Source organism: Cinclus cinclus, chromosome 7 (genome assembly GCF_963662255.1).
Source record: "Cinclus cinclus chromosome 7, bCinCin1.1, whole genome shotgun sequence".
Lineage (NCBI taxonomy): Eukaryota > Metazoa > Chordata > Aves > Passeriformes > Cinclidae > Cinclus > Cinclus cinclus.
Genome location: NC_085052.1, coordinates 15,493,371 through 15,637,549, shown reverse-complemented (window position 1 = coordinate 15,637,549; position 144,179 = coordinate 15,493,371). Strand labels below are relative to the sequence as shown.

At 39.8% G+C, this 144,179-nt stretch overlaps 3 protein-coding genes across 3 annotated transcripts; 1 reads left to right on the top strand and 2 right to left on the bottom strand.

Annotated features, from left to right (window-relative positions):
* Positions 1 to 29,175: 29,175 nt before the first annotated feature.
* On the bottom strand, positions 29,176 to 34,390 carry HHEX (hematopoietically expressed homeobox). Its single transcript, XM_062496182.1, has 4 exons — positions 34,012 to 34,390; positions 32,253 to 32,431; positions 31,977 to 32,027; positions 29,176 to 30,372 (listed from the first exon to the last, which is right to left on the bottom strand). The coding sequence occupies exons 1-4, from the start codon at positions 34,388 to 34,390 to the stop codon at positions 30,139 to 30,141; spliced, it is 843 nt and encodes a 280-aa protein (XP_062352166.1). The 3' UTR covers positions 29,176 to 30,138.
* Positions 34,391 to 53,044: 18,654 nt separating this feature from the next.
* Positions 53,045 to 71,634, bottom strand: KIF11 (kinesin family member 11). The gene is made up of 22 exons (XM_062496148.1): positions 71,555 to 71,634; positions 68,488 to 68,620; positions 68,281 to 68,378; positions 68,121 to 68,199; positions 67,577 to 67,762; positions 67,373 to 67,497; positions 64,767 to 64,857; positions 64,266 to 64,508; positions 64,056 to 64,151; positions 63,319 to 63,407; positions 62,722 to 62,809; positions 62,015 to 62,203; positions 60,650 to 60,857; positions 60,223 to 60,395; positions 59,818 to 59,940; positions 58,681 to 58,839; positions 58,131 to 58,270; positions 57,198 to 57,477; positions 55,837 to 56,059; positions 55,468 to 55,610; positions 55,031 to 55,147; positions 53,045 to 54,358 (listed from the first exon to the last, which is right to left on the bottom strand). The coding sequence occupies exons 1-22, from the start codon at positions 71,632 to 71,634 to the stop codon at positions 54,236 to 54,238; spliced, it is 3,186 nt and encodes a 1,061-aa protein (XP_062352132.1). The 3' UTR covers positions 53,045 to 54,235.
* Positions 71,635 to 78,383: 6,749 nt separating this feature from the next.
* IDE (insulin degrading enzyme) lies at positions 78,384 to 129,954 on the top strand. The gene is made up of 25 exons (XM_062496171.1): positions 78,384 to 78,470; positions 86,565 to 86,749; positions 88,083 to 88,290; positions 89,104 to 89,273; positions 91,406 to 91,528; positions 92,927 to 93,039; positions 93,452 to 93,614; positions 94,243 to 94,335; positions 94,872 to 94,963; positions 96,562 to 96,642; positions 98,645 to 98,748; positions 102,728 to 102,830; positions 103,760 to 103,882; positions 104,507 to 104,589; positions 108,565 to 108,709; positions 111,310 to 111,420; positions 112,707 to 112,827; positions 114,327 to 114,418; positions 116,700 to 116,811; positions 117,865 to 118,032; positions 120,783 to 121,055; positions 122,911 to 122,972; positions 124,352 to 124,424; positions 126,110 to 126,177; positions 127,321 to 129,954. Exons 2-25 carry the CDS (start codon positions 86,590 to 86,592, stop codon positions 127,414 to 127,416), a joined length of 2,937 nt encoding a protein of 978 aa, XP_062352155.1. The 5' UTR covers positions 78,384 to 78,470; positions 86,565 to 86,589; the 3' UTR covers positions 127,417 to 129,954.
* The last annotated feature ends 14,225 nt before the right edge of the window (positions 129,955 to 144,179 follow it).

Below are 144,179 nucleotides of genomic sequence, written 5' to 3'. Positions count from 1 at the left end.
AGCAATTTAGGAAGTCAGACATTCAAGGTTCAATCTTAATTTACTGGTGGACATAATCTTATGGAGCACTGTTGCCCAAAATGTTGGATCTGTTGCCCAGGGCAAAAATCTCCTGACCTTTCCATAAACAGGATCAAGGAATGAGAATGGCAGAAAATATATTGATACAACTGCTTTTCTTTTGTTTGTCCCTCTCTTAGCTGGCTGGCTGCTGGGTCAGCCAGCCATTGTTCCTGGTGCATGAAAAGCAGCAGAAAATTGTGGCACAAAGATTGAAAGGGGACTGTGCTTTGTCATATCATGTGGCTGCCACAAGTAGCTAATCTAACACAAAACTCCATTAAGAAAAATTTGGTCCCAGATTAAGGTAGCCATTCCTTTCAGGCCGAGATGAAGAAGGGCTTCTCTCCTTTGTTCCAACATCAGGTACAAGGTTCCAGGATCTCACATTTATCTGTTGGAACCACAGACAGAAATTTACACACATTGTATAGAAGGCCGTCTGCATACTCCACTGTAATTGCTTCAGCTTCCAAAAAGCAGCAAATTGCTAAGATAGGTGTTTTTCAGTTTAGCACCATGCTCTCAACAAGATGAAAACAGCTTGTGGTAAATATAATAGCTAGCAGCCAGGACAATGGCAATTAGGACAACAGCCTAAATCCTGTGGTGGCTCTGGAAAATGTGTGAACGGTCTTGCTAGTGTAGTGATAAGAAGTTTAAATTAACATTCATTAGCATCCCTGGGAGTCCTACAACAGCCCCAAGCCAAGAAATCATTAAACTGCTGCTTCTTCCTCCTGGCTAACCTTGGATGGATTTCAGCAGAGTTGACATCACCTTACATGCTTTTCCAAGAGGAGATGTGGGACTCTGAATCAGGAACGAAAAACCCCAAACTGGATGACACCAAAGCTCCCCCCACCCCAGCAAACAACCCCTCTAAAAATAAAATTAAAATAAGCAACATTTAAAAGAACTACTGAATGATTTCTATTGAAATCCATAGTCTTAATTAGCAAGTTTAATTAGTAATTCAGTTGTTTAGACCTTTCATGACTACTTGAATCCATGAGTCCACAAGCCATAGACTCTTCAGAGACCTGCTGTACATCCTCGGTGACACATGGGGTACCATCACTTATTTAATCATTTAGGACTATATAAATTTAAAAAAAAATAAGGGGCAGTTGAGTTGTAGAGTGCAGTTGTAGGATAGCGTGAGGTACCACAAAACAGAACTACACAAAGCTTCCAGTTTCCACTGTGCAAGTGTGTATATGTGAAGAACTATATGGCTGGTTAGTAGTTGTAAAGTCTTTTTCACAGCACTGATTATCCATGTTGACTAACAAAAGCAGGGTTTCCCTCACTCCCAGTGAAAATGGACATATTCTTCATGAGGCAACAGTGCCCACTTACTTCCTGCGAAGTACTGTTATTTTCGAAGTAAAACTATTTTGAAGAGCAGAACAAGTTTTTTTTTGAGGTAGGTTCCTGACTTTCACTTTTGCTATATAATCTAACTGAAAGAAAAGGGGAGAAAACTCAGCTTCTTAAAAAAAAAAGGTCCTTGGTATTATGCACTTTCCTGTTTTCTGGCCGGCAGCGAGAGTTCATTTCTCAAAGAGGACTGACAAGGCTCAAAATTAGAGCACGCGGCAGCATATCCTACATTTATCAAAAATTTCCTTAGCTCTACTGAGTGCTAAAGCCCACACCACCCCTTCTGTGGAAAAAGTGGTAGGAGGCAGCAACCAGAGGCAGGAAGACAAAATAAAGTGCCTCTCAGGGTTTCCTTGGCATAGCAAGGCAGAGTGGAAATTAGAAAACTCGATGATTTCCCAGCTTGCATTCAAGGATTGACAGGATCTTACCAGTGTCTGCCAGGAGATCGAGTCACCCCTGCAGGTCTGGGCTTTGGGGCACCTTTGTTGAGAAGGGATGGCTCTGCAGGTCTCATTGCTGACTGGCTCCCCCAGCAGCTGCTTGATGGGATTTGGAGTAATCTGATCATGTTCATCAACTAATACACAGTTTCAGTAACTGGAAAAAGGAGAGGGAAAAAGCCTTCAATTGATTTCTGCGTCCACCTTCTAATATAGCAACTTTTCTTTTTCTTTCACAGGTAAAAAAAGAAACATGAAGAGAAACTTTTACTTTGTCTTTTACTGCTGAGTAATTTAAACTTTTTTTTTTCCTTTCTTATATAGTAGCAGAAAATTTTACTAATCAGAGGGCATGTTACATCATGGACCTGAGAGTGGATACTATCTTAATTTCATATTTTCAAGTTTGCATCTATCATATGGTTAAAACACGTTCCAGAAGTGTGTGGGAAGGAGCAGAAATGGACCTGAAGCTGCAGCTTCCCAGCCTGGCAAGTGGGTATGGGGCTGTGCAAAGCCTGGACATTTATCAGCCCACATGAAGCCAACTTGTGAGGAGCAGAAGGGCCAATACAGTTGAGTAAGATACTGCAAGGGGTGTGGGACAGGGTGGTGTTAAAAACCAGAGTCAGCGCAGAGGAGCTGCTGCTTGGAGCAGAAGTATTGCTACACAGTTTGAATAGACTTCCTGTGGCTGCCCTGAGCCAACATCTGGCAGCACAGCCTGCTGTGCTGGAAAAGGAACTCCTCTGGCAAGCCTAGAGAAAATAGAAACATAGCCACGAAGGTGGGAGAGCAGGTTTGTAACCTGTACCCAACTCCTGCAGTAACTCTTGTTATTTGTTACAGCCTCGCTGAGCTTATTTGACGCAGAGCTCTCTAGATAGCTATCTACCATTTCAGATTTGTGGGAACAATAGCCAGCTGAAAACGCAAGGATTTGAAACTTTAGAATTCTTTTTCTTGTCTGTAGCGTAAGTAGACACCCCAACAGTGTACATACACCAAGTAAACACCATCTGAGTTCTGGGGGTTTTGAGTTTTTTTTTAATTGTAGAAGCAATATTTTTGTTTTCGTTGTAGTTTACATAGTAAAAACAGGCAAACCATGTCACTGTTTAAAAAGTGATAAATTTAAAAACAAGAAGTGAAACAGTGCAGATACCTGAAACTACACCAATTCTGCTAGCTTTGCTACACTACCAACAGAAATAGTCCTGTCCTGTTTAGATAGACTTTGTTTTGCTACATGACTGCATATGCAGTGAAGTGATATCAAGTCCTGAGGGTCCACTCCTTTGATGAGTTAAGCACACAAAGGCCCACATTTTGATGCAATCTGATATCATATATTTAAGTCCTAGACAAACTGCAACTGTGAGGAAGTGATAAACAGAACTTCCTGCACAAAGCTGCCTGAGATAACACTTTCCATGGACTGGAAAAAAAGAGACATGATTGCTACAGAACTAAAAGGGAACTGTTCTGCTCTTAATAAATAACCCTTTCTTTTTCACGTGGCTATTGCAAAAGCCAAAGCACAAATGACTAAGATTCAGTAAGCTGCAAAGCAGTTCTACTCACACATTGCTGAAATGATTCTTTGAGGAACTGCACTTAATTCTGAGCTCCAGATCCGTGTTCTCCCAAAGGCTTCTGTGCTGCAGCTGCAGCCCTGCAATTCAGAAACCTCCTAGCTAATATTTTTACTTACATTTTAAATAAAGTTTTAAAGAAAGCTAAACCAAAAACTTTAGTCAAATGGAGAAATAAGGAGGGATTGTTTAAAGAATAAGCCTAGATTTGTCTTCTATGAGGGAAAAATCCTGTAGGAAATAGGATTAATTCCTTCTCATGGAATTTCCTCCCAATTTTGCATCAATGTCACCTCAAACTCCAAGAAATTTAATACATTTATAATTACTTTGAATTCATTTTGTGATTGTTTGAGCAGTCAAGTTTTCCTCACATTGAAAGCTGTGGGGGAAATGAGCTTCAAATGTGAATATTTTGCATACACCAGAAGTTGTTTTTTGAAGGGTTTTTTATTAGAATTTAGAAAATGTTTGAAATACGGAGGTATTTCTTCATATACAAACTGACTAGACCACGAAATAAAACCCCATGCAAGTTAAAGGTCCAAAGCAGGTGCAATTTCGAGTACAAAGCATCAAGAATTCATCATTAACTGTTCAAGGGTGAATCAACACTTGGGAAACACACATTATTAAAAGCACAGAGAAATCACTGAAGCCTGGAAGATAATCCACAGGTGCTTCTCAAGAGCTCACCTACTATGCAGACATCTACTCCCAGCTCACACGGGGATGTCCTAGAACCAGCCTTGACATCGAGTCCTGCTTTGGAGGCACCAGAAGGCTCCGGCCCCAGCCATTGCAATCTGTTCTGTGTGAAGCACCTTTGCTAACATTCATCAGTGCTGTGCACTTCTTTTTAACCTTCTGTTTACACTATTTTTTGAGGAGCTCAGACTGTGTTAAAAGTGCGAGAAACAACTGCAGTACTAGAAAAATCAATCAAATGCCAGCTACTTTTGAAACACTAAAAAAAAAATTGTTGCTGCTGTTGCAAGTTTGAGAAGTAATAAGGGAAGCACAATATTTGGTTAAATTAATGTGAGACAGCTTTCTGTCGATATTCTCAGGAACTTGCCCTGAACAGTGTTTCTTGACACATAATGAGCCATAATATCATCATTTCTTCTGGTCCCTTCCGTGCCCCACACGCTGCTGGCTGGAGCTATCCCTTCCCAGTGTCCAGGCAGCCAGCTGTGCTCAGAGCAGTGCTGAAGGTGCCCACAGCACAGCCAAGGCCGAGCTACACGGGCTTCCAGTCTGTGAGACACCAAGTTATTAAAAACAAAATACCTTTTCAGCAGCATTTTTATTCGTCCTGTTTCAGAAGGCTGGGTTTGAGCAGAGCAATGGGGCACAGCCCTGGCAGTAATCTGTGCGTCAGGCAGGGGGGAGAAGAGGAAAATCAGACTTGACTCTGGAGAAATGGTGAATGAAAGTACAGTCCAGTGATTGCTGATAACTATCCTGTCGAGGTATATGGCTGCAGAAAATAGTAATGATTCTTGTTCCAATAGGCACATGCTTGAGCAAAGAAAAAAATTCTATGGATGACTACAGGCATTCTGTGATTTATGAGACAATAACTACCATAGTGGCAGCAATAACTAAAAAATTTTAAAATAAATAATAAAATACAAAAGCGCTGCTCAATTTAAACCTTTTTCCATTGTCTCTCCATTATATTGGAAATATGGAAGCTCACTCATTTTTAATCAAATTCAAAATTGATTGCTTTCCCTTTAACCTTGCACATTTGCTAATTTTATTCTGAGCTCTTGTATACTCCCTTCCCTGGAGAGATTTCTCTTGAAGATAAATTAATGTAATCAGTTAGGTAACAATTTATATGTTTCAGGTGCAAGTTGTTTTTGAATAAAAAAAATTAAATTCTTTTCTTTGGGGAACTCAAGGGCTGCTTATTCACTTGGGAATTGTGGTAAAAATTATTGAACAAACATTTTTATCATTGTCAAAACAAGTTTCATTTTCATTATACTAAGTTATCTTGAAACCAATATTTAGTACAACACTTGAGTGACTAGCTTATTGTTACTTAGATAGCCCAGTGATAGGCACCTTAGAAAGAACAAAAATAGGTAGTAGACTAAACTCTAAGTGGCAAACATTCTCAGTCTCCGCCTCCTTTACTATGAATACAACTGAAAATCTTCACATTGGTGGTAATCTCTTAATGGGCTTGAGCTCTTTATCTTGGCTATGAATTAATTATTGATTTTTCAACTGCAAATACTGCCTGCAGACACTTGTGGCTACAGAAAAAGCGCCCATCTGATGTGAATCAGTGGACAGAGGAATATTGTACGTCAGCAACCGATTCTTAAAATAAATAAAATGTCACTTAAATATTGCAAAAAAAACAAACAAAAACCCATTTCATTTTTACTGTTGTAAATGGAACACTGTGCCAACTTTGCTCTGCATAACAAGTCCCTAAAGCTCTCCTGGGAATGTTTATATTGTGTTTCTATCCAGACTTCATATTTGCTTTGAATTGTGACAACAGTTTGACCGTTTTCATGTTAAAAGTTTCCTGCCTTTGTCATGAAAGGCACTTTTCATCAGTATAGACAAGAGTCATAACAGGAACTCAGGAATACTTCTGCAAGCTTTATGAGCACCTGCCTGGAAGTGCTTGAGCCCCAGTGCCACCCCTACATTCCCCCTCAGTCCATGTCTTCAGGCAGTGGCAATACCCAAAATGCCCCTGAGAGAGAGCAGAGGGCACCCAGGCCCAAATGCTGAATCTGCTGCCCCTCTGGGAGGGGCAAGGGCCGGGCTGGAGGCACCACCTGGATCTGCCAGTGGAAGGACAAAGGGACACAGGAAGGCCAGGAGAGCTTGGAGCAGGAAACTGAGTTCAAGCATGGCAGAGAAAAGGCTTTGCTAAAATGCTCTTGGAGATGTCTGTCTCAGACCCCAGCACATTTTGGTCAGCATTTATAGTTATGAAGGTGGTTCTTGCAAATATAATCTGACAGAGGATTTCAGAATGGACTGTAACTGTCCTGCTAATCTCAACTGCTCAGTTCAGAGCGGCTGAGAATGCCACCGAAATGCTGATAACATTAAGCTAGCTATGCTATTAGTTACCAAAGATATATATGTGCTAAAAAATCTGGGGGGAAATATTATTAGTTTTCTGTTCTAGTATGATGGAATAAGAACTTTGGCAAATATGCTCAGATCCTTCTGCAGTGTGAAAAGCAAGCACTACAAAGGATTTTAAAGAAGATTTTGTGTACCTCAATACACGTACACTTGTATGCATAATTAGAAGAATCTTGGAAATCAAGAACTCACATGCATACTTGCTTATCAGCTTGTGTTTTGATTTTTTACATTGAACACTGCAGAGCAGTTTGCTATTTCAATACACACACCCCCCCCCCCAAGTCAAGTAAAGTATTCATGTCCTAGTACCTTGAAATACATTAACTTCCCCTTACAGAAAATTCTACTTGAAAGAAAAGACCACGCACAAGACTGAAATAATACTGATCAGGCAGAAGTCACGGTGTCTTTGACTACAAGAATTAGTTACCTCAAAATTCCATTGCAATGAAGAGAAATCAGAAAGTATGTTTGGCCTTTTAGGTTGCTTTAGTTGAGTAACAAAGAGACTGAACTTCCTTTTTCTCAAAGTGTAGTCAAATAGTGATTATGCAAAGTGTACAATTCTAAACAGCTAATTAAGCAGCAAACCCAAATCTTTACAGCTGAATAAGCTGCTTAAAGATAGAGGGGAAAAAAAAGAAAGAAAAAAAAAAGCCAGAAAACCTGTGTCTTGTGTTTGGGTTTTAAAAAATCATCAGTTTCTCTAGCAATTCAACTCTCCACAGTACCTATACAAAAACCAAAGATCTACAGGATTCAGTATATTTACCTGTCAGAGCACTCTCTGTCTAAAGCTCCCAGGGGGGACACTGATTCTTAATCAAAAAAGTAAACCATCAAGAGGTAAAAGAATAATGTAATGTACTGTGATACAACACAGCTTTCCAGTATCTTTGTTCAGGACATCACACCAAAGAAACGAGAGCATCTCAAACTTTTCCAGAAGTCATTTTAACATGACCCATGAGTTGTGTGTATTTTCTTTCCATCATATACGTGCAGAAAAAGGAACAAAATAATTTTCACATACTTTGGAAGATATGGCAGGATCTCCTAATAAGTGCAAGTGAAATATAATTTTTAACTTTTTCCTTGAAGTAGACTAGACTTCTAGGACTATATAACTCCACTGTGTTTAAAGAACTGTTCAGCGCAGTGAAAAAACATACTCCAAAACTGATGTATTTGTCTATGCTTCCTACGCAGTGACCTTTATAATGTTATCACAGACTTACTCTGGCAAAGCCAAGAGTAGTGGCAGGGTTTGTTTTCAATGCCTACTTGAAAAGTCCTGGGATTCTCTGGACATTGATCAGTCGAGTGTAATTTCTTTAAACTTCAGCAAAAAGCTACCAACTGTCATCTTGTAGTACTTTTTCTGAAATCTGAAGAGAACCTGAAGTGAATCAATTCTTGGTCAAGCACCACATTAGCCCGTCACAGAAGGCTAGCCCCTCAACAGTGTAATTTAATGCCTTTAGCTGCTGGCTGTGCACACTAATGGACACACTCAACTATGAGAAAACAGCCATCACTACCCAGGACCTCTTTTAGCACAAATAGCGTTTGCAGTACTTTCTTTTTGATCACATGTGGACTCTCTTTCTAGCTACCATTATTCTAGGCAGTCGTGTTCAGAGCTGAACAAAAGCTAGCAAGCTTCACATAAACAGGCACCAAAAACCCTTACCATTCTCTCTTACTCTATGAGGGAACACTTATTAACAACTTGTCTGGATTAGGATACTTAGTTACCAAACCTATTTTATCAATTTCATCTTCAGAAACCTCCCAGCATTTGTTTAAACCTTTTCTCCATATTTACATTTGTTTAATGGCGCACTACTTTATGATGCAGGTCATCCATTGCTGTTGGGATATATACATTTCTAAACAACAACAAAAAAAAAAAAAAAAAAAAAGAAAAAGTAATTCTGAAAAAATACTTATGTTAAAAAAAAATAAAAGAAAAAAGAAAAGAGAGAGAGAACCCAATGCTTTTCCCACCTTTTATTATATAAATAGCACTTTGAATAATGGGCATAATTGCTAGGTCTTTACCTTAGCAGCTAGGAATGCTGAATCAAGTACTTTGCTTATATTATCCTGTTATCTGGGAATGGGGTCTTCAACAACACAGAAAACTATGTGAGACATTCTTGATACTCTATTTAACTTACTTTACTATGTCTCCAAGGTGTTAAGTGAAGTCTGTCGCTGTCCCAGAAAAGTTCCTTAACTCTGTGGCTTTCACAAACTTATATAACCCATTTATCTTCCAATTCACCTGGAGATTACAGAAAACCTCATCTAAGTTGCAGCTTTTAATGAGCTTACCCAGAGCTCAGGGCTGAGATATCAAGATTGCTCCTCCTCTGCAAGGCCATGGCTCAGACAGGGGTACAAAGACAACTGTGTCAGAGCACAAGCCAGACCTGCTTCCCTTCTACCCCTAGCAGGACAGCCAGGAAAAGGCTGATACTATATGATTTGTGTATTTCATTGTTTCTAAACATGGTAGATCACTGAATTTCAGCTAACTCACAACATCAAATTTTCACCTGTGATGGAGTTTAGGATGCATGGTTAACAAACACTGTGAGGTTATGTGCCTCAAAGAGCCTGCTCAGGTTACCTACCATTACCTGAAGAAGCTTTGCTGAAAATGAGATTTCCCAGCAAATTTAAGCTAACCTGAATGAGTGCTGTGACTGAAAGACGTAGCCCTGTACCTGCTCTGCTGAGTGTTCTTAGTGTACTGCTTCTGAGTATGAGCAGTCAGGAAACCATGCAGCCTGTTAGCTCAGGGAACTTCTGCTGAAAATTAACCTGAAAAAATACAAATAAAGTGGTTATTTTTCACTAGTGTGAGCTTTCATGAAGTGTGTGGGAACAATGACAGCGAAGAAAAGGGCCAGAAAAACTGTTTTGGCTGCAACTTCTTAAAGGAATGGTGTTACCATCAGGAAGGGACTGAGAGCTATGCCCGGGTTTAGTGGGAGCTCTTTGCAATGATTTAAAACTGGGTTGTTTTGAAATTGTACGTTTGCCTGTATGCTTCTATGCTGCCTCCTGCTGAGGATGCTAAAGAGCTCAGCAAAGCCCACAAACAGCTCCTTGGTAGGTATTATCACTCCTGTTTTACAGGATTGAGGATGTGGACAGAGCTCGGATCGTTTGCCTGAAGCAAAAAGCAAGTTAGTGGAAGGGACACAGAAAAACAAAGCCCCTGATCCTTGATGCCCACAACTAGGTTAATTAATAAATCGATTGTGACCAACATGCAGAACATTAAGAAATGCCCCCTGAGCATTTACTAGCAGGTTAGGCAAATGAGCAGCTGTGTAGCCACAGCAGTGCTTGCTCTGCTGCACAGGCAGAGAGAGCAGAGCACACAGGAGCAGCACCCGTGGGGCTCTGCACCCTCCCTGAGGAGGCACCCTGTAAGTCTGGTGAGAGCAAGCAAGGGTAGGCAACCCAGGAAAGGCACAGGGTAGGATTTAGATGTGGACACAACCCCAGCAGATCCTAACATCAGTTTCACATCTTGAGGATGCAGGGTGCTGGCTGGTCTTAACCTTGTCCTGCCCGTGGTTGGGCTCTGCACCCTGAACAGGATCTTGCTGGTCACAAGGTACAGGGGGGAGCCACTGCTTTGTCATCCCTGGCAATTCAAGAGGAGTGTGCATAGCCCTGTGTGGCTGTTGTTAAGTTATACCTCTCCCAGCTGGGAAAACAACTCAGCTATAATGCTATTGAAAGATGAGGAAGTATTTTATATTATTCTGTTTTACAAACATACATAAGGGTACAAAACGTAAGGATACAAAAATCTTTGTCATTGCTTTAAAGCCCGTATGAAGCCTTGCAAAAATATATATTGCAACAGAGAAAGCAATACTTTACTGCTCTGTACAGAGTGGTAAAAATCAGATTAACACCCACTTAATCATAGTTTCTGACTCTGCACTTCTGCCTTTCCTTCACACCACTTTGTATTGACATGAAGGATGGCACACACTGTGGGGTAATGGATATTCAGATCTTAGCTGTTCGAAAGGGAGTTGCTAGTTGGCTGTTAAGTATTTTTATCTTGTGGTTTTACAGCCTCCCCTACAACAAGCAAACAAGATGCTTCTGCCCTTGAAACCGTGAAGGTTGCAGAGTTAACATGGCCTTTTGAGGTGGCATCACAGAGGTAACAAGAGCTGATGTGGTCAAGGCAACTGGGTCCACTGAGTAAGATTGGTGTGTACTGACTCATTTTCACCTGTTTTAAGTATTAATGGTGGTGCTTGTAAATGTTTTTTCGTTTTGCAGAAACTGTCTTAACATCCTAAAGTACAAAATTTTGTTTTAATCTGTCCAAAATTTCCAGCTGAGGACCCAGTTATTTATTACATATGATTAATTAAAAAAAAAAAAAGTCCAAACTCTTCTTTCAGCCAGTTCCAAATATGCTATATTTCATTCATCCAGACTCTGGGCAATGTTAACTGTTCATTTTTGAAAAAAAAGTCATACACAAGAAAGACTTGGGCAGGACTGAGGCATTGAAACTCATGAGTGTGTAATGCAGCTTCTTCCCCTAACAGTGGGGGCAGATTTAATTTCCCTGGCATTGGCCCTTTGCTGTGTGTATGAGCAGGCAGGCCTTTCCCAATCTGACCACTGTTGCCCACCTCAACACATTGTAGATATCTTGTCTCACCAGTTTTCTATCTGATGCCATGGGAGCGCTTGTTTTTTTTTTTACTTCTCACAAGCATTTCTAACCACTAATAGAAATGCTTGTTTATCCACCCAGAAAGAAGACTCATCAGAATCAGTTATTCCTGTGAGGATCTTGCATCAGGACAACAGTGATGGCAGCCACAGGGGATGGGGACACTGCCACACAACAAACCCAAGGGCTCAGGTGACACATTTCTTCAGCTCGTTCACAAGGGCTCACTCGTCTCTGCAGTTGTTCTTGCTCTGCCTTGGAAGAAGCCCAGGAGTAGGAGCAGTGACAAGGATGGGACAGGAGTTCTTTGGAGGAGAAGGGTAAATTGTGTCCTGGCAGACAACAGTTCAGTTCCTCATCACTTCCCAGGCTCCAGGGGAACACCAGTCTGGAGATCTTAATCAAGGAAGCATCTGGATGTCCAGTTTTACAGCCTTTCCCAACTAGCTAGCATACCAAGTGCTTCCTCTCAGTTCCTACACCAGGATGTGCATGAAACTGACCCATGACATTTAGACAAGATGAAGTTGTAGAAGGGGGTGGAGCAATGTCTGAAACCATTCACTGGGCATGGACTGCAATCACAAGTGATGTACATTGGGAAAGCTTTTCTAGACAGGATCAGGAGCTGAAAATGTAGGCTCCAACATCTCATCAGTGCCACACAGTTTACCAGCTCCCCTTTCTTTAAGTTTTCTGCTGCATAATACCCCAGGCATACACACTAGCAAACATTTTGAGAGGACTGACAATAATAAATAATCTGTATTAATCATGGAACTTTATAAAATAAAACAAACACTGTAAGAGTAATAATTTCCTGTGTAATTTTGTCCTCTGAACTTTCTGGAGCTGGTTGAACTGGCATTTACCAAGTATTTGCTACAGCTTGATTTCAGTGCATCTGCACAGATTCAGAATCAACAACATCGAAACAGTTCAGGAACTTTGAGCTTCCACTACCATGACCAAGAGCAGAACACAACCCAGTGAAGGACATCCTGAGGCCAGACTTGGGAAATGTTTAGAAGATCCAAAACAGCCAAACTCTTTCAGGCAGGAGTGCCATACTGTAAACAATATATTAAAGGCAACTTCCTAAAACCTTTCCTGGAAAGAAATTTCTGTCCTAGTTCAAGGCATTTCCCCCACATTTTCATCTTTGTTCTTTCAATCTTTGATAGTGTGGGAAGGAAATCAGACAGCTTGTGGATATTGCTGCTACCCTTCAATTCTACTGATAATAGTTGTGGAAACATACACATAAGAATAACTTCCTGAATGAAACAATATTTAGCGCATATAGAAGTCTTTGTTCTTTCTGTCTAGAGAATATATAGTTCTACACAATTACAGTGACTTTTGCATGACCACTAGGATGTGTGAATGCTCTCTTCGAAAAAAGAAGCAGCCAGATCAGGTGGGTTTTTCCACACAGAAGGGACAAACAGATATGGGCTAGCTCCATTTTTCTTAAGCCAGTTTTATCATAACAGGAAGTATTACTCATTCTAAAATTGATGCTGAATTATTTTACCAAAAAATCTATGATAGACAGTGGACAGAACTTTCCCCTTTTAATACCTTGAACAGATTGTTCAACAGAAGCAGCCAGTGTGTCACTAGCTGAAACATATTCAGTCACAGGACTGAAGATGTAGGGGTTTGATAATCATGACTTCACAATTATAGACAATCTACATGATTTTTTTTTTTTACTCGGGTACAAAAAGAAGATAAATTTATGAGAAATCTACTTGTCACAGCAAGATGATAAAAAATAACAAGCAGTTACATTTCCCCCAGTGTTTAGACTTTCTAATTTTGTAAGACAATAATAAGTGGGGAATATAAAAATGGCCATATTGGGTCGGACCAAAACTCCACGTGACCAAGTATCCTCCAGCAGTTACAACTGTGATGGATAATCAAGAAAGAGGGCAAGAACAAAACAATGAGAGAAAAATAAAACTAAACAAAACAGAGCAAGGTGGAATAACTTCTTGCAACTGTATACACTTACCTACTTATTTCATCAGAAATGCTAAAGGACAAGAAGGAATCAAGTACTAGTCCTCATAGAAGGTCTCCAGAAGGACAGCAAGGAACCAAACTGGACCAGAAGAAGTAAATTAAGAATGAAGAGACAACAGGTGCTCCTTATTTTTGTTTGTGGCAAGTGAGTAGTAGGATTGTTATTTCCTAAAGCAAAACCCAGCCCCCATAAGAAATCCTGGGGGCTATAACTTTATTAATCTTAGCTTTTCCATCCTCGACACTGGAACGTGAAGAGATTATTATATGTTGATGTTTCACCTGTACAATGTATTCAGCAATTTCATTTTCTAGGCTACATGATTTTGACTTCACACATGTTAATGCAGAGTGCTATCTTTAATGCCTCTTTAATTTCAAATCAATACAAAATTCTGATGTTACCTAATGGGTTAAAATACACATAATTTTCTCCTTCCATGACAGTATACAACACAAAATTATCCAACATATCTCAAAAGGATGATTTGAATCTGTCACTGAGTGGAAACAAAGCTTATTCCTTTTCAAAATTTTAGTATATACGTATACATATGTAGTGTTTAAGATTAAGCACCTTTTTTTTTTTTTACTTTTGTAGAACATTTCTTTGTTTTAAAGAGGAATTTTATTCACTTTATTTCTTCTCTGGCTGGCAAAGTTAAGAGAAGTCCTTAAGTCTTTGGTTTCTTGTATCAGACACAACAAATTTTCAGTACAAAGATTCTAATTCCCCTCACTCTGCACTCCTTGTGTAGTTATTCACCCTAATCCTATGTCTGAATTAATAGCATCTGATACGTATAAAATTAAATACAACAGAAATTAGACCTGCAGATTTAAATCTACACTGTTTCAAAATTCTTTATGCCTTATCAGAGAACTATAATAGACTTCCCCATGTAACAAAATCAATGTTTTATTTCATTTATTTCAGCCTAAGATGGCAAGTACATAATCATATCTGTTTCTCCATCCTGCCAGCTGCCTGGGTAAACAGTAAGCATTTACAAGAGCAAGGCATGTGGGAAAAAGTGTTTCTCAGTGTTTAATTAGAGAAGCAAAGTAAAAATAACTCTTCTGCATTAAACACATTGGCTTTAAAGTTTGAAAAAAACTATGTGATTTTTTTAATTGAAGTCTATAAAGCATCCTGATGACTGCTCCTTTATTCTTTCTGAGTATATTTGAGATCTTTACCCGTATTTATAATTTTACCCGTATTTATAATTTTATCCTAAATCATAACCTAAGAATGTTTCTTCCTTTGTTTTTCTGACTGGAAGACTGAGCTGTTTTATTATCCAGATGAGACATTGCTGACAGTCAGATCTCCAGGAGGAGGCCAGGATGGCTTTGTCCACCACATAGGCAGGGAGAGATTTTATTCAGAAGTTCAGTGGAGGCAGTTAGGCTAAAACCAAACACTTTTGAAAATCTCATCCTAGTCAAGCTGTTTCATCCTCTTTTGCTCTACTAGGTGAGTACACAGGTGTCTGGGGTTTGGTACTACACCTGCCCCATCTAAATGGTGGTTAGGTAAAAAAAAAAAAACCCTGACCAGCCACCATGATGGCCCATTAGCCAAGGAGTATTGCACCAGCAGCAGGGGTCGTGTGGGAAATCAGAGGAGACAAGAAGTGAAAAAAGAAATTGCATGAGTTCTTCCTGCCCTTGGTTTGTGTCTTTCTTTTTGTGTCTCCACCCACATCATCGCCCCATTAAAGCTGTGGCCAGGGCAACCCTGAGAACTGTGCATGTGAACAGGAGCATCTTCAGCACATTGGAGGACTTCAAAGCATAACATTCACCATTTCCAGTAACAATGTCAAAACTGTGAGTTGCCCCGTTCCAGAAAAGTCAGAAAATTGAGAAAAGCATATTTGTTTTACACATCACATAGGTACTTACTTGCATTATGATACTTACAGTCCCTAGCTGCACATTTTCTAATTTCTCTTTGACAGTGTTACAGGGTCTTTGCACTTCTTTCTTTCTTTTTTTTTTTTTTTTTTTTTTTTTTAATGAAAGACCAGTTTAACACAAAACAGCAAGAAACGAGACTGAAAATGAACTCTAAAACCTGGTGCAATGGAGTGCATTGTGAAGAGCTGGCGACACCTCTGTTGTGTGACCCTGGGCAAGCCTGTGCCTTTTTGCTCCCTTTCCACTGAGTAAATAGATGCCAGAGGGGCAACTCTCTGTGTACCAAGCTCACATGTGAAAGCTGCTGAGACAGTGAGATCACAGAGACCTTTGCTTTGGTGTCATCATCCTGGAAAGACAGAAGTACTGAATCAAAGGCATCAGGTCTTTCATGTGAATAAAATGCTGATCCCACAAGCTCTGAGGCCTCTGCTGACTGGCACTGCTGAGCACAGAAACGCTGCCTTTCCACCAGGTCAGCAAACAAAAGGTGCTGTTCCAGTGGTCCCAGAGGCTGATGCCACCTCTGCAGGTTCCCATGAGAATGTCAATCTCCACGCTAGCATGAGTGCTGACCCCAACCCACCACACAGATAATTTTGCCTTGATGGTGACCCAGGAACATATGCTGTATTAGAGATTTTGTGGCTCCAGTTGTTTGGCCTGGAACACAGGAGGAAAACAGCTACCTGGGCTTGTCAAACACATACCATGGGAGTTGTTGGTAGAAGGGAAGCTCTTTATCTCTTTTAGCTGCAGAGATGAATCCATTTCCTAGCTGGAGGAGGACTCCTGGCCCCAGAGTATCTCTGCCCCTCCTCCTAGGCCCTGCAGGGAGGACAGGCTCTCTAACACCCCCCAAATGCTGCCACAGCATCCAGCAAAGGCAGAGCCACTGTGCCCCTGGGGACAGCGCAGAGGGCGGAAGGGTGAGCCCAGGGAAGGAAGGAGTGGGTGGACTGCAAGTATGCACAAATATGCATGACTCTCCTCCCACCTTCTAGTGGGCCTTACTGGATAAATTGTTTTAATTCCCCACCTTCTGCCCTTCCAAAAGCAGAGGGAGAAACCCAAGCCCAAATTGCCATTGGTTGCAGGGGAGGATTATCGTACCCTTGGGCTGGTGATGGCTGAACACTATCAGCAAGGACAGGACTGGCCAGGAAAAGAGAAAAGTGGCACCTGAATTTCTTGAAACAGGTTGTGTCCTCAGATTCTGGACATCTCCACAGAGTATAAGCTGTCAGTGCTGGAACTATTTATCCTTCTGTTTTGGTGGGGGAAAAAAATAATTTATGCCCGTAAATTGAAAAGCACTGTTTTCAACATCCTGAGTAGCTGAGTCCAAATACTTTCCTTACCAAAATCTGGCCACAAAAGGTAAATGCTCATTTAGGTCATGCAGATGCTGGCATTGGTTTCAATGGGATCAATCAGGAAAAAGGGAAAGAAAATACAGAGGATGAGTTGTACTCTTTACAAGTCAGTGACTTGACTGTCCTTGCACTTCTGGAGACAGGGCAAAGTTCAGGCTTGACCTGAAATTCTGCAATTCATTTTGTTTAGATAATTGTAAAAATACACCAGTCTTCCTTAATATACACATATATCATATTTCTAATGGTGTTACTACACTGGACACGGAGGCTGTTGTGCAACTAACTCACTCATTATCCACGAGATCTTCAGCCAGTCCTGCAGGAAGCCAATCCCTGCCAGGGCAGGTGAGGGACAAGCACTGCATGTTTGAGTAGCCCTTCTTGCTGGTGTCACATTTGTCTTTTTGTTATTTTACCAATTTTGGTAGAACTAGTAAAGGACTAATTACGTGAGCAGAGCCTGATGAAATGGAAGGTGTCAGGGGAGAATCAGAACCCCCTGTCTGTTTTTAACTCCTCAGGCTGTCCCAGCTGTCCCAGCAGTGGTGCAGCCCAGTCAGCAGATTGGTGACAGAGCATCCTCTTCCAAACCCAGGAAAGATGGAAGTGGATTAGAAATAAGTGTTAAATAGTTCTGCTGCATTTATAACAAGATATTCCCAATGCAGATCTTTTAAGCACACGGTACCCAGCACTGGCATGTGTACATTAAATGTAAGAGCTGGGGTGCAGGGTAATATGTTGGCCATTCCGACAACCCTGCCTGGGTAAAAGCACACACCTGGAGAGGATTTTAGAGCTAGAGAATTCTCTGGAATCATCTTGTCTGGTCAGCAAGGGCCATATAATTTGGTCCATTTCAGTTTTTGCCATTTTTTGTGAAAAATTTTTTTCTTGCTACCAGAGCAAAAAGGAAATTCTTAAAAATGCCCAAGCAAGGGGGAAAATAGGTCCTATGAAGAAGAAATTCAAGGGGAAGAAATGGAAATCCAGTGGTAGTTTTAACTGCAGTTTCAGCTACCTTGACAGAAAGAATGCAGTATTTAGATAACTTTTGGCCACTTAGTCAATTTAAGCTATTTTTGTACCATTAAAACCTGGTTTACAGTGTAGAAGTTATCTACTGTAATACAGCCAAATGAGCTTTAGAGATCAACCTGTTATAAAATTATCAAAACCAAAGGTTTTAGGCAAAAGACAACTGACCCCTCTCCATAGCAGCACAAGTGCTATAAGAGGCAGCTGTAATGGCATAAATGGACATTTTATCAGCTTTCTGTCTGGGACTGACAAAATCATGTCAAATGAGGCATTAAAGCTGGAGTTTTGAAAAGTGTGATAAATACCAGCTAATCTACTGACATAATATATAGCGAGTCAAATATTTAGTTTTGCATTAAATCTAAATCCAACATTGGAGCATTTCCTCTTGATTAAAAAGGATAAAATGTAGATGTTATTTTATGCTCCAGTTCCCACATGTAATTAATGCTCAACATTCAGAGCTCTTTCTGACATTATAAATGTGTTAGTAAACATGTCAAGGAAAGAGGGGAGGCACAAAGGAAACAAGTGCAAAATCTATATGCTTAATTCATATTCTTCCATTTGCAGTGGCTAATATGTTATTGCAGAGACTATTTGCAGACACTTGCCCTGCCAGTGAGCAGCTAACTTCCCTGATTGCTTGTATAAGCAGTCTTCCAGATCAGCAGACAGACGTTGTAAGGGAGTTCATAGCTAATTTAATTTTAGTATCATTAGGAATTAAAAGCAGGGCATTAATAGATTCACAATAAATGTTGGTTAGGCCAATATAAGCATTGCACGATGTGACTATTAAAAGCCTTAGTATTTGTGAGTGATCACATGGAAATGTTTTTCAGAAATTTTATAGTCTTGGGAATAAGATGAACCTAGTTAGAGACAAGATTACTCCTGAGATATGATGAAACATTTCTGTGGTTTTGTATCATATATTACTGATCTTAGAGAGCCAGGGAAAATTCTGCTTTTAAATACATATGTATACCTATGTATAGGCTAGTTAATGACCTGCTCATGTCTAGAAATAGAATAAGACAAATACTCATGAATCACTGAAATATCTTCATTCATTATACATTATATTCCCATCATTATGCTTTAGCTGATTCTTGGAAACAGAAGTTTGAGAAATGTGTTTTACAGGCAAGTCCTTTGACCTCAGACACTCATAGTTTCAGAATACACTGCACTGTAATTGCTTCTTTTCTAGAGAATATATTTTAGAAAACTTAATTGCAATCCAGCACTGTATAAACTGGCATGAGCTCAAGTCAACTGAAAAACAAATTAAAAGCACAATATAAGTAAACATCTGCCACCTTCATTTTAGGAAGTATGTTGATTTATTTGTTAGGGAAAAGATCTCTCTAGGCTGACACTCCTTGTTAAGTTTAACACATAAATCAACGGTAAGTGCAACCTGCAAGATTTGGTATAGCTCATGCTACCAGAAAAATAGTTCTTCCTACTCTGAAGAACATGAAAAATCACTGAATATAAAAACAGAATAAAAATAAATAAGCACATGAACATGACCAAAAAAAAAAAAAAAAAAAAAAAAAAACACCAGACTAAGGACACCTTAAAAGTAGACTTCAGAATTAAGTACTCGCTATATTCAAGAAAATTACACCTTGATTCTTCTATTTTACTTCAAAAATAAAAATTAAATTGATTATTAAATGGATGGTTGTGTATCAGTGTGTAATCTTTGGGGTTCAGGTTACAAGATATTTGGCATCTAAGAAGTTGCATGAACTTTAATGCCTGTCAAACACCTCAAAAGTTGTTTACCAGGAGTAGCAAGGCAGCCTCTGCCAGTGCACAGGTCTGCAAAGGGGGGGATACAGCGCACAGGAGTGCTACCCCCATATAATTCACCCTTTTGGGGGGTAGTTGTTTTTATTCAGTTTCCTCATTTTCTTATCTCGAAACCACAAAGACCCTAAGCAGAACGATAGTTCAGAACAGTTCTGCAAATATTTGGCCCCAGGCACTTTCCTGAGCTGGCTACTCCCTGTAGCTTCTCTCTGCAGGATCTCCTGGCACACAGGGCTCTGCTCACAGGAAACCTTCCAGGCTCTCCTCTCCACCAGGATGGCTTTCCTGGCCCACTTACCAAGTAGGAAGTCAACCCACTGTTGATATCAGCTATCACCAAGAATTACATTTGAATTGGTGCTTAAAATGGTTTAATTGTTCCTGTTAAAAAAATCACAGCCAAATTTGCTATCATTCAAAAAAACTGCAGCGGTAAACCAAGTTACACAGGCTCTACCCTGTCCAAAAATAGTTTTGTGCTATTTTAACCTGAGAAAGGTTGCAGCAACATTTTGGACAGACTGGTTGATCACACTAACACTGGCACAACAAACTTCTCTAGCTTGATAGTATGACTGAGTCTTGGAACAGCTCTACACAGCTTCTACTTTTCCTGCCCAATTCTGCAGCCAATAAAGAACAGTGCAGGGCCAAAACATCCCCTTCCCCACACCCTAAAAATATAGAAAACAAATCCAAACTCCAGACCCTGAGTAGTTTTGCCATCTGAAAGACCTAAATCAATGTTGTTTTATTAAAAACTGAGTTTTGTCCTTTTCACGACCGCTGTCTTATGTTACAACACAAAATACTTTCTGGCACCTACCTAATACTAAGGAAGGCTCCCTGTGAATATCCTCAAATTTGGGTTGGTCTCAAAATTTATTCCACTACCTTGTGCAGCATGTAATTTGCAATTTACATAACATCAAAATGCAACAGTAGCAGTTTTATTTGCCTTGCACTTTGCACTTCAATTCAAGTAACTCGAAATCTAAGTAACAACCAAACTGGTAGTTTAGGAGCTACTCATGTATGGGAACTTCAAGCAATAATAGGTAATTATAGGAAGATAACTATATTTCCTGAGAAGTTTGGGGGCATATCCTCTAAGATTGGGGAACTGGCACATTTCCTTGTCAGTGCTGTGTGCTTTTGTCCCTTTTTCATATTTTGACAGTCATTTTTCACTCCAAAGAGATTTTAAGTGGCACAGACCCAGAACCAGACATCAGTGGGAATATCCCCAAAACCTGGGAAATCTTGGTGTTACTGGATTTCTTCTAAATTATTTCTCTGCTACTACTATGTCTCATTAACCCTTTGTGAAGGGGGAAAAATGCAACCTAGGTCTTCCTTCATCTCTCATTCTGGGACTTGTCCATAACCTCGTTACCTCTTTGCACTGAGAGAAAAACATGCCTAGCTCCTTTCTGAGAGTTCATCAAGTCCATGTGATTCATGTGACGTTGCTTGCAGGAATGAAGAAATTCATCCCAGGTTCCCCCTGCATTGGAAACCAGATGTCTTTCTCTGAACTGTTTTAAAAACCAAAGTACACAAGGACAGAGCCCTTTATCACACAGGTTTTGAAAAAGGCTTCCTACATAACTGTATGACCATTGACTGATCACTTACCTTTACTGGGACAGGCATCTCGTAAAATAAAAATGTGTTAACCTGAAAGAATTTGTTCCTATGATGTTTGGCAATACAAAAAATGCCACTGACTGCTAGCAGTGCTCACACCAGTACTGTGCACACTATAGCATATAGAATCCAGGAGGTGCTATGCAAAGTCCTCTTTCAGCAACTTCTAAAGTAACAAGGAGAGGACCAGGAGGAGTTGTTCTTGCTGCTCTGGAGTCCTCAGAGCACCATCACCTTGTGCTGCCACGCTGGTGTCTTCAGCACCTTCACAGCATGGGGCTTCTTCCTCCACAGGGATGCCAAATGCTGTCTTAGTTTACATTTATCCTTAAAATTACCTCTGTCATGTGACAGCACTGATTAATTTCTTGCATTTATGTTTGAAACAGCTTTAATATTAAAAAATCGTTATTTTTTACTTTTATTTTCCACCCTGTTGATAAGGTTTGAATAGAAAAAAACTTAAAATATTTAGAAGTTCAGGGTTCATTTAAGCAAACATAAAAACACATTTCATATCCTGCTTTGCTCTTACATACCTGGTGCATGGTAGTCATTCAAAATCTCTCACATGGAGAGCTTATTTGGATGCTAAAAATATCACATGTTTACACTTGTTAATCACCATTAGCAAATGATTTTCCTAATGCTTTAGACAATATAGTAGCAAAGTACAGCTGCTTGAGCCAGAATGGTATTTTAGTGATTTTTAAGAACTTAATGAGATCAGGTAATTGACTAGTGAAGCTAAAAATTTTACCTTCAATTAAACAATCAACAGCTCAGTGCATCAACATAATCATCTTTGCCCCTCCACCTCTCTGTTATTAAATCAATATGTGGGTAGCAGTTGTCTAAGAAACCACTTCCTCTGTGTTTCTAAACCAGTGTTCAGGACCCATTTTAAAGCATTTATTCAATCTGTCTGGTGTAATTTGCAAATAATGGAAAGTATGTAGTAATGCAGATTCCATAATCGACTAAGAAAAAATAAGGCCTTAATCCATTTGTTATTTAATGGCATTATTTATCCTACATCTGTCCTGGTGTTACCAACAAATAATACTTTGCATACATTTTAAAGTATCATTGTGTGTGCCTCACTTGCCAGTGCCAGATTATTCCTCATATAAATAGGAAATAAGGTTGTACAGGTGGTGTTAATGAATCCTGCAGTTGATAGCTCAGGAGACAGTCATGAGGCAAAAGCATCATCTTTGAAAAAAATACAAAATACCAGAATATAATTTTGTCAGAAAACCCCTTCCAAGGCTTATACTACAGCACAGCAATCTCATTTTGGAGTGGTTGATGATGAATCAATATAAACCACGCTCCCCAACCACAACTTGCCTATGTAAGATATTTATTACTTTAAGCACAGGGAACTTCTGCTGCTTTCTTGCAAAAGACTCTGAAGTTGGCCAGTTGCATTGTACCACACACTACTTTCAGAAGAGTTCTGGTGTCACGTCATCCACAGGCTTCTGTGGCATGATTCTCTTCTCTAGAAAAACATTTGTTTCCATGCACAGGTAGCATATATTTTGCTACAGCAAAAATACCCAGTGAAGGTTAAAAAGGAAGAAAAAAAAATCTACTTTTCAGTGTAAGTTTTTTAAATTAAGATATAAATATATTTTAATGTATGCTGATATTCACCATCTGTACTTTCTGTGAGTATACCCTGACTGCCCAGGCATTCCTGATGGCTGTTGGGTAGGGGTAGCTGGGGAGCAAACCAGCACTGAGCATGAAGAATATTCATTATGAGAGTAACACGGGCAGAAAATGGGTGTCTTTTATTCAGCTATTGCAGTGTCAGCATTCTCTTGCCGTACCACAGTATGGGAAGTGGTGAACAACACAAAGACTATCTGCCTGCAGTTCTGATTGAGATTTTCAAAAGCAACTAGTGAACTGGTGAGGTTCAGTCCTACTCAAAAAAGAGTTACCATGAAGAGAAGTGGTTTTTTGGAAGTGCTGTACATCTCTTGCCTGCTAACAGAGGTGAGTTCAGGTGGCAGAGACTGCCAAGAGGTGCCATCTTTGCTGCTACCACTATTGCAGCTATTCTAATGAATCAAATTAGGATGCTTCACTTGGAGAATGAGGTTGCAGAAAGTATTGCACTGAGGAGACACTCTTGTACCAGGTGCATTACTGGTGACCAAGCCAATGTCTATGTGAGCCTCCAGAGCCAAAGCCACACAAAAGTGTTTAGCTTTGCAGGGCTATCCAACAATCCAGCGCCTAGGGATTGTACTGACTACTAGTTTATCCCAAAATCTTACTCGGATGGAAAACTTCAGTCTGGTCCCTGACAGACTGTCTGACCATTATCTGACAAACTTCAGGAGAAATTTTTTGTTTGCTCCACTGCCTGCATCAGGATGCCACAGGGCTGCAGAGCTACTGCCCTTTCCCATTTGCCTCTGAGCCCCTGAAGCCTCTACTACTACAGCTCAACTCCCTTGGCTGTTCTCACCCTGACTTATACAGCCTTGTGCTTGTTTTCAGCCAACAGAGCAACTCATTCGCAGTTCCTGCCCACATCTAACTGGCACTGACATGCTCAGAGATAAATTTAATCTGGTGTTTTACTACCATGGAGCCCAGAATCAACCAACGAAACATCCTCAATGAGCCAAACTTTCTCTGAAGTGCTGGCAGGGCTTCAACACCAGCCAAAATGAACCAGATTAGTGCAGGCACCTTTTCCTTAAAGGGTTATAATCTCTAAACTCCTTAGAGAAGCTTGGGCTATTTACAAGGTACGTTTGGGAAGAAGTCCCGGGATAAATCCCTGGAAAGTTAACTCAGCCACTGGTCCATTTCTTAGCAGAACTCTGTCCTGTACTTTAGGACTACAACAGGTCTTTCCAATTGACTTTGTGTGCTAGATTAGGTTTTTGGCTGTGGAAAAGGGTTCCTTATTACACAGAGAAGGAAGTGGAAGTAATGATGTGTGTAAAACAAAGTTACTTCTTCCCCTTTTAACCTGTGATTTTTATCCTGATAGCTGCAGTAAGTAATTGAGATACAATTACAGAGTAGTGGGCAGTCCTGACTCATTTTAAAATGGCTCTACCCTCATGTGGGTGTATTCCAGGACAAGAACTTTCAGTATGTCTAGACTAGGATAAAAGCTGTGTTTTAAAATATACTAGCTGACAAGGTTTGACTACCATGATTTGAAACCTTGCATAGACAGGACAAGTTAAATGCTAAAAGGTGTTTAAAGGTGTTTGCTCAGTCATTCTAAAAATCCAACTTTTACACTTGTCTAGACAATGACAGAATACTCCTTACAACAGCATGCCCACTGCAACAGCCAAGGAGTATAATAGCATAGGAAAGGATCAGTAAGAATTTTCTCCACACAGGTCTTCAAAGCAATGGCACAGGCTGAAGTGCAGGTAAACCCTGAAGGGTCTGTCTAGACAACAAGGGGAAAGGGATACTTTTTTTTAGTAGATTTAGTTCAGTCAGGAACACTATTTTCAAAAGCAAGGCCTACTAAGAGTCTACTGATACAATCTGCCAAGTTTTAGCAGGTCATATTCTGGGCTCCTCGCTGACTGCAACACAGCCTGCTAAAATCATGTTAAAAGTTTTGAGGTCTATGTGTCTGTCAGATGGGATTTTTAGTCCTTAAATAAGCTTGATTTAATTAGGTCTCCTGGAAATGGCCCTTTCCCTAAGGCTGATGAGATGGCAGCTCATTTTCCATGCCCATTCAATCTTTTAACCCAAATCATTTATCTAAACTGTACCAACAAATGCAAAGTTCAGTTTGTCTTTAGTCAGTATTTCTAGCTGACTGTGAGCACAGATTCATTTCCTACAGGCCACCACAGCAATTTGTTTTGACTTTGACTTTGTTTTCACCAAAATGTACTCAGACAAAACCCTTGATCAAATCTGCTCCTTTAAACAGCTACTTGAAAATGTCAAGTCCACATACTTGCACACTTACCCACCCTAACAATTTTCTTGTCAAAAGTCAGCAGATAAATTCTTAGTCATTAATACATATCCTTTCACTGGTTTGCTCCTACCAAGCTTACTGGAGAGTAGCAAGAGATATATCTCTTTCCTAGAACTGTGCCAGTATCTTTGACATCTTGAACAATACTTTCAGGAAAGAAAGAAAAAAATAATGAAAAATGAAAAAGTCACTATGTCAATTCTAAAACAAACATAAGCACAGACTCTCAGACTGTTTAATATCAGACTCTGTTTTGTTATGCAAAAAAAACCACCACCACAACAACAAACCAAAACAAACAGAAACAAAACCAAATAAACAAAAGAAAACAAAACAAAACAAAACCAAACAAAAAAAAATCAAACAAACCTATTAGTTCTATTTATTATTAAGGTTTAATGACATAGGTGGGTATCAATCTGATAGGAAAAAAAATCTACCTCTCAATTAGTCCCATTAGAGATTATGTCTTTATAACATGGGTGGGTATCTAACATTCAGGGGAAAATTCACAAGTCACCAACTCAATTGAAAGGCTCCACCAAATAAAAATTTGCTGGTATAACTCGAAGTGACCGAAGTAACACAGTCTGGATGTGCTTGAGACACCCGGGGTTTAGTAGTCATTTGTCAATAGCTCTCAGACAACGAAGCTGTGAAATGGAGCCACTTAAGTTAACTTGATAAGGCTTTTACATGATTGTGTAAAGTTTTTTTTGGCCTTGACATGCACCATTTGAAACATTTTAGAAATACACATTTATTTCCTGTTTTGGGTAAATAGGAATAAGCAAACCTCCTATGCTCAGGAGGCCTGGAGCTGGTCCATGATTTAAAATAAGACAGAGACTCAACTGTCAGCAAAGGCATTTTTTTAAACTGTTGTCACCAAAGACCTGGACAAGTCCTTACTAAGCCCAAACCAGTGCTAAACATTAATGGGAAGTTGATCTGAATCAGATCAGCATACTCTGACCTGCTGTTCATACTTCTTTCGGGTTTACAGCTCTGTCTTTAAACTTTCTCATGTGCTAAAATAATGTCTTCAAAAACTAACGTTTTGCATACAGACATACATAGCTAGAAGACAATAATACCCATGCACAGATTTTATTGTCTGAATGATTTTTGTTTTGTCCTCTGAGGAGACATTTAATAGCAGATGTCTTCCAGGCCTAACACCATTTCTTGTCATCCACTGAACTGAATGGATGGATGAAACTCCGTTTATCCGATATGACCACAGGAAGGTCCTTTTCAGCGAAAGCAAACAATTAGCAGCCCTGAGTTATTATTTCCTATTATTGTACAATAGAAGAGGCTCTGGACATTTCAGTGTGAAGGATTAAAGTGACCTGCTTTGCAAACATCGCGTATCCGCCTTCCTCCTCTCCCTGCCCCCCCGAGACAGCACAGGCGGCGGGCGCGAACGCGCAGCCCCACGCGTGTCCCGGCCGCGGGACGGGCTCGGCTTGCCCCGCCCGTAGGCCAGCTGCCCTTCCCGTGGGCCAGCTGCCCTTCCCGTGGGCCAGCTGCCCTTCCCGTGGGCCAGCTGCGCGGCTCCGGCCGCTGCCACGGCCGCCCCTGCGGACCGTGTCCCGCCCGGCCGGGACCGCGCATCCCGCGCTGCGCCCGCCGCCGGCCCGGGGACCGCGCTGCGCACCGAGTCAAAGTACACAGCGGCTCGGTCGATAGCCTATTAGGCTAGAAACAGTTCTGCATATCAAAGGCCGACGAACCTAATGACTAAAAATATAAGTACCTAACCCGGAGGATTAATCACACACTGTCAAGCTGAAATTGGTGCAATTCTTCCAATCATTAACGTTTTGCTTACAAAAATGTGCTTTTCTGTTTGTTTTTCTGCTAAATGATAACCATTTTCAAGTTGAATCGGCTGATAAAAAAGTCGAAAACAAGACGGGAACTGTGCTGGAAAGGTCATACGTGCCAGTTCGGCATGGAATAGCCAACGGGCAAACAAACAGGACAGAGCAGGGTGGCACGGAAGGGGCTCGAAGGTTTTCCCGAACGGTGTAAAGTGCTTTGGCTGTTTTTCTTCTGCCAAAGAGAAGCAGAGACTGACCGTGGAGGGGACACTCGTCCGCCCCGCCGTGGTCATCCCCACGTCGGTCTCATCCGCGTGGAAACGAGATGGGGGAATTAAGGACAGCTGCTGGGGGCTTGCTTCTCTGACCGGCAGCTCTGCCGGCCCCTCCGGTGTGCTTGACCTCCCTAAACCCCCTCCCCGGGTGGGCGGGTGAGCAAGGACGTATAGACTGCCCGGCCTGGGTTACAGCGCTGTTTGTCACCTGCCGCGACACCCTGGAAATCCACAACCCTGGCCAGGCGGCTGCAGACGGCGCATCTGCGCTCCCCACCTGCAGGGAGCCGCCAAATTCCTCCCACGGCGGGGAAAGCGCCTGGGCCGGCGAGCCCGGCTTCCCTGGACCCTGATGTCATACATCGCCCTGGACGCGACCCCGCGCAGCTCCTCGGGCAGAGCCCCCGCCCCTCCCACCACACCGGACCCGGCTGGCTCCCGGCCTGTCCCGGCCGGGGAATGTCCCGGGAAATGGGGATTGGCCGGCGTCCGCCCGTCACGGCCGCTCTGCTCCACGCGTGTTCCCAACCCCACGCGAACGCACAGCCGAAACACGAAGTCGTGTTGAAGAGGTAACGGCAGTTTCGTGCACCTTGATATCGGTGGGACAGATAAACAGATAAACAGACGGGGGCGGCATCTTCCCGAGCGCTCCCTGCTCTGTTTCCGGCCCCCTCAACCCTATCACCCTCCCGCCCGCAGATCCCGGGACTAAGGGTGGGCTGTCCTCGTCCCCGTCGGGACCCGCGCTGGGACCTACGACGGCAACCCGAGCGTGGGGAAAGCCGGAGGATGGAGCAGAGATCTCCTTCTGAGCGCAGCCCTCTGTGAGTTGTCCGCGCCCGTCCGTCAGCGATTCCCCGCGGGGCGCGCCCCGCGCTGGGGCTCGATCCCGGCGCTAAGAGGAGCCTCGGGATGCTCTGGAGCGGCCCGAAGCTCCCTTTGTCACAGGCAGCGTTAAACACGGGCCCGTGCCCGCCGCCCCGAGACCGCCATGCGAGCGGAGCAGCTCGGGGGGCGGTCGGAGCCTGGGCATGGCGGGCACGGGCAGGGGGCACAGAACCTCCCCATCACTTCGTCTTTTCGGGCCCCGAAAAGCGCAGTTCATGAGCGCCGTTTTCGAATGAACAGAAGTTAAACCCACTTACTCAGAAAACTCAGCGGTTGTTTCTCAAAGAATTAACTCGCTTAGAAGCAGCACCTTGTCTGCTCTAAGGGCAATCATCCCTCGCCAGTCACGATAGTCACTTGTTGCTTTCTAAAAACATTTCGTGGCACTGAAAGCCTCTGTGAAAATACCTGCTCCCTGCGTGCTCACTGTGGCTCGTGGGGGGGCTGAATACCCACCCAAGATGCCTGCTCCTGGGAGCAATTCTCGTACCCGGGTTCCATGCTCCTTCCCCAGGTCGACGTAATTTCGGAGAAAGGCCGATGAATAACCACTGTTGACTCAGGTGGGTCAGTCTGTGCCCTGGCTGGGGTCGATGCCCGGCCCTGAGCAGGCCCTGCTCCTCCTCCAGCCCGCACCCCCCCTCCAGCCCCCCAAGGTCAGGGCGACTCGGGGGTAAACACCCACGCTTCCAGCCTGGGCTTGCCAGCCAGGTTTTCCTCCTCCCGCCACAGAGCCCGTTCCCGTGTGGGCACGGGCAAAACCGAAACGTGCGGTGGGAGGCTGAAACACAGCCACAAATATAGCAGAGAGCCCACACGAGACTCCTGTAGCGAGGGCAGAAAGCTGTGGAGTGGCTCGTGACTGGCACAGTACTGAGGGAAAAGCCACTTACAACACACCTGGCACAGGAGAGGTTTGGGTTTTCTCCTGCCAGTAACTGGACAGCCAGAGTGGTGAGTGTTGCGGAGTTTAGGTTTATTTCACAGATATGTCCATCAAAAATTAAATACCAGGTTTTGCCATTTTTTTAACACTGAACAAATATGTACAAAATATGAACAATGTGAGGTATAAAACCACAAGACTTTTAAAGAAAACTAGTATATACAGAAGCAGATACGTGTAGGCAATATCTTCCCACGGCTGTGTGCCTCACTTATGACCTGCAGCTTATGCCAGTTTCTGTCCTGCAGCAGGGCCCTATCACTCCCTGCATTTTCTCCTCAAATATGAAATCCAAAAAAAAAAAAACAGTGCTAGAGATTTTAAAGGAGAAATTATTTTGCCTGCAAATGGAACCATCCAAACTGTGAGGCAAAATTCTCAAAAATCTGAAAAGGCACATTTCATCTCATACAAGAAGAAAAAGTAATCTGTCTGACAACTCCACCTGACAAACGGAGGGATGTCTCAGTAGAGAGCACCATGGCACATAAAAAAAAGGGTGTGAGCATAAGGCACTTCTCAGGATGGTCCCTATTTCACAGAACATGTTTCTCTGCTTACAAAGGGCATTTAAATTAATCTATTTAAAGTACGTTTGTTTACACATATAAAGGGCTTAGTCCTGCAATCCAGACTGACTTCCACACTAGTTAGAGCTTTGCCTGATCACTGACAGCAGCCAATTCAGACCCCCTCCACCACCAAGAGTAAGGACAGGGTGCAGGATTATATTCCAGTTAGAACACTGATTATTGTACAAACATATCTTACAAATAATTAAATACAAACCATGGTCCTTTAACCAAATTCAAGATGCCAAAACTGAACTGCTTGCAGAAAAGACATCTTTCTTTCCCTGCTTATTATAAAATTAGTCTATTTGGTGAAGCTTTTTTCTTTCAGTGTAACGGTGGAAGTTTTCTCCTGTAGCACAGTATTCTTTCAAACCAGCCCCTGGTAAAGTGCAAGCCAAGTTAGGGTCCGCTCTCTGCATGGGACTGTTAGTGGGCAGCAGTGTAATAGCCTTTATCACCTTCAATGTCCACTTCTTGATCAGAGTCATCAGAGACATCTGACTCCAGGTCCTCCTGTGAGGCTGGTGAAGGTGTGTACTGTGAGCCATCCAGAGAGACCTCCTTACCCTTCTGCTCAGGGCTCTGGCAGCTCTCCGGCCTCTGGTCACTGTGACTGTCAGCACCTTCTACTTCTTCTTTTTTATTGGCCTGGGGGTTCTCCTGCAATGAAAGAATCCTGCTTGATACAGAACTACAGGCCATGGAGACAGGAGGCCCGGGAATTCCAGCCGTGTTGTGTGGGAAAACCACCTTGAGTTTCTTGCAGAAAAAGGCAGGTGTCCTGCTGTCTCCCTGGGCCTCCTGCCTATAAACCTGCCTGAGTGGGACAGGGCTGAGTGAGGGCTCTGATCCCACTCCCTCACAGCCACAGGGGCTGCTGCGTGAATAAGGCTCCTTGGCGATGGTTATCACAGCCACTTCAAAAGAGTCAGGAGCTGCTGGAGCCCAGGAATCTCTGAACTTTTGTCTTTAGCAAAGCAAATGTTTATTATGAGTCTACAAACACCGACACACAGCTTCCTCCTGCCCTGATCTTCCTTTAATTACACCCGACAACAAGAGAAGGGAGGTTGAATCCATCAGGGGCCCAAAAGCAAATGGAAAAAAATTACTAATTAAGCTAAAACTCAACATTAAAACACTCACCACTAAAACCAAACCAAAACCCTGTTTGGGAAGGCAAGAGTAGCCCCGTGTTGGCACCTGTCTGGAGAGCCCAGTCCCCTAAGGGGGCATGAAATGCTACTCTAAAGAAAAAGCAGGCAGAGACACGTACCCATGATATAACCATGCGGGCTTGGAGAAATGGATGTGACTGAATGAAAAGGAGGAAATTCCTTAAAATGGCCAAGATCCCAAGTGAGCTCTCCGGACACTGTGGCATGGGCTGGGCCCTAGCCAGCCTCTTGCCAGAATAATAGGACTCCACAAAAAAATCAACTGAAGATTGAGTTAAACTCAGGTGAAGGTCACAGAAGAGATTCATTTAGAGCATGGTACTGTGATTAGTTTTCCTTTCTGTTTACTTTTATATTAAAGGCTACTTTCCCAGTAAAACATGTGCATCCATGTCACACTTACTGAAGCCAGACTCAGGCCAAAATGTTTAAAAATGGAATTTTTAAAAAATACTTGAGCCAAGGGACCTCAGTTTTTCAAAGCCAGGTACAGTCCCTATGTGCCATAAAAGGCCCCAAATTACCTGCTTGAGCACGATTTCTAAGGGAAGGGAAGCTGTTTTAACTTTCTAGCCTCATACACTAACTGCTAGTGAAAGGAAAGTAAAAGCTACTCAATTTTCCCTGTGGCACCTCAAAAAAAAAAAAAGCCAGGTGTTTGTACCTGCCTTCTCCCAATGTTAGCAAAACACATCAACTTGTGTTTATTAAGAGAGGGTGTTTTAAAACACCAGTTAATATTCTCCAAAAAAACTGCCTAAGTAATTTACTGACAATTACTTATCTTCTCCATGTTAATTGGCTAAACAACATATGGGTTTACAAAACAATTAGCGTGGAGTTTTAATAGGTGGTGTGTGAAAGATGGGCATAATTGATATAGGAACTGCATTAGAAGCTTTTAACGTTAGTGCTGCCTGAACGAGCCCTCATGGATTCCAGCATGACTATTTGTCTTTTTAATCAAGGTGAAGAGGTTAAACAGCCTTTCAGATGACTTCTGCATACAACCTGGAATAGGCGAGCACGGCATAAGATAAGACAATTAAAATACTTATTTCTATAGAAACAGAAACATCTACGTACCTGCTTTAGACGCCTCCATTTGGCTCTGCGATTCTGAAACCAGGTTTTGACCTGAGCAACAACAAAGAGAAAAAGTGCGGGGTAGTCTCGGAGCCAGTAAGTGCCTGGAGCCCTACCCAAGCCTCAAGCGAAAAGGAAGAACCTGCCAAGCACCCCTTCCCCGCGGACTCCGAGCCGGCCAGGTCCCCGGCAGCGATGCAGCGACAGCAGCTGCACGGCGGGGCCGGAGAGGCCGGGAAGGGGGTGCGGCTCCCCGGGGCGGGGGCACGACCTCACCTGCCTCTCGCTGAGCTGCAGCATCTTGGCCAGGCGCTTCCTCTCCGGCGGGGAGAGGTATTTCTGCGTCTCAAACTTCTTCTCCAACTCGATGGTCTGGTCGTTGGAGAAGCGGACCTGCCCCCCTTTCCTCTTGTGCAGCGGTCGCTGGATGAAGGGGCTCCACAGCAGCGGCTTCCCTACAAAGAGAGGCACAGAGCCCAGGGTCACTGGCCGGCCTCAGACACCCGTGACTGGGGAGCGCCGGCCCTGCTCGGGCCCAGGCCTGGTAGCGCGCCGGGTCCGGGGCTTGCTAATTTCCTTCTTTCCTTCGCCTGATTTTATTTCTCCCGGTTCCTCCTCTGATCTTTCCCCTCTCTGATTTCTTCCCCTCTGCCAAAACAGAGAGACCAGTTAAAGTCACTCTGCGGGCTTTGGCAACATTTCCGTCAATGTGTTTCCTGTTGGTCTATCGCACAAAGAAAGAGACCCAAAAAAAAAAAAAAAGAAAAAGAAAAGAAACCTTCGCTTCCTTCTGCTCTTTCACTGCGATGCCGTCTCTCTCTCTCTGAGCCGGGTCCTTGCAGAGAGCGAGGGCTGGGCTTCTAGGAAGAAGAGCCCCTATGTCCCCCACCCTCGGCTGGGGGTTTGCCCGCCAGGCTCAGCCCCGGGCCGGGGCCGGGCGAGGGGCGAGGCGGTGCAGGCAGCGACACGCCGGTGAACCAGCCCCGCAGCGGAGCCGCGGCCGCGTCCCGGGGCAGGAGGCTCTGGCCAGTGCTACTGAGTCACGCTGTTTGTCTTTCTGCCTGCACCCTTTGCAATTTGCTGCATTGTTTTTCGAGATTTTGCTTGCGTCAGGCTTTAGTAATTCTGGTGCAAAACAGACTCAAAAAATAGGAAGCAACTGGTTATTTTAGCTGTCATAAAGTCACATCCCACACAGAGGAAATGAACAATATCACAAAAACGGATCCCGGCTATCAGAAGTCGAGTGTTTCCTGAATTTGTCTGTATTGAGGATGTCGATAAAGTAATCAGCAATGTGCACGACTCCCGGGGAAGAGCCTGCTTCAGGCGGCCAGGAAAACACTTAACAGCTTCTGAAACCAGATTTACTCCTATCGAGAGCTCAAGGTTTCCTGTATGAACGGAAAGGGTCAGCCTCTTTCACTGCACAAATGTGGTGAGTCAGGTCCAGTTTTGCAATCACTAAGAACAAGTGCTGCAGCTCGGGCACGGGGCTCAGCCCCCGCAGAGGGGTCGCTTCCCCGGGCCAAGGGCGCGAAGGAGCCGCCGGGGCCCCCGCCCCGACCCGACCCGGCCCGGCCCGGCCCGAACCGAACCGACCCGTGGAGGAACCTCGGGGGCCTCAGCGAGCGGAGCCGGCCTCCCGACTGTTTTTCAAGTCATCCGCAGGAAAGACTGAGATCTGCCATGCGATCTCCAAGCACAATTAAAACTCCCCACCAAAACCACATGCGACATTAGTAAGGACACTCTTAAGAGTCACTTGGTTTGAAGGAAAACAAATCTGAGTCACCGCGGGCGCGCACTGTGGTCTCGCTGACAGACCCGGAGCGCGGCACGTCTTTTAATTTACTGTAAATCAGACGGGGGCCGGAGGGAGCCGGGGAACACAGAGAAGCGGCGGGGCGGCCGGGACAGGGGACCGACCGCTTTCGGGCACTTCTCATTTACCCCTGCCCCGACGGCAGGACGGGGACGGGACGAGAGCTGCGCGGCAGCCGGGGAAAGCGGCGGGGGGGGACACACGGCTTACCCAGGGGGTCCTGGCGGATCAGGGCGTGCGCGTAGTCGCCGACGGCGCGGGGGAAGGAGTAGAGGGGCCCGGCGTAGGCGCCGGTGCCATAGGTGGCGGCGAGGTGGTGGGAGAAGGCCGGGTGGACGGGGGTCGGCTCGTAGATGGGAGTCCGGTACGGGGACACCAGGCTGGTGAAGGAGGAGTTGGGCGACGGCAGCGTCGGCGGCGGCGGGGCGGGCAGGGAGTGGGGGGCCGGGGCGGCGGCGGGGCCGCGGCCCAGGATGTCCTCGATGTAGAAGGGCGTGGGGTGCGCGGGCTGGAGCAGCGGCGTGGGCGCGTACAGCGGGACGCCGACGCCCAGGGCCGCCGGCGCCGCGCCCGGCGGCTGGTACTGCATGGCGCGGTCACCGCCCGCGCACCCCCGCGCCCCCGGCCGCCCCTGCGGAAAGCCGGCCCCGACCGCGGCGGCTGGGAGCTGGCACCGCCGCCGCGGGTTTCTCTGGGCTCGGGTTACCCTTCGATAGGTTTCTATTGGCGCGGGGCGGAGCCCGCGTGGTCTCTGTCCCCTTCCTGCCACGGCGCCGTCTGGCCAATGAGCCCGGCCAGGGAAGGGGGAAACCACCCCCCGCCGGCAAACACTGCCCCCGCCTCCCCGAACGAACTCCCCGCGGCGCCAATCAACCACCGCCGCAGCCCGGGGGAGCCCGGGGCAGCCCGGGACGGCGGGGTGCGATCTGCCGCCCTCCGGGCCCCGACGGCGCAGGGGGCCGGCGCCTCCCGCTGTGGTTCCCGCTCCTCTGCCCGCGCACGGCACAGCCCCGCCGGGTTCTCGGGCTTCTCGCGCTGACCCCTGCAGCGTGGCCCTGGAGCGGACCGAGGGAGGAGGCAAGAAGAGGACGGGCACCCCCCCCCCCCCCAGCCGGCCCGGGGACCTCTTTTGGAAAAGTCCGCGCGGGCGTTCCGCCTGATTGCGTGGACCCGGAACGAGTGGGGGGACTGCGTGGGCGGCACAGGCTCCTGCCCCGTGCCCAGGACAGGGCCGAGAGCACGGCATGGCGAAGCAGGAAGTGGCGCCGCGCTGCTCGCGTCCCGCCGGGCACCGACGGCCGGCACCGGGCGGCAGACGGGGGCGATGGGGCCGCGCGGGGCTGGGGACCCAGTGCCCGACAGCCCGGGCAGGGAAAGCGGCATGACGGCCCGAGCAGCGCCACCTGGGCTCCGTTGATTAAATTTTTAAGATCCCGCCGGGTGATTCCCCCTGCCCCTCAGCCCCCAGTGAGCGACGCGCGCTGAGTCCGGGCGTCCCCGACTCCGCTCCGCGGGGCCGCCCCTCGCCAGCAGCGCTGTCGGCCAGACTTGGGCGAGGGGTGGTGGGAGGTGTGAGGAGGGGGCAGCGACCCCGCTCTGCCCGAGCCCCTCAAGGCCCCGGGGCCTCGCCCCGACGGCAGCGGCTGGCGCAGCCTCCCCCTCTCCGTGCGAGCGGAGGCGGCAGGTGCACCCCGCGTGTCCGCGAACCCCGCCGTGCCCTGGCTTCCTCACACGCCCCCGTGCTGACAACGAGCACGGAAAGCTGTTAAGGAATAGCAGGTGCTGGTATAACTCTGCTGTTGCTTGCCTTTTTTAAAAAAAAAATAAATTTCCAGTTCAAACCCATGAAGATCTTAATAACTAAGAGGTTCGGAGCAAGACGAAAGGGTGTTGGTGAAATGAAAAACAAACCAAAAAATTATATATTTTAATAATAGAGAGGTTGGGTTTTCTTTTTCTTTACATTGTTAACAAATGCCAAAACTCACCTTTAAAGCGTGGTCTTGTGTCTTGTAAATATCAGGTACACGTAAAGTGAGCTGACAGTTTTGATTATTTTTTCTCTGTGTTCAGTCTCCCAGGCATTGCTCTTTCCAAGGGGTTTAGTTAATGTTTTCATCTGGAAGTGTTGGATTTGCAGCTTGATTTACTTAATAAATGTACAGTAAACCGATGACCCGTTGCCCTCTGGAATAACGACGTGCATGCTATAAGGCAGCAGAATGAAGGGCCCCCACAATATTTTACAAGCTGTCGATTCAAAATCTTGAGAACAAGTTTATGCGAAAAGAAAAAAAATATTTTGCTGTATGATTGGAAAACAAATAAATAGAAGAAGAGATTATTCTCTTCTGACTTTTATACAAGCAATAGGCCTTGTTAAAAGGAAGTTTTAATGACACAGTTATTACATTCCACTACCACTGCATAATCCCTAACAAGAAAAATGAAGCACTTAATTTTGCAGTTCTACAGAACCGCCCCTTTCAAATTCAATTGTTAGACCTCAGCCTTCCTCCTTCCACGAGTTGGAGACTATTAAATCTGCATTCATGAAATGTCACATTTATTGAACTACATAATTTTTTAATATCACTAGTGCAGGTTTTATAGTTGATTTTATTGTTTTTATGGCCATTTGGGGCTCTAAACCCCGGATTTTTTCAATGTTGTCCTTATAATTTTTTTCACACAGTCAGAACTAATAAAATAGAACAGTTGTGACTTTTTAATGCAAGGGGTCTCGGAGTTTCAATATTTTCACTCTGCTGGATACTAAAACCAATAAAAATACACGAGATTTTAATTATTTTCTGGATTAAATAAAACCTTTTCCTTTTCGCTTGGAACATACATTTTGTTTGTGGTTTCTGTCGTGAGGGAGATAATGCAACTTCGGACAAAATACATTATTACCAATATTGTTGCAATGAATACACTTTTGACTGGATTTGACAGTAGAACGGGTATTTAATGTACGGTGCTGTAGATCAGGGCAACCAGGACGGTGCTTGAATATTTCTATTATTTTTTCTCCAGGTTCCCTCTGGAAAGCTCTCCAATTTATCTGGAAAACTCTGAGCGGGAGGGGGGTGGAGGGAGAGATATATAGAGAGAAGCCTTGGGAAAGAGAGAAAATACACGTCCTCCCCGATTAAAAAAATAATGCTTTCACATTAATTTTCTTGGTATGCACTTGAAACACCACCAAGTTTTCCTGCTAATCTGGGGATTTCTGGAGGGCGGTGGGGCGGGATGCGTGCATCCCCGCACTGGCAAGGTCTCAGCCCGAAGGGATCGGCTGGAGAACTCATTATTTTGTGTAATAACTTCGGGGCCCTGTCTTCCCCTTCATTTTCCGTGAAATCACCCGCCTTCGAGGAGTTCTGAGTTCAAGGAAAAAATCATAGTAAAAGTGAAGGCTGCAGTCCCGCTGCCGGGAGGGAGCCGGGCTCCGCCGCTGCCGCCCGGGCGCGCTCCCGGCGGGCGGGCAGAGGGAGCGGCTCCGGCTGGAGGAAGCCGGCGCGGATGTGCTGCTGCTCCGTGTGTCCCGTCAGCTCGGGGGCTGGCAGCGAGGGGTCGGACGGGCTCCCGGGGGGAAGCAGCGGCATCCCGGCTGCCACCGGCCGCCCCGTGACTGATGTTGCCACGCTGGCCTCGCAGGACGGTGTACCCGGGGCTGCGCCGTAAGCCTGTCCCAGCCTCGCTCATGGGCTGCTTTGAGCCTATTTCCCTCTCCTTCCAGCCCTTGTCCCGCGCGGGGTCCCGGCAGCTTTCCCCAAGGCCGGCTCTCCGCAGGTGCCTCGAGTAGCGATGCGGGAAGAAGCCTTTGCGGGAGGAAGCGGCGCCCAGGGGCTCCGGCGGGGCTCTGGAGCCTCCCGCCGGCCGCCGCCGCCTCCGTCCCGGTGCTGCGGGTGGTCGGATCTCCCTCTGCCCGAGCCCCGGGGCGGGGGAGCAGCACCGATTTAATTTAGCGTTTGTGTGTCGCCGTGATCGTGAGCGGCTTTTACGGGGCGGCGGTAACGCCCAACACCTGGACTGCGGCACCGCGGGAGCGCACGGCGGAGGGCGCTGAGCTCCAGTGGCCTGGCCTGGCCTGCCCTCAGGCCCCTGCGTTAAAATAAAAGAATACTAATAATCACAATTCTCCCTCGCCCCCACCCCCCCCCCCCCCCCCCCCCGTCAGAAAATCAGGAAATTAAAGCTTCCAAAAGCAGCGACACAAGCCAGGCAGTATTTCACCGCACCCATGATCACCTGTGATAAACGCCCCGATAAACAGAATATTCCTGATTCCTGGGGCGATTATATCGGGCAATACATATAGCGGTCAGCAATTTATAGGTGAGTGTGTCTGGAATCACAGAACACTTTCCTTTGCCTCACGAATTGCTGTTGCTAACATTTACCTAGCTGGTTTCTGCTCTCCAAACTGGAGAGCACCCTCTGTGACACTACAGGCTTCGGCAGAGTTACACGAGAGATGGATCATTCCTAGCTGCAATAACTGCATTTGGCTGTACAGAATTAGAGGGCAAATCAGCAAAACTCCATCTTTTAAACAGCTGGAGCAGACTACCAGCAGTGTCATTCCATAATGCACCTTCCAAGAGATCCAGCCCACAGCTATTCCACACTTTCCCATTATTGAAAATATTTCAAGACTCTTCCAAGAGAGGTGAGGCCACAGCCTTGAACACTTTCCAAGGAGGAATAGGAGGGAGTTCACCTCTCTGATTTTTCTAGCATCATGGAAGCCAGACTGCTCCAGACAGAGGCACTGCACGTTGCAGGGTGATGTCAGTAGGTGCTGCCTTCTTCCAGATAACTCATCTGTTAGATATTCACTGCTTACAACTTCCTCCTCCTCACCATCGTGATTTGATTTAATAAATGAGTTACAAATGTAATAAACATTAAGGCAAGTCCGTCTTAAAGGCATTCATTAGATGTAAGAGAATAAGGCAAATCTTGGTCTAAAAAGGGGTGGACAACATATAAACTGTTATTCTAGGCAGAGCTAGCAGGAGCTTATTTGGTTTTGTTCTACATCGCTATGATTTTGCCAAATTTAAATCATCCAAGTGAAAAAAATTCTGTTCTGAGGAATCTCCATCATGCTGAGTACATTTAAGGTTTCAGCAAAATGGGTTCAGCTGTTTCTGAGCATTGGGTTAGGGGAACCAGAAGATTTTTTTCCCCTGGCATTTGGACATCCTTGCCTTGCCCTGAAAACCCACAGAGCCCAATCACAGGGAAAACTTCAAGAGATGAAAGCAACTGGCTAACAGTCAGCCAGAGTTTGTCTCACTTGGGATTGTGGTTTAGAGCTGGGCAAAATAAAGATCCCAGATCTCTTCAGAGAGACACAGACACCTCAGGAATGTTTAAGCAGTTCGTTAATGTTAAATGAATATTTGTGGGTATGAGAGATGTGCTGCCACCAGCAAGGGCGCTTTTCACCTAGGCTGTCACCAGCTCTGATGGAAAAAATAAAAAAGAAAAGCAAGCTACAGGAAAGCTTTAATGGTGCTTTTGAGTCTTGTCAAGGAATTCCAAGGCAGCACATGGCAGACCCTCAGGGGAACATATTGTTAAGGTGCTTCCATTTCCTGTAGACCCTAATATCATTAATATCTCTTCTGGGATACCTTGACTTGCAAAGTGGAATATGCAACATTCATGGCTCTGTGGTAAAAGGAAGGAACACATGGCCCCACATTATAAACATAGTTTAATACCCCTTTCTTTCTGGACTGGGCTGTCTTAGTGATTATTGTGATACAGTGTCTCTAAACCAGTTTAATTCAGCTGAAATGTGAAATAATTCACCAGAGATTTTTTTCTGAATTGAAAAGAGATATCCTATTAAACTACATCGATTGTAATGTTTTTTGAAATGCGCTTTTCTAACCCTTCCTTGGTCTGAAAACTTTTTTATCTGACCATTATGAGAATGGGGTGAACAATGCTATGAAAAACAAAGCAATATATTGTTCCTTATAGGCTCATATTTCCTGCCTATAAGTGCGACTGAAAGCTGCTTGTTTAATTATATTTATTTGGGGTGATGGCAACGGTAACATGTTAAAACTTCTCTATATTTTTATGTGTTGGCTACACACATAAAGATTACACCCAAAACCATATATAATTCCCAGGGGCTAGATTGCCTCTCACATCTTGCACAATCATTTACGTAAGTGCAAACTGAATCTAAAATGCTGCTAACACAGACTGCTGGCTACTGTACACCCACTCTGTGTTGATATAAATGGCTATAACAAGACACCAGACAATGGAGAATCTGCCTAAACTATAGTGATGACAAAACAAGCTTTTTTTTTTTTGCCTTTTTTTTTGCCTTTTTTTTTTTTAACAGAGCAGTCACAACACAAATATTATACATTGCAAAGAGGACTTGTGCAGCAAGATTTTTCATGGTAACAGTTCCAATGAGTCCAAAGTACACACAACTAAATTTGAGCTAAATTTGGTGTCAGTAGGAATTAGGTATGAATAGGGAGTGTTACTTAGCTGTTTTTGTTAATGTTTTCCAGAGCTTACACATTCACTCCACATTTTTTAGCAAACTTTATCATTTTGGCATCATAAAATCAATCCCTAGATAGGTTTGTTCTAAAATCAATCCCTAGATAGGTTTGTTCTATATGGACACACACATACCCCCACACACATACATGCAGTTGCTGTTAATAGTCAAATACAGAAGCTTACAATAACCACCTAGCTAACTATTAATGGTTGTTTAACAGTGGGGCTAGAAGGATGGATCTGAAATCGGTCCTCATCTGAAAAACGGATTGCTAGACTCTCAGGCACAGAAACTCTTCAAAAGGCTTAATTTTCACAAGTAGAAGCCAAAATACTAGGGTAGAATTGGCTCTAGGAGGCTGGAGAAACCGCCTTAGAGACAAATTCAGAGTTCATGCCGTGGATTTGGAGTCTATTGAAGCCAGTGATTTTCATAGGTAAATAATTTATTTTTCATAACAGACTTTGAGAATATGCCTCAATGGTTGCACATGGAAATATATCATAAAGTACAATATTAAACAGAGGAAAGGAAAGGAAAGGAAAGGAAAGGAAAGGAAAGGAAAGGAAAGGAAAGGAAAGGAAAGGAAAGGAAAGGAAAGGAAAGGAAAGGAAAGGAAAGGAAAGGAAAGGAAAGGAAAGGAAAGGAAAGGAAAGGAAAGGAAAGGAAAGGAAAGGAAAGGAAAGGAAAGGAAAGGAAAGGAAAGGAAAGGAAAGGAAAGGAAAGGAAAGGAAAGGAAAGGAAAGGAAAGGAAAGGAAAGGAAAGGAAAGGAAAGGAAAGGAAAGGAAAGGAAAGGAAAGGAAAGGAAAGGAAAGGAAAGGAAAGGAAAGATAATTTTTCCCTAAGGCAAGTGTCACCTCTTCTTGCTCCTGCCCCTGAGCTGGGGTGTCCCTGTAATGGAAACTGCTTAGCCCAAAATCAACAGACAGAACACAGCAGCATCAGTCACAGGCAGTACCCAGCCTTGAGTCTCTGAGTCCAGAGACCTCATCATTTCAATTACTGTTAGTTCATGCCAGAGGTGTTGGGAGAGTTAGACAACACAACTTCCATTTATTATGCTACTTCTCATAAAAGCAAAGAAAAAAATCAGTTGCACTTGGCATGAAAATAAATATGCCAATATAAAATCTGTATATATCTAAAATCTGTATTCAAAAGATTACAGTACTTTCCAAATAATTTAAGGATTGGACTTGGCTAACTTTTTGGAACAACTGCTCTTTCTTAATCCTTCCTCAGTTTGTCCATCTCATAAATTTAGCTCATCTCAGTACTGGGGTTGGAAATTTTAAGTGTATACATAAAAGTTTTAGTGTTTAGTAGAATCTAAACCATAGTCCAGACGTTCCCTTGAAGTCAATCCATGACACCAGAGTCAAACCTGATACTAATCAGGCAGTAGATAGATGGTAATCAAAATTAGGTAGATGCTAATCAAAATCTTGATCTCTAACCATACTCTGTTTATTTTTAAATGCTTACTTTAAAACCTTACATCAAAACTATTATGAAAAGATGTAAAAAAAGATGTACGTGTATGAATAGTATCCTGAGCAGACAGACAGGTAACACACAGCTACTGAGAAGAGGCAGCTGGACTTCAACCCAGAGCTTAGTGCTACAGGGACAGCTTGTACCTGTGAAGCTCAGCTGCTGCATAGCAATTCAGAGGCAGATCTACAGTCCACACTTCTGCACCCAACTCTGTTGGAGCAGACTCATGCAGGAAAAGGATGCCTGGAGAAGGATGCTGCACTACACTCGGGATCCCTTTCCCCAGCACTGTCAGCAAATCCCCACCATTCCAAAGCATGTCCACTTCAAAGGACTCCAAAGCAGCCATAGACAGGGCAGGTTGTGGGGGCCATTCGTACAAAGAGCAATGAGAAATGTTGTGCATATGGGTCACATGCCAATCCACACAGTTCTTCACATGTCGAGGTACAACCAAAGATATAATCTGTACCAAAAATGGGCTTTAAAAAATCTGTTCAGACTCATAGAACTTTTGGAGAGGAGATGCAGAAAGCAGACTGGTGACCAGGACAGACTTCAGAGATCCTGTAGATAGTGGGAGAGACCCATAATTACAGCATCATAACTGACCAAAATTTTTCCTTGTATAGTATTACCAACATGTACTAGAAATTAACTGGAGAAATATCTTCATTTAGAAGAACAGATTCTACACTGCTCTTTGTGTAGCTGTGTGATTTTGTGTAATCTTTGGGAAATCTATACATTTTTCAGTAATTTTCTTAAAAAGGAAGTATAAATTAAAGTTTTAGGATTAATTTACATGATACAACCAATTAAAACTGAAGGTAGGGTTAGCTTACATCTATCCTTTGAAGAACCACCAGTCTGGGAGGAAGCATGTCAACCCTTTCTGACTTGTGCCACTACAATACTTTCTAAGAGATTTGCTCTTGAAGAAAAGAGATCTTAGGTCTCAGATGTACTGACCATAAATAAAGGTGGATTTAATTGGACCCTGATTACAGAATCAAGTCTGAGTTCTCTACTTTTGAAGATAAATACACAATTTAATATTAAAATGTATCTAAATTAAGCCCGCTGTATAATTTAATTTCTGTGGCTTGCCAAGTTGTTTTTCTATTGGTTTTGTCTCTTTCACATAACATTGCATTTCCCCTCAGGACTGAATCTACTGGTAGACATGACATTGCTCTTATGTAGCCTTCATAGCACCCATCTGACACCTGTAAAATATTAAACTGTAAGAATGTGTGTTAAAGTCAGTTAGCCAGGATAAGTGTGCTCTACAGATAAATGGGTTTGTTTGGGAGAGAGCACCACAGCCCATCTGTATCACTGAAGGATAAATTCCTGAAGAGTCAGGATGCTGTAGATAACCATTAAATCACAGAAAGCAGCAGAAGGAAGCCATGTCACCCACAGTGCACACTCCTCAAACCCTGCTGCAGTTGAAACTGTGGCAATACAATGCACTTTCAATTTTGCCCATTGCTTTTTCTACAGTTTTCTTCATTTTTAGTTCACTCAAATCTCCCTGTCTGGGGGATTCATGACAGTGAATAGTTTCTTAGAGGCTACCAATAAAACCCAGACAGGATCAGTCTTTCCACGTCTGCTTATACCCTAACTTAGAACCAGGGATGTACTTGCTCCAGAGAACACCTGAACCAAAGTTCTGCTAGCATTGCCTGAGGCAGTAATGCAAAGAGGACATGAACTGTGCTTCTGTTGCTTTTGGGACATGCAAGGAACACTTGAGCCCCTCTGCACAGTGTGTGCAATGGCACTGCTGAGTTTGTGGCCACAGTTCTCTCTGCTGGCTGAGAGCATCACAACCTGTGTGCTCCGGGCAAACATTACATGCTGAGAGCAGGAACACCCAGGTCAAACCCACACATGGGGCAAGGCCAGGGATGATAAAGCCTTGTTATTATTTTCTTTCTGTTATGCCTGTCACTACTTATGCTACTCTTGTCCCACACTAATCTAGTTCCTCTCATTCCTGCAGGTTTACACTTAAAACATTACTTGACAGTTACTATATCATCTTACTCCCTAAGTGTTGGTTAGCAGCTATGCTGTCAGCTCTTTGTACTTTTTCTCATCAGGCAGCTCTTCCAAGCATACAGCTACAGTTGGCTCTTCTTCTCTGAACTTCCTCCAGCCTGGCTTCCCGGTAACGAGGTGCAGAGAGCGGCACTCACCTTTTCCAGATGCTATCGCACGTCAGTTCCAAGAAGAGAGACTCACTTGCTCTTTCCCTGTGGCGTGTCTCCATGAGAGCCCCAAATCACATTGACATTTTTAACCGTCGCATCACACAGAAAATTCAAATGCAAATTCTGAGGCCCTCCTTGCTCAGCACAGCAGCCACCATATCTTCTCTGCCCTAAGAGAAAAGGAAGACCTCGGACCTCATCTTTCTAACAAACATTACTATTTCTGTAGAGACCTTAGATTGTTTTCTGAATTTTCACACTAATCACGTGAATTGGCTTATTTATGACAGGGAGAGGAACGATAGGAAGTATTAACTAACCCTGTACTGGTGGTCAGAGTAAAGCAAAAACAAAGCTGGTTTCCAGTTCTTTGCGCTGAGACTGATTTTCCATTGTCATTCCACATTATCTTCCCATTTAAGTCTGGTCATGCAATTCTGTTGTGCATCCTGTAATTCTCTTTTCATAAGCTGAAAACAAACAAAAGGAAGTACTTTTTCACACAGTGCATAATTAAATTATGAAACTAGTTGCCATGGGAAGCCCTGGATGCCAAAAGTCTAAATGAGTTCAGAAAAAGAGAAGATAAATTAATGGAGGATAGGTACATTGATGAGTTTTAAACATAGTAGCTTGCTCACAGTGTTTGGCTCAGGAAACCCTTTCAGATCTGTTTGATGAAAGCAGGAAAGGATTTTTCTGCTGATGCCTGTTTCTCCCACAGCTCCCTTCAGTAGCCTCTTCTGGTCACTAGCAGGAAGAAGACATTAAAGTTAATGGTTTTAGTAAAGCAGCTCTAGTGCTCCTCTCCTAATGAGACACACGGATGTCAACAGAAGCCTGTAAGTTTAAAAATTAGAACCTTTAAGCCAAAAATTGACTTCTCTTTGGATGCTTTTATCAGATCTGATGAGCTGACTTTAATATATGCTGTTTACAGCAAAGTGTATGACTAAAATGGGAAATTTTAAAGTTTCAGAATGGCTAGAGGCTTTTTTTTTTTTGCCCCAGCCTAAATATTAATTTTGCAGATATTACAGGTTGGATCAACTTCACTGGGGACTGATATCAAGAGGCAACATGCTATCTGTGCTGTGAAAGTTCTATCTGCTCCTGGAGTGCTCTCCCCTCACTGAACAAATGCTCCCGCTGGCCATTTTGGTGCCATCTCTTCTTGTTGACTTTCCTCTGTAATTGCTGGTTTATCAGTCCCTCCTCAGACTTCTAAATTTGTCCTGACTGACAAGCAAAACGAACAGAGTTGTGTGTGCACACACAGGATGGAGAGGAGGGCAGGCTGGTGAGGAAGAAGAGGAGGGCAGGCTGGTGAGACAGGGAGTGAGCCCTGGCCCTTTGGCTGCCACTCTTGTCTTGGCAAATAGCCTCACCCCACAGGCTGCACCTGTTGCACCAGTCTGTGATGGAGGGAAAAACTGGCCCATAATTTTGATAGCATCGTGCTTTAATTTCTTGTTCTGTGTTTGACTGCAAAACATGTTGTCTGATTTCATCTGTACTGCTTTGTCATGGAGGTGTCCTTCTTTCATCATTTAGAAAGACAATATCTCATTTTGGTCACAGCCTTGTTTCCAAATGCCTCCTGCATTAGCTCAGACTATGTGTAACTGCCTTAGTTACTGCAGAAAAATTCACTTAGGCATGGTAATGAATAGACTGAAGTGATTTATTTCTATTGTTGAGAAAACTGTATGCGTTTATCTACATTATGTTGTCAAAATGCACATGATTAAAAGCCAGAAAACAGTCTGTTGGCTGAGGGCCTGCCTCACTTGGAAAGTAATGACAATGCAAAAGAATCAAATTCAGAGGCTTAATTTTCTCTTTATCACCAGAAACCCCAAAGTACACGACAATATCTTTGATTTTGAAGAATATTTCAGATCCTTTGGTTGCAGGAAGGAGGTCAGACTGCACAATCTGACTGAATTAGACACTTGCTATTGTAACTCCATCCCATAGTACTTTAGCATCTCAATGTTATTGACTCAAATTTCCTGAACTTTGCTATAGTTCATCATCTTGTATGACTCCTGAAAGTATGAACTTGTAGACTCTATGGAAAGAAAGCTTACATTCAAGCAAAGTCTTAGGAGCAGCACTAATTTTTTTCTTTTTGTCTGAGTGGTACTGGGATGGGGAGCATGAGTTCCCTGGAGAGATGCAGCAGTGACTGCGGAGCACTGTGCTGCCAAATGAGTGGGAGAGGACTGTGGTTCAGCAGCTCTGGACTGGAAACTAGAGGCCTGGACACCTACTGTTGTCACATTATGCTGCTGTTGGAGTTCACGTCACCATATCCATACCTGTTTGAGCATGTTCACCTGTTCCCCAAATTTTAGACTAAATTCTTCTACAGGTATGATGGACATTCAGTGTATCTTGATGGGAAGCTCTTGGGAATTCCATATTTTAAGCATTAATTCAAACACAAAAGCAGCCCTCTAAATGTTCAAACCAAAATCTTGGAAAAAAAATATTAAAATATTTATTAACCCTGCTTTGCTAACAAGTTAAGATGCTCCCATGAAAAACTACAATCAAGCTTTATTTCTGTCAACCAGTTATAAAAGTACCAATCTTCAGTTTTTCCAGTGCCAATTATTCTGTTATCTGCAGGCTGGGGTGCACTGCTCATGCTGTAGAATATTCCCTATATATAATAGTTTAAAATAAACAGCCAGCCCAAACCCAAAGGCAAAGAGCTAGTCCTGGACAACAGGCAAGATAATCAGGGAATAACTAACATGGATAATCAGCAAATCATTCAAATGAATTGATTTGGCTCTGGCTGGCGTCCGCCTGAAAGCTTCAGTGAAATCTAAATAAGTGGCAGTTATCTTACTGTCTCTTCCTGTTATCTGACTCTAATGACAGCAGAGAGAGGGGAAATCATGTCTTTGAACAGGTTCATGGCCTTTCATTTAAAGTAAATACTGCATCAAAATGGAAACTGCCTGAAGAATAAGTCTGCCTAGGGTTAGTCCTGAGCAGGTTAAGTAATGTATTAAAACCAGACCATATCAGTTTCTTGCAATGGCTCCAGCACCTCTGCTGCAAATGTGGACACAGAGAATCAGAAAGTGCTATTTATAATGACCTGAAGGTGGCTAACAGGACAGCATGAGGTAGCTGTGAGGAGTTAAAATTCAGCCAAGGCATCTGTATTTTATGTTTCAATAAATGCCTTTAACATTAAAAAAAACTACAATGGGAAAATTTAAGGGGAGTGATGTTTATCCCAGAATCAGCAAAGCACTTGTAGCATCCAAGTTAAAATCACTGCCTCCTTAGGTTCCCATGCAGTTGATGAGAAGAAACACACAGGGCACCTCATGTTCCTGTCTCCCCTGGTGCTGGAGAGATCAGGTATCAAGGGCTATGATTTGGGTACCTCCATACAAGTGCCTAAATGAACACAGAAAGGCTGAATTCAGGCCATACCTTGCTTCAGGAGAACTGGGGACCAAGAGGTGGCTTGACCACAAGAGGACAATGCCCAACAAAGCTTCACCTGGACTCCTGAGCTCCATCAAAATCAACTATAGTTCTTGAGGTGGGGAGGATTGAACTCATGCTCTGCCACATCAAACTCTGTATGGGTTTAAGACTGGGCCCCTCAACACACCAAACACAGGTGGAAATGCTTGCAGCTCCATGGATACAAGAGGAAACTGTGGTGGCATGGGAAGGGGAACATGGGCTGTGCTTTGACCACAGCTTTTGTTGGCAGGCCAGGGAGGCAGCTCTCAAAGCATGGCAGCACGAATTGCCAACACTCCTGCGTTCTCACCCATCTCACTTCCACCAGGAGTTGGTACTCACTTGTCAGAGGCTGTTCACACAGCAGGAATGCCACAGAGAGGAGGAATTTCTCTGTAATACTCGGACCATGCAAGATTGTTACTTTCCCTTATAGCAAGAAGCAAAGGCCCAAATTCGCTTTCTTAATAATACTCTTTTTAATTCTTAAAACTCCCTAGGTGTCAAATTTTATTGTAGATCCAACATATTTTTCAAAAGAGTCTGAATAATTTAATGACAAATATGAGAAATGACAGGACAACATAACACGTTTATACTTAAAGCTTTGTTTTATTTTACATCTATAACTTTAAAAATGTTTTGATTCTGTTTTACTGGAAAGAAAATAAACTAAAAGTGAGGCTTCAACCCAAACAGTTTTTCACAGCAGTAGGCATAAACTCTGGAAAATAAAATGAAGGCTAAAAATGTTCAGGGACTATTAAATGTAATGGAAAAAAAAAACCACCTATCACTTAACTGAATTTTTGCTGCTAAGGCAGTTTTATGTTTGCTATTCTCAGGTACTAACATTTATGATAGTAACCTTTATAAAGTCAATTTAATTATCTTTATCTTTTTACAAATAATAAATTTAGTTGTCCTACAATGAAAATCAATTGTCAACATAAGCTATGGTTAACATCTAATAAAACAGCCCTCTGTAAATCCACGATTAATAAGATTGGCTTCTGTATTAACTAACAGACATCATAAAATTTTCTTCCTTGCAATAATTTGTATATTCAAGGTTCATCCTGCTGGACTGAGTTTCCCAAAATAAACTGTTTGAGTGAATGAACAAAATTTTGGCACCTATCATTATTATATTATAACCATCTAAACATATCTGTACCTGAATGGTTTCCAAATTAATGTCATATTTTAATTAAGTCAGAAGGTGGTGGCTATAACAAATGATAAGTGATTCACTTCTTTGTTTCCTTTACCTTCCGAACATAATGACAATGCTGCTTAAGTTTTAGTTTGAGCGTTAGAGGAAGCTAATTGAAATGTGAAAAACCAATTTCCCTAAACAATCCTTACATATGACAGGACTCTTAAGCTCTTCTGTGTCACCAAAAATACCCCCAAACCAACAACAAAACAAAACCCACCCCTTCAAAACCAACCAATAACCACACCAAAAAACCCCCAACCACAAAACCTAAAAACACCCCAACACCCCAAAAAACCCCAAATTGGAATTTACTCTGTTAGAAACAAATTCACAAATTTCTACTTCCAAAGTGGGAGCAGTGGTGGTCAGATTCAGCATGAAGTTATGTGCCATAAGACAGAGGATGTCTCTGCCCTCCCTGTGGAACACACTTTACCTAAGGACTGACGTGACACAGCGGCCACTGCAGGCAGTGCTAAGCTTCAGTTGAATTTGGGTCTAGTTTTTAAGTGCAGAACAATAATTTCACACCTATCCTGAAACACCCCAAAGTCATTTTACAAAGTAGGGGAATAGATATGCTTGAAGTACCTGTAAAAGAGCACACAGAGCTAGGCATGAAAACTACTTCCCCCCTTTGCCCAGGCAAACCCTTAGAAATGCCATGGAATCTTTTGGCCATAGAGACCTAACAGGGCATTGGATTGTTTTTTTGGCATCATTTTCACTCTCAGTCTGTACATTGGAAAATGGAGATTCTCATCCTTCATCTTACTACTTTACTGCAAGTCAAGTGATTGTAGCAGAATTAGCAAGACTGGGCTTGTGCAGTGGGAAATCAGTCCTTGGAGAGGTACCAGTCATTATTATTACTTCAATGGAGGAAGAAAAGAATGTTACTGTGTATTTAATCTGTTTTTAAAATGCTAAAAAAGCATCTACTAGTCCCTGCTAGCTGTTATTTTTTGCTTTACTAAACTTCCACGTTAATTTGGAAAAAAAAAAATTAAATTAACCTGTGGCAATGAAAAAAAAAATCTTTATCACATAAAAAATAGCTTTAGTGCTCTGGACATTCTCAGAATAAAATCTTTATATAGAATACATATTATATATATATATATGTTGACAAGAACTGGGAAGCTCTGAAAAAAAATTGAGTGTACTTTTATGTGATAGTTCTGTTTATTCCTTTATTTGATCTTTGTTAATGAAAGAAATGCACTTATCAAGTTCAAAGTTTTGGTCATCGTCCCTTGTTCTCTGAAGTACAATGATTAGGTCACAAACAGACCAAGAATGACAAAGGACAATTTCAAGTACAACTAAGGAATTCAAGTGAGTATTTATCAGGTTTAATATTTTCGAGAAAAAGAAAACAATCCAGTTAATTTCCATTATTTTACAAAATTTAACTTTGTGCCACCTGGAAACTAACAATCATCTCATAAAGCTGCAGAAATCTGGAAAAATAGAACAACTTTGAGAGCTAATATAAAAGAGGCAGCTTGTTTTTAACCTCTTCCGTGATGAGAGACTGCTAGACCAAGCATTTGCTCCTTTTTATCTGTCTGAAGAGCAGTTGTGTAGCTCTCTAACCGTGCCCTCCTATCGGCAGCCAGACCCCTTTCTAGGAAGCCAAAGAGTATATCAGAAGTATAGAAATATAACCTAGAAACATAGAAACGTAAGCATTCACTTCACTGCATTTGCTGTGCTCGTGCTTTTAACGATTTCAAGACTGAGCACTGAGCTTGTGCTCACCCTCCAAGGACAGCCTGCTTTGCTAGGTGGTCTGCATCTCACCTATAGAAGCCTGTCACTTAAAGTCTATGAATGCAAAGCATAGCATGATTTATTGCTGTTTAACTTTATAAAGCAACTGAATGGGTGAGCATGCATTTTATAGAGCATTGCCCTCTACCATAAAAAGTAGTCTGTAATAGAAAAGAAAAAAAATAGTAGTCAAAGAGTTGTAAACACTTGCTTAAAATGCATAAATTTAAAAATACATAAATATAAAAATACGATACACTTCTTTTCCTGTTTTTAATGCTCTCAAACATTAGAACTTTCTTTCCCCACTTAAATAGCTTTTTGATGAAAAAGGAATGTTAACTTTATTTTTCCAGTTCTTCCTGGTTTATCACTCCAAAGAGTTAAAGGCTTCATCTTGTTTCCTCTACCCTTTTAACAGCTAATTGCTGACTGACACCTAACAGAAAAAAGCAGTCTAGCAACTCTGCACCTTCTCCTCACTCCTCTCTAGCCCCATGCAATGGTTTGATACCCAAAATAAAGGCAGTCATCAATAGCAGCCAGTCACCTCAGTCTTCTTTTCTCTCTTCAAATAAACATTGCATCCCCCAACAACCCTGATGCAGCAAGTGCTGCAGCTCCCTGATTTCCAGGAGGAAGCAGGAAGTTTGCTTTCTTCGCTTCCCTCCTGGCTGCTCATTTTTCACTTGAAAAGGAAGCTGGTGACTCGATTGGCTGTGTTTCCTGTGGCCCTCTTACTGTTGTCTGCATTTCACCCTTTACAAGCATTTAAACTTATTTTTCCTTATTTAATTTCCTCACATTGTAGTCATTGTATCTAAGGTTGTTGTTAAATCAAGAGCCGTCTCACTTACCCATTAATCTAGAATCCAAATAGCACTCACCAGATTAATTAGAACACAGCCATACCCTACAACTCCAGTCACTAGAACTCTCCCTCATACTCAGCTGAGTTAAGTCAGTGTGGGTGTGACCTGGCTGATTATTCTGTGGAAATGGCTTTGTACCATTTTTGCAAAGGATGCCTTACACAGGATAAAATCAAACCACCAGCTAAGTTAGCCTGGACAGTGCTATTTCTTCCCTCTGGCTGAGATCTGTGGTTACAAGTGCACACAAGAACAACTGTTGCTTTGTTTTTCTTACCCTTCTCTCTTTGTCATACATCATACAATACACCAAAACAAATAAGTGCTGCTTTCTGCTTTGGGCAATGCCCATGTGGTAGGGAACAGAGAGTAGGCCAGGACAAGAAGTTGGCTACCAAGAGGGTCTACTGGCCCCACAGTAAAGCCCAAGACACACACTAGATCATCTTTTACACATATGTGGCTTGTCACAAAGCAACCCTTCCTGAAGCTTGAGTATAGAAGTCTCCAGATGGAAGCATAAATTCAGTATTTGATTTTGAAACGTTTTTTTAGAGATGCTTGAGGAAAAGCTTGGCAAAGCCCTTATTTCCAAGTCCTGGTTAGCAGCCAGTACCTGAGCTCAGACCAACCTTTAGTGTTAGGGCCATCTAGTGGGAGAGGAGGCACGCACAGGGAGGCCAGGACACGTTCTGCATCTGGATTTTTCTTCCTATTCAGCTGTGGTGTGGCCTCCAGAGACCTGGGCCAACGAACAATGATTGGCAGATCACTGCCACTACTGCAAACAAAGGACAAGGTGACTTGGAGGGCTACTTTAGGAAAAGAGAAAGTGTGAAGCAGCCCCTGAAATTCCTACAGCTGTAGGAATTCCACAGCAGGCTGTGTCTACACTGCAGGAACCAAACAGTCAAGGTAGAGAGTTTCAAAGAGGATAAAGACAGGGAGCACAAAATATGGCATGAGTTTGTGGATGCAAGCCTGCTCGGTTACTGGCTATTTCAATTTGTTTGTTCATACCAATCCTTGCAACTCCACAGGGAAAACGTTGTAAGGTGAAAGGCTTATGCAGCCTCTCCCACTTGGTTGAGGCTACTCAACACAATGTGGGATCAACCCTTGGGGTTGATTTTTAGTTAATAAAGGATTTCTTAAACCATTGCGGAAGATTACGCTAAATAACAAGTCAGTGTTAATAGGCACGTGATGCAAGAAAATGGATCCTAGAATTTGGAGAATTAAGCCCACTAAGTTCTAGGTGCCAGAATTTGACAATACTCCAAACACACTGAAAAGAATCTTGCATCTTGCAAGATTCTTTCAAGTCCCTTACAGCAGAAGAGAGACTCAGTATATAAGGTAGGTACCAAGATGATACTTAACCCAAAAAAACTAAGGAAAAAGTGTATTTGGGCTTCTTAGTAATTTGAGAGGGAATTAAAGCTTTTCCTCCTGCTATTGGATGGTCAGAAAGCAATTAGCTTTGCCCACAGCTGTAAAAGAGGATACATAATAGAAGGCAAGACAGGTCATTAATCAGTTGTCTGAACACCTTTCTCCTGCCACAGTTCAGAGAATCACTGCAAGGGTCACTTCAAACCATGTCCTTCTGGCTCTCACAGGACAGCCAAGTGCTGTCTGAATGGTGTCCAGGATGTAACTAATTGACATATTTGGTTAAAGACAAATAAATACATGGATCACCTGGTTGAAGAAACATCAATGTTAAGCCTGCAAGCTCAACATGGAAAAGTGAACAATCTTCCAAATCATGTTTGGACAATTATCTAAGAATAGTGCTTTAATATAATTAAGGTTGCCTTGCAGTGTCTCTTCCTACTCCCATCATAATCCTATTAATCTACTTCTTTGGCATGTTGCAGCTTGAAGTTTTCTTCAAATTGCCAGGGGAAAAGCATGCAAAGAACAGCTGGTCAAATACTTCTGGAGATTACTGGAAATTCACTGTTATTATACAACACAGAAGCTGCATTTGTAACAAAGTTTTCATGTTTTAATGTTAAGAACCTTAGATCTTAAAGAAATGCTGCCAGTTTATGATACAGAACGTGACAGACATTGTGTCCCAACCAACACCTCATATCTGCAAGTTAAGAGGAAGAACAGTGAGATTCAAACAAACAAAGCCCTAGACCCAGCAGTAAGATTTCACAGAATGAAGAGGCATTGAAATAAAGCTACTGTCTTTTGTGAAACAAGGGAGAGAACTATCCTCTTCTGACAACAAGACTTATGACATAGCTGATAATGTTTTAGCTAAATTAAACCTGGCAGCATAAGAATGTTAGGTAAGTTTGATTTACTCTAGGTGAGGTGCTTGTACATTTGTTTTCCATGTATTAATTTATTTGAAGTATCACAGAAAAAAAAAAAAAAGAGAAGAACTGGAATAAAAAGCACGTATAAAACCAGAACACTATTTACAGCTAATTAATACGTAAAATGGTAACTCATAACGCTGACAAAGCATATTTCCACACACCTTTCTGGTATTTTAGATCCACTGAGAGACAGAATTTCTTACTTGACAACATACATATACATTTAACATAACAGCACCATAATCTGCAGGGTTTTTTCTTAAAACTTTGCAAGCTGCAACATATAAAAATAAGACCAAGGCATGAGATTAAGCAGGGAAATCTTTTGATTCAATTTTGCATCACTATATAGAGACACTGAGAATAACAAAAAAAAGAGTTATGGCTCAGTAAGACAGTAAGATAGAAATATTTAAAAACAGGGATCTGCAGAGGCTATATCTTAGTTCAGCAATCTTAAAGGATGCTTAGATTTCTGAATAAGCTCTTCTGTCATATCCTCCATTTTGTTCTCCACTGGAGCTGCAGATTTGTTCTCTTTACCCTTCTTGAGGCTTCTTTTGTGCTGGGATTTAAAGAAAATACCCAATGTTAAGAGAATACAAAGAAATTAAAGACTTCTTGCTCATGTGCAATGCAGTACATAGTGTTCTGAGAAAAAAAAAGTTGGTAACTCCTGAAAAAGGTTCCTAGTCTATTGCATTTACTAAAGAGATTGACTGTAGACATACAGAAGCTCAGCAGCTATTTTTAAAGGGTCCACAAGAAGAAAATATGCTCTCCCCAGCAAGAAAACCCCTAGACTTATATACCAAGAAGTTTACAGATATATTGGTAGAGTAAAAGGATCAGAAGCAAGTAAGTAAAAAAACCCTAACCCCATGCAGACTCAAGAACGCCAATATTTCTGTCAGGCCTCTAAGAAAACACTGCATGTACTTTCAACTCTTCCATTAACACATGTCTAGAAGATTATGTCAATTTTCTTTATTCAGGATTATTTCCTGAGGAGTTTTCAACTGACTGCCCAGCTTATCAGAAATCTGCATTATTTCATCCACTATTAACTGCTATCAGAACCTGCTGTTACTTTAGCATAAGGTTAACAAATCTACAGGATTTGAACAAGTTATGAGAATACCCTAAAATATAAGAACTAGAAACTACAGCACTGTTATGGAACAATAATATTTCTTCTCTCAAATACACAGCTGTTTTGCTTATCTGTGGAAGTTACCTGGAAAAAAGGAATGCCACCATTTGTGTGGCAATATACATTTGTATCCATTAAGTAATTGTCACAAGCAAGATTTCCACTGGTTTCTTGCAACTCTCCTTCCTCTTCTAACAGGTCCTAAAACAGAAGATTTTCAGAAATATGTATTTAATGTCTGAATTTCCTCAATTAATGTATTAAGCATGATCAATATCTATAAAAGACATGGAACTTCCATTTTTGAAAAATAGCAATGAAATCTAAATTATTAATATCATTGCTTATTTATCAAGAGATTGCTTTTGTCAAAAGCTCAGCACACTTGAGTCCAAGTACACTGTAAAACACAGAGGCTACAACAGCCCTGGGGTACCAGTCAACTCTCCACAAGGGCATGGAAAAACCTCAAACATGTGAAATCTTCATCCAAGAGCCTCAAATGTCATTTATATACATACCTGACCTTCATTATCCTCCACCTCCTTTACCACAGCATCAAAAATTGGTTGCTTTTGCCTTAATTGCTCCAGAAGTCGTTCCCGGGGCTCTGTTCTCACAAGTGTGACTGGATAGAAGTAGTCTTTTCTCTGTGGAGTTGTCCCTTAATGAAGATTATACACTTTTCAGTGTTTGCTTTAATTTCAGATTCCAAGTTTTACATCAGCTCATTACAGAAATGGAGCTTTGTTTAGTCACCATTCTTTGCATGCATCTTATAAAACTATAAGGCTGCCAGTTATATTATGTCCCCATTAACCTTCACTTATGAATTTTGGAACTCAAATGGTTTTCTGTAAGACCATCCTGTCCCCAGCCTACTTAAATACCTGTTGGAACATCCACTTTGAGATCCTCTCGCAGGAAACCATTAACCTGAGATAGTCCATGCTGTACTTCCTCCTTAAATGCCTGCTTCTGCTCCACAAGTATCTCCTGATCCACCTTTATCTGATCCAGAAGGCCATTTAGCACCTTCCCCTCAGCAGCCTTTTGTTTGCCAATGTGGTCAGCAATTTCAGCTATTGCTTTATCACAGCTTTCTTCATTTTTCTGAAAACAAAACAAAACAACAACCCAACTAAAAACACCAAGTTAACAGGAAAGGTAAGACTATGTCCTCTCTACTAAGATGTGGTGCAGGATTAGTGACATGACCTGAAACGAAACAACTGAGAACTCAAATTGAGAAGTTTCAGTGCTAGTTTTACACTGTCATTTTGAGAGCTATCCTCAGAAGAGAGTCAGTTTCTTAGAAAGTATGATCATTTTAGAAAGCTAGTCACAGGAATAAAGATGCCATATGGCTCAAGTCAGACTCTTCATGCTTCTATGCACAAACCCTGCACAGAATTAGGATATTTAACTAAACATGAACACCCTACAAGCACTAGAACCTATATGCATTTGTAGGGGAAAAGGAAAATGTGTTTTCAGTCATTCCCATTGAAATGAAACTCCTCAAGTGCTCAGCAGGCACAACAGATAGAGAAATGTCTTGAGACCACAAATGTTTTTAGTTCAGAGTTGGACTTGAATCTTGGAGATCCCTTCCAACTCGGAATATTCTGTGTGAAGGAAGTTTCTAGTTGAGTTTTTCCTTCTGAAAGTTCACAAAATATTGGATTTGCCTATTTTATTGCCTATTACAAAAATAAAACAAGGGTGGAATTTGAAATTTGTGAAGGAAATTTAAAAAAACAAAAACAACAAAAAAAAAAAACCCAAAACAAAAGCATGAAACTCTCATGAGAGGCCAGAACTTGTATATACTTAAATGTTTTCTCCCATAGTGATTCAATCTGACCAATAAAGTAATTTGCATCCTCCAGAAAATAGCCTGCATTTGATCACTGCATCTTCCAAGGATAGCACTGCAGATAAAGCTTTAGAATTAGAGATAAACTCTACCAAGATAATGTAAAACAGTCAGATTACAAGTTAACTGTATGGCATTAGTCACTACCCCATTTTTCGGGGTTATGAGCACTTGAAGGTCAAAGTCTTCCTCTTAATTTAGGCTTTTGATTTCCTCCAATTACATCTTCTTAAGTGCAGTAACATGACTCTGCTATCAAAAAAACCCCATAGTTTTGTTTTGACAATAAAAAAACGTTTTTCTGCCCTCTACAAATTCTGCAGTCAAGTTTGTCTCAGGATGTTGCATTAGACTACAAATGACTATAGGTACCTTTTGTAAATACTGAAATTGCTGTTTCTCATCCTTGAATGACAATAGCTGCTCATTAGTAAAGTTGACCATCTGAGCAGTCATAAATTCACCCCATGTATTGGTATCCTGAGACACATTTCTGAGATTGCTGAGAAGGTGTTGACAGTGGTCACTGGATTCTTCCAGCATTGTCTTGTTCTCAGTATTTATGCTCCTGAGCTCTTGAGAGAAATTATCCAGAGTTGCAGTAAATTTGCTGTGATTGGAATTTGTACTGCTGACTAGGTCTGTAGTTTTCCTGCAACAACATATTTGTAGGAGTTCAGAGATTTTTGAAAGGTAGATTAACACAGTATACTTTTACAAATATGAGACCAGAGCCAGTGAAATAGCACAGCTCTATCAAACCAGTTAATTATAATACTGTTGTTCTACTTAGTAAATTTGCAGCACTAGCGGCAGTAGGCTTGCTAAAGAAACCAGAATAAACCCCCACCAACCAAAAAACCCCAAAACAGAATCAAAAGACCCTAACCAGAAACTAAAAACAACTCTAGCAAGAGCTTACTTAGTCAGTCTGCAATTGACTGAAACATTGCAACAGATACCTTGTTATGCTTCAAGTCAAACCTTCATAATATGGAGTTCTAAAGTTCAGACACTGAGGGACACTCCTCAGCATATTGCTCCCAAAATGATACTTTCTTATCACAACATGCTCAGGAGAAACAAGTTCAAGGGCAAGCGTTTTGTTCCCCAGTAGTAAACTACTATTTACTCTGGGGAAAGGCTAACTATGATCTATACTCTGTGGCAGAACCCAGCTCTAACATACAAGCCGTGCCCAGCAGGCTTTATAAGCACATAAATATGAAGAGCATCCAATTCTGAAGTTCTCTTCGTACATACTTTATCTGCATAAGTGTACAGCAAAAAGAACCTGCTCCTTACAGGTGAACATTTTCTTGCATAGCAGTAATGGTGGTCTTCAGGCTTCCATTTTTTGTGAGCACATCAGTTAAATTCTTCTGAGTCTGCTGAGCAAACAGGTCAAGCTGGCTTTGCAGTGAAGACATCAATTCAGCTGCACTCTATCAAGAAAATTACCACAAGTTTCAGTGTTAGTCTGCACTTTTAAATAGTCTTAAAGGGTACTTGAATGCCTGAATTAAAAATGCAGAAGACGTGGAGTTTTGCAAGTCTAAAGCAGAAGTTACAATTTTTGTGTAGTGAAGATACACACACTTGGCTTTTGGAGACATATGCAAATGCACATATATTGGATATATTTACAGCAAGGGGAAGGGGGTTTTTGCTACATTCCTACATAAACTACTTAAAGCAGCCTAACAAAAGCTGAATAGAATTAAAATCAAGTTACTGTCCTCCTAACATTTTTTCTGAAGCAAGTATAATGGTTTAAAGAGTTTACACATAAGAGTTTTAAATCAAAGCAAGCAATCATACTCTGTGTTGGGATGTCTTCTTACTCTAAGGATACCTTTCTATGTGCCAACCTCGTCATTTCCACTTCTTCTTTTAAACTGTCACAATTATGCTGGAGCTGAGCAAAGCCACCAGCTGTTTCTTCCTGTATTTTTTTCAGAGTGAGAAAAAGATCTCCAAAGAAGGCATCCATTTCCTTTTTATGGCACTCCATCTTAAAACAAAGAGTTTTACTTACAGTTAGATTTTTATACCTTTATTTAAGAAACTGATATTTTCCCTAACATAACTGGCATAGAAGCAAACTCTACTCCAAAGAAATTGTCAAAAGGCATTAATAAAGGATTGTGCATTGAAGGCAGAGAGTCACACTTGGAACAAGCTAAAGTTTGAGACTGGAACTTCATGTGGGGGCTATTCCAAACACAAAATTTGACATGCAAGGTAAACAAAACAGAAAAGTAGACAAAGGAATAGCAAGAGCTGGTAAGCCATGGACTAACTGCTGTCTAAGTCTGAAAAACAAATAAAAACCTTCCAGACAAGGGGAGTTGATCACTCATGAGCTGCAACTGACAGGAGGGGAAAAGGCTTCAGTAGAAGAAATAGGTCACCAGAAACAGACTTATTTTTGAGAAAAGGCAGGGGAAAAATGAAAGAGGCTGCAGTTCTACACAGGTATCACAAGATAAACTTGAACTGTAATTTGAAGCAAAGGGCTTCAATAAGTCCAGTATTGTTTGCACTTATGGTTGTTCACAAGATAAAGCATCACATTCCCTATCAAAGGGACTACAGAAAAGGTTTTGTACAAAAGCAGAAAAAATTTGGAGTGCTAAGACTCGCTTAAGTTGACTTTTTTCTTCAGATTTCTAAAATACAGGTAGAGAGTATATTAAGTGTATCAACAAATATTTGTTACATAAAGATTTAAACATCTATGTTTTACCATTCTACTGTGGCATTTAGGCAAGCAGTTATGCCAATATAGAGAACAAGCAAATCTAACCATGCTCAGGAGAGGAAAAATGTCTGAAAGAAAGTGAAAAGATAGAACTCATGGGAAAAGATAAAGGGGAAAAGGCCAGACAAGAAGTGGAAACACTGACATACTGCAGAAAAACAAAGAGCATGTTGTTAAATTGAATAAAATAGAAGAGCACAAGGTAAAAAGGCAGGTTACGTGCATTACCTGGTCAGTCACAGCAGAGTATTTCTTCATGTTACTCTGGAACTGACAGTTTAACCTCAAGACAAATTCTACCATTGGTGTCAAGCTATTTACTGCTCTTCCTAATCCAGTTTGATGCTCCTCCTAGGAAGAGAGAAAAATTAAACCAGAACATGGCTGTTCTTTCATCTACATTCATAAGAAGCTACTATGCACATATTCTTGTGCTTTATTATGACAGTATATGCTATAGAGTACATTACAGCTTGTGGGGGTGACATGGGAGGGGAAGTGAGGAGGGACAATCATCAGGTGGTGAAGCAGATACAGGTAAAGAGCATCAGAAAAAACTCTATACATGTACAGAACCCCTTTTGATCAAAACCAGTTTCAAATATTTAAGTAGGAGTACGCAAATGTACTCACAATTAATCTCAGCAGCTCTGCTTTACAATCAAGTGATAGATTCTCATGCTGTGTTACTTTTTCAGACATGTGAGAAACTTCAGTAGACACCAATTCTTTAAGAGAGGCAAAAGATGCTGATACAACTGATGCAAGAGTATCTGCTGAAGAAGAACTGGTAGACAGGAGTTCACCTACAAAATAAACCCAGAATTACAATTTTTTTTTTTTTTTAGTTCCCCTGTTAAGATAAGAACACTTTTTATTACTCATCATCTTATTGCCCCTTACAGGAAGGCTGTGGATCATCCCAGGCACATTATTACCAGTGCAACTTTAATCATTACATTACATAAATAAGGCCACTTTCCTAAAAAACAGATAGATTTTAGGAAGTGGGTTTTGAGATTAATATGGGATGAACTACTAATACAGGTATTACACTTACCTATAAAATTTGTGTAAGATGTCAACATCTGTTGCTGCTTCAAACTGTTTTCAGTAATTGAATCTTGTATTTTGCTGAACAAAGCATTCATTTGTCCTGCAAACGTATTTTGGACAACAGCATTGTGCTGATCAACAGCTTTCTTACGGTCCAGTTTTGCATGGAGCCCAGACACATCTCTTGTAGTTTCTTCAACTGTACTTAGCAACTGAAATTTTTAGAGGTATTTCAGTAAGTCTTTAAACAAGGAGTCAAGCACATATTATATAAGGAAAAGTAACAACAGTTTTGAGTTAAAGCAGTTCTCTCTAGGAAGACAGGTATTTCCCTTTACATCATCAAGTTACAACTCTTCTGGACCCTGGTGTTATGTCATTTATGCTTTTAGAACATAGGGAAATGTTACCTAACTGGAGACCATTTGTTCTGGCTTTAAAATCGAAGCATAAATAAATTACTTCCTCAGTATTTAAGGAATAAAGGTAGCATTTATCCCGGAATAGTAACTGAGAAATACCCAAGCACTTCAATCTTTTTCTGAACAATCTGACAGTAAATATATTCTTTAATGCAAGAGGTTTCTAGTACTAGTCTTGTGATAAATAACTTAGAATTCATATATGTAGTGGAGTCCTGGTTTGTAGTGAGCAGAAGTAATTTCTGTGCCTATTTGTCTCCAACACTCCACAACCCACATGTAAATCCAGGTATTCCCTCCTAATCTTACAGGAATCCAAACAGAAACAAAGTGTCATAGTGCCTAAAGATACAAGTTTCATCACTTTGCAGTTCAAATAGCAGGAAACTCCACCTACCTCAAGTCTGTTTTGATAATTATGACTAATTTACAAACACAAAGCCATACCCAAAAACAGAGGTGACAGGGCAACATTATTCAAAGCTCTTTGCTATTTTTCTACCCTGTTTCATAGAATGGTTTGGGTTGGAAGGGACAGTAAAGACCATTTAATTCCAAGCCTCCTACCATGGGTAGGGACACATTCCACTACATCAGATCCTTCAGGTATGTATAATTTACTGTTTTGCAGGACCAGTCATAAGATTTCGAAAGAAAAATACTTATTCAGCAAAAAAATCCTCATGATAATAGATACTGCAAAGCACTGGAACTCCCATGACAAACTGGCCAGAGGGAAAGTTAATTCCAGACCAACCAGAGCGCTTTAGCAGTCAACTGTCAATACTAACACAGAAAATCCTGCAATCTAATCCTAGTTTTCCATTTTAAATTCAGGTCTTGTCTCTCTCACATCATCCTCTAGCAGGAATTGGTTTCCTTGAATAGCCCATGAAACACCCAAACACAGGAAACTGTTTTACAGTCGATACAAGAACTGCGACAACCTTGCTAGCTGTGCCATGAAGTTTTTGTTCAGTACTTTCCAAAACTGAAACCACATATTCTTCTTCAGCCAGTTGAACCTTGGTTTCTTGAAGATCTTTCTGTGTTTCTTCCAGTTCTTTCTCCTTGATTTGCAAATCTGTTTTACACTGTTCAAGTTCATTTTTGCTGACTCTGAATAGTTCAGTGACCTAAATAGGAAGGCAATTATCAAAAAGGCAACACTACTTTTTATAAATTGGACAATTTCACATCTGTCAAATTATGTGACAATAATAGAAGGCAAATTGTCATCTAGCAATGTAATTTCAGCTGTAGGATGCAGGTCTTAAACCTCAACGACAGGTTTGTATAGTCTTTGTAATCACTGAAAATCATTCTTTGCTCCTAAGCAGATACCTGTCAAGTGAGATACCATTTTACAAGCAGATTTTTTTGCTGATAATTCAGCAAAGCAAATAGTGGTAGACATGAAAATAGTTTTCAAAACAAGTATTGCAACCGGCAGTTTCATACACATTATTTCAAATTCTAACTTCAAGCACCAGGAAGTTTCTATTCTTGACTAACTGGGGAATTTTAAGACCACCAACAACAAAAACATCTTCTGAGTGTTCTTTCCTCAAATTTATTTCTTCCTTTTGAAAGAAGGAATTAACTTATTGCACTTTTTGGCAGATTTAAACCACAATTTAAAAACATTATTTACCCTTTTCACTTCTTCCTCCATGACACTGATTTTGTCAATATACTCTGTAATTTGTTCTTCCTGAACCGTCAGCTTTCCATTAAGGGCTCTCAAAAAAGGATTAAAATAAACAAATTAGTCAAGTAAAAGGCAGTTTCAAGATTTTATACTGCATTTTCAGTAATTTTGGCAAATAAGTATTGCTAAATTCTATATGAATAGCAGGTAATTTTCACTTAAGGCAGAAAATATTTAAAAGAATTTTCCATTATAAGCTTTCTATGCAAACCAACCCTATTAAAAGTGAAGTATATCAAGTTTACTTTCCTGTATTAGCTTGCACTGGGGAGAAAAAAAAAAAGTTACATATGCAAATCCGCATGCTGGGTAATGCTTATGGTAAGTTCCACAAATACATAAATTCCTCAGTGCAAGCCAATTAGATTTTATCTGTCAAATAATTAATTTTAAAAGAACAAGTTGACCAGACAGTTAAGTTTTCCTAACTATCGCCAACTTCCTGGACTAAAAATCGATCTGCAAGTATTTCTGTATCAAGATAGGTACCAGTATGTGAGAGTAGTTGCTAGTAATTTTATAGAAATTTTGCAGACATACTCATAGTTTTCAACAGAAATATAGACTCCATTTTTCTCTCGAGTAGCAGCAAGGTCTCGCTTTAGACGCTCAATCTCTTCAGTGTATTCCTGCATAAAGAAACAATCACACGTAAATCAGAAAATTTCAGTTTTGGCACTCAGCTTAACAGATACTTTCCCCAGGGTAGTGCTCTACAGAAGTTTTGCATAAGCACAAGAGCAAAGCACTTCACCTCTGTTCTAAGTTCAGTATAGTACCATTTAAATTCATAAAATTGGATATTTACTGGCTATATGTAGAGCATTGAAACCTTCCGTTTGAAGGTCATACTTGGGTGCATTTAGCAGCTTCCAATGGGAATCACAGCTTCCTTAGGGGCAGAACTACTTTACACTGCCTCTTCACTTGTACTTACTGACAAGCTCCCTTGTACTTACTGACAAGCTCCCTTTAATTCAGGCACTTGCTAGGGAAAAGTGCAAAACTGCAAACACATAATACCCACAGTCACAGCTAGTAGCAATACCCTTCTGTTCAACTTTAGTCTTAATCAATAATTCCAATATCTGTAGAGACCACTGCTATATCACTGAAGCTCTAGTTTAAAGGCATCAGATCAGTAATTAAAATCATTTCAGAAAAGCACTGCTACTAGTTACAGCTTCTCCCATACTCATAACTCATGCACAGCAAAGACTACATTAACAAAAAGCCATGTCTAACCTGTAACTTGATTTTTTAAGACATGCTGTTACCTTAATAAGAGCTTTTTTTGTTAGCTTCTGATTAACTTCAGGCTTGTTCATGATATTCTTTGCCCTATGGGCATATTCCAGTGTACTCAGTGTTTCCTGTAAAAAACAGATTTAACACTACGTCAAGCTGAGGCACTAACTCATATTTTCATATCATTAGCAAAATAATATTACTTATTTTAGGAATATGTTTTCAGACTTTAAATTTACCTCAAGATTTACAGATGCAGGCGAAATTGTGGCAATTATTGATGTTTTTGTCCGTCCTCCAAGAGAGTCTTGAAGGATTCTTGTGAGTTTAGATTCCCTGTATGGAATATGAGGGGCTCTTTCCACTAGAGCAGTAATAACTCTTCCTAGTGTCAGCAGAGACTGGTTGATATTTCCAGCTTCACGAGCTCTTTTGTCAACGGCCCCAGATCGACCAATGTTTTCACTTCCTGCAAGATCAACCTGAAAGGCAAGTTATGCTTCTGTCTCAATCACCCTGAAGAATGCTTGCCCCAAAGTCTTGCAGAACACAAAAAAGAGCTTACCAGTTTTTCAGGAGACACTGGGGGGACAAATGGGATTGATGTTTTTCAGAGTGACAAACATACTTCATGTCACTTTATGAAAACATTCATTTTTCCCCTTATCAGGAAAAAACTCTAATAAACTCTAAGTTTGTGGCTAAAAAGTCTATCAATGACACTTAGATCAAATACTTACCAAGTTTAGCTTTCCAATTTTAACAAGTTCTTCTCCATCTATAGTTGTTTCTTTCATATGGATGGTAATTGAAAACACAGAGTGGGAACGGCTGGAAAAGAAACCAGTTTCAGATGTTCCGTTAAAATTAAATATCTAGTTGTTATATGACTGCTGCAAGTTCTGTGCTCTTTATAGAGAATATATTTAGCCCATGAGCTACAGATTACATTTTCAATACACAAAGTTATTCTGCTAAGTAAAATTTTGTGTGTGTACATATGAATATGGTTTAAAACCAGTGATGAAGCAACTGGTTGACATTTGACTCATTCAAATCTATAAATTTTATCTTATTTCAAGGAAAAGCAAGAGAAATGCCCTGTTTTTGCTTACATATGTATATTCTCAATTCACAAGCATCTCATGAAAACTGACTTGCAGATTTTTTTCAGTCCTTACGCTAGGAAGTTTCGTAAAACATAAGATTAAGGAACAAAATTTTCTTTATGCAGGCTAAGAAAATTCAGCAACTAGCTCAATCTAACATTAAAAATTTAGAAGCGCAATTAATTTTTCAAGAAAAAACAGTAATGCAGTTTAAGACTACTGAATAATGCAATGATTTCATTTGGCTCCACCCCCCCCCCCCCCCAACATGGGCAAGGGCACCTTCCACTTGACCAGGCTGCTCAAAGTCCCATCTGACATGGCCTTGGACACATCTAAAGATGGAGCACTCAATTTCTCTGGGCAACATGTTCCAGTGCTTCACCACTCTAACAGTAAAGATGACATTAGGTTGAGTTTTTTTCCTTTAATAAGTTTGAACTACAAGAAGATGACATATATAGAAAGCCATAGATGGCAAATTACACTAGTTTGACCATAAAACACCTCAGGAACAATAAATGCTCAAAATTCCCAGGAATCTCAGACAAATGGAGTTCTGTGTTCCAGTCAGTGGTAGAAAATACCCACTTCCTTCCACCAGTCAACAGACATACACAGTATATCTTTAAATTAAAATATAAGACAGGCAAGGTACACTCCTTACTATTGCAACACTGGATCAGAACTTGTTCACATCTGCAGCTCAAGACTATGAAGGCAGTAATAAAAAGAATGTGACTTCTGACCCAGGCACCTCTATTACATCCTACAACCTGCAACCATATGAAGCAGCCCTTAGTGTCATGCAATCTTATCCCAAACTTCCACAACATAGTTTGCAAATTTTACAGAAGCCAGTTTTTGAAGTGAGGGTCTTATGTTGATCTGTAAAAAGCAGATCTCAGCAGTACTGTGAAATTCCAAACTTCAGTAACAAATCCTAATGTATCATTTTCTACTGCTGGTACAGAGAGGAAAGGATACTCAAGACTCTTACACTAAGTTCATTTAGTAAATGGGACTGGCCAAAACACCCAGCCACCTAGAACAGCCAGAATAAAGACAACCTACCCCTCTGATACAGGTATATCAACTAAACATCTTTCAAAATTGAAAGGAATCTTCTTTTTGAAAGTGTACAGTATCTACTACAAGGAGTATTTATCTCCTACTATTACATGCAATGTACTTCACTTATGTATCTGTCAGATTTAGGTCTTTGTTTTCATAGGCATAGAAAGCTTTTAAAGAGTTAACTTTAATTTTGAGTTATACTTAAACTTCAACACTCTAGATGTCTAATTAAGAACATTATGATGCTTTTATCTCAAGTAGAATCCCAGTGCTACTGTTCCAAACAGACATTGCATATTTACAAAGGATATATTAATTACAAAGCAGGCAAAACTCCTCCTAAACCAGAGAAGAAGCTTATGTTAAAAACAAAGCAGAGAGAAATAGCTTGCCCCTTTTTAATTTGACAAGCATTCAGATGTTACGATACTTTGTACTGGGTTTTTTTCGGGGTGGAGTTAGTATCCTTTACCGTGGCTGGTATGGTGCTGTTTTGGATTTGTGCTGCACACAGGGTTGATAAGACACAGATGTTGTCAGGGTTTTGCATGCTGTGACACTGGCAAGGAGGTTCAGAGTGCAGAGGAAGTTGGGAGGAGACACAGCCAGGACAGGTGACCCCAAAATACCAAAGGCAGATTCCAGACCATATGGCATCAGGCTCAGTATATAAAGTGGGGGGAAGAGGGAGAAGGGGAGAGGACATTTGAAGTGATGGCATTTGTCTTCCCAAGTCACCGTTACACATGGTGGCGCCCTGCTCTCATGAAGATGGATTAACCATGGGAAGCGGTGAATTTTCTTGCTTTGCATGTGTGCACAGCTTTTGCTGTCCCTATTAAACTGTCTTTATCTCCACTCATTAGTTTTCCAGATTTTATACTTCCAATTCTCTCCCCAAATCCTGCAGGTGGGGGAGTCACTGAGTGGCCAGGTAGGCTTGGCTGCTGGCATGATACCCCTTCCTATGCCCATTGTAATCATCCCACAGCATGTGATCAGGAAGAAATTGTAAACTCTGGTTTTCTAACCCACATTTGACAGTCTGCACTGTGATAGACAATCTCAAGATGACATCATGTTTGCACTAACTTCTTCTTCAGTAAGATTCTGTTTAAGAAAGAACAAAACAAGGTTACTGAAATTGGGAAGATTTGTACCTGGAATATGCATTCATGTAAGTAGCTGCAGTTGTTCTTTTGGCTGCACCCCTTTCCAGGATTTGGTAAACTTGATTTTTGTTGTGTACAGTTACTTCTTCCAAGCCTTTAATAATTACACCCCTCTGTCAGAAAGCAATACATGCTTATTAGATGTCTCTCAACAACCCTGAAAGCCTCAAGATAACGTTTTGTAGCACTAACCTTGTTTCGAGGATCATCAAACATCTGCAGTCTTTCTCCAACATCAGGAGTAGGATTCAGAAGATCAAAAAGCTCCTCATTATAGATTTCCAAAAGAGAGACTTTCACTGAAAATTCTGTACCATTCTCTGTGAGTTTTTCAAATATTTGATGCAATGTACGGGGTATGATACCTGCTAGTGGATCCTATAAATTAAAAAAAAAAAAACAAAACAAAACAAAAAAAAACAACATTTAATTTATAAATATACTAAAAGATTTGGAGCTAGAGGGTAGAGTTTCAACTAAACAGTCTGACTGGATATAAACAAGAATGAAGATGACCTTCCATATAAAAGTCACCAAGAGTTGAATGCAATACATTAAAGACGTAAAGTTGTCCTTTTCATATAAATGAATGAGATTATTTGTTAATGTACAAACATTTAAGGAAAGTCAGCTTCAGAATTTGGAAGGCATCAACTTTTGGTTGTCTTTAGCCTTCTTCAGTTTTCAACTTTGAACTAGAGTACAGACAAGAGAAATCTCAGAAGAGAAAATATACCTCTTCCCAAGTATATTCTTCATTGGGTGACCGCTCCCCTTCCATTGTGAAGGTCTTACCAGTACCAGTTTGGCCATAACTGTGAGAATAAAAATAAAAATGTAAACAAGAAACTAAAATACAAATAAAATTTCCTAATACTAATTATTGGCTTACTTACGCAAACACTGTACAATTGTAGCCCATAATAACTTCATCCAAAATAGGACACACAACACTCCTGTATACATCAATCTGTTTTGCCTGAGCCCCAAAAACCTGTTGACACAAAGATGACACAACCCATTTAGCCATACAATAACGTATAACATCACACTAAGTACCAGCTTGTTTCTAGAAGTCCCCAACTTGACAAGCAGTTACCAACCATATCAAATGTGTAAGTCTTTCTTGATGACTTATCTGTCGCTCCCCCGGTGCGGACACTGACTTCTTTTCTTGCTTGATCACAGTCTATAACAGCATAGGAGTTTGCTTTAAGTTCTGAGGCATTAAAAGGCCTGAAAGGACAGGAGACAGGAATATTGGATTGAAATCGTTGCTATCAAGAAGAGAAAAAGATAAAACAGTAATACCACTTAGCTTAAGGATCTCAAATAGTGAAATTGGGCAAAAAGAACCAAGTTTTTAACTTTATCTGTTTAATAATTGTTTAAGAAAAAATGCTGCAATTTGGCAGTTTACAGACCCTGTTTCTCCTTTCACCTGCTGCGAGACAACTCAGGCATCTACAGCTTTTTGTTTGTTACACACATTTTTAACATGCCTATAACCACTTTCAAGATCATATAGGGGCACACATAGCTAACAAGCATCAGAGCATGTTCAATTGCAGGGGGTAGAAGATTAAACATACCAAACAACTGTCTAAATAAGAGCCTTAAAAAAAAAAAAGCAAGTTAATGCAATAGTGAAGCAAATGCTGATGACACAATATTCTAAAGCACCAAAAATACCAACAGACCATACTAATTGCAGGACAGTGAGCAGCAATACCAGAACCTTTATAACACTGATGCATCTGAATAGTATTTAATACAACAGACAGAACATCAGATGAGAGGGGAGTCCACATTAATTTAAAGTCAGTCAAAGTAAAAAGTTTAATAGAGTGACAAAAAATTTTTCAAACTTTATGGTGAGCATCTTGTTTCACCACTAAGTTAGTTCAAACTAGGTGCACATCATTTCCCTTAAAGGGACATTTGCCACTATTTCTCCTGAAATGCATGGAAATACCCTAAAAAAGCATGAAATCCTATTTTATTCTTCATTTACTAGTGCTAATGCACTGAATGTCTATGCTGACCTGAGTTTGAAAATGCAGCTTCTACAATCTACAAACTCTTTAAAATATCTTGACACTAGAGACACTTCAGATGCTCTTTAAATTATACTGTTAAAGAAAAAAAGAAAAAAAAAAGCACAAGAAAACCAAGAAGTACATGGCACCTCAAGTTCCATGAACCCTGTGGCTAACATTTCTCCCTCAATACATCACTGAGGCTGAAGTGTCAGATTCTAAACAGACCATAGGACACTTGGGTGCAAGATCGACTGATGACAACAGAAGATCACTAAAATCTTGTTCACAGGACCAAGTTACAGCTTCAGTGTCATGACTTTTAAAGTAACAGAACAATGAACACATGCTGCTGTGTAACCATATGACACTGAACCAGTCCACGGCAGAAGGTGCAAGAGTCCACAGCTGGAATATCAGGGGAACAACTTAGCTGGGCTGAAGCAGGAGTACAGATCATCATCATCACCACTACACACACAGCTGCCCGGTGTGCCATGGAAACATTTGATCTCAGGTTCATCCCCTTAGGTATGAAGCACATTATGCATATTAACAATACTAATGTATGCATTTTGAATTTCCAAATTCACGTTTTACCAATGCTCAGTAAATGTGCTGCTTGAAAAGATTTTTTTAAATGCTCAGACTGATCAGGTTTTACAGTTGCATCTACCTTCATATCTGTAAGATAAGGAGAATCTGACTTGATGCGAAGAAAAAAAAGGTGGAAGAAACATTTGCTACTCAAATAAACTGAAGCTATTAAAAAAACCACAACTCCACATAAGGCAAGAGCAAGGGTGGGCAAGAAAGTTTTAAGAGGTTAGAAACTGATGCTTGTTATAGCAATTATATGTCTGTGAGCTAGAACAAAAGCAGAACATTCCACCGTGGACAGTTCCAATGCTACTTTCATAGTGAGCATTATATGTAGTCAATACAGATACTAATACTTGATAAAGGTATTCCAGAACAACTAGGAGAGATGAAAAGAAACAGCTGCTCTTGACAATATTTCAAACCAGTTGCTTCAATAAGCTTATTCTTTTGCAATAGCCTTTATTCACATCAACACTTTTACCAATCCCACGTTTATTTCAGAAGCTTTATAGCTGTATTGCAAAGATTAGGCTAAATTGATTTTAATTTCTATATTCACAACGCATCTGTAAAAGCAGAATTTATAAGCTTAAGAATACAACTGCAAAAGGCATTAAAATATAACAGTGAAAATAACATCTGTAGCTCTGGCTCAAACAAAAGCCCCCAACTTCTAAAGGTGTTTCAAACACTATACATAATGCATTACCAGTATTACAGTTGCAGCATACAATGCTTTATTATTTAATATCTAGCATCAGTAAGCAACTCTTTAAAGCTACCTCAGAATTACAAAGTGAACCTAATTTTATGGCACATGAAATTTATCACTTCATACCAGAAGGTAAACTCATCTCATCAACCAAGACATTTGGTTATTTTTACTTCAGGAGTAGACCCCATGCCATTGCTTATCCCCTGGAAAGTCTGCATCAATGAAGTTACGTGACACATATCACAGCGGCCATAGCAACAACTTTAGCTGTTAAAGCTCAGGGACTTCCCACAGGAGGAGCTCACAGAATGGCAAAATTCAGCCTGGGTTTTTGTGTTTCTCGAATATCATACTAATTCTACGTAGTTCTTCTAGAGCTTCCTACGCAGCTTCATACTGGGTGTGGGCTGAATCAAGTTCGGAAACTGCAGCTCTTTACCTCTTTAAGCTCTAAGAAAGCGCTCGTAACCGCCTTACTTCTGCAGAAGCGCCGCTTCCCCGCGGAGCACACGGGGCGGCCTCAACCGCAGAGCGGCGCTCGGGACAGGCAGCGCCCGAGGCCGCTCAGGGGTACGGGCGGCTCCCTCGCAGCGATCCCCCAGAGCAGGTATCCCCAGCCGGGCACAGCGGCCCGGCAGAGCCACGGCTGCACGGCGTCTGTCACGCGGCGGCGGCCTCGGCCCAGCGGGCTGTCCGGGGACCGTGCAGAGAACGTCCGGGCCCGAGTCCCGCAGGCACCAACGCGGGACCTCCCCGGGGCTCGCCCGCGGACCGGCTCCCGACGCTCGCCCAGAGAAAGGCCCCCGCGCGTACCTGCACCGCACCACCACTTGGATGTTCTTGCCCTTCTCCTCCTTCTTGGAGCCGCCGCCCAGGGAGCCGAAGGCAGCCATAGCAGGACGGGGCCAGGACCGAAGCTCTGCCGCGGGGACGGAACTCGGGTCAACCCCGCGCGCCCCCGCCAGCGCCGCTTTGAACCGCGCACCGCCCGGCCCGGCCAATCAGAGGCGGCCCCGGGGCACCACGGGACGGATTTCAAATCCTGGACGTGGCGCGCGCCTGAGCGGCAGCGCTGTTCCGCTCCGCCCTCGGCCCCGTGAGGTACCTGGGGGAGAGCGGCCGCGTCCTCGGGTCTCTGTGCTGCCGATCCCGCTGAGCCCTGATGTCCACCCGTACCTGCCAGTACCGCGAGAGGGACCAGCAGCACAGTGCCTGGCCTCCTCTGCGGCTGCCGCTGACACCCGAGGGTCTGAGGGCAGCCGGGCTCCTTGCCTGCCATCGGTTCTCAACAGTCACATCATCCATATAACCCTTTCTCCCTCTGGCCATCCGTTCTTCTGTTCCCCCTAGCTCTCCAGCTGGCCCACGATTTCTTTGCACATTACGACAAATACGCACACCTCGCCGGTGCCTCGGGGAGTTGAAACGTTACTCGGCCCGTTTAAAACAACGCTCAGGTTTCTGTTTGCACAGTGGGGCACGGCGCTCGCCGTTGCCAGCAGGGCACCCGCTGTCCCCTCCGCCGGAGGAGTCCCAGCGCAGGGCGCCAGGCACACCCTGCCCCCGGCCGTGCCCGCCGAGCTCTGCTCTGCTCCCTCCGTGCCTTGGGCACGCTTCAGCTCAGGCAGGTCTCCAGCACAACTCGTCTATGTCAGTCTGAATTCTACACCAAACTTTCCAACTGTTTACACGTAGTAGTGGGAAAATCCTATGTAAGAATGAAGTTAGAGGCTCGGACAAAGAACCACAGGTGCACCACATTCATCTTTTCAATTGGAAACTACATCATGCGAACCACTTTGCCATTTATGTCACCCTGGCTTTCTCTGAGAGAGCTTCCTCTGAGGCGCTATTAAATGCTTTGCTAGGTGGAGATCTGTGACAGGATAACAAGTGTTCTGGGTAGAAGGAAAAAAGCAGATGTTAGAGGAGATTCAACTCGTCTGATATGCTTTTTTTTGTTAAATCTGTACTGGCTCCTACAGACTGTCACCTACCTGTTTTGGCCTACAGTGCTACACTGCTTTGCTCTTGTTCTAGGGCTTTCACAATTTCTGAAATTTAGACTGCCCGTCTATAATTTTGCAGGTGTCCCTTTTCCCCTCTAAAGTTAGCTGCTTTGAATCTTATACTTCTGTCGTCTGTGAGTTGTTACAGTTAATAACAAGTGTATCCTAACCCATAAGGCTTGCAGTAATTTTCCTGATGGTGACATGAAGCAACATCCCATTATGCTCCTCTACCATTTACCTGGCGAGTTAGAACAATGTCAGAGCCAATCAATCTTACTATAGGCACAAAGAACAAACAATAAACGCTAAAAATCACATAACACATTTTGCTTCAGCTAAGTAAAGATTTAAGCAAGCAGGAAAATAAATATAATCCATGGCAAATGTATTGAGACTACCTTTATTATTTGCTTTTTTGTATTCCATCTATGCTAACATCAAAAATCACTTGTACTGACAATTGTATAGTAGCTACTGCTAGACTGAAAAGTCAAATGCAGGTATGCAACTAATCTAAATATTTACCTTTTGCTCTATACTCCTTCATATGGATCACACAAAAGAAGGCAGCACTGGAACACAAGTTCCTCCAATTTCTGCTTGTTTGCTCTTTTCTAGTATGAAGATCATATTTTCCCTCAAAATACAACATCTCTCACAGACACAGGGGAGATCATTCAAACCTGCTTTGAAACAATAAGAATTTATTTGATTACTGAAAGTTAAATTTGGCCAATAGCTACCTTTGCTATAGCTGTAGTAAGTGGAAAGCATGTATTTCTGGCAATCAAGTTAGCTTAAAAAAGCATAGTTTAATGGCTCCAAGTCTGTTTTACAAGGTCAGTTTATAGCATAGGTTGTACATTTTCTTAGACTAGGTAGAGTCTAATGATATTAATACACTATAAACACAGACTGAGTAATAGGGTGCTAGCATTTCACAAGCAATAAAAAATAAATATGAGAATAAGGAAACAAGAATATTTAGGCCACAGTCTTAACAGTTGTTTGGAGAATGACCTTTAAGAAAACAGGTATTTCATCTTTGGCAAACGTTTTATTTTGTTTAAAGAGAGACAAAAACATTACAGAAACCTAAACTTTACAATAATACACACAACAGCAAATGTAACAATTTCAGAAGAAAGTATTAATCCACACGTATGGATCAAAAAAGACAATGTTTAACGAAGACTTGCAAACAAAAAGTTGTTGAATACAATTACGTTCACAGACAAAACACTGTTTTCCTAGGGCCTGTATCAGATCCCCTGGGGAATTGTAGGTATGGAGCCCTGAAAAGTAGTAAAATTGTTTACATAGAACATGATTACCCACGAATGAAGAAAGGTTATATAAGGTATAATAATGGAGAGATATAATTAATACAAATTATCAGGTTGGGTGAGACTTCTTCAAGGCTTAGTAACACCTGATTTCATTGCCAACATGCTACATAGTGTATCAACTGTATTGAGCATGTGGAAAGTTAAATATTTAATACTATCAGTGACACAGTAAAAAAAAAATTGCTGATTAATTGCATATTCACTTTAAAGGGGAAATCACCTGCACCTCAGATAAACATAAAGCAAATTCTGGCCTTTGAACAGTCTAATCAGTTGGCCAGTAATATTCTAAACTGTGTGTTGCCCACATACAGTAAGTTAAGCAATAAGGACTTACACACACAGAGTACTGGTATATTCTCAGTTGAGAACTGGGTTCTCCTTTAGACAAGGTAAAAGGAAAACTATGTCACTATTAAAAGAAAAGAAAAAAATGCAACAAAATAACTACCTTATTGTTAAAAATTAAGGACTCAATGCATATAACAGGATTAAAAACAGAACTGGTTTCAACTAACCAGGAAATTACACACAATAAGAGAAAGAACAGAAGAGAAAATACACAGAATACTAACTTTTATTAGTTTAATTTTTTTTCAGTATTTTTATACTGGGAACTGCCAATAGACAATCCTTTTCTCATATATGTCTTGTCATGAAATTACTGCTATTTATTTTGGAGTGGAAATAACAATCATAAGTAATGATTTTTTTTTTCAACCCAAGGCTAGTTTGCTACAAAGCTTTATTATATACAAACACAATTTTAATTTAGTCCAGGATTTTATCTATGTGGAAAGGACATGCTTCCATTAGAAGCCTAAGAAGACTGCACTTAGGAGTTTCACTCTTATTGTCTCTCAGTTTTCAGGTCATACATAAAATACTGTTTATTCTAAATTATTCTAACCTACATACTTTGAAGATCACTTTCCCTCACTGTACATTTATGTCACATATCCTGAAAAGGGATCTCTACACTGCTACTTCATAAGGTTTTTTCATGGGAGTATTTGAATTATTTCCACACTTACTCTAAATTATACTTAGGCTCATTTGGTCTTTCAGGCAACACCTATTTTTCTACTAGGGCAGATGAAGAAGGCAGGACCAAAAGCACCAATTGTCTATGAGCAATTAAAATTTCATGGGGAGTTGCAGGACCAGACCGAGAAAGGAATTTCACTCTTTACTTTTGCTGAGGGTGTCCTATTAAAAATATCTTTAAAACACGGAAAATATATCCAAAACTGTGTATGACTGTAATTTTGGCTAGTATAAATGGACATAGAGAGGGGTCAGAGTATAAGAACACAATCTGATTTGAATGAACACCAATGTGTCCTGGTCTTGGCTGGAATACAGTAAATCTCTTCCCAGTAGCTGGCACAGTGCTATGTTGTGGATTCAATACAAGAATAATGTTGGTAACACACTCATGTCTCGGTTGTTGCCGAGTCGAGTTATCCTGCATCAGGGACTTTCTTGTGTCTCATTCTCTGCTAGTGAGGAGGTGCAGGGGAGAAAAAAAGCTGGGAGAGGTCATAGTCAGGACAGGTGACTTGACGGGTGGCCAAAGTGATATTACCCACCATTCATTCCCAGAATTTAAACTGGGGATTTATATTACCAGTTATCCAGAAGGGCCTGATCAGGCCTGGGGACAGGGTCTAGCATTGGTTAGCAGGTGGTGAGCAATTGTATTATGCATCACTTATCTTTCTCTAATCATTGCTCTCATTAATTACTATTATTATTATTATTATTATTTACTTTGTTTCAGTTACTAAACTGTTCTTATTTCAATCGTCAAGTTCTACATTCGATTCTCCTCCTCATTACACCAGGATGGGTGGAGGGAACTGCTGCCCGATCCTTAGTTGCTGGCTGGGGTTAAACCAGGACGCACCAGTTACTTTGAATAGCCGCTAAATAAGCTTAGAATGGATAAAATAGGTGTAAAGTACAGTAGGCGTGACCTCTATTGCAGACCTCTGCTGCACTAGCTATGTTCGATGCATGAAGTGTGATCTTTCATGGCACCACAAAAGCAGAAGGGCTTGTTTTGGATTCACGTTTTAGCAGACCACCAAGAGTCCTGCTGGCACAGTCTACCTTGCTTCCCCAGGATTGCTCCTGTATATACTAGGCAAGATTTAGAGGAAAAGGCAGGATTTATTAGAGCAGCTAAATATAGATCAGGCCAGCATTAGCTAAATATATAGTACACTAGGCTAACAAACTCGCTGTTTGGACCTGAAAAAAGAGTAAAATGCCTGAAACCGTATAATTCCATAGCATTCACCCCTACATGACAACTGTATTAACACTAAAGGCAGAAGTATTTCTACTGTACATTCAATTTGAACGAACGTCTCCAATACACAACCTCTTAATCCCCCATGCTTCTGGAAGGGAGGAGACAGATTGTGAAGGGGCACTCACCCAGCAGTCCTTCTGTCAGAAACCATGGGATGAGCCTCTCTGACGCACTGGCAATAGCAACAGGGTAGAATTCAGATTTAACAGCTCACCATTTATCTTGTCCTCTTTCTGTCCAGCTTGGTCTTCACTTTTACATGCACCAGGAACTGGAAAAAACCCAGAGTGCCTCAAACTAGAATCCCATGAGGACATTTTCACAGGAGTTAACATACTGTGTTAAAGTTAGGCACCCACACAGTTCTAAATCCAATCAGTTGATTGAGGTGAAAGCTACCAAATGCCTTGCTCCAACCGGGATGAGTTAACTTGAGAGACAGTTCTGTGTCTAAACTGAGGCCAGAAGTGTGGGTGTACTTGATGTAGGCAGAAATGTTTTAAACTGGGTAGCTCAGGTGGGCTAAGAGAATCTCTATAGCAGCACAGACCTCCCTGGAAACCAGCAGATGAACGTCTACCCAAATTCCCTGACAGATTTTCGTGATTCCCTGTTGATTCTGCTGACCATATGAAGCAGTGTGCTGCCACTTCTTAAACAGCAATTCTAACCAAAGCTGACTAAAGTTTAAAGTTACTTCTGATACCTCTTCAATTCCATCTTTGAGTACAGAAATAGCCTTCATTAACTCTTCTGGCCATGTCTTTCTACCTTCTTATGACAGGAGGATTCTGTGAATTTCCAGCTGTGACATACAACTTTTTATAAAAGGCAAGCAGTCAGGAAGCTAAAATCAGGCATTAAATGTAGCACATTGTTTTTGTCTTTTTTCCCCCCTCATAACTAAAAAAATAAGACAAATAGAAACACGTGAAGAAAGCATATTACCAGAACTTCAAACAGTGGGGTTTTCTTTTAGGGGGGGAACTTGTTGGCTGTTTTTTGAGGTGCCTTTTTCTCGGGGAGGGGGTTGCGGTTTTTTTCCTGCTTTTTTTTTTTTTTTTAAATTAGGGGTTTGTTTTTTTCCCAGAAAGCAATTAATGCTACCAGCCACATCCACTACTTTCCCATAAGGAAATCTACCAAGCGGAAAAAAATTCGCTCTAGAACCCCAAATCTCCGGTTTTATAACAGAAGCTCAACCTTATCCAGCATTTACACCTCGTAAACCCATCCTGCGAGGCGAGTCCTGTGTCCGGCGCGGCGGGGCCGCAGAGCTCCGCGGCAGGTGAGCGGCAGGCAGCGGGCTCCAACGGGAGCGCCCGGAGGAGACAGAGCTGCCGGAGGGTGACCTCTCCCTACGGGACGGAGGATTTTGACACCCGAAATCTCTGCCTGTCAGGACGGCACCGCACCCGCTGCGATCAAATTACGAGGCGTCTAATTACCTTTTGTCTTGGTAGATGCCGCCAGGGTGGCGGAGCGCGGCCAGCAGGAAGCGGGCGGGCCGCGACGCGGTCCCTCCGGGGGTGCAGCCCGGGGCCGGGCCGCCCCGCCGCCCTTCGCGCCGCAGCTCCATCCGCCTCCGCCGGGCGCGGCCCCCCCGCCGCGGCCAGTGTCGCCCCGGCTCCCCGCCCAGACACCCACCCCCTCCACCGCCTCCGCCTCCTCCCAGAGGCCCCCGGCCCCCTCCCCAGCCGCAGCCCCGGCCCTCCCGGTGGCAGAGGCGGCAGCTCCCGGCACCCCCAGGTACGGGTCCCGCCAGGCCCGGGCGCGGAGGGCGGACGGGACCCCGCGGGCGCCGGGAGGGATTGGCCGGGCGGCGGGGGGAGGCGGGCGGAGAACATGGCGGCGGGGAGCGGCGCGTGCTGAGCCGAGCCGAGCCGGGCCGGGCGGCGGGGCAAGGCCGGTGCTGGCGGCGGGGCCGCCAGGGATATGCGGCAGCGGCTGTTCCCTGTGCTGAGCCGGGCTCTGCCGGGCTGGACGCGCCTCTGGGCCGCCCCGGCCTCGCGCTCTTTCCCTCAGGGCCGGCGGCGCAGTTCTCTCGGGTACGGTGAGAGTGCGGCGGGGCCGGGGCAGGGCCGCGGGTCCCGGGGCCGTGAGGCCGGAGAGCCCCCGGGGTGTTGTGTAAGAGGCAGCGGTGCGGCCGGGCTGAGGCACCTTGTGAGTCCAGGGGAGCGCCCGCCCTGCCCCGAGTGCGACGGAGAGCCGGGGGAACTCGGGCCGCGCAGCGGGACTGGCGCCGGAGCCTTCCGGGGAGGCGGTGGGGGAGATGGGGGCGGGGGCCGTGTGTGCCGAAGAGGCCTAGTGTCCACCTTGTGCCCTGCCTTGTGTCCACCTTGTGCCCTGCCTTGTGTCCACCTTGTGCCCTGCCTTGTGTCCACCTTGTGCCCTGCCTTGTGTCCTGCTCTGCCGCCCGGGAGAGCCTGGACTGACGTGTTCCGGTGTTTGCTGCTGCACCTCCTTTGACAAAGCAGGTTTGGTCATCGGCCGTGTGGCTTTCGTTGCCCGGGGGCCTGCTTTGTTGTTCTCCTTCCCTCTCAAATACATCAGGGAATTGTCGTGTTACTTAACTTACCATATCTTCCTAAGGCATAATTACGAAAAAAAAAAAAAAAAGAAAAAAGTTCAAAATCTTTAAGAAGAGACTGGAATCAGTTACCCAAACTTGATGGGAGCGGCCTCTTCAGTTTCTGACGAGTTATCTGGCGCTGGCATTGTGCGGGGCTTGTTATTGCGCGTTTGTGTTACCAGTGTCACCAGCTCCAGTGGAGAGAGCGCAGCTAACCTCGGTCAAGGGAGGAGCGGGCGGGAGGCTTGGCATAGCTCACTTTTAGGGGCAGTTTAAACTGCGTAACAACTCGGCAAAGTTTGTCCAGGAAGGAAGCTAGGGTAAGGGACAAAGGCTAAGCTGTTTTATTTTTTTCATAAACACTCTATCTGTTAAATTAGTAGCCAAACCTATTTTTAATACTGCACAAGTTAGAGACGTCAAAAGTAGCATCTTTCCGGGGAAAAAAGTGAGTTACAATGATTAGTACTGTCGGCGCTCATGTGTCAAAATTCGGATGCACTTTTATTGTTCATTATTGCTATTTATGCTTCAGAATTGTAAAGGTAATCCACAGTGTATGTTCAGAGTGAATGCTTTTCTCAGGCTGTAGTTTGTCTTGCTAGATTACTCCTCTTTATGCATGTGAATGTATGCAGTATTTGGACTTAACTTTATGTATGTGAGTAGGCCTGTTATGTTTTCATACTGCCTACAACCATGATTTAATCATCCATTTAATTTTAATTGTGAATTAGGATTTACATAAATGATAATGAAATGAGAGCAGGCATAGTTCTTTCATGTGATGATTTTTTTGAGATGTGAAAATTAAGAATCTTTTTTTCAGTTACATGTTCCCTGTGGTCCATCTCTGTATTTTGCTTATGCTTGAACTCTTTTTTTTTATAACATTTTTAACCTTCATCTCTATGTGAAGTAGCAAGATAATTTCTCAGTTACAACTTAACTCCTTTTCATCTGATGTAGCGCATTAAAATTATCTGTTCTAGTTGGGAAGTCCCTAGTAGGATTCTTATTTCTGTGTTTGCCTGGTTTTTTTTTGCTCGGTTTCTCCTTTCTGTCTTCAGGAAGCAAAAGGCTGTGGTTTAATCCCTTGCACGAAACTGTAGCTTTGGGATTGATTGAAGTGTCAAGTATATAACTTATTTTGCACATGAATACAGAAGCACTCCCCTCCCCTGCTGGATCCAGAAGAAAGAGGGAAGGGACAAGAAGTTCATTACCTCTGGTGTTTCACTGTACTGGAAGGTATTAGGTTCCTAGTTGTAAGGGTCATTGCTGGTGATTGTAGAAGTCATTTACTAAAAATGCAGTCAGACCATTTGAGAAATGGCATGTGGGGTTGATATTTTTGATATATTAATTCTATTGTATTCGATGCTTTTATAGTAACTTTGGTGTCTGATCTTTTAACAGCATAGAAACCAAAAAGTTGATAGTAAAAATCTAGAGAAATTGCTTTAGTCAGTTTGTGTCTGGTTGTGTATTTGTATATGCATGACCTATCAGTGAGTTTCTTTGCTTTCACCTTTTATAATGCCCTTAAGTTGCTAAAATATTCTTATCAGTTAGCACTGTATGTATATAATAAGGTGATTTTTGCTGTATCCTGTTTGAAAGTTGCTTCACTCCACCTTTCTATTAAAGTCTTGACTTCTGCATCTTGTTTTTAGAATGAGTCAGAACTATAGCTTGCCTGAACAATTGGTATGGAAAAGAATGCTGTAGAGCTCAGAGTTTATTTATAATTTTAACAGTAGAACCAGAATTGAATTGTCCAAAATCATAAAAACTAAACCACAAAATAGGTGAACAGCCAGGACTTCATTTGTTGAAACACACCGCTGACTCTTGTAAACTGCTCATTGTTACAGGTTTGTTGCTCATGTCAGAGCTCTAGTGTTAGAGAAACAGTTGCTTTTAATGTGGGATTACAGTGCTTTTAATGATTCAGAATTCTAACATTGTTTTTGTTGCTAGATCAGATTTTCTTGCCAGTTCTCTCATCTTTCTGTGAATTTTTTGTTGTTATGCAGTATAACTGAAGTTTTAGTCTCATCTTGTTTTTTTTTTTTAAATTCAAACCTCACAAGTTTTTGGTTTTGAGGGTATGAGACAGATGGTAGCATAAAGCATTGAGTGAGTTGGCTTTACAAAGAGTTTTTGGCAATCTGATATGCTACCTGCACATAAAGTCTATGAAATACACATCAGAACAAGTTAGAATAAAGCACAGAGGTTTCTCCTGTAGCATTCAGTTTAACATTTCTCGCTGTGTGTGCAGGGCCATGTGCTAGGCACCACCACAGTCCTGGGGTTGTGGAGCAAGCCTTGTAGAGTGATAGAAAAATGTGAGTGGGGGAAGGAAGAGAGAATGAGAACCACAATTAATTGAATGAATGAGTACATTTCTTAAGAAAACGTATAACATATGCTTTGAAGAAGTTGGTCACGTAGCACAGAAACTAGACTGATCAGTCATGTGCTTAACAGTCAATGTGAAAATACTGATGTAAGACAAATTACTATGCCAGATCTGTGAAAATTTTAATGACACTATATTTTAATGACATCTAAAGATTAAAACCAGATAATTTTACTTACCCCCCCCTCTCCTCCCTCAGGTCTTCCAAATAATCAAAGGCTTCAAATCCCTTTTGGAATTTTGTAAAATATTGAAGCAAAGAATTGTTAGAGAAAGATTAATTGTTCTGTTGCTGGTGAATGTGGTCAGAGCTTGCTTACCTTGGAGGTTGTGTTTGGATGAATTGTTTGGGGCAATTTTTGAGGACATAGGACAAGTAAGATTGGGTTATCTAGAGACTTAAAAAAAAAACCAAAAAAGCCCAAACCTTGTTATCCTTTATTGCTCTGTGTAACATCAAATTGTATAAGGTCCTACCTTTTTGTTTCACTTTTTAACCCAGTGTTTTAGAAACTGTGGCGTGGTCGAGTTAAGGACTGTAGATTTAGGACAGTAGATTTGCTTTATGGTGTCTGATTGTTTGGCCAGCGCATGATTGTACTTCTCAGGCCAGTTACTCAGCTGGGGCCTGATCTCACATGTGGAGCTACCAGGGCCCTTGTTTTTGCCAAGGTCACGCGTGGTAGGGTGTCATTAATGCTACTGGTAATTCCTGTACACTGGTGTTACACACCAGTGTTTCTGCTGTCACGTTGGCAATGCAGCCTGTGGTAGACCAAGTTTTACTGCTGTAATCTAGAGGTTGTAGAAACAGCTGGGAAACAAGAGCATGGCAGGCATCTGCCCTGGCCACCGTCATGAGAAGGGAATTTTCTGAGTCAATTACAGACTTAGCAAAAAGCTGCAGACTGAGGTTCGGAAAATGCTTTAATTGTAACAAGACTTTAGAATGTCTTCAAAATGAACTACATAACAAAACGTTATAAATATTCATCATCTTTCAGACTTGCCTGATTTGATGTGATTGGTTGTTCTTAATAACTTGGGAGCACTGATTAAATCATTGTGGGGCTTTGTAGTTGGATCTTTTGTGTATGAAGTAGCATGCTGAATTCCTGATGAGTTTAAAAGTGATAAAACATGCTAACATTTTGAGCAGTTTATCTACTTACACAGTCTGTCTGCCTCTGCATGCAATCAGAATTATTTAGATCAGTATCAGGAATGTGTTGGGATCTCATACATTCTCTAGCTTCGTGACAAGCAAATTCACACAAGATTGATGCTGTATGGATATTGAATCATGAGGTATTTTAATCTCTAAGTGTCTAAAAGAACGATTGATGAACATGTAACCTGAAAGACTATGGATAGTCTCCTGAAGAATCCCTTTTGGTAATGTTCACCTGAATTGATTTAACTTTCCTGCCTACAGTTTAGTAAAAAAAAAAAAAAAAAACACAAAAACCCCCCACCATTTTTATTATACAGTTGAATGGAAATGTTAAAAGAGTAGGTAGATTGTTGATTGTTTTACTGGTAACATAATTCTACTGCTGTCATGATCAGAAGTAGGTGAAAGAGTCTAAGAAGAGGGGTGTAGACCTGTGCAAGAATGCAGATTTACTTGGTTGTTGCAAAGCCATGAGCTTGGAACTGAAGAAGTTCATGGACTCCTCTGGAGTGCTCAGTTTGGTGCTGTCATCCTTGTAAGAGGTGAGAAAACTCTGGCTGTTAGTTGTGCAGCTGCAGGCCTCCTGCCAAAGCACACAGCACTTCTTTCACTCCACACATTGGCAGCTGGAAAATCTTCATGTGAACCAAGATGGATTAGTAAACAACACAGAGAACCGATGGTAACTCCCTTGCAGGACAGAACAGAAGTTCTCACTCAATGAAGGTTTCACTTCACTCTGGTAAATGGTAAGCGGTTAGTTGCATAAAAACTTGAAGCAAACGTGAATTTTAAGGCAACGGACAGAAAGCATCAAAAGCTGAGATGGTAGCTTGCCTTTCATCTGGAGCAGACCTGTGTACTAGCACTTGACTTCAGTATGTGCATATTGTCATGACAAAAAAAATATCTTCAGAAGCACTTTGGAGTTTGTGCCTTGGGGGTCATATTTTTATTAGCTAGTCACATTCGTGCGTTGAAGCAACCCTCAGGAGTTTCTGTTAATTGGTTTTCAAATATGGTCCTTTAATTGTTCAAACATTGGACTTAGATTTGACTACACAGGCTAATTTTTAATTAAAGTAAGTTTGCTAAAATAGCTCTGAGAGATTAAAATAGTGAAGTAGAATCATATACCACTTAATCCCACTCTGTAATGCTCTGTTTGCAGGTGAAACCTGGCATCTCCAGAGAGCTTTGCTGGTTCCAAGGGACTGCCTGCCTGGAAATGATTACAAAAATGGAACCTCAAAGAATAAAATATAATTTCACTAGAAGTGCTGTAATTGAAAATTCAGTGCTGGTTTTAACTGATACTTCCCTTGTACAAGTGAAGTAGTTTTGATGAGGAGGAAGAATATTTCTTGTTCATTGAGTAGGGACACAGTTCTCAGTTCAGACATCCCTATTTCTTTTCTTTCTACCTTTGTCATCTTTCCACCTGTAATTTTTGAGCTAGTGGAAGAACTTCCACTGTCACAGTAATGCTTCATATTGTTCCTGCTCTTTTGGCTTTATCAGATCTTGCTCTGTTGCTTCTGTTTTGTGAAAGTACTATGACAATATTTATTTTAGTGTTTTTGTTAGGCTATTGGCTCTGCAATAAACGTAGCACCTCCTTTGTGGAAGAATTGTTTTGCTACTGACCAGCAGCATCCAGTGCTCACTGTAATGACAGTACAGCAAGTAGCTATAGCACGGGGACTTTTGGACAGCTTCTGAACATGGCTTTAGAAATTAAGCTACTTATCAATAAGTACAGAGTTTTTGGTTTTCTTACTTTTTTGATTTTTTATTTATTTCTTTTTTTTTCCCCCAGTGATTAAAAGCACTTCTTTTTTCAAGAAGTGATTTTTAGAGTTTTAGGATTTTGGTGTGAAAGAATGGAATGGGGTATTTTTATACAGCAATTGCACTTAAAAGCTGCATGTGAAAACAGTCATATGAGGAAATGTTTAGCATTGGATCTTATAGTTTACTCCTTAAGAAAATGTAATGGTATAAAAGTTGTCTCTGAAGTGAAATTTTTCTTCTCAGTTTTGTATTGTAGTAACATATCAGCAGGAGGAGCAATACTTAAGCAGGAAGGTGTTGGTTTTGTCCTTTTGACATATTTGCCTTCCAGAAGTGTTCCATAGTTGATTAGCCCTTGCTTTTATTCAAGTTGTCTAGTACTATGATTCAGTTTGCAGCAAAATAATCATGCAAACCCATTTGAAGTTAGAGAATGTTGTATTCACAATGCCCATTGAAATAACAGTGAAGGTGGAGATACTTCAGTCCTTGGTTTGAAGGCTTAATTACTGATGTTGTCCTTTTGTAAATTGTAGGTTTTTACTCTACTGGAATTTCACTACCAAGCTGGTAGTAGCCTATGAAGGAGGCAGAAGTAGGGAATCATAATAAAATTAAGTGGAGATGTACAGCTTCATAAGACATCCGTTGAAATCTTACAAGGTTTCATAGCTACGTAATTTGATGAATCACATTGGAAAGATGAATCATCTGAACAAACAGTAAAGTTCTGTGACTTAGTGATGTGGTGCACAAATAACAAGGAGATATCAGAAGATAAGGAAATTGTATAACATTTAAAAAAAACCCCACAACTCGAGTAGTTTATAGTATATATGTGTCTTCTGACAAGCAACTAGTGTCCTACTGAGATAGAATATTCTAGTTGAAAACCAAGGTATAGGTGTTCATTAGCAGACATGGAACCAGGAGCTGAAGGCATGTCCTTGTTCTCCCACATACTTAGATTTGGCAATCCAACTTGTATGCAAGTGAGAAACAATTAGGAGCAGTTTCGTTACTGATTTTCATATATGAAAAGTATCTTTTCTCATTTAATATATTTTACACAGTAGCTTAAGTTTAGTAGAGTATTTCTTAAAACTCCGAACTTTGAACATGGAAGCATTTTTTAATTGTTAACATGGCTTATATCAGTGCTGTTGATGCAGAGAAACAGGGATGTTGTGGTATTGGGAGTAATCTCTGTATTTCAATGGTATCTGCATTTTTTTTGTGGAAGAAGGCCCACAGACATTCTAAGCAGGATTAGCCTGAGCACAGGGTTAAACCAGTGGATAAATGACAGTTTAAATGAGAGTGTACACATTTAAATTTAAATTCAGCATTTCAGCTACTGTTTAGTGATTACATTGGACTCCAGTTTTGTTTTTTAAAGTATTTCATAGTGAGAGAACCATGTTTTACTAGCTTATATATTCCCTTCTAAAATGCATTGAACTGCACATTTTAAAAAGTTACTTCATATTGTATATGGCTTTTGCTTGAAGACATTCAGATTCTGAATCAGTCACACTTAGTTTCTTAGCATTTCAGAATTGTGCCATTAAAAAAGGGTGTGTTGTAGCATCTGTTAAACTAATGGTAGAAGTTTAAATATGTGAGACAGTCTATTCCTGTTTATCATGGCAGTTCTACAGTCTTTGTATTTTGATGGCACTATTACAAACAGTTTTACTGTTCCTTGCTTGAGTGTACAAATCCAGTGGTCTGTTAGTTATTTTTTTTTTATTTTGACAATAAGAGTTACAACATCTGTAATATAATCAGCAATTCAGATATATGAAATACTTCCCTGAAGTTTGAAAGTATGCTTGAGATAGCAGTATATGCTTAATTTAATTTAATTTTTATCATAATGGAATAAGGGGATAACATTTATTAAGTTTGGGTTGTTTGAATTACAGTTAATGTGATACTTGAAGCATTCAATTAAGTGATCTACATTTTTGTGTTTCTCCGTCTTCAAGGTTTCCTTTTTGTTTTAGCAGCAGTATCTTTCAGGATCTGAATTTTAGGCAAGTTCAGTGAATTTTGTGCATAATATAACTTCTAGCTGTTGGTATTACCCTGTGTTGTCTAACATATTGAAATATTAGCAAGGCTTAAGTGAAAATAAGAAATAATAAGAAATTTCTTCTATTTTCTTTAAGGTTTCAGAAGGAGACAAACAACAAAATGAACAATCCAGCCATTAAGAGAATAACAAATGAAATTATCAAATCACCTGAGGATAAACGAGAATATCGTGGACTGGAATTGGCAAATGGCATTAAAGCTCTTCTCATTAGTGACCCCACCACAGATAAGTCCTCAGCAGCACTTGATGTCCATATAGGTATTCAATTCATGTTGTGTTCATTATGTCATGAATAAAAATGCTTCAGGTTTTGGTATCTTGATGCAAATAAACTGACAGGAGTGATATGCAGTTGGCATCCTAGCCTTTTATCGTAATTTATCGTTTGTTTAATTCTCTGACACATCAAGTTGAAAATTATTAGAGCTAAATGCTCGTACTGTACTGTGTGTTTACTTGAGTGTAGTTCAGTCAGTCGAAAGACTGCTTTTAACCATTTTCATGTTATGAAAGATCTTTTGTAAGCAGAAAAGGGGTGGGTGCAAGTGCAATTATTTCAGACAGCTCCATCTGTCATGTCAGACTTTTTTTTCATGCTGAGTTGTTGATGTGTAGAGGTGAGAAAATGCTGTAGTGCTAGAGAAGTTAGAGAGGCACTCCCTGACTTCCGTGGTGTTTATGTGTGCAAACAGGAATTTTCTTACATCTGAAGTATATCTTAAGCTTGTGTAGTTTTTCACTTGATTGGAACATATGATGCACGTGTGCATAACCTGAACACCCCCTTGCCATGTCTGTAGTTGGGAGCTCTTCCTGCTGTTTGTGTTAGGGCAGAAGTGATAGAGGGACTTCAAAAACTTCTGGCCTTTTTTGTTACAGGGATGGCTGTCCCAGGTCATTGTCTAGTTCAGAGCATCCCAAATGTGGTTTTGTTTAGGTCCTGTGACAGTGATAGCCAGCTGCACATCCAGTTCCTGTACATGTTCTGGAGGAGGGGTGTCTGTTGCCTTTGTCTCCGCTCTCCCACTGTGCATCGCTGCACACTCCAAGGCAGGACTGCTACTCTCAAACTTCTGCCTTTCTGTCTTCCAGTCTTCCAAATCATTGTTGTCTTTTAATCTCTTTGCCTTTAGACCTACTAGCTGGTCATCCATAGCTGCTTGTGTTCAGGCAATTACAGGTTGTCCTATAAACCACAGGATAAATACCTCTTTAATTATGGTTGGCAATTGCTGCCTCTTAACACAATGCATTTATTAACATCAAGTTATAGATTTCAGAACAGTGTGATTTGCCAGGTCTTTACAGATTATGAGTCATGGACTTCAATTGAAAATCATCTGTATAAGGAAGTGCAAGATGATCTGGAGAGACAATTTGAGACACTAATTGTTCAGTTACTAATTCTAATTTTTAAAATATTTTTTAAAGATTATGTTCAGTTGACTGTAGTTGCACAAGTTTCTTGTTACAGCCACAGAACTGATATAATTGCCTGAAACATCACACTATAATATAGAGTACTTTAAAAGACTTCATGTTTTAGTAGCAATGTTTTATGAATGGTTACATGAAATTTTTCCTCTTGCAGGATCCTTGTCTGATCCCCCCAACATTGCTGGGCTTAGTCATTTTTGTGAGCATATGTTGTTCCTGGGAACTAAGAAATATCCAAAGGAGAATGAGTACAGCCAATTTCTAAGTGAGCATGCTGGGAGCTCAAATGCTTTCACAAGTGGTGAACACACCAACTATTATTTTGATGTGTCACATGAACATCTAGAGGGTGCACTGGACAGGTAAACACGTTTTTTAGTATATAAATTTTTGTTACAGAGCTTCTACTTTTAATTTATTAATGTAAAAGTTTTTTGATAGTTCTATTACTATGATACTAAAAAGTGTTAAAAACGATCATTTGTTAAAATTGATAACCAGATATTTTTCAGTTCTAAATTCTTACTCAGATTTTTTTCATCTAGGAGAGTTCTTCATCGAGACAGAATTTTTGAAACTTAAATGTTGTGTTTACACTGAATATTTTTAAAAATGCGGGGCAGAGAATACGATCATGAATTTACACATTGTGCAAATACTGGAATGGTGCAATCAAATGCTGTGCTTCCCATGGGATCCTTATTGACAGCAAAACAAGAAGTGTAGAAATATTTAAGGATGCTCTTGGTAGAGAGAAATCTCTGAAGTCTCTGTTTTGTGGCAGGGGACAGAAATTGAAAGGTGTGTAGTCAGTGAGGTAGAGTGAGTTTTCTCTTTGGCTTCTCCCTGGATGTCTGACAAGACTTACTTGATTGGAAAAATTAAGAGCCTCTTGCAGCTAAACCTTAGAATAGGAGAAATTTTCACTGTGGGAATTGTGATGTAAGGCCCTTGACTCTTGTACTACCTTATATGAGGAACATGTTTTTGTCTGCATTTATAAACAAAGAAATTGAGAAATAAGGGTACTAAATCAGTGTCAAAACTGTTACAGAATTCTTAAGTTCTGCATTAAAAAAAAATATTCAGCTGTTTTCAGGAGGTACCAAGCTTTATGTTTTTCTGTTACAATTTATGTACAGTACTCTTGACTTGAACTAATTTTTTCTCTTTAGATTTGCCCAGTTTTTCCTGTGCCCTCTGTTTGATGAAAGTTGCAAAGATAGGGAAGTGAATGCTGTTGATTCTGAGCATGAGAAGAATCTGATGAATGATGCCTGGAGGTTATTTCAGTTGGAGAAGGCTACTGGAAACCCCAATCATCCTTTTAGTAAATTTGGAACAGGTTTGTCAGAATATTATCCCGTGGAGTTCTGTGTAACGTATATAATATTACTGTTATGCAAAATTGCTAAAGACAGACTGTAACAATTATCTTATTTTCCTCTCCATACATGTTTATTATGGTGCTTTATCACATTTTTTCACATTGTAGACCAAACAGAGCTAGACAAAAGCATAGGATAAAGAGTGATCCAAGACTTTAAGTACAATGATGAAGCAACTTTTATGATTCTGATAATTACTGCAGTGAGTGCTGTTTTCCAGTTACTGGATTTGCCATAATTTGGTACTGTTAAGTCTTTGTGTATAACAAAGTGAATGAATTGTGTTAAAATTGTTGTTAGCCATAGGCTTTCTCTTATTTACTACTGCTTTTAGACTAGATGACGGTGACTAGGTCGAATCAGAAAGATGTGCAAAATACTGTGAAAATTACTGAGTAGGAATATAGAAACAGAATTTAAACCATATTGCACAACACTAGGAGATGGATAGACAAAATGATCTTGGACAAATCCCAATCCTACAGCTGTATTTTTTTTTTTTTTGTTCAGGCTTAATTGTTCACAGAATGCTTAGTAACAATTTAAAATAAACACTGCAAAACCTCAATTCAAAAAGCATTAAAGTTAAGATACCATAGTTCTGGACAAAACCACAAATGCTTTGGTAATAGTTTAAATATTGGGTGGTTTTTATGACAGGCATTATTTTCTACATGAATTATTTTTGAAACCTTTGTATTAACAGGACTGCACTGTTTAATCATTGAGTATATTGTGCTCAAAAATGTGTTTGGTGGATGGGTTAGTTTGCTTTATGAATAATTGACTCAAATATTGGGTACAGTAGGTTGATAGAGCAGATAATGGGCTTTAAGGCAGTGGTTTCTTTCTGTCTCTAAAAAGACAAGATGTACCTTTGCATCTGTTAATGGAGAGCATATTTATGGGAGTGGTAGCCACCTGCCACAAGAGCAGGCATTGCTCTGTAGGCCAGTAAAGAGAGGCTGTCTGTAAAATGAAACTATAACTCCATTTTCCAAACAGGTGAATTTTAAATTAAAGCCTTGGGAGCTGTGCATTAGTAGGCAGGTGTTCAAAGTACATTCTATAACCCCTGCTACTGAAGATGTTATTTAATTTTTGTGTAACACAGAAAACATAAATGGAAATTGCAGAAATAGTATTGTGCCGTTTAAGAAGGTTGTCTAGCTCACACAAGTGAAATGTCTTCTTAGGGAAAATACCCAAAATGTGCTCAAACTCAACAGAAATAGTCATATTCCTTTCCCCTTAGATTGGGTTCTGATTCTGAAATTAAATTACAGCACATAGCCTTCCAGTAGGTATGATTCCTCAGAAGTAGAGCTCAGCTTTGATGGTTTTTATTTACCCACAGAGATGATGACTGATGCATTTGGCATCCTTATTGTTTCCTTTTGATCAGATGAGATGTTGTTAATCTAGCAGAGTACAGGAATTACTCCATTTGATGCTTCAGGTCACTCCTCATTGCTGTGCACCCTGTTTGGTCAGCAGACCTTCTATTATTCCTTGTCTGTCCATAGAATCAAATGCACCTTCCAGTTTTCTTTTTATGGGTGTGCATTTTTCCCCAGATATTCTTCAGTGATCTCCCTGAATTAATGCTTCTGATGGTGATTTTTCTCCATCATTACCCTCAGTGTCAAGTAATTTTCCAGGCACTTCTGCACTGGCTGATGTCCATTTTCCTACACCTGAAAGGTATCTTCTGACTGTTGCTTCCTAATGTCCTCTAGTACTGTAACAGCACAGTTACTGACTGAAGCTTTAACTATATGCTATTTTATTTTAACTTAGGTATTGATGCTGTGGGAGTGAACAGAGTAGGTTGTTTAGAACTTCACCATTTAATTTGTCTGTAGATGGTGAGGAATATAGACAAAATACTTAAAGCATAAGAAAATATTGATGTAGTTTTCTTATTATTCATATTGATTATTTTTAAAATTACTGTCCATTCGAAGGAAAGCAGACAGATGAATTTATATATATTTTTCATCTCTAAGTTCATAAGCATTAAATATTAAAACATCAAATTAAACATCAAATTAAACATCAAATATTGTTAATTATTTTTATGTTACAGGGAATAAATTCACTCTGGAAACTAGACCAACCCAAGAAGGAATAGATGTAAGGCAAGAGCTGCTGAAGTTCCATTCTACTTATTATTCATCAAATTTAATGGCTATTTGTGTCTTAGGAAGAGGTGAGTTTGTTCTGTTGGTTGGTTAAGACTTCGTATATATACTTGAAAAAGAAAAAAGGAGGTTCCAACTGCTTAGAACCTTCCAAAGCTGAGATGGTGTTTTACATAAGTTTGCCAAGAGCTTTATAACAGTATGTTGAAAACTGTTTGCTTCTTAAAAATGCACTGGCAGAATGGTGTTTGTGTGGTACTTCACAGTAATGCTTGGATGTGAGTACAAATGGAAAAAAATGAGCTTTTTATCTGATCAAAAGCAAGGTCACTGAGGAATTTTACATGGAAACCTTTTCAGTATGAATCACCTTGGCAGCTGTAAATCTGTACTAAGGACAACTGTCCCTGCAAGATTAAATGAATGTTTATTTTGCTGATATGTGTAAAAATTGTTGGTTTTTTGTGGAATAACATGCAGTTCACAAAATTTCAATATGTAGTGAACCCCCTTGGTTTACGTCGTTCAGTTAGTTTTTTTCTCCTCTTCACAGTTCTGTTAGTGTGGTGTAGGAGAATGCATATATTGGGCAGGAAAGATTCTGCTTTCTCAATCTAACTGGGATTGTTTTGATAACAAGGTAACTACTTTTAGAAATCATTCAAGGGTTAAGGTTGTACTTTGAGTTGTCCAAGAAACTGATGTTTTATTTCTTTCAATGCCCACCCTTGGAAGTCTTTCACTAAAAAATTGTCAGAAGAATCTTTTTTATCTTATGCTCACTTTGAGAAGTGCTCCAAAATGCATTTCTTGAGGCAGAAAGCTATTTTAAAGGCAGAATTTCAACAGAAACAGTTCAGGCAAGTTAATGCACACCACTGTATTCTTTCTGGAAAAGGTCTTCTCTCATTCCTGCAAAGTAGTGCAGTCACAGACTGAAATTAGAATGGATATGAAAGTAGAAGTGCTTGAACAGGTCACAGGTGAGTGTCTTTTGGATGCTAAGGACAGACCTGGCTCACAATGTACCTGAAGTCCTGGACATGAGCTGAGACTAAAGAAAATACAAGTTTTAGCAAAGCTGCTTTCACTCTAGAAAATTTGCAGCTGTAATTCCGTGTCCCTTGAAATTTTGTGGAATGTTTATTTTTGTAAGTGTTTGATATCTGATGTATCTTTCAGTTTTAGCTCAGTTTAATCTGTAAAACTTAAAGATATATTTTCAGTTAAAAGATTTACTTTAATCGTGATTGAAGTCTTCCTTAACAAGCATGGTACTTCTAGCATGTTACAGTTCAAAATTTAAATACTAATATTTATTTTCTTTCTGAAATTAAAAAGCATAACACCATTAAAACTACTTTTCTGTATAATTCATGACTGTGGCAAACAATAAAAAAAAACCAAACCTTTGTCAGAATCCTTATGTAATGACCGTGTTTTTTCCAAATGTTTCGTTTTTCTAGAATCCTTGGATGAGCTGACTTGCTTAGTGGTAAAGTTATTTTCAGAAGTAGAGAATAAAAATGTCCCTATACCAGAGTTTCCTGAACATCCTTTCCAAGAAGAGCATCTCCGGGTATGTATAGAGATTCATCTTCCATTTAGAGTGCATATTTTAAATGTTATTTTTTATGTGTCAGTAATACATTGTGCACTTCATTACTCTTTTTTATTAATGTCCGTGTTATATTCTGTATTTCTTTATTGATTTTCCACCCACTTTTCTATGCTGAGTATAATTTTTTTATAGTTTATAGTAAAGGTTGCACATTTGGTTGCAGTTATAAGCAGCTGTGAGATAATTAATTTTCTTTGTTTGTATAATGAATGGCTGAAGTGTTGCCCTAAGTTTTAGATCCTTTTGAGATTTAGGAGATGTGTTTGTAATGTGTGTGTGTGTGAAGGGAACATGATATATGCTCCTGAGATAAATACAGTAAATGAGTTTCCCTTTGCTTATGGGTCTCCTTGTTTATTTTTCCCCTCAGCAACTTTACAAAGTGGTACCCATTAAGGATATTAGAAATCTTTATGTCACATTTCCTATACCAGACCTTCAGAAGTACTATAAGTCAAACCCTGGCCATTACCTTGGCCATCTGATTGGGCATGAAGGCCCAGGGAGTCTTCTGTCAGAGCTTAAAGCCAAAGGTAAGTCCTTTGAGGGTAGAGAATTGAAAAATATTTCATCACACAGTTTTTTAAAATTTAGCTATGTTTCACTTGAAATAGACCTCTATATGTTAAAGCCTTCATCTGTTTAAGTAATTTGAACTCGAAGTCATTTTGTGCTTTATTTTTGTTTCTGCAGCAGGTAGGAATAAATAGGTAACAGTCACTCAGGCTGCTGAGGCTATTATTTCTTGGACTCCCCTTCATGTGCTTTGTTTAGAGAGTTATGTGTACTTCAGCATAATGATCTTGTCTCTATTCTGTCACTAATTTAGAGATTACACTCAGGTCCCCTAATGTCTGGAAGATTACAGTGATGTACCTTTTGCTATTTTACTTTATATGATTCTCTTCTAAACAGAAGTAAATTATCCAGTAATCAAATGATTCTGAGTTTGTCATATCACTCTGAGTACAAAATCGGGTAGATCTGACTTGTGTTATGTTTAACTTTCCCTGTTGGTGTAGGCATTAAGGAAGTAAAGGAAAGCATGTAAATAAATCAAAATGGAATTTTAAAAGATGATGATGTTGCTGAAGCATGCAAGGAGTTGCATAAATTGTTGTAGATTTGTTTATGTAATATAATTTCTTTTTAATGACATAGGATGGGTAAATACTCTTGTTGGAGGCCAGAAGGAAGGTGCTAGAGGCTTCATGTTTTTCATCATTAATGTGGACTTGACAGAAGAAGGACTTTGTAAGTGAAGCACTGTTACTGTATTCCATGTTATTGCTGATGTGATGGCTTTGTGTTTGTATCTGAAGAGACTGATTATTATTATAGCTTGAAAGCCAGTTTATTTTAATTAACTTGTTATTATTCTGTGTTTAGTTCCTCTAAGTATGATAACACACTTCACCTAAGAAATCAACTTATTTAAGGTGATGTTGAATGCTAATTAAATGCTTTAAATAAACTTCTTCAAAAGAAGAGCTGTTAATACCTTTGTGTGCTACTTTGTATTCATACTATTTAGGCCTGAGTTAAATTATGTTGTAAATCAATATTTTCCCATAAAGACATGTTCAGTGCAGTTCTTGGAATTGACTGGGGATATAAACACTTACCTTAAATTCACATCTGAGAAAAGTTTAACTTCATTGGTGGGATTGCAGATGTACTTAAAGATCTTGATGTATCATAGTGTAGTTAAAAATAAAACCATATTTGTGTTCTTTAAACTTCTTCTCAGTGCAGAACTGAGTGAATTATTAAGTATTTTTTCTTTTCAGTGCATGTTGAAGATATTATTTTGCACATGTTTCAATATATTCAAAAACTACGTACAGAAGGACCTCAAGAATGGGTTTTCCAAGAGTGCAAAGTAAGTAAAAGGGGCTGTACCATATGTGCCATATGTGGTGGTTGTCTTTCTACAAACTATTTTTATTACTAGATTATTTGAGTTTGCAACTGGCATTTAATAATCACATGGTAATTAAGTTTATTAATTTTTTAAGATACAACATGACACAAATGACAAATAAATCTGGGATACATTGTCTTAACATAGGTGTGAAATGTTCTTACAGAGCTGGGAGCTAGCATAGCATAGTGGAGGTGAAGGAAGAAGGATCTTGCTCTGGCCACAAGGATTTTACATAGATTTGCTCAGACGTCACTGAAGAAGTGGGGAGACATTTACTGTGAGGAGTAACATTGAACTGGAAATTGAAATGGCTGCTATTCTACCCCTCCCTTCTTTCATGTGTCAAATTGTGTAGTTGAGATTGTAAAGGCAGTAGGACATTATTCCCCTCATATTTTTGAAAAATCAGTTAAAGGCTTTTCATGAAGTACTTTGGCAGTACATGTCAGTTTTTGCTGAGCCATTTGCACTTCTTACAAGTCTGGATAGCTCTGGGTGCACAAAGCAAAAATGTACAGTGTCCTATTAGATAGCACTGCTTTTCTCAGTGTCAGTGTGAAACAAATCCAGTTTGATTTATATGTATAGTCTCATTGGTTCAGTACATACGCTTGGGTAAAGATTTCTTTTTCCATCTCAACTTTGTTTGATCCAAACTATTGAGTCTCTCTGAAAGTAGGAATTCTGCAGCTGGGTTAGCTTAGTTTCATATACTTTAACACTGTGTATCTGTGAAAGTAGTCTCAGGTCTTGCTATCCTGTGGTAGAAGTCCCAGTGGATTTGTTTCACTGACAGAGTAAGCACATGCAAGATTTGGGAAAGGTCCTTCTGTCCTTCATCCTTCTGTCTCATTCCTGTGCTTTTCCCTTGCTCCTATTTTCTCAGCCGCAGCACTCCTGAGACTGCGGGGGGAGTCGAGAGCTGGCAAACTAGTATGAAAGGAATCTTTTTGAGTTTACTTCCAGCTGAATTGTTGAGTTAATCACTCTCTGCATGGTTTCATGGAAGGATGGACTGTCCCTTTCACTGGCTTTAAAGTCTTAAATCTCTTTATTTCACACTTGCTATTGTATCCTAAGAATGATGTGCTCTTTTCCTGTGGCTGAGACTGCAAAAAGAAACACACTTTTTCTGTCTCTAAATTTACTCTTGGCTGACTGAACAAAAGGAAGAGAAAAGGAAGAAAGAGAGGCTTCAGTTCATTAACATATGACAAACATTGCACCGGAACACTGCGTACTGGTTGGATCAGAGTTGGTGTGTTTTCAAATTATCTGGAAATTTAAATGGTGAGAGATGAGGCAGATCTCTTAGTATGAAAAGGACTTACAAGATTTGTATAACATTTCGCATTATGAGACCACCACCAATTGCTTGTTTGATGCAACTTGAATATTACTGAAAGCTTGTGTTAGATACTTGTCTACTATATGATGGATACAGCAAAAGTACTTCCTTTTCTCTTGTTATGAAAAGGAATTAAGTAGCCAGTAATTATTCTTAGAATAGGCTTTAATTTATGCTCTTCAATCATTCATATGTTATTTTCTAGGATCTAAATGCTGTGGCATTCAGGTTTAAAGATAAGGAACGACCACGAGGTTACACATCAAAGCTTGGAGGAATGTTGCATGTAAGTGGAAGGGGTCGTTTTTGTTTGTTTGTTTTTTTTTTTTAAATAATCATTTAGCAGTGTTTGATTATCCACTTAATAAATACAGGCATCTGTGAAGGTCCTTTGCACTTCTTGTATGCTCCATAGGCCTTAGTTTTGGCAGTCAGTAAGTCACATTCTGTTCACTCTACCATTTTATACTTCTGTACTTGGTAGAACTGATTATACAGTAATCGGAGGTGGTATTTGATCTGCTTCAGTGTTTAAGACATATGTACCTTGCCATTGCATTTGCCTGGTTGCTAAGTGTTCTCTAGGGAAATACTAGACAAATAATGTTTTACCATAAACACTGTGTTCCTTAGTTCACAGTGTTGAAATACTGCAGTAAGAAGAAATGTTTGTATTAAGATTGCAAACTACAATTTGCTTGACTTTATTGATGTGGTTGCATACTGGTACTGAAAGAATCGTGTAACTTTTACTTGGCCTTTAATGCTTCTTGCAAAATACTCTCATTTTGTGCTAATGGAAGATTTAGGGGTTATTTTTTTTAATCTGGTGAAATCATGCAACTTTTTTACATTGCAGCCATTCTTCATTGCATAGCTAATATCTGCATCTATTCTGAGAAATTTTTGGTTTCTTTGCAGGAATTACTGTTATTGGTTGTAGACCTTTAATCTGTAAAGTCTAAATTAATGATGATTAACTTTCAGATTTTCTTTCAGTTTGCTAAAAAGCATTAGGTTTGGCTGCAAACATGTAAATGGATATTTTAAGAGCTCCTGCTTGGCATGCTGTCTCTTGCTTTTGTTCTGTCAAATGCTTAAAATCTCTAACAAATGGACTTCTGATTTCTGAAACAGTCTTTCAGTGGCTTCTATTTGTTGGATCATTTCAGATTACAATTGCTGTCTCCAAAAATCAGGGCAGGAAGTTGCCAGCAGTGTTCTAAAGAGCAGTGTATTGAATCAGGACTTTTTTTCTTTTTTTAATGTCTTTATTTTGCTTTTCTTTGGAGTATGAATGGTAATTTTAATTCTACTTTAGTAGTTAAATGAACATCAAATCTTTGGCATTCACATGTGAGTTTTTAATAACACAGGTTTGGTTCATTGTTCTTGATCTTCACCCCCCACTGACCTTTCTCTTTCCCAGAATCCTTTTGTGACTTGCTTCCTGTTCCAGAAGTCATTCCACTGAATTTTTTTTGTATAATGTATATCATTCATAAAGCCATTTTGTAATAATTCTGGTTGAAAAAAGTACACTTGTATGGCAAAATGCAAGTAGTTGGTGTTTATGTCACCTGCTAATTTTCCCACGGTAAACAGGTGTTTATCAAGAAAGCTTTCCAGTCAACCACATTAATAATTTTCAGATGAGTTTAGCTTTTTTTTTCTTAAGTTGCCATGGGCCTTAAGAGATTTTCAGTTTGACCCTAATTAAAAAATGTTAGCATTAAAAGTGTTTAGGTTTTTACTATGCTTTTATATATTAAAATATAATTTCCTTTAGATTATTGTAAATAAGAATTGAATTATTAGAGGGTCCAAAAAAAAAACCTAGGCTTTTATTTCTTTGTTTTATTATGCTTATTTATGTTTTGTTTCCCCAGCTGCACTCTAGTGAGTAGTTGGTGTTCTTTTATCTTCAGGAATATCCTGCAGGGGTCAGCATTTACCACGTTATTTTTACTTTAGTCAAAATACCATTTAAAGATAGGTGACTTTTATAGTGAGACATAAAATATTCTAAGAGAGAAGAATGATAAATATACAGTATGTAAAATTGCCTAATACTTGAGAAATATGATTGTATAGTTAGAATGCTACTCCCTCTTGTTTTGTTTTGAAAGAGATTTTAAAGCATCCTACACACTCCTAATTTGAAGTTCCCAAGGTAATACAGATTTAGTGACCAGAAGTGTTTGTTTCTGTTTCCTCCACTTAACCATAGCTTTTTCATGTTTAGTTTTGTTTAATTCATCTACATATTCCTCGGCTTTGTTTTCTAGTATTATCCTATAGAAGAAGTATTGGCTGCTGAATATTTGCTTGAAGAATTCAGGCCTGATTTAATAGAGATGGTACTGGATAAATTGAGACCAGAAAATGTTCGGTAAGTTAAACTGTACTTTAACACAAACATTATAAGAAGGCAGATGAACTAATGGAAACACAATCTTAAGTTTCTCTTGCAGCTCCAAAGTAAGTGTGATTGAAAAATGTTCACTATGGTTTTTTTTTTGTATGAGAAGGTCTTAGATACTTATGCTAATTTATTTTCAAAGGTTGATGTATTTAAAGTAATTATTGAATAAAGTCAGATAAACTTGAATTATGAACTGTGTTTGCAAATGTCATGGGGTTCTGGTTTTCCTAGGGATATGCAAGTAATGACAGAATAAATGGAGTTGCCTGTATCAGCAAGAGTAGTTGCCATAGTAATTAATGCCCTTTAAAGAAGGGCCTGTATCTTTGTGTGTGGGTGTGCATCTGTGTATAATGTGTGTGGGATACTTAAATGAAGCTTGGCTATGTCAAGAGATCATATTTTGAACAAACAGTACTTTAATGAAAGTCTCCCAATTCTCTTTACTTCTCAATTTTGAATGTATTTTCATGTTACTCTACCACCCAAGTTCTTGAGAATTTGATCCCTCTAACGCATAAGCACTGTTTTTAGTAATTAACATAAAGAATATGTAATTACTTGCTCTCTGTAGAAAGCTTAGCCAAATTCCACATGAATGGGAACTTTTAGCTGGTTTTAGAATTGCTTACAAGCAGTAGGTAAACCTGAGCTGATGCTGATTTAGTAAAGAAGCTGCAGGTGTTAATGAGATCTGATATTTATTATAGTTTCACATAGTTTTGAAGTGTAGCTCTTAACGTTGCAAGAAAATAGTCAATATTATCTGATTCATAATGTAAATTGGGTCTTTGTTACTACCCAGAGAACTTTCAAAGCATCTTCTTTCTTAAATATTGAAAAATTGTAGGAGGAAATTGAAACAGGTACATACATTCATAGATCCTTTAGCTTGTCAGATGCTCTTGGGTGCTACAGACCACTCACCACTTTTCTGTGTTACTCCTGTTGCTGGCTATGCCAGCTGGACATTGTGTCCAGCTGTCAGTACTTTAGCATAAGGCACCCATAATGAACCTAGTTCAGGAATTATTGGTGTGAGAAAGGAAGTGCAGAAGAATACTGGTAGAGGGAGAAAATTCAAGTCTGCAGAATGTTGCCAGAAGCATAGGAGTAATGATGGTGGTTTTTAGAAGAATGTGGTGTGGTTTTTTTTCAGTTACATAGCAAACATCTATTTCACAATGTTCTTTTGCTGTAGGTAATGTAGGCCCACATATATACACTTGGCAATTCCGCATTCTTATTTGTTAATTGCTGAAATAAAGGAGGGTCAGACAAGAAAAGAGCAAGATGAGCAACAGTCTAATTAGAGAGTGAAAAGTATTTCTAAAAGGATTCAGAGTTTAGGTGTGCACGCTTGAAACAGTAGCCAAAGAAGATAACAGTTTACTATGATATGTATCTTCCTATAGTAGTTTTGTAGGGTTACATCAGTCTTCTCCCCTTTGACTTCTGGTAAGTGGACATTAATTTGGAAATCCCAATTTGTTCACTTATTTCCCCCCACAAATCGTTGTGAATACTTTTTCTGAACGCTGGGAAATAACTTGTGCTCCTGCAGTGATCAGTGCTGCATCCCAGCAGCATCTCTGTGTGTAGTTTTCTCTTACTCTGGGGAATTTATATGTGAGGGGCTTTCAGTTCATGTGTTGCCTCACATCAGTTTTACTGATGGTTCTGAGGGAACTTTGAACAAATGTAGGTTTTTGTTAATTTTGTCTCAGTCATGTTGTGTTATGTGTTTGAATGAGATAAAAGTAATCTCTTCCATTGTTTTACAGTATCATAATTTGGAAGACAGAGTTTAAATTAGGTAAAAAAGAATCAATCCTTTATAAGAATAAATTTGCTTTGACACATTTGTTACTAATGTCACAAATACTAAGTTTTCTAAGTCTATTACTTTTCCACCTGTAGAACCTTGAGTTTTGTTATGTAACTTTGGAGTATAGTAGTTGGTAATCTTTTGTGGAAGTACATTGATTTTTTAAGCATTCTCTTTCCAAGTAGCACTGTCCTGTGGATTTCTCACTTGTAGCTTCAATTTAGATTTCAGGAGAGTAAAAAAAAACAAGATAGTATTTTGTAAATAGGTATCACTATATAGAAACTGTGTTTGTTTCTGAAAGTGGGGACCACAGCAGTTTGTGTGTAAAAGAATGCATATACAGAAGTAAAATAGTATTTATAGTTTGTGTGCTCCATATTCATTAATGGCTCAAGCCTAAATATACTTTCAGCAGATTCTATTGAAGATAACCTGATTGCCTGTCTTGCTTTCCCAGTGCATTTCCACACTGTCTTAAAACATATGGGTATGCATAGTGCTACGCAGCAAAACAGAGAAATGAAAAGCAAAAGTAATGTTACATAATTGGTGCCTTTAGAGGTGGATTACAATATATTGGAATACCTGCATGGCGTAGCATTTCTACCTGCTGTGCTTCTCCTCCCCTCTTTATATGTCCTAATCTTCATTTCTATTGGTCTTAAGCTGCAATTCTTGGGCAGACAAAATGCCTTTTGATTTGTTTCAATTGTCGTGGATATCTTTCTGACAGCTCAAAATGTCAGTAATGATTCCAGTAGTGATTTGGGATAAAGGGAAGGCAGGAAGATCTCTTGAAACAGAACTGCTTGAAGAATTGCTATGTTGATTTCCCCAGTTTTGTTTTCAATACAGTGAGTAGACAATTATTTTTAGCTCTTGAATTTTAGTATGTTCCTGCAGGAAATGTTTTGAGTGCTTGGATTGTCACTACTGCTTAAGCATCAGTGTGTTGGAGCAAGGTAGGAGGAGGAAATGTTGAATAACAGACATATTCTAACAGTATATTCTAGCATAAAACATCTTTGTCTTGCTGCTCTAACCATATGATTATTGGAATTTTGTCAGGATAATTTTTTTCACTTAAGACTCTTACTTATTTTTCTTATTTATTTACTGCACAAAAAGTTCTGTGGGTCTTTTTACCAAGACCACACAGCCACTCTCTCATCCACCTACCAGTGGGATCAGGGAGAGAATCACAAGGGTAAAGCTGGAGCTCCTGGGTTGAGATACAGACAGTTTAATAGGGAAAGCAAAAGAAAAAAAAAGGAGCAAAGCAAGGAATGAATTTGCTGCTTCCCAAGGCAGCAAGTGTTCAGCCACATCCAGGAGAGAAGGTAATTGTGCTACCTTTTTTGACCACTTCAAATTTCTTGTAGAAATATCTATTTACTCTTGAAGCTAGCCACTTCCATTGAATACTCTTTTGTGTTGGATGTTGTTCAATAGAATTTAAAGAAATTTTCTTGATACCTGTCATGTAGGCTACTAAGGAAATACTGATAAGTTTGTAATTGTCTTTATTCTGGATTTCCTCTCTTTTAGGTGTGTTCTTTAGTTCAGGCCGCACCTGGATGATGCTTTTAGTCACATGGTTTAGTTTTAGGCAGTCCTACAAAAAGCAGGGAGTTGAATGTGAGATGATCCTTATGAGTCCCTTTCAACTTGAGGTTATCTATGATTCAATGACACTAGGACTGGAATAAAATCTCTATAATCAGTATTTTCATGTATTTGGATGTTCACGTAGATGTTATATAAAATGTAATTGCTTCATCAGTTTTCTAGAAGACTGCAAGAACTGCTTTCTGTTTTCTGGAACAACAAGAGTCTTAAAAACAGAAATTGCATGCAGCACTACCAGTGTGTAACCCCAGGTTGTAGCACTTTAGAAAACCAGTGACATTAAATGACTCTGGTAAGCTGATTTCATGGTTAACCTTAGCATGTAGTTCAGTATACTTATAAATGGTCTTGTACCCTGTAATTGTCTATGGACTGTTTGCAGAAATAGAGGTATTCTGGTGATGGAGCAGAAACAGTGCTTGGAGTAATGTCTCATTTTTTTCTCAGACACATTCATGCCAAAGTGCTTTGTCTCTTTGTTTTCAGAGTTGCAATAGTTTCCAAGTCTTTTGAAGGAAAAACTGATCGAACAGAAGAGTGGTATGGAACACAGTACAAGCAAGAAGCAATTTCTGATGGAGTTATTAAGGCATGTTAAAATTTGTAACGTTCTAATATCTGCAAAGAAAATCAGTGGTAAATTCTTTGTCTAATTTTCCATGTAGTTGAAGGGGAAACTGAAATCTGCTGTTCTTCATAGCATGAAAATCATACAATGAGTCTGTTTAATGTTAAAGGAAGTAAGAATATTAATATTAGTCTTTAGATATCAAATATTTATTACGTAGGATGGGTATATTTTAATGGTTATAAACCATGCTAAGTACAGGGAATGTTAAAGTGTTTTTTCTGTAGAAGATCCTTAATATGATCCTTAATAGGCTGTTCTGTTATATGTTAATGAACTGATCAGTACTCTAAAAAGGAATTTTTAAAAACTATTATATGTAAATGTTTCTGAGGTTGATTTTTTGTAGAGAAAGCAAGTATGTTTTGCCAGTTAAATGAGATTGTAAAAATCAAAGTTCAGAAAAGGAGGTGAGCAAATCCTTGTTGAAACGTGTTATTATTCTAGTCTTCTAAGAAGAGATGGCTGTAAAATTTACCTTAGGGCTGAATTGGACCTTGTGAGTGTGCTCTGAGCAGACATTGCACAGGAACACTTCCTTAAGCTTGACCATGCCTATATTCTTGATTAGAATTCTTGGATAAGTGTTTAGTTTAATATCTTTATTTACAGTTCATAGTAGCAGAAAATGTAAGGAATAAACTCACCCTCCTCTCTATGTAAAATTTTCAAAATTATTTTTCTGTCATCCTTGTTCTAAGAGCAATTCATCCTGCTGATAGCCTACTCCAACTTGTTTTCCCAGCTCTTGCCCTGTTATCTTAATATTTGCACATAAGGTAGTGGAATGCATTTTTAAATCTTTTGTTTCAGAATAAAATAAATAAACCCATATATGCTTTAATTAAGCAGAAATTGGCATAGCTTCATTGTTTCTCCTGTTGATCTAGAAATGGCAAAATGCTGACCTGAATGGGAAATTCAAGCTTCCAATGAAGAATGAGTTTATTCCTACAAACTTTGAGATTTTGCCATTGGAAAAAGATGCAACACAATACCCTGCCCTTGTCAAGGTAAGCTGTCTGTATTGCTGCCTAACCTTCTGGGAAGTTGGAATTTAATTCCTCTGTTTTTTAAAATACAAATCATCTCATATTCCAAAGTATGAGAACAAAAAAACCACAACACTTCAATATTTTGCTACCAAGACAGTAGAAAGTTCATTCATGCTGAACTTTGGGTTATTGCAATTTTTGTTCCTTGGAAAATGAATCTAGATAGATCTTGAACTCTCTGCCCTTTTGAAAGTGTGTCAACAATTGATAAAAAATGGCAATAGAACTATTTATTCAGCAGAAGGGTGACTACCACTCTTATATTTTTTTGACCATGTTGAGTAAGTCAAGGGTGTAGGCAAGGCTGTTGTCTTGTAACTGTGTACAGCGCCTGTGATTGCATGGAAAAAGTGAGAGAAGTGTCACTTAGTGGTCTCAAAATACAGGGAATATATACAATATATATATAATGAATATATCCATATTCACTATATATATTGAATATAGCAATACAAGCAATATGAATTTAAGGGGATAATTCTAAGCAGCTGTTTGAAGTGGTGAAGAGACTTCTTTTAAAGTAGTGACATGTATTGCAGTTAAAAGTGAGATGACTTAACAAAACATCTTTTCTTGACACAGGACACTGCTATGAGCAAACTATGGTTCAAGCAAGATGACAAATTTTTTTTGCCAAAAGCTTGTCTCAACTTTGAATTTTTCAGGTATGCAGTGTTAAGTATATTACATAAAATTGTCTCCAAAAGTTTCTTGTTTATTGGGAATCTGCATTTGTGTGGCACTTCTTGCATTTATTGACACTTTAGAATCTTTGTCCTTAATTTAACTGTGTAATAAGGCTTAGATGCAGGAAGGCACGTCTAAAATACGCAGTAATTGAATAGCAAGAAATTTGATGTGCTCCTTCTATATTAAAAGGAAAAGTTTACCTAAAAATACTCTTAAACCAAATTTTCTTTTACATTTTATTTGCTATACCTGAAATATATCTGCCAATAGAACCCTTTACATACTGCAATATCCGTCTTTAAGAATAATTGTGTATTTTAAAATTAATTACTAAATCACACCTATTTTAAGATGTGTTTTCTTTATGAAATGCCATTCTGATAATAGTTTTAGGCTCAAAGTCTATTTTCCTTTGCATAATGCCAATCAGTTTTAGAAGTGCTTAAAATTTTAGGGTTTTACTTAACTGACACCTGTAACTTGATCGTACTTTATTTTAGAAGAGCCTTGTCTGTATTATCAGTGAATGTCATCATAGGAAGATAATCTTTCTTTTTTAAGTGATGGACCTTCTTAATGTTCCTTTCAAGTAATAAATTTCTAACCTTTGAATTAAAAAAATACTGCTGTTTTTAAAGTGCAGCTGTTTCTGTGTTGAACTATGGAAAGCTACAAAAAATTCAGGTACTCTCCTTTTGCCTAATTAAGTTATTTGGTGATATTGCTGGAAGGGCCATTGTGAGGGCTCCCATAGGTGGACTTTTGAATTTTTGTTTTGAAAGACCACTTGAAATTTTTCTTGCAGAATATTACACAGAGGTTTTTTTCAGTGTGTGTCATGTCTTGGTACCAGTTTTGATACTAGCTGGGGAAAACAGGTTGCCTGGGTATTTTATTTTTTTGCTTTTTGAAACCATAGGCCAGATGTTACAACTGTTTTGACTTTGTGTCAGGAAAGGGAGGATCAAAAGGGGAACTCTCAATCTCTTTTTCGGAGAACAATTGCAGTGCTTTACCTTCTTTTCCATTCTTCGTGGTTTTTCCTTCTACTGTGTTTGGCCAAAATCCAAAATAAGATTTTTCTGATAGACACTGAGTTTACAGTTGTGGTGGTTTTTTAAATCAATTCAGGTGAATGATAAGTGGTTCAATCTCTAACAGTTTATGAATGAATAAAAGGCAATAATTGGGTATGTGCAGAGCACACAAAGGTATATGTGTATGCAGTACACACAATATCATAGATTCATTTGTGTTGGAAGCAACCTTTAAAGGTCTAGTCCAGCCCTCCTGCAACAAGCAGGGATATTTTATCTAGACCTGTGGAGAGTATTTCCCAGTTAGAGAAGGGCTCATCTCAGTGAGCCCTTACAAAAAGCCAGAAGTACTTGAGCTTTGACCGTTGTAATGGAGTGATTTGCCTCTTTCCTCCTAGGAACAGTTCAGCTTTTGGCTCAACAGTTTGGCTTTTTTTCTTAGAGTTGGGAGCAAAGGTTCTTTCCTTTCCCTTAAAATTGAGATGGTAATTGTGAGCAGGAGTGAGGAGATTTTGACAACATTGGGTGCATCATCTCTAAAAGATATTGTAAGCAGGTTTGTCTAGTTTTGATATTTAAAGAAAGGTTCTTGGGGAATCTGTCTCTATTTGGTCATGCTGATGATGGTCATTGAAGGAAATGGTGAAATGTAGTGTTTATTCATGAGACTTAATGGAATCACTCATATCTCATGGGACCAAGTGACCCGGTGAATAAAGCAACTTTTGCAACAGGGGTGTTCATAAAAAGTCTAAGCCTCAGCTCCAGATTGGAATATGAAGCCTGTGCTGCCTTGTAGTGGATTACAAGAGTTTGTTCACACTACAGACTGCTTCAGTATGATAAAAAACCTAGGAGGATTTCTTCTGCCTGCAGCCCTGATCAACATGAAGTATAAAAAGAATCCTGGTCTGGATGTTATAGCAGCAATTGCTGTGTAGAGAAATTAAGAGGAAGTTGATGAGAGTGGTTGGTTTCTCCCTTAAGTATACAGATCACACAGGATCAGTTTGTGTGTGAACCTGCTGAAATCACCTTGTTCCAAAACTGAAAATCCTTACAGGCATCCTTGTGTTAAAGAAACATTACAGTAAAATACATCCATCTGGCTTAATGACCAGCCTAAAAGAGGGTGATAAGCTTTTTCATATGTATGAATTTCCTCTTAAGAACTCAAAAGGTATCCTTTTTGAAAAGGAAGTAGAACAATCGTAATGTGGTGATGCTTTGAAAATTCTTTAAAGGTAGTTAGCAGCTCAGCACTTCAGTGTTGCTTTCAGCTATGTCATTTACAGCTGTTTGAAAGGGGAGAAGACTAGACTTAACAATTTTTTTTAAATGAACCATTAGAGATTGAGTTGTTCTACTTATTTCAGTCTAGCAAAAACAAAAAGTAAACTAGAAATAAGCATTTGTTTACAAAACTGTCAATAACAGGAACCAACTCCCAGAACAGGGTTGTAATAATTGTTTTCTGTTATTTTTCACTTGAGGATTAAAGATCTAGTAGTTGTGATTTTTTTTCAAAACTCCCAGTTGGCCTTTGCCAGCTAAGTGAGAATACAGAATTTAAAAAGATATAGACATAGTAATCACTCAAACATTAACTCTGTATTCTAGTATCAAAATGGTAAAGAATATAACGAGTCTGGAGGAGGGTATATAGGATTGACCTACATCTTGCTTTGAATTTGGTCTTAATTAAAAATTTCAGTAGTAATTGGATTAATATCATTTGGCATATTGAAATTGCTCTGTTTTGGGAAATTCTCATTGTAGGGAGAAATGCAAATATGAGTTCTTTCGTCTTTTTTATTGACCTGCTCATTTAAACTGGGGCTAAGATTTCAAACTATAGCAGGCTCTGCTTCTCAAATATTTATATTTGAAATAATTAATTTAGTTTTTAAAAGTAACTTCCTGTGTTTCCTTTTCTTAATCTCAGAGGAAGGCAAAGTTAAAAGCTGCAAGGGACCTCCTTAAAAATATCTTTGCAATGTATTTTACTTATCAGTTTGTGTGTTGTGGTGATGTTTTACTACATTAATGTTGATATACACAGTGAAATACCCTGCTGTGTAGGTGTAAACATATGTAATAGCCTGAATATCCGACTGCTTCAGGAAAAAGTAATGTTTGAATTGTAAGCCATATCCTGTCAGCAAATGCTTCAGATGCTGTTGGTAATTTCTGTGAAATTGATAATGAATTTACATGCACTTCAGAGATTTTAGCAATACACATAGTACAAATAACTTATCTTCTCAAATGTTAAAAACGGGTTTTTAATAATTAGCACTGTTGAAACATGGCTCGAGTCTTTGAGTTGCACTTCTCTTTTTGAGAAATTTGCAACAGTGTTGTGTGTGATCATATCCTTCTAATGCAACAGCAGGTTATGGAGAGTTGTTGCCATAAAAAAAACAAAAGCAAAAAGGGATATGCCAGACTGCTCTCCTGAGCTGATCTTGGCATGTACTGTGTATTGTTGTACCACAAATTGTTGATCTCCTAATTTTTGTAACATAAGCTGATAGTGCATGAATATTAATTAATTTAATGTTCAGTACGTGGACTTTCATTTTGGTCTGTTAAATTATGTTGGTATATTTAGTTTCTTTTACTCCTGGTAAATTCTGACTTTGCAGGCAAGTAAATAAAGTATGTCTTGATTTATGATCACAAATAGAATATCTCTGGGATCTTGAGTATATTTTGTCATCAAACCATATGCAAGCTAAGTAACTCTTTTCAGATGTCTTCATATTTGACTTTGAAATAGGAGTGCTTCAGAATGGGATCCATCAGCATAAAAACACAGAAAATACTGTTTCCTTCAGATCAAGCTTAAAAGGCCAAAAGAAACAGAAATAATTTTAAACTGCATATTTTACTTTCAACATTTTCTTCCAGCCCATTTGCTTACGTGGATCCCTTGCATTGTAACATGGCCTATTTGTACCTTGAACTACTCAAAGACTCCCTCAACGAGTATGCATATGCAGCAGAACTAGCTGGCTTGAACTATGATCTCCAAAATACCATCTATGGGATGTATGTAAGTACCCAAATCAAGGAAAAGCTTAGAGCCTTAAAACTACTTCCACTCATCAACATTTTTATATTGATTTGATGGAAGGACTTTTAAATAAAAAATAAAGGCCGTTAGTCCTTTTGATCTTGGTTATTAGCCATCATTTCTTTGATTTGAATTTTAAGTTGAATTTTGTTAAAAGTCTTCAACAGTCGTTTAGTTCACATTAAGCAAATTTTCTTTATTTTTATATCATTCCTGAAATTAATTAGTTTGTAAGATTTCTTCCTCCATTTAAAAAACCACAACCCTAATCCAAGCTTACATATTTATTGGTCAGATAATCTACTAAAAACTTTCTGACTGATGGGGTAAAATACCCCCTTTTCATGTTATTAAAAAAGTAGTATACTTCTGCTTTCCTGTTCAAGAACTACTGATCATGAGGCTGCATATACATACTCTTCAGTCATGTTTCTTCATCCATTACCTTGTCACTGCCTGAGGTATCAAAGCATTTCTTTTGTTTTTCTTTTTGTTAGTCGCTACATTTATGCTGATCCTCTCCATTGCAACATGACATACCTGTTTATCAGGTTATTGAAGGATGATTTAAAAGAGTATACATATGCAGCACGCCTCTCAGGTTTGGTCTATGGCATTGCATCAGGAATGAATGCAATACTTGTAAGTAAGAAAAGAACGCAGGAGGAAATGAAACAGCTTGGGAGTTGTTGAGCTTGGAGAAAACATTTGCCTTCTGCATTTCTAAATGAGTTGGTTAATATTTTTCTTTTCCTTGCATATATCTCATAAATTAAAGGCAATGCAAGACTGTATTTTAATCAGTACTTAGTGACCTGTTTAAAATTGCAGTGTCTTGTGAACGTGTGTAGTGCAATTGTTGCATTCTGGTTCACATTTTTACTTGCTTGCATGATAATCTGGAAAGTACTGTTGCTGGTTTCTGTATAAAAAGATTAACTTTTCTGTTGAATGAATCCTCAACTTCACTGATTTTGTTATAATTCTCTAATTCTACTTTAGTGAACTGTGGAAATGGATTGTGCATGTGTTCATTAGAATGCAGAGCTGGATATTTATGGCTCTTTGTTTTGTTTTTATCACATGCTTTATAATTTGTTATAAAAGGCTGGCAATACTTGATAAATACTGGTATTATGATAAATGCTTACTTCTTATTCAGCTTCTCCTGTGGGATTTATGATAGGAGATTTTAGTAGTCTCTTGAAGTTTGTTAAAAGCTTTTGTTAACCACCATTGTATGCTAGAATGTGCCTTGAAATTTCCTGTAGAAGTGTTATTTTTCCAAAGCATTTTAGTACAAGAAAGTACTGTATGTTGTCTACATTTTCTGTGTGAGAGAGTGCTGCATTTTTTTTTAATCCAACACATATCTAACTTCCTGGTTGCATTCACCTAACTTATTGCAGACATGGTTATCCTCAGTTTCAAAGCTTGCTGTTGTGTCTATGATCAAGGTTAATTCCTTCAAAAAACAAAAGTGTGTAATTGTCTTCATTTTTAGTCACAGGTTATTTTAAGTATTATTTGAGAACTTGTAATATTTTCCGTATTGTGAAAAGTTTTATAATTAATAAGTGTAACTTACGAATGACTACACTGATGCTTTGAGCAAGGGCAGATGCTCCTCTGAAAAATCACCCATGGTGATTGTTGAACACTTTGGGTTCCTATGCTAATTTAGGGTACCAGCCTTTGTCATAAATCCATTTATGATAACTTTTTCTTCAAATTCATTGTTCAGCTATGATTCAGCAACTACAGAACAAAACTTTTTCCTACTGAAAAGCAGGAATTCTGTATGTTTCTTTGTGTTCTACAGTTTAGTTTTACTCCTAACTAAACTGCACAAGTCCAGTCAAATTCCTTGTTCACAATACCAAATTTTGAATTTTTTCCCTGCAAAAAAAATGACCTTTTAATGCCTTTTTTGCCAGATAAATTTTCTGTAGTTTGATGAAATCATACAGCAACTTTTAAGTTTTATGGGTTTTTTTAAATGAGTAAGTCTGTTTCATTTATACTTTGAAAAATATGTATGGTCAATATATCATTACAATTCCAGGATGACTACCTTGATGTTTCAGCTTAGCAGCGTCCTGGTTATAAAGTGTGCTGCTGCTTATAGCACCCTTTTTTCGTGGTATTGCTTACTTCCACTTAAATATTCTTTGATCAACAACATAGACAGGAACCAAGGGTAGAAAGTAAATTGGAGAGATTATTTTGGAAGTTTGTGAATCCAGACTTCATTACTAAAGTGAGAAACCTAGATTAAAACTATTTCAGTACTCCAAGACCCAACACTGCAAACATTAAAAATCTGTATTCTGAGTACAGTTTGCTTACACCAACATGAAATTTTATTAATTCTGTGCATTTAGAACTCCTGTGCAAATATGCAATATTATATGTGTCAGTTACTTTTTGATTGGTAAGGGGATTTAACTTAAGAATGATTAAATGTTCCATAGCGTAAGTATTGAAAAGTGCATTGCTCACTGAATTGTACAAAACTTGGTAATGGTTTCATTCTTTTATCTTCCACATTTAAAGCAACTTATGCACTTTTTCCGTAGCTCTCCGTAAAAGGTTATAATGACAAGCAACATATCTTGCTCAAGAAGATCATTGAGAAAATGGCTACTTTTGAGATCGATGAAAAGCGATTTGAAATTATCAAGGAAGCGGTAAGCTGCATGAGAAATTCACATTTTGGAGTAATTGAGAATGGAATACAATGACCTGATAGGAGCTCTCAGGGCTGACTATCCATGGAAATGTGAAATTCTGCATTAGTAGGACTTCAGATGAGTTTTTTCTTTTTTGTGGCTGTGAGTTCCTTGGAGTTGTGTATATAACATTCTTTGCGTTAAAAATAACTGGTTCTGGAATCTTTTTTTAGTCTTTCTTGTGATGTATCAAAGAAGCACAGCTTGCTTTGGTAGGAGTAGAAATCCAAGTAGGGGAATGGAAGGGAAAAATCTTAATTTTATATCCTGTTTTGCAATTTGGAAAGGCTTCAGTAGAACCTAGCCATAAAATAAGTAGAAAAATAGATGAAGGGGGAAAGGAAGTGTTGAAAAAGTTTGCAACATTTATTTTCCCCAGATTTGTCTTGGTTCCTGGGCCATGATCCTTTGGTGCAAAGGTGACCACCAGGTTTAGTACATGCTGATTTCCAGAAGTTACATCAGCTAGGGAGCTTGCAGTTTTTTCCCCATGTCTAGGCCAAATAGATGGGGGAGATACCAACTTCTGGCTTCTGTTTGGAGCAGAGAGAAGAATACATCCTCGGCAGCCTGAGGCTTGCTGTTGGTCACTAATGTGCCTTGCAATGAGTTGCTTTTTTCCTGCACTGGAAATGCTTCCAGCTTGCCAAAACTATTAGTTTGCACTTTCCAGTTTCTCTGGTAGAGGAAAGAGGTTTTGCTTATTTTGTAAAAGTGCAGCTGGACTAGAAGGGAGTTTTTTTGCAGAAGCTCTCTGGTTTTTCTCTCATACCTCCTTTATCCATGCAAAATATGCAGAGAATTTTCCAGATGCTCCAGATTTTGACTGAGTCAGCCAAAGGAGGCAACAGGGAGAAAAATGCATTTTCTATTAGCAGTGTTCCCCCACCCCTACTCAGTCATCATAGAATTTAGATCAATTTAGATCAGTTGCTGGCTAGAGAAACTTGATCTAAATTCTTGTTTAACTGCAGTAATTTAATTTCTAGGCATTAATTTTATGGACAAGTTTGATTTCATGTGTATTTCAACCATCTTAATGTTTTCTGCTTAATCCAAAAACGCAGAAGCCCACATTGTTACTAAGGTCATATAACACAATTTTTTTAAGAGTTCTAACAAGCAAGACAATGTTCGCAGTATCTGAACCGTATCTTTTTGATACAAAGTTGAGAGTACAATGTTAAATATATTTAGAACTTTATTTCCAGATTTCTAACCTGAACCTGATTATTTTGGTTTAGTACATGAGATCACTTAACAACTTCAGGGCTGAACAGCCTCACCAGCATGCAATGTATTATCTCCGACTCCTGATGACAGAAGTTGCTTGGACCAAAGATGAATTAAAAGAAGCTCTAGATGGTAATTTCTGCCACTTTATTATTTTTTGTCCTATGTTACTTAACTATTGAGGGTACCTGTTTTGAACTCTGCTCACTATTCAAGAGAAGCCCTGAGCTGATGCTGGTCGTGCTGCACTTGCCCTCCAGTTTCAAGAAAGGAGAGTAGTTAATGGAAAAGCCTCAAATGGCAAAACTTGCAGGTAGAACTTCAGGCAAACCTTTAATAGCTTTGGGGGTATACAAACCTGGATATGGTGAATCCAGTATTTAATCTACATTGGTAAAATCATTTGGCTTGAGGTGACATCTTACAGGCACATTGGGGTATATCTGCATTGTACTTCCCCATGTGCAAACTATTTTGTTTTTTCCATTATCAGGGAATCCTACCTTATGTTTCTGTAGATAATAAAGAGCTGTAGCTAATAAAGAAAAAATACGTACTTTCTGTAGATAATGACAACAGTAATAAAGAACATTGTGTCTCTTAACACAAAGTAGGCACCCCAGTATATTTGAAGGAAGAAGAAATTTCAAATTAAGAGATTTAAGTGATTTTTCAAGTCCAGATGGAGTGGGGTTCTGAGCCAGCCTAGTGGAAGGTGTCCTTGCCCATGGCAGGGATGTCAGAACTAGATGATCTTTAAGGACCCTTTCAACCCAAGCCATTCTGTGATAATTCCATGTTTGTAGTAATAGCTGAAGAACTTTCCCCTACCCGTACTTTACTGTGTGCAAACAGTGAAACTGTCCTGGGACAGTTTGCAAAATGTCTTGTAATATCTTCTTGAATACACCGACATTCTTTTCAAGAAGAATACTTGGTTTTTATATTTGTTTGGGGGATTTGATTCAGAACATACATCCATTAATACCCCATCCAACCATCCTTCCTCTTACTCCATTGATTTTATATTTTAAACTGTATTTTGCATTATATATGAAAACTGCTTTGTGAGGTTAGGCTGGATGGAATGTGTGTGTTTGTGTTGTGCATGTGTCTTCTAGGATATATTGACTAAATATTTTTCTTGTGTACTGTTTGTACCAAAGTAATTATCAAAACACTATATTGGAAATGAGGTTCTTTTTTTAGTCTGGATGATAAATGCACAGAGTCTTCCTGGAGCATTCTAAGATACATGCTGCTTATTTAGTAAATAACTAAGGCTTTTCCTTGGAGCACAACCTGAATGATTGCAAATGTTTGCTCTGGAGAAGGGGTGTTTGTTCAGCATGATTGGAAAGGTAGCTTTCTTTTTTTTTCTTTTTTTTTTTTTTTTTCCTAATCTGGGTCAAGACAGCATGTGAATTCTAAGTATAATAAGCTATATGATGAGTTCTGCCACTTAGACCTGGAAGCATTCCAATGTTGCATTTTTAGAAAGAGATTCACTTCTTTATAATGACAAATTTCTCCTCTGAGAAAAACACTGTATCTAATGATGACTTAGGCTTAGGTCCTTCATAGTTTAAAAATGCATTTGAGTGATTTAACTAACCAAATATCTTTTGTAGATGTCACCCTTCCCCGTCTCAAGGCCTTCATAGCACAGCTGTTGTCACGGTTACACATCGAAGCTCTTCTCCATGGCAATATAACAAAACAGGTTGGTCTGATACTTTCTTAATAAAACATTTTTGATTTAAAAGCAGCATAAAGATGGAGCACTAGTTTAATCTTTGTAGATCTTGAAGCAGTTTTGCCAAATGTGATTTCATAATTCAACTTTGTACGGTTTTTATCTTTATAGGAGTATGAGAGTGTAATTTTTTCCACTTTAGCTTTATTAGGCTAAGTGCTGCCTCTATGTTGCTCTTGGAAATTTAATAAAAACAGCTTAGGATCTAAGTATTTGATTTCTATGTTGCTTGTCATTACTGTGATCAAACTTCAGAAGGAATGATGTGCTGCAGATCCTGCTTTTTTCATTGAAAACCTTCAGAATAACTAGCAAAGTTTTAAGAATCCAGTATCCTTCCAAATTAAGTAGTTTGCTAGACAGGTATGGTGGACCATAAAAGGCCAAGTGACAACTCTCAGGGGAGTAAAACTCAGAAAACGTTTGTTTCATCTCTGTTAAAATAGTAACAGTTTGTATTTGCATACAAAATCTTAAGAAATACTTGAATATATGTAGCAATACAAATGTTAGTACTATTTCAGTATATTTTGGCATTCTTTTTTCCTAAGAGTTGTTTACAGTATTCTGTGTTAAAACACCTCTGGGATAGTTTATTAGCAGGAGCTGTTTATAGACACTGTTAGTGGCTGCTGAATGTATGGAAGAGAAAGTTAACTTGTAAGGAATGAAAAAGAAGATTGGAAGGAGCTAATAGCATAGAGAGACAATCTTCTCTTTGTCAAGAATGTCTCTAAAGTACTTGTGAAAAAATTTCGTAGAGTATTGCAGAGAAATTTAGAAATAGTCTCTTTTTCCTTCCTATTTCTTACATGTTTGTATATGAAAGTCAGTTGCTTCTGGAAATAGAATTGAATGCCCAGATTTTTTTAGATTTCCATGATGATGCAGTTATGTCAGAGAAGTGTATTCGTTACTTGGCATAATGGGTGGCTATCACATCCTACAGCTAAAGAACTGGGAAGGATGTCCTGTTACACCCATAGCTGTGTAATGCTTAGAAATTATCTGCAAACCTCCCTGAATAGATGCAAGTAGAAAAAGTTGCCTATGCTTCAACCATTATTACCCATGATGTGATAATCACTGATAAAACTCAGTAATTTTAACCTGGACCTAAGAATTTTTTCCAACTAAAATTAAATCAAAATTTACATTGTCTTGTGACACTTCTAAGTCATGAAAAAAATTTTCAGAGAATTTGGCCTTGAAAAATTAGATTTATCTAGCTGCTTGAAATTCTGGGTTTTTTTTTCTTTAATTTCATTCTGATACTTTTTTTTGACAATTTCTTTTATTTATTTGTAAGTGGATGAAAAATAAAGTAATCCTGTTCAGAACATCTGTCTGAGCAGTGTTGTCAATATTTTAATATGATTAATTGATTGAAAGAATAAATAGTCCTTTTCTCCAACTTTTTAAACTGTTACTTTTAGACCTCAATCTTTTTGTCTTTGATACTGCATGGGGGTTTTGGAGGTGTTGGTAAGGGTGTACATTTATTAAGTTTTCAAACCTTTTGCATGTTTTTGATAAAACCACTTGTGTTATGAATTTATGGCAATGTGACATGAGAGATTTTAGCTTTCAGGCAAAACTGCTTTGTATCAAGTTCCTGTGATTTCCAGTGTGTGTGCTACAAGAACACGTAACTCTTAAGAGATGAAGCTACTGAGGTTAAATCCTTGAGTGAAAGGAAGGGCTTTGGATTTTTTTTTCACTCTTTATATATTTTTTCAATTATTACTGTAATCCATCAAATAAAGTATTTGGGCAATGAGTCTTAACACCACCAATACATCAGTGAAATGCATCCTTGACCATAAACATTTGTTTTCTTAAAATTTCCATCTACTGGAATGCCATTTGCTTTGCAAACATAATTTGAGGTCTCTCATTCTCAGCGTGAAAGATGAGCACATCAAGTGGTGGATGGAAAGTGGGGAGAAAAAAAAAGCCCATTGAGCTTTAATTTCAGAAGCACTGGCAAGAAGTAGTAGTACTTAAACATGTAGACAATTTAAACATAAAGAAGACAGCAAAAAGCTCTTTCCCCTCACACTCCCACATTCTCTCATCTACTTAACTTCTACTGTATTTGTATTGAATTACAATATCCCTACTTTCTGTTTTCCTGATTTTTTTTCTGTTCTCTCAACAGCACCATCAATAACTGGAAAGTCTTATCCTGCTGTTAAATACAGAATAACTAATGATCATTAAAATCCTCTTATGTTTTCTTTTCCAGGCTGCATTAGGAATTATGCAGATGGTTGAGGACACTCTCATTGAGCATGCTCATACAAAGCCACTCCTTCCCAGTCAGCTAGTTAGGTACAGAGAAGTGCAGCTTCCTGACAGTAAGTTAAATGATTTATCTACAATATTTAAGGCACATTAAATTGAGATTCTCCTTGCTAACAACATTTTAAAATGCATATTATCGCATTGCTGTATTTTAAAGCCAAACTTACTTCAAGTTATTTTAAACTTAAAATTCAGGAATATAGTTAAGATGCAGTTTTACTAATAAAATTATGTACTTATACATGATCTTTCTAGGATATTTGACAATTAATTTGATTTCATTTTAATTTGTGTATGTAAATTGGAGTTGTTGGGATGACTTGGACAATCTTTTGGTGACTGACAACCCAAAGCCTTTCTATGATCATAAAATTCTGCACTTCAGTTCCAAGTCACTTATTATAATTTATGGAAATAAGAGCTCTGCCCCACTCTGTGCTACACATAGTATATATATTTGTACAAGCACCATTCTTTGAGCATTTCTGAGTACTGATTGACAATTAAGAATTGCATGTAATGACTCTTAGGAGAAACAAAAAGCATTTATGCAAATAACTTTTTTTTCTTACACAAATTCTTTTGGTCTTGTAGTACCTGTATGCTTTTACTTCTGTGGTGAAGTGCTTTTTTTAAGAAGGGAAGTTCAAGGTATTGCTGGGAGTGATGGCATATATAGCTATACAGACAAGATAAATTACCCATAGCTGATCGTCTGTGCAAGTTACCAGATACAAAATAAGTTGTTGGTATTAAATGCTGAATTATTTTTAATGTTCGTAATAATTTCTGGCAGATTATCTTTAGAAACTGTTTACACAGTAGAGGCAATGCAGAATTTCACCGCAGTTCCAAAAATACTTGCTTGAAGAGAAGCAGCCAATTTCAATTTACTTGCTGAGATTTCCAAGCAGCAACATTTTGATGGTGAAATAATAAATTCTTGTCTCATGAAAATATGCTCTTAGTGGAAATTCTGCTTTAACAGTCCTAAACCACTTATAGTCATTCCATTCCACAAACCTTAGACCATTATCTTTTTAATTGTGGACAGTAAGAAGTAAGTACACTTTCATGGGCTTCAATGTTTTAACTTTGTCTTTTAGGAGGTTGGTTTGTATATCAACAGAGAAATGAAGTTCATAACAACTGTGGCATTGAAATATATTACCAGACAGACATGCAGAGCACCTCTGAGAATATGTTTTTGGAGCTCTTTTGCCAGATTATCTCGGAGCCGTGCTTCAATACCCTGCGCACGCAGGAGCAGTTAGGTGAGTTCTCAGGGTGCTCGTGTCTGTGTACAGGTGAGCTGGCACACGAGACTGGAGGAGGTGTTCTCTCCCTGCCTGGTGAATGCAGTTTAAAGGACACTTGGTAAATGTAAATCATCTTAACTGCTGATGGCTCAAAGAAACTTTACTGTGCACGGAGTCTAAAATAAGAAAAAGCAGACATGATTTTTAAGATGTCTGAAATATCTGAAATCAACTCCAACTCAAAAAAGTTCAATCATTGGTCAGAGAACTTCATATTAGAATTTACCAAAAGGAAATTGGATCAGTTCCCTAAATTTCTAGATCTTCTTAAAGAGTCAGTAGTAGTTTGATGTTTCCTGCTCGTGATCCTACTTCTAGGTGCCCTTCATGATTCATAGAATCATAGAATCATTTAGGTTGGAAAAGACCTCTAAGATCACTGAGTCCAACTGTTAAATTATGAGCCCTGTCTTAGAAATATTGCTGTGTGGGTAACAGTAAGGTGCCGTGTTGGTGAAAACCTAAATACATTTCAGGCTTTTTAAGACTGTAGCTGTTTATCAGTAAATACAAATAATTGTTACCTGAACCAGTAAGGCTGAGAACTGGTGAGGTTATTCCAAATATAGTAACAAGGAGAGACAGAGGCTTTGTGTGACAGCTCATATGATTGAAATAGTGGTGAGGAGAAGTACAGGTTTTCCAAAGGTGAGAAACAGACAAATATTTCAGTGTGATGACTGCCACGGATGTCCAGCAAGATTAGGCTTTTTCTGAGCAACTAGCAGAACCAGCCATACAATATTCATCATAGGAATTTCAACTATCTATATACCTGCTGAAAATAGGATAGAACCCAGGTTAATTAACAGGTTTTTGAAATGTGCTGGTGGCAGGTTTTGTATAGAAGTTGGAAGTAAAGCTAAAGAGAGAGGGGGGAGCTGAGGAAGAACAGGTTTAGTCCAGCACTTCGTAATTGCCAAATTATAGACTCATGAGACTTAGGAGGGAAGACAATAGAAATACCATCAAAATCCAATAAAGTTCATGGAATAGTTAGTAAGATTTCTGAGAAAGCTTAGGGGAAAAGAAGTTCAAGATTTAGAAGTTTCCTAAACAGTAGAAGTAGTAACAAGGATTCTTTCAATAAATTGTAAAGCAGTATGAGAAGGTGAAGGAGAAAAGTTGGCAATGATGGAAAAAAAAATCAAAGTGTTCAAATCATGAAAATCAGAATAATAATTCAAATAATCAGAAAATTCAGGATGGCTTAGTAAGTTTTCACTTAAAATGTCAACTGTAGCCAAATACCTTCCAAAATCAACACTGGTGATCAAAGTTCAAAGTTACGTTTGAATAGGAAAATAACAGATTAATCAGATTAAATTAGAAGCTTTTTAAAAAGTCAAAGTCTGATGAACTCTACATTTTATTCCAAAGAATGAAATTAGGAAATCCTGGAATTAGAAGTCTTATGATGAAAAATTTGTGGATGATAGGGTATTGGAAAGATAGACAAAGCTAAATGTTACATGTTTCCTTAAAAAAAAAGTAAAGATAAAAAGCAGGAAAAGTATGAATCAGTCAGTTTAATTCTAATTCCAGGAAAATATGGACTAAATTTTCAAGCTAGTTCTACATTCATAGAAGGTAACTGAGAGACTGTTACTGAAGTACCTAGGTGGAAGAATTACACATTTGGACTTGGGATTTTGGAAGGTCATGACTGGAGAATAGAGAATGGTTTGTTTAGATAAGAGTGTTCTACAGAGCTCTTCTGTGATCCAGTGTTCCATGGTATATTCATCAAAATTCTGGATGATAGAAGAGTGAAGATACTCACTGAATCTTCAGATAATACTAATTTGGGAGAGGCTGCAAGTGTGTGGGAAGATAGAGTTAGAATTTAAAATTAGTTTGACATTTTGGAAACATGACTTGAATGAGGATAAGATGCAATTTGTTAGGAACAGTTTGGCAGGAGCAACCAATGGCACAGATACAAGCCAGGAAGCAACTGGCTAGGTAGCAATTTTGTAGAAAACTCTGCAGGGTACAGTGGATCAGAAATAGGACATAAATCAGCAGTGTCATGCTGCTGTGTAAAATGCTGGGATGTATAAATGGAAGCGTTCAAGATGCACTCACAGTAATACTTCTAAATTGTTCAGATAAAAACTCTGAAATAAAACTGAAGCAGTTTTGACATGAGCATCAGGAAACTGTAAGAAAACTATAAAACAGTATTTAAAAGACTGAAATGTGATAGATTTGTTATATTAAAAGGGTGGAGGAAGACTGAAGAAAGGATTAGTTGTTCAGATTAGAAAATGATGCAACAAAAAGGAAAGGAATAATACTTTTTATCTAACTGATAGCATGGGAAGTAATGGTCTTACATTGCAGCAAAGAGAATTCAAATTGGACATTATGAAAAAATAATAAGTTTCTAATGTTAAGTCTAATGAAGCACTAGAGTACAGCTTCATTTCTGGTAACCTGATCCTGATGACAGAATTGCTTTTGTTTTTTCTTAGTCTGCCTCATTTCCTCCTTGCCCCTCCCCTAAACTGATATTGACCTCAGTGAAATAAGGATGTTCTTAAAAAATACAGTGGCACGTTTTGAAAACCTGAATTATTTTATTTATAACACAAAATTTAGTTAGCATAGCATTGCATTCTTGCCAAATCTGCCACATTTGGCAAATTCGGTGCTGTGACAAAGGACTTCCTTTAATTTGTGGCTGTTGTTGTTTTGCCAAGGTTACATTGTGTTCAGTGGCCCACGTCGGGCAAATGGCATCCAAGGACTGCGATTTATTATCCAATCTGAAAAGCCACCACACTATTTAGAGAGCAGAGTTGAAGCTTTCTTAAAAACTATGGAGAAGTGCATAGAAGACATGACAGAAGAGGCCTTCCAAAAACACATCCAAGCTTTAGCAATTCGTCGTCTAGACAAACCAAAGAAGCTGTCTGCAGAATGTGCTAAATACTGGGGAGAAATCATTTCCCAGCAGTATAACTTTGACAGAGGTAAGACTGCATTTGTGACTGTTGAGTGTCATATTCATTTGGGAACAACTTAAACTTCTGCATAGCCTATACATAATTTACTGTCTATTTGCTTTAGATGCAGTCAGATACACACTGGCATTTCTTGCCAGTACACACATTCATATGAACCCTGTTTCTCTTTGCATTGTGCAGTTGTTTTGATGGAGTGCTGGCAGAGACAACAGGTATCTTAACTAACCTGCAATCTGTCTCAACTTAGAGTGGATTTGAAGAAACACTAATTTTTTTTTGGTTTTTTCATCTATGATGCTTTGAAGGTTATAGGTTTGTAGGAGACCAAATGAGATCCAGCTTCTAGTGTTACTACTGAAAATGAACTGACAATTATTTACGGTGCGATCCTACATGATATTTAAATTGTATTTTTCAAAATACTTTTAAAATGTATTAATTTTTTAAAATACCGAGATACATCACTAATATAGTTAAACACATCAGTAATGCAGTTTCTAACATTAAAAAAAATAAGTTTATGTACAGATCAGTTTTTCCTGACATTTTCATGTCTCTTACACACAGCTGTAATTTTCTGTCTTCTTGCATAATATGCTTCCTCCATAAAACTCATTCTGTAGTCTATGACTTCTCTTCTGTTTTTTGTGTATTGGCTTTCCATGATAGCAAATACAGTCTTTTTGCTTCACAATGACTCACTGAGCTGCTTAATAATGAAGAGTTTTGACTTGTTATCTAGCTTGGTCTAGAGACTGATGGGGTTTCATGCCTGAGAATAATAACAAGTGGCATGGAAACTTACCACTTCAAGTACTTCTTTTGTGTGTGTGTCTGATGAAATAGTTTTTTCTCTGCCTTAAGTGTCTGTTTATACCATAATTGAATCGATATTATCTCTCTGGAATTTCTTACTGCAAAGTGTAGCCGTATTTTTCGTATATAAATCCCACTTATTATTTCCCTTGACTTTTATATCTTTAATTCCCCTCTTCCCTAGTAATTATTAACTTTATATCATTAATGATTTTAATATTACTAGAATTGTCAAAATGAGAAATTCATATTCCAGCTTTAAGAAGTGGAAGGATTTTTTTGTTTGTACGTTTTTAATATTGCTACTTTCACTGTTTTCTCACAAATCTTACTTAGTTTTTGAAAGTGTATTGTTGATTTTTTTTATTTCTTCTACATAGAATTTCATATTACTTACAGTCTGCATTATAGCCTTGTTGGCTGCTTGTTCTCTTGCACGTGTTTCTTCCTTGATCTTCTTGCTAATCTTAAGAAAAGCAAGCATGCCTACAAGAAACCTTTCTGCTTAGGTAGCAATGATATTAGGTGATTAGTCCATGACAGTTTAATTAATATGAAGGAATGTAGCAACTGAAGCACGTTGTCCCCAGATATCTTAAAGGTGTGACTACTTCTTAAGGGGTATGTAGGCACCATTCCTTAACATTTATGTAAAAGTATGTCCTACCATCCTGTTTCCTAACTGTGAATAAAAGCCATCTATAACCAGTCTACATTAGAAATGTGTAACTGATTTGAAGATAATATACAACAGCAGGCTTATCTATTTTAGCTACTGAATATCCCACAGTGCAATCATTATTCTTCAAATGTGCATTTTTTAGTAATTCCAATCAAATAGACTTACTGAAGTATAATTTTCTGCCAAGGTTCTACTGACATTTTTAGTGAAGCAAGTATTAACTTGAAAGATAACAATGAAAAGCTTTTCATTTGCAGTCAGTTATAGCATCTGAACTTGAAAGAAGTATACTTTGTATAAGCAGTGTGCTAATAACCAGCTGTGATCTGAAGACTTACTCTAATTTGTACTATTGTTGTGCAGATAACATTGAAGTGGCTTATCTAAAGACCCTGACCAAGGATGACATTATACAGTTCTACAAGGTAAGTTAGTCATGCAGCTAAAATGTTACTTAGAATGAGATGGAAGTGCAACTGAATCTTATTAGTGCATGCTCTGAAGGGATATACTGACACTTGTTTTAGGTAGATGATAAAATGGATGCAGGTATCTTTTATTTCCTGAATATTACTTAGTTTAATAGAATCTGTAAAAATTGCACAGAATTATAGGGTTTTGTTTTGTTTTTTTCCTTGTTGGCTCTTATTCTTCTTGTTTCATTTATCTTTTCTTTATGGATATAAAATGTGCTGCTCTATGACCAAGCCTGGCCAAAATTGCACATTTATTCTTTTATCTTTTTCTCCAACCAGTCAGTGATTCATCTTATTTTATGGGCATGAATTGTGAATGAAACAGATATTTTTAAAGCTTTGTTCACTGTAAGTCAGTAGGGTTTTTTCTTCCTCTAATGGTTAGGCAAAGGAACAGAATAATGATGCAGTAATTGTACATTTTAATTCAAATGGATATCCAATGTAAGTGATAGAAATGTGTCCCTATCCTGTCCCTGTCGCCACCCCCACCAGTATTAAAAAAATTGGGCATCATTCTTTCTGTTTTGTAATGTGTAATAGACAATGGTATTTCACTATATTGCAAAGTGCTCATGGAGTTTTATTACTTATGGAGCAGCTGATAGCTCAGGGAGTTCTTTGGAAAATAGATCGACTTAATGTCTTTGGAATTTATTATTGGATGGAAAAATTTCTGCCCATGAAGAAGCATGGGCATGTGTGTGCCTGTCTGTCTTCTTTTTTCCTCTCTTGGCCCGGAGGGGCTTGTTTACTTTTAATTTTTTTAATAGTACGATAGCATATGTGAAGTTATGCAGCAAATGCAAAGTTAGTAAATGGAATTTCAGTACCTGTCTAATAAAAGATAATTTGAACAAGTATACGTATTCTGGGTTTGTGGGAGGCTATACTATTTTGCTTACACCAGTGCTGAATACATGATTATCCAGCATTCCAGAGCAGAAATAGCAGGCTAGATTGGTGAGCTAGTCCAGCTGAATTTAATGATTGTGTTCAGGGTGATGTGCTTCCACAAGGCTGCTAGGGATTGAAAATTCTGCAGAGCTTTTAGGTTGCATTCCTGATACTATGATAGTTAGTGGCTGAATTTCTGTTACTTGCAGTTTTTCTGAGTTCCAAGCAATACATGAATTGCTTAACTTTATTGTAAAGTAATTCAGGAGTACTCTATGGATGACTTTTAATAATATTTGAAGGCACATCCCAAAGTTCATCCCTCATTTTAAAGCTTAAATTAAAATTCAAATGTTCTTATTCTTTTTACTATTTTATTATGTCTAAGGAATACTTCATACACCTTAAGGTCTTGATATTTTTTACTGTAGGTGCTGTTGGCAATAGATGCTCCCAGAAGACACAAGGTATCAGTACATGTCCTTGCAAGGGAAATGGATTCCTGTAAGTATTGTGCTGAATATAATATTTAATCATTCTTGTTACAGCAAGTCATAGTTACAGATAGCCATGTTATATCATACAAATCCACTATAAGAAAAACTCAGTTTTGGAGCAGATATACATTTCAGAGGAAAAAGGTGGGGTTTTTTCTAGGTTTACTTCACATGGGTGCTTCGGATTTTTTGTTGATTTTTTTAGACAAATTTTTCAGCTTATCAGTATTCTGAAGGTAATAAAACAGTATATCCTAAAATAGCACATCTGTTTTCAACATGATATTTTAAAACAAACATTAAACTGTATAATAGCCCTACAGGGGAAAAATCCCCCAACCAACCCAAAAATAGAATTTGCAGTTATCAATCCAGCATGAGCATTTTTTTGCCAGACAAGCAATGAATGTCCACAGTAGTATTCAAGCACCCTCAAAGGGGAAGACAGACAAAACCCAAAACCTCCGGGAATGTCAAACATTTTATTTAAACTTAAGAAGGCCTACTTTTATTTAGGCTTTATTTTGAAGTAATATTGATTGGGTGTGCATTCTAAACTGTATTGTTCCATTTTAGAATGCAAGAAGGAAAAGGCTAGAAGTGTTTCTGGTTAATATGAATAAAATGAGAGGAAAAACTTCTAAGATTTTGTTTGCAAATCTTTCACCATTTTATACTGGACTTAAATTTCAGCATGCATTTGCTTGCAAAGTCAAAAATATTAAAGGCTTGTCTGTAGTAGAGAGAGAAGCAGATATTGCATGCATGTCATGGAACTCCCTTTTGCCTCAGAAGGATTGATTTTTATGGTAGAGTAAAAATTTTAGCTTTGCAGCTGAGTAAGGAAGGCTTGCTTCAAAGCACCTTTGCAGTTTTCATGACTGCTAATTGCTAAATATAAATACTAAAACTTTTCTTTATCTAGAGAAAATTTCTTAAAACGTAGTAACTGTATTGCCAGATTGGGTATTGTTTGCTTGCAATGGTATCTTCCCAAGACAAGGGTGAGCTTGCAAGACAATGTAACAAGTGGTTACTTACAGAAATTATATAACAAGACCTAAAACAACTCCACGGTCCTAAGTCTTTTAGTCTGGCATTTGGTCTCTCTTATGCTTTGAAAAAAAAAAGAGATTAGAAATGCAAAAATAAGTTTTGAGGTAATTGCAGTAGGACATGTGTGATGATAGGCAGGGAATACTTGGGGTTGCTGTCCAGATTTTTGGTACGTGGAGAAACCTCTGCACTTCTATAGGCATGTCCATATCAAATGATGTACTGTTCTTGCACTGCTCTTGTATGTACCACTGGCATTTGCTACTGATCTCATACTTTGTACTAAGAAGCAGTTTTAAGTATTGATTGATCAACAGATTAGCAGTTTTTATTTCTACATTCTCTTTATGTGTAAGTAAAATGAATAAAAGCCATTGCCTCAGCTCATGTTTTCAGATAAAATAATGGATTCATGTCTGTATTTCTAAAGACAGACATGGAATATAAAAGCAAAACGTTTATAAAACCTTATTTAGTGTTACTTTAAAAAGTAAATATTAAAAATTTTTAATTTAAAGTATTTAAGTAGAAGTGCTTTATTTAGATACCTGTCTTATAAGAGAAAACAGTTAATCAGTTATGTAAAAGATAGTCATTAAATTATGGTCCCAAATTAATTTTGCTGATGTTAAATAGGCCCTGTGGTTGGAGAATTTCCATGCCAAAATGATGTGAACCTGGCACCAGCACCACCACTACCACAGGTAAAAGAAAGCAACACACACAAAAAAATCCTAGCCTGCCTTCTTAATCTAGAGTTTTGTATCATTAAATACGAGTTTAAAGGGGAGAAACAGACCTCTAGAAATTCCTGCTGTCATGGGGCTGATGTTTTAACTCTTTTCTACATGCATTTTTGTCCTCGGTAACAACGGGGATGTTCCTGATTTTTCTTTTTATCTATTTGTCCATTTACCTCTGCTCTTTTGAGTCCTCTGAAACGAAAGCTAATAGTAGTAGGAAACTGCACTGGGTATCTGCACTATGGAGTAAATACAGATTATTATTGTATGAAAATACTGATTGTATATGATCAGATAAATCAGGTGTCGAGAGAGATGCATGTGCATCAACAAATTTATCATCTTTGTTTAAAAAAGCCCAAACAACCCACCAAAACCAACTGCTTAGTTGTCTTAAAGCCTAAAATATTAATGACATTCCTGTCAATGTGTTTAATTGTGGAGGAAACAATTTGGCAAATTCTGTTCATAGTAGTACTACAGTGGTTACAGTGGTTCACTGTGGTTAGATAGGAGAGCACTGGGTCCTTACTGGACCTTCAGTGATTTTTCTTGGAGGACAGTGTTTGTCCCAACAGGTGATTAACTTTTCACCGTGTGGTGGGTCTGTGTTCTTCATCAGACCTTGCAGGTGAAATAATTGCCATGGGTAGAAATTTCTGTATGAATAGTATGGGGATATATTAGCCATTATGACTGAAATATTAGAAGCTTACTTTGTTACTACATCTAAAAGTAGTAGTGCATAGAATAGCTATTGTGGTTATGATCTGATGTTCAAAGGACAGGTGGGGTGCTCTGAAGTAGAATGAAAATTAAAAGATCAGCTCTGCATTTATTAGATATTCTGACATTATTAGCAATGTAGTCACTGCATTATAGCTGTTTGGAATTACGGAAATATGAAACTGGTTGTTTCATAAGAAATAACATTGTATTTTGGAAGTTATTGTAATAATGAAGTATGAATCACTAATGTTGTAGGAAAGAGCAAGCCAGGTGTATTTATATATAGCTGTAGCAACAGTTAAGATGAAAAGCAAGGAATTTGTCACTTTTATGAAGATACTGAGCAGACTTTTTCTTGCATGCGCTTCTTTGCAGCCAAGTGTGATTGAAAATATGACAGAATTCAAGCGCAGTCTGCCGCTCTTCCCACTGGTGAAACCACATATCAATTTCATGGCTGCAAAACTGTGAAGAACCCCAATGGATGAAGAAATGCAAATGATCAGTACTGACATGGTTTCAGGGGACTTCATGATGAACAAAATTATTAAAGATCATTGGGATAAATGGTTCTGTCCATTATGAACGTCCCGAATTCCTTCTTGGTTCATTTGACATTAGCTGTGTGTTAGGGATAGAGGGTATATAAAAATCAGTTGTGGTCATGTGTCATTTATATTACAGACAGCCTGTTAAAAACCAAAATCAACAAAAACAATAATAATAAAAACTTGTAGATGCAGTATATTTTTAAAATAATATATCCCTTCAGATTTTCATTTTGATGAAATAACTCTCCAGAGCAAACAAAGTTGCTTGAAATGTGCTTGTTACTCCTGAAAAACACCGTTTAGTATCCCAATAATTATCTTATTGGGAGTTGGAGGGGGTGAGATAAGTAAGTCCTTTTTGGGATGGGGTCAACAGTTTTTCTTAAAAATAGAGACTTTCACATTTTTTTGAAGTGACATGCTGAATGATACTTTTTTAATTGATCCTTAATGCAACCAACATATTTTCTATTTAAGTTTTATGAAGACCAGTGGGGCTGAAAAAAAGGAAATATGACAGCACAGTAATAGGTGAGAGAATTGTCTTAATGAGAATAATTGAAGATAAGGGCATGATTTTAATCTTTCTATACAAATTTGGGGACATTTTATATTAAAACTAGTAAAATGCTGGAAACACTTTATTAGTGCATCTTATTTTTGTTACCAAGTGTTGTCCCAGTCTCTTGATACGTCAACATCCTGTTCAGTTTTACAGCGTTACTGTGAACTAACTGTCCATTTGGTGTATCAAATACTTTATTTGGTGTTGTCTTTTGTTTTCAGTTACATATGTGCTGATGGAGAACTCAGTCTGTTTTGCCTCACCTGTTGTGTTGGGTCTCAGTCCAGCAAAGCACTCATTAGTCCAAATAACCTTAAACACACACTAGTTCTTTACTCAAGAACAGGTGCATGTCAAATAGGGGCTCTCTAATGAGTCAGATATATCATTATTTTGATATGTGTATGGGTCCTTCTTGTCCTTCAGGAAGGTGTTTTGGACAGTGCAGTGCTGGGGTAGCAGTGCTACAGCACAGTCTGTGCTTCAGGTTACATCACAAAGGGTTTCCTTCCACTTCTGGGAAGAAGGCTGTGCAGAACTCAGAAGGATCAAGAACTATGCTGAAATAATGTTTATATATATAAGTATATATATTCCATAATGTAGTAAAATGATAAAACAAGGTGTCTCATCCTCACCAACTTTACTGACTTCTGCAGCATGGTCTTGTGCTTGGGACAGCACCCAAATAGGAAAAGGCAAGGTAGGAGCATTAAGTTCTCCCGCCTCTGTAACACATAAAAGAGATGGCACTTACCCAGAGAGGAGGGAGTATGTAAAGCACTGATGATATAAAATCTGCTCATCAGAGGTGTTAGTGAGAATTTGCTTCTTACTAAAAGAGCCTGAAAGTAATGCCCTGATGTATCAAACATCAGAATCCTGCTATAGTCAATAGGGCAGTTCTGTGATTGAATCAGTGTTGGTTCTTGCATTGGCTCTGAGGCCAAATTAAATGAATGCTTGACAGGGCAAGGGCCTTAAGTTGGGTTTATTTGAGTTTCTTTTAACTGAATAAATATGGTGCATTTAAAAGTTGTTTTAAATGGTACATGTTTCAGTATCTTTTTAATAAATTTGATGAGAGTTTGTGATGTAACCTATTGCCAAGGAAGGCCGATAGCATCCTTTTAGCCTGATGAAGAGAAAAAAAAATAAATACAGTCTAAACAAAACTGGTCAAGATGTCTCTGCTCACATTTTTCATGGATTCTTCACATGAGCCTTTTTGCCCTCTTGCATTTCACTTTTGTTTATAGTTTTCCTTTAGTAAAAGTATTTGTATTATATATATTAAAATTTTAACAACATATTATAAAAATATATATTTTGGGATTTAGTATTTAAACATACCACTCTTATGGTGAATACAATGAAATGGCTCCTATTGTGTGTAAAAATAAATATATATATATATATTCATGGAAGTACTATCAACTCTTAACAGATGATATAAATAAATTGGAATAGCAGTGTATCTAACACAAGCTCACAAATCATGTTTTCCAGAGGAAAAAATTAATACCGTTAAAGTTCTGTGACTGGGTGTGGAAACCCAGGTAGTTCTCCAACAACTCTTAATTACTCTTAAGTGTTCTCCAGCATTTTACAGTTTCTGAGTTTGATATAGCAGTAAATTTTGATAAACTCAGGCATACTAATGGGTTCATTTTAATGGATCCAAAGCTGCAGTGTCTACAAGCAATAAAGAACTACCTAGAATACACTGTAATTCAATTTTAGTGCTTGTTAATTAGTTTATGTAAGAAACCATAAATTATTATTACATAACTGTAATTTTTGCAAGTGCTATTTTAAGCAGTTGATGTGGAATTGGGTGCATGTGACACAGCCAGTATGACAGAGTGCTAGAGTTATTCTGTTTACAATAAACAATCTGAATTTAATGTTTGGAGTTCTTAATTTGTTTCATTTTAATTTTTTGCATACTGGTAATGTTACATCTATCAGTCTGTGCATGTTTTTTGTTAGGCATTAAATGTGATTTTCTGCTTTCCAGTTGGACTAGTTAGGTCAAATAGCATTGCTGCAGAAGTGCTCCCAGGCACTTCTCAGGAAGTTTCTGAGGACTTCCCTGTGTGGCATCCCACACCACTTAGGTAGATCCACCTCTGTTGCCCTTTAAGTGTATGAAAACTTAGTAATATAAAGGTAGAAATATTTGCACAAGACAGAATTTTAGTTATCAAATCTGAAACTGTAAATTTAGGGCACGCCTGCAGCCAGACTGAATCTTGCCTACTGCAGCTTTGCAGTGTTGCTCTTGAGAAATTACTTTGCCTGGTCATTTTCTTTGTTCTATGCACACCAAAAGACTATGTTTCAAAAGGTTAGGAATATGTGATTGTTAAAGTAGTAAATAATGTGAATTCTGACAGCATAAAGATACAAGTCAGCAGGCCCTCCTGCTTTCTGAGGGGCTCCTTGAAGTAATACATGACACTGAGAAGCATTAAGAGAGACAGGTTTTATCCTTGGCATTGCAAAGAGTGGCTGGTACTCTCAGGGGAGAAAGAAAGTGCCAACAGCCTTCCTGGAAAATTACATGTCCCAAACTTCAGGCTTTGTCCACTTCCAGTTGCTGGGGGTTGGTGTAAATCTTGACTTATTGACTTTACTCTCTTGCAAAAATTCAAGTTATCCAAATCTATTTTAACTAATACTATTAGCCATGAAAAAATGCTTGAGCTTGTTCAGATTATTAGATTATTTAAGTGCTTGGATGTGAGCACCCTCTATTGATGATGTGTTCCACAGGGTAATCATAGCATCTGGAAAAAGTGTTAAACACCTTTTTAACTTCATTTATTATCATCTAGCTCTTGCTTTAAAACAGGATCAGCAGAATTTTACTTTACCTTTTCTCTCCTACTTAACTGTAGGTCTGCTGTGAAGTAAAAAATCATTATCTTATACATTTTTTACATTTTCCCCATGTTTTTTCAGTATGTGACCATTGGCTGACATGGTCACCCACAGTGACACTGGAATCTTTGCTTGAGCTCATACCTGACGTGATATTCAAATCCAGCTCTGAAATATTTGGTATTTGGTTTGTAGCTCAGTTTTTAATATTGTTGCTAATACAAGGCACCTCTGGGTATTTTAAAGGCAGAAGAGATCAGAAAGTCAGGCCCCTTTTGTACCTTGTAATTTTAAAAGAAGCCTGGCCTATGTAGATTCTGCTGAAAGGCTTTTATTTGAAACATTTATATTTACCATTCAAAGAATATAAGTTACATTACGTGCTGTGGGTAGAATATAATGGAAATAGTGGGTGAAATTTGAATTGCAGTTCAAAGGAACAAAGCGTATAAGGCCAAAGGCCCAGGAGATTGTCACAGTTAAATAGATTCATTTGAACTCAAGCATCTAAACAGAATTTAAGAGTGAAAATACTTACGGCTTTCTTAATTAACATTTTTAAGCCCAAGTGCAGCATTAAAGGATGTAGACATCACACTCATGAGCATTTGCCACTGTTGATTTTTAAGACTCTGTCTTTAGTGGCGTAGTGCAAAATTCCCAATTAAATTCTTTGACTTTGTAATAGATGGGGGAAGATACACAGCTCCAAGTGCAAAGAAGTGACCAGGCTTAGTCTTTGGGAAACTCCAGAGAGAGGCATCCAAGTTTAAATCCTACTTCTTTCTGAGGGTTTGCCACCACTTTACTGGGTGTTAGATGTGTTTCCTTCTGCATCAGATTTTTATTACAGATTTTCATTGTCTGCTCAGCTTCCTTTTCAAAAAGGGAAGCAAGGAATTGTGGTACTTGGCCAGTGACTACCAAAGGCATGTAAAACTTCACTGGAGCAGCAGCTGGAACTCAGGACCCTTTCCAGCCCTCCCCTCCACCCACACACAGAACTGGGTGTCCTGTGGTACGTGTGGGCTCAAACACACACCTGGTCTGGTTGGGAGCACTTACAAAGCCAGCACAGGTTCCACAGAGGAGAATGAGGAGGTCCTCAGCCTATGTTAGTAACTTGGAAAGTGGGAAGAACAGGCTAGGGAAGATTGTAATAGAAAATGGAAATGAGGTTGATGTTTTGATAACTTCAGCTAACCACTGTGTTGAGTGTAGAAGAGCATATGTTTTATATGAAGTCTGTTGTAAAGGATGGACTCCTGTGATGGGAGAGAAAGAAGAGGAGCTATTTGTGAATTCCAGGCAGTTGTAGGTGACCAATACTAATGCATGTTACATGGTTAAGGCTGAGTAATTTCAGAGCATGTGCAAAAATGGTATTGTGGGGTACTGAATGTAGAAAATCTGGGTGTGCAAGTGGCAGTGAGGCAGCCCTTTGAAGATGTAAATTTTACATGTGATGCCTTTTAGTGTATGAGATCTTAGAAATTTCCTGAATAGTACTTAAAGTGGTGCACTTGACACAGCAGTGTTGGAACTAGTTTAAAACACCAGAAATACATAAACATTTCACATTAATAGTGCCCAAAAATGGTTCACGTAGTCTTTTTTAAACTTTCCAATTGGCTTTGGAATGAAGTAAGTTTAGCAGGACAGATTTCAACCCAAATGATTATTTGTACTTCTGTGTGAAAGCCAGGGAAGTTCACAAGCTTAGTGCCCATCAGTACTCTGGAGTCAGTCAGCTGTCAAAAAGTTCAGCACCTCCTCACTTTGTCCCACTGTCATTACAGTAACTTTAAGCCTGCTAACAGTTCTGCAGGGCCAGAGGAATAGAAGTGTTTTGAACAACCAATTTCTTAAGACCCATTACTCCAAGTAAAGATATTTGTTTTGGCTGGGAGATTCCCATATTGTTCACTGGCACATACCTGTTAAGGGGGAAGTTTCAAGAGTCTGAAAAAAATTTATGCAAATAATTCTGTTCACAGATTATTGCCAGGTAAGATTGTAGGAAGAGAAAGTAATAGGTGACAATTCTGCAGCATTAAATGTATTTTAGGAACACAGGAATCTGTATGTGTAACTGGAGCTGTCATCTCCACAAGCTGGTTGTTTAGTTCTGCTACTCTGTGTGTCACCTTCAAAGGCAGAGATGACTGCTGCTCACCTCACCTTGTGACATCTCCCTGGCCAAGGTGAGGTGAGCAGATACTGCCATTGTCACACCAGCCCAAAGTGTCACTGGTGTCTCTTTAGCACAGGCACACACCGTGTGCAGGCAGCATGCGTGTGACCTAGGATCTTTTTTCTATGATTAGAGCTTGTCTTCTAATCCTGGAAAGCTTTACCCATGAAATTAAACCAAGATGGCACCTACAGTATGTCCAAGCCTGGAGAGCCACCCTGGACTGCTGCTGGAGCTCAGCAAAGTGGGAGATTTAAGCAAGTAAAACTATTGCAGAAATCATTTGAAAGCAGGTGCTACTCAACTGCAGGAGGAGACATCTGCTGGTGTATGCACAACAGGATTCTATTGCTGTGAATAAGCTAAGAAAAATGTACCTTATGCAGCCTTTTCTTGGAAGTAGGAAGAGTAGAATATTTACGAGTGGAATAGCTTGTAGGCTCTGTGTACCTTGAAGAATGCATATGTAAAGAATGCTTGTAGTTTGGATATTGTCCACTTGAATTTAAATGTCAGTAACTGTTAGTTTAAAGATACTTTGAATGTGAGAATGCAAAAGATTGTATTAAGCTCAATGTATACGAAGTGTAAGTGTGAGCTGGGGTGTGCTGGCCCACACTGTGAGCCACTTCATACAAGTAATGTTGAAGTGGAAGATATTGCATATAAGTTGCATGCCATTTTGCACTTCTTGTCTGATAATCATGTCTGTCTCTCATGTCATTGTGTAAAAAATATAAATTCCTGGGAAAAGGGGTCATGTGTTACTGTGTGAACTACCAATGCACAACTGTGGTGCTGTACAGCTAATAGTATGTGTTAGGCTTTTTTAAATGTTGAATTGCATAATTTAGAGTGAAGACAAGACCTAAACTTCAGGACAACGTGTAGTGTCTAAACAGTCCTAAGTGTCTTTCAAAGCAACAGAATAAAATTATCTGAATTTCTCATTGACTTTATTAGCTCTACATTCTCTACCCAACAGACACCAAAAAAATAAAGGCAGTTGATATAATTGATAAGGAAATCCTTAAACTGGCCTGACAGCTGGAGTAAATGTGTTGCCTTGTAGTACATTGATAGCCCTAGATTATGAAATACGTATATTGTAGCAATGGTTTTGGTATAAATTCTTGGCTAGTAGTTTAAAATAATCTTAAATACTTTTGGAATAGCTTATAGTCCTGGAAGTCTTGTAACATTCATGTTTTTGTTTTGATCTGACATCCATCTACAGGATAGAAATATCACACAAATATCTATGTCGATAGATGCATTAATTTTTGGATAGAAATAATCAGAGTTCCATAGTTTCATAGATTGTTGGACTGAGCTTGAATTTGGCAATGGTGTCACAGAGATCTGTGGCAGAGATGCGTTACAAAGGTGCCAGAGGATGCTGCCTTGCTAATCCCCCAGAGCCACTATACACCATGCAAGTAAAACAATAATGTCTACTTTTGTGGAGTATGCATTTGTAGTGTAATGAATCTGGCACTTTTTCTTAAGCTGAAGTCAATAATATACCTTCTCAAAACTGTGTGGAAAGATTTAATAGATCTGGTTGCCCAGCAGCTCAGCCGAGGCAATTGTTCAGAAAACGGACTGCAACTCAAAATCAAAGCCAAGTGTAAATTTATGTGTATGATAAATAAGACTCTAAGGGAGTCATTAAACAGTCACAGTCGGTAAACAAACTATTCTACTTAGGCTGGTGGTAATTTCTGGTACACTGAACTTGCTGAGGTGCCCCCAGCTGCCATACCACAAATGTCCTGGCAGCACTGTGCACAGTCCCAGTGCTCTGGCATTGCAGGAGAGAGTGCCCAGCTTGGGGAGCTGTAATGAGAATGGAGAGCTCTACAGTACCCACAGACCCACAGCAGCTCAGCAATTTGTGATGCTTCTTCCTGGTGCTGGAAGTAGGAATGGCTGAAAATGGCAGGAGAGGAGAGCGATCCTGCCTTTGTTGGCCCCTTGTAATCTCAGCTGCTTTGGGCAAGCTGTAAAGTTCTGTTCTTGAGCAATATCAATATATATAATATAATATCAAATCTTCTTACTCAACAGGTCTTTCCTTTGGTTTAATTTAATGTTACATGTTACTACCTTTTTCTTGTCAAAAAGGAAGTTGAATTATATCTCCTCTTTTGCAATATCTATAGTGCATTAATTAGTGCTGTTTCCAACCAGTTACCTGTGCCTCCAGGTAACAGGTGTGCATAAGTATTTGAATTGCTTCCACATCTAGTTCTTCATCTTTGAAATGAACAACAGAACTGGGTGTTTTATTTATAGTGATGCAAGAGAGTGAAAGACCTGAAGTATGAATTTCTGGGTCCCTTGTTGAGTCTTTAGAGCTGCCACTTCCCAAAATATTTTTGAAAGTCAAGTAGAAGTGACTTATTGGACAGTAAATTTTGAACTCTTGAACACTGCGCCATTTTTATAGTAATCAATAAAAGAGCAGGACTGTAGGCTGAAATTTTTCAGAGGTATGTTCAAGTTTATGATGTAGTTGTACATATTCAGTAATTCCTTCTGTTTGACCAGGCTATGGTAAGGGAAGACCAGGAAAGGAAGAGCTAATTTTTTGGGGGTTGGGGTTTTTTTTATTAGATATTCTTACCTGTTTCAAAGTTCAAAATATGCTATGCAAGAAAATAAGTAAAATTCAGTATCTTAATTTTTAGAAAGTGTAAAGTTTTTAAACAGGTATATTTTAATTTTTTTTATGAGAAGCTCAATTTTCTTTGCTTGGAAAACAGCATATTCTTCAGAGTAAAACCGTCAGCCTAAATGATTTACCATGAAACAAGAAGCTTTTGTGGTACCTTTCTTTCACACTGTAATTAAATTCTTCTTGGTGCTATACGATACAAGGTTTGCTGTTCTTCCCTGTAACAATGTGAAGAGTTGTCCATCTCACCGTGATGCATGAAAATCATTTCCTTCGTTCCGCTGAGGAAAATCCGTGTTTGTACGATTCTACAGATAAAAATCCAAACGGAACTTTCATTGCTTAATCAGAGAAAATAAATCACTTGTAAATCGCAGAAGTAGTCCCGCTGTGTATTTTCTAAGGAGCAGGACGACGCTGACATCCTTCTCCCCGGCGCTGCCCGCGCCCTTCGCCCCGGGCGTCCCGAGGGTTCTCCAGCCGGGCTGCCCTGGCTCTGCCTTCCCCTCACGCCGAGGGCCCGGCGGGGGCAGCACCGGCGGCTGCGGCCGGGCAGCTCCGTTTGTCAGCCGGCCCTGCTCTTCAGGGCTGCGGGGTGCCCGTGAGTGACCGGGGAGGCGGCACCGAGCGCGGCCCGGCCCTGCCCGGCCCTTCTGTGAGGGCAGAACGGGGCCGGGCCGGGCCAAGGCACCGGCACTGCCGTCACCTAAATGCGGCCGCCTCGCACCCAGCCCCCGGCGAGGCTGTGCCGGGACGCTGCTGGGCACTGCGGCAGGGACACGCGTGGAAACAACAGCAGTTCTGCCTACGGAGCAGGTCTGAGGGACAGTGGCGCACGGGGGGCTGAGGAAAGCGGAATGGCTCCGCTCTGTCCCGGCGACTGGCATAATGGGGTAACGTGCTCGTAGCACAGGCTGGGAGCTGTAACTGCCTGCCCGGTGTTCAGACGAGACAAAAGGGTCAATGCGGCACGGCTCTCGTACAGAGGTATCTGCCGGCACCACGGGCGCTATCGCGGGGACAGCCCGTGACGGGCAGCACGCGTGGGGCCGGGCGATAAGAGCAGACCCAGCCTCGCATGGTGACACACCCACTGTCTTTGCTCCCCGACCATCCCCTCCCTGTCCCCGACCCACGTCCTCCTCCTCGGGCCGCACTCAGTCCTCATCTCCTCACCCATTTGTCACCTGTCTCCTTCAGCCCGTGATCAACATCCCCCAGCAGCCCACACCCTCCCGCAGCTCCCGGGCTCTCTGTCACGGATTAACGCCCACCAGCCCTCAGACACTTCTCTCAATGACTGCTCAGTCCCCAGCCTCTTTGTCCTTCCTTCATTACACGTGTTGCTGAAAAAAAAAAAAAAATCTTTTGTCTTGGAGTAGGATAGGAAAAACAGAGAAGTCACCAAGAGCTGTGGAGGACAGCCTTTTTGCTTTCAGGTCCAGCCATACAGCACTGCAGGTGGCGATAAGGTGCTAAGATCCGTCTCTTCTCTTAATGTGGCCCTTAAAAAAAAACCCAAACCCTGGGAAAATCGCAGTTGTTTCATCCAATCCCACCTAAGCAGCTTCAACATTCAAATTTAAAGAGTGTTTGGAAGATTCCTCATACGCTTCACAAAACACACCATCTCAATCCATCTGAAGTTCTCCCTACCTAATTTTCAATTCCCTGCTTCAAACTCTAAGGCTGCAAGAGATCTGCTACCACTTCCATTAAACTATGACAGAAGAAATCTTCCATAGCTGCTCACTGGGGCCACACAGCATGGTGTTTGGAGCACATTTACTACAGGAATTCCTTGATGAGCAGCACCTGGGCCCAGCTCCTCCTGAGTTTATCAGAGCTATCAGAACAGCAGAAGTGTCTGCTCCCAGGAACTGTTCCTGCCTAATGACATCCTGGGTTTTTTATGAACAGTCTAAGAAATTACTTTTTATTTTGCCTGAATGGTTTAACATCCTGGTTCTCAGACTTTCAAAGAAAGAGTGAAGAACCGAAGAGCGGCCAGGATGAAACATTGTTATGACTAAAGCCCAGTTTCTTGTAGCCCTCTAAACAAAAATGAGGATCCAAAATGAGACCCTTTGAGCTCTCCTGGACCCTAGTAGGCTGTGACCAGTGGGGCCTCCCAAGTTTGCTGAGAATCCCTGAACAACAACCCATCCTGGGCCGATCCCCCCACTCCTTGAGGCTCAAGCCTTGGCCTGCTGATGAGATGCAAAGGCATCCAAAGGGATATATATCATGGCCTTTGAGGGAAATTTTTCACAGGTACCTTGCACTGACTCTCTGTGTGCATACACATGTGAGTATGCTTTGGCAAATATAGGAGAAACGCTGCTACCAGATGGTGATAGCAGCATTCCTATCTCAGGTGGAAGTAGAGGAGGAGGAGGAGGAAACATCTCCTTGCAGAGCTCTGTAACTTAAGGCTGCCATACCCTTGAATGGAATGTATCCTGCACATCTGCCTTCCCAAAATCTGTAGGAACAGCCTCCTTTTGGCTCAATGGGGGAACTGAGAGGATGTGTAGGTGTGCAGGCACGTGAGTGCTGAGGGAAGAGGAGAATGAGCCTTAGGACAGAGTGCAAGAAGAGAAATTGGCAGCAGTGTCCCATTAAGTGCACACTTTGCACAATGAACAAAGAACAGAATTACAGAGCCACAGGCCCTTTCCTCTGTGCTTTGCCATGCAGCAGGACCTTCCTTTTCCCCCTGGGTCAGACTTTTCTGCTGGGTGTGAGCATCCCTGGGCTGCACCTGCTGTGGTGACTGGCTAATACATCTGCTTGGAAGAGATGCCTGGTTCACACATTGAAAGGATAAACTGCTTATCCTGTTTTCTGTAATTCTGTCACAGAGAGCAAAAGCTCATCTGACTGGTTTAACTTAAGGGTAAATACAAGGCAATGTGGTTGAAAGAGATAGAAAATGGAGAAGGGACTCTGAATCAGCTGATTTGTATTGAAAGGCTTTATTCTGCTTGCTCTCTCTTTCTAAAAATATTTTTTCTGGTTTGGAGAAATAATATATAAATGATACTCTGGCAAGAAGTGCATAAAATCTGACAGATGAATAAATTGCACTCTCCAGAGCTGTAAGCTTGAAAAGAACATTGCAGAGATAATGAATGTTCTTGGCTTGAGAGAAATCTTGTCCATTAGAAATATACCACTCTGAAGATTGATCTGAACTTTTGAGCTTTCAGCTCTTTGAGAGTTGAAAAAAAATCGACTTATTTAATTTCCCATTCACCAAAATTGAATAACAGTGCAGTTGGTGATTTAAAATGTTGTTGAATTAATTATGACATTTTGTTAAATTCCTTTTTGTCTTTCCTTTGTACTTTTTTTTTTTATTTCAAAGGCCTCAGTAAAAGGCAAAGCATCACCCCAGTAGAGATGAGAGATGAGTCAGAGATTTGTCAGCTTGAACGGCCTTAGACCTGCACTTATCCCTGCTGACTATCCAGATGCAAGTTTGAAGTGATGTTACTTGCATCTTAAAGAGCAAGACTGAGAAAGCTCAACCTTCCTTGCTCAGCTTTGTTCTGACCTCTGCTACAGCCTGTCGTGGCAAACAGGTCAGATTCACACTTACAGAGCTGTAATAAATAATCTAAATCTGGCAGCAAAGGAAAAAGAAGTGAGAAGGGTTGAGTCTGAAGGGTGGTTTCATGAGTGACTGCATCAGCCTCATGGCTGTATTGGGAGGATCGGGTGTGTATCCGCATCCTCCTTTCCAGCCACCCATCTCACATTACTGGGCCTCAGTCAGGAGTTGGGAATGGGCAACTCATAGAACCCCTGCCAGGAAGGACACTACAAACCATTAGTACCCTGGCTCAGCTTAAACCATGCCCCTGCCCATGCAGATTTATGGGAAGTCTAATATGATAATACACACAATATGAAAAGAGTAGATGACTGTGTTGTTCCAGCATCTTTCTTCATTCACTTTTAAATTCAGCCTTGTAAATCTGAAGTCTCCTTAAATTTTAAAGTAGCAGTTACATAAATAACAGCACTAGCTGTGTATGTGCAGCCCTATTTGCAATCCTGAACACGATTATGGCACAGATTTCTACGACTTAGCAATATGAGAGTGAAATCTGTACACAAACAGCTGCTTTTGAAGCTGGACTAGGTGGCTGCCTGAGTCAGGCCTTTGACAGACAGACAGACTGTGCTGCCAGCCCCTGCCACTCCCACCCACCACGTGAGCTCCAGTGCAGCAAATTTGTCAAAGCTGCATCAAATATTAATGCTTCAGACCACAGATGTTGTTCAGGCCACACTGACCCTTTCATATGATCTGTCTCATATCCACACTGCAAACCAAACGTGCTGCCCATACTGAAACAAGAAAGACTGTAGCCATGACTTAGAGAATACATGGTAGGAAAGGAAACTACAGCTGTGCTCATGAGAGGCAGTCAAAGCCTTTTAGGATGTGGTACACTGATTTGCAGCATTTCAGATTTCAGCTGAAGACAAATTTCTCTCTCTGTTGTTTTTCTGTATCATATAGCTAATTTTTGTGTCATCCCTGCAATTTTATTGTTCTGTGGCATAATTTACAGCAAGCTATTTATGGGACTAAAATAACTGTCAGTTTGGAGAAAGGACACAGTTTGTCTTGTATGTAATAGAAGAAGTTAGAAGGTTCCTGTCCCAAAATGGAAAGCAGTACATGGATGCCTGTACAGGAAAGGTGAAAAATTTGTTTCTTATTCCGTTTTCTTGCTATCTCCTATTCTTGAACAGTCCAATTTTAATTTCAGGATTCTGTATTCTCTTTCTGGTTTAGGTATGCTATGTTGTATACTCACGTCATCAATGCACCTAATATTATAGTTGATGATTTATTTTTAATTATGAGAATGATTGTTGCTGTATTAATTTCCCCAATACTCTGTTCTTCATTTAAAAGGGCAGGGACATGTTTTGCTACTCCATTCATCTGCACTTTGGTGCACTGGAGCAAAACTGATTTCTGAGAAATGGGCTTTGCATATTTTTATATATCCTTTTAACACTTCATTAATTGGAAGCATCTTTTGATGACAGAGCATATCAAGAGGCTAAACAGTAATTACCTCCCACAAATCACCTATCCTTGGTACAATAAGCCACCGGTGTTTGGTGGCAACCCCTTCATGATAAAACAGAATGCTGGATTTATGAGGTACAATCCAAAGATAGCTGCTGCTGAGACAAGACTTCACAAACCTGAAATGTGAGTTTAAAACAAAATTAATTCATATTTTGGGCTTACAGAACAAGGTGAAGACTAGAACAACCATCTACTGAAAAAAAAATTGCGTACGCTCATTACCTTGAGGCTTGCAGGCAGATTCAAAAAAATCTCAGCTCAACAGCAGGTGCTCACATAAGGGAAAAAAAGAGATCTTCCCTTAGGACTGAGTCCTCAGACTAACATCATCCTGCTGCTTTTGAGAGAGGAGTTATGCCTGGAACACTGCATTTGCATTGTGTCTGCTAACGTCAAGGCTTAGCCCAGGACAAAAACATCATGAATTTAGCAGAAGTACTAATTCAGATAAGTACAGGCTCAGCTGTTGCTAAATTGGCAATTATAACTAGATAGTCTCTGCTCCCCTGCCATCATCATTGTTGGTGCTGAAGTGTTGTCTCAGTTCAGCGAGTATTCTATTTTCTAAGCTCTCATTTGTCTTCTGTTTGACAGCTTACAGTGATTTTGTTTAGCAGGAGTGATGAACTGCTGTCAATGGAAAAAACTCCAACCACCAGAGGCATATGAGGATTAGCCAAAATGTACAATTCCTACACAGTTGGAAAATGGGGAGATTAACTATAAAAGGACTGAACCAGAATATGAGATCAAATCATCTCAGATACTGCATGTGTTCAGGATTGCAAATCCATATCCAACTATCTTTATCTCTGACCTTTTAAAATAACTTTTCAGCACAACTACAGCTACTGGCAGGAGCAGCAGAAGCCAGAAAAAGAAAACAGTGCTGGCAAGTCCAGCATTTTACCTGCTGGAGAGCTAGATCTGCTTTCAGCTGGTGCAGAATGTTGAATTCCAGCATCTGCTCTAGGCTTACATTGCTGTGATAAGGAGGGATAATCTTGTCCTAGGCATTAGATGAAATCTGAATCTCTTTTTTCCAAGCAGTTGGTACAGTTCCAGAATCCTGCCACAACTCTCTCATTTCTATCTTTTGTCACTATGCACACTCTGAGGCCAACCTGGCTCGTGTTAAGTTGTACTGTGGTCTGTCTGCACTGGTGTCAGAGCCTTATAGTGCACCACTAGAGGATTTTTAAAATATTGTACCTTCTGGGGAAAACGAGGCCATGAAGCTTGTTTCATAGGTCAGATTACTCTTAGCCCCATTCAAAGCAAGTAAAACAAAGCAGTTTGCATGTCAGTTGTGCCCTCCCAGTACATCCAGAACACCCTGTGCCCTTTATGCCTGGCTCCTGGGCAGTCTGGCCGCAGGACAGGGGCACTGCTGGACACTGAAGGAGCTTCCTGGGGAGGCAGCTGAGCCCAAAGACTGGAGTATCAGGGTCTCACCCAAAAGATTCCCAACAGCATCCAGCAGTCATGTGGAAAGCAGCAATGGGCATGGTACAGTAGAATTTGAAGCATGAGGTGGCATACCCATCCGTGGCTCATACAGTCACACAATTACTGTTTGTGCATCTGTTTGTCCAGAAGACACCATTCCTGAGCTGTGTAACTGCACCTAAACCAGCTGAAATGTAATCTGCAACAACATCCAGCTGTGACAGATTTGTTTGAGGTGCTGGAGGAACCCCAATGCTCTGTGATCGAGAACTTACATTGATAGGTGCTTGCCTTGTTTCTGTAGATTGAAAAGGGCATTTGTAGGACTTCTGGGACTCAAAAACCAGCTTGTGCAGCTAAAAGTGGCCCTGCAGTCACTGCCTGCAGCAGCTCATACACTTGAGTCACCTGCAGATTTTGTCTCAAGTGGTTCTTCCCAAGCTCCTGCTGTGCAGCAGTGCAGCTTCCTCCAGCCAGTGGGACCCACAAAGGTGAAGGCAGCAGAGCTGCAAGGGCAGCATGGCCAGGGCACCTGGCTCCCACTCTGGGTATCACTTTTGGTTTGGCATCTGTTTTGAACAAAAAGGCAGGGTTTGTGTGTGTGTGTGAGCATGGGTGCTGTGGTTTATCTAATACTGATTAAATGTTAACTTTTAAAAATGCAAATAGATTTTGAAAGATAAAATTAACTATGTGCATTACTTAAGACAGCACCAAATTCACCTGTTAATAGGATTAGAATTTAATTTCATTATACAGTCTCTCCATCCTTCTGCTTCCTTACCTACTGGACAGGGAATATTAAGTGTAACTGTATTTTGATGGTAATTCTGTTCAGTTCCTCCATAAGTCAGTTAGTAAAAAAAGACACTTGGCTTTCAAAAAAAGGGTTGTTACAGAATAAAAGCATATTTTGAAGCCATCTAATTGCATCTCAAAAATGCAATCATAAGAAAAGAATTTGCTTTTAGAATACAGGAAATGTTAAATGTTAAAAAGCAAAAATACACTTCTGGAGTCTGCCTACCATGAGCAATATAATTATGGTGTATATCTGACTTATCCTAGTTACATTTCAGAATATTTGCTTTTTGACTGGAGCAGAACTGCCACATGCTGATCAATTCAGCTTGCTTATGCCTTTTGTGCCTCTCCCAGGATGCGAGCTATGACAAGCATTGTTCTTTTAAAAAGTGAATAGCACCAAACCAAAACTAAAAACCACCATCCAAGTTGCACATCATGGCTGATGCAGAAATACTCCATTTCTCCTGGTCACGTTCACAAGTCTGCCAATGTGTTTTAACGTTGGCTCAGTGGATGCCATTCATAAGCTGCAAGGAAAGGATTACATGGTTTCCCAGATGATAATTATGCAGCTGCCAAAAGGGATGAATTCATCTTAAGCACTACTTTTTAAAATGCTTTGTTAATTTACTAGTGAGGAATATCCAGATGGAATATCCAGGTAATGAGGCTCCAAAAGGGGACAGTCTAACAGGCTTTTGAAGGTGTCAATATACAGAATGATTTTTTTTATTACTTTTTTAACCTCTTCACATGTGGATGCCATAAATGGAGGTACTCCTCAATAATGAGACAGTCTAAGGGAGGTTTGAGGTTTGTAGTTAATTAATGCAGTAACAAGACAAAGTAAGATAACCATGAAAGACACCTGCTTGTCAGCTGGAGGTTTGCAAATAGTTACTTAAGTAATATCTGAATTCCACATACAATAAATAAGGACTGGGCCATCATTCTGAAATAAGAAGGCAGTAATATGAGTTACT

Excerpts from the sequence above, each read along its gene's own strand:
- KIF11 (XM_062496148.1), bottom strand. The coding sequence starts at position 71,634 with ATGGCTGCCTTCGGCTCCCTGGGCGGCGGCTCCAAGAAGGAGGAGAAG. Across the intron at positions 58,271-58,680 it reads CGAGGTTGGCACATAGAAAG|AGTGCAGCTGAATTGATGTC; the intron begins GTATCCTTAGAG and ends TTTTCTTGATAG. Across the intron at positions 57,478-58,130 it reads ATGCAAGAAAATGTTCACCT|GAAAACTACAGACCTAGTCA; the intron begins GTAAGGAGCAGG and ends ATGTTGTTGCAG.
- HHEX (XM_062496182.1), bottom strand. The coding sequence starts at position 34,390 with ATGCAGTACCAGCCGCCGGGCGCGGCGCCGGCGGCCCTGGGCGTCGGC. Across the intron at positions 32,432-34,011 it reads GATCCGCCAGGACCCCCTGG|GGAAGCCGCTGCTGTGGAGC; the intron begins GTAAGCCGTGTG and ends CTCTCTTTGTAG. Across the intron at positions 32,028-32,252 it reads TGCAGCTCAGCGAGAGGCAG|GTCAAAACCTGGTTTCAGAA; the intron begins GTGAGGTCGTGC and ends GTTGTTGCTCAG.
- IDE (XM_062496171.1), top strand. The coding sequence starts at position 86,590 with ATGAACAATCCAGCCATTAAGAGAATAACAAATGAAATTATCAAATCA. Across the intron at positions 94,964-96,561 it reads GGGTTTTCCAAGAGTGCAAA|GATCTAAATGCTGTGGCATT; the intron begins GTAAGTAAAAGG and ends GTTATTTTCTAG. Across the intron at positions 108,710-111,309 it reads ATACCATCTATGGGATGTAT|CTCTCCGTAAAAGGTTATAA; the intron begins GTAAGTACCCAA and ends CTTTTTCCGTAG.